The following is a 112,125-nucleotide window of genomic DNA, read 5'->3' as shown; positions in this document are numbered from 1 at the left end:
TTACTTATAAAAATTGAATTTTATTTATAAAAACAATAAGATGATGGACTGCACGTAAGAAAAAATTAATCTTAAGAGAAAATGCCAAATTTACTATAATAATAAAAGCTCGTGATTGCGATTGCTTGGGTGGCCTACAATGAATAAATATGTTCAGTATAATTTATTCATCTCAGCAAAAGTGCAAGAAAAAGGCTACTTCCAAAGAAAAAAAAGTGTAGAATTTACCCACTAATAAAATTATTTCCAAGGGTTGAGCAAAAAAACTTTTCCTTGAGTTATATTTGTGATCGAAAACAAAAAGTGTATATAAAAAAAAAAAATTTAATATAAAAACTCTAGGCTGGATGATGTTATATCGGCACTCCAAATTGCACCTCCCACACTTTTAAATGGTTTGAGAATGAAGAAGACATGGAGGACTCAACAGACGGCGACAACTAATTGTGGTGACTTCTCGTACACGGCAACTATGAGAGAATGGTCCGTCAGTAAAAGAGAAAACCACCACATACTTTCCTCTCAATTAATTTGTTCATTTTCCTTTTTCTCTTGACAGACCGACCGATAACGAGTCATTGTGTATGTGGTTTCGGATTTTTTTAATTTTCCCCAAGAAACAAAGTATACTTCACTTTTATTTATAAAAGAGTGAACATTGGGAGTTTTGTATATAAGTAATTGGGGATTTAATTCGACAATTGCAAATTGCGCAAGTTCTGCATAGAGGGAAATTGGAATGTGGCTACGCAGTGTAACAGAAGAGCTGAATTGTGAGGTGAAATTCCGCATTAACGGAGTCAAGGAAGCACATTAATACCGCCATATATTGGCAAAAATAAAGTATATAAGTTGTCATTAGACATGGATAATAAGAAACAGTGCCAAAATCCCTCTATGAGAGTCACGTGCTTTTAGTCCCTCAAACTGTTCTTCAGTGGCTAATACTATTAGCTAGTCAATGTCTTTCAGTGCCCAATAACATTACATTTACATGCCCCTTCTCTTCATCATTACTTGCTCATTCTCACGGACCCATCGACTTCTGAGTGTCTGAAGAGAGAGGATTGTCTTTTGTTAATGTGCCTTAATTTGGTTCAAGAGAAGATGGTCTCTTAGAGATCGAGGTTGGGCAATTCTTACAAACTATACTAGCATAATCAACCAAGTCGTCCTCGAGAACTTGCAAGACAAAAGAGCTAATGGTGGTTTACACCGGTGTGTTGCCGGTCAAGGACCCTCCGATGCTTAAGCCAGTCGAGTGTTTGAGAGCAAATCGCACAATAGATTTTGGTACTTATAATGACATACCTTTGAGGAAGGGTCTCTTGATAAACCTTTTATATCATCCTAGATGACCTAGTCTTTCTCAGAATAGAACTCTAGAACAACCTAGCCCTCCTCAAACTAGGACTCCAGAACAACCTAGTCATCCTCGAACTATAGGACTCCATTTATGTAGGCGTCTTGGTGAGCTTGAAACATCTTATCTTCTCTAGGATTAGGATTAGAAGTCCTCTTGGTGAACACCACGTAAATTAAGCTAATGCCAGCCTTATCCACATCAGATCGAAGCTCATGGACCAATGGGCTTACAAGCCTACCTGAGCTAAGGTGGAGAAAATGCATAGCGATTAGGCTCAAGCCCAGCTCGTCCATTGATATTGAACTCAACTCGACCACCTGGACTAGAGCTTAGCTCAGTCATTTGTAGTTTAGCCCAGCTCGACCAAGATGTATTTTACCTCACAAACAGAAATCCCCCAAGTCCCTAGACGAGAGTTTTGTGTGGAGAGTTGCATCTTTTGGACAACTCCTTTTTGGGACCTTGGTTCCCTTTATCCCCCACCTACGTTTTGTGAATTTGGTATGCTGCATGCCAAAACTTGTATATGTTGATTGTGTTTGTTGTACCAAACACCAGTTGGATCATGTTTGTGAAAAAATGGGCACACCAATATGCAACTAAACTGAGGCAAAAATCCAATATAATTGTATGCAATTCCATGTGTTTGCCAATCTGAAACTTGACCCATGCATATGCAATGCCTTTGGGTTTCAAAAATAGAAATCCATGAGATGTGCCTATGGCATTTACCGGGTGAGCTTGTCATTGTTCCTTTGTCAGTAGCGAGAAATTCCCCCGAATGGTAGCAAGGCAATTGTCGAAATAAGGAGCTGTCCATAGGCAATGGCTTGGGAAAAACGCTGCAACACCGCTAGGAAGCCATGTGCTTGCTGTTTTTTATCCTTCGCTGAACTCGCCTTAAACAGTAGGCTACAGTCTAAAAAAGGAAATCCGAATCGGCATGATTATATATATATATACATTTTTTAAATTTTATTACACGTGGCGCTCTAGGATTGGTGCTTCAACCGGTTATTTTGCATAAAATCGGCCGCGGCCGCGCCCATTAAGTGACATCTGCGTCACTCCTCCGCCACTGTTCTTCTTCACTCGACGACACGCAGCAGCAGCAGCAGCTCAATCTCAGGCCAGCCTCCGCCACGTCTCTCTCATCTCAATCACAGGCCAGCCTCCTCTCTCTCTCTCTCTCTCTCTCTCTCTCTCTCTCTCTCTCTCTCATCTAGCGGCTTATCTCTCATATCAGCCTCTTCTCTAACTCTCTATTTCTCATCTCGATGGGGCAGCTTTTCAATCTCCAACTAATATGTGCTCGCTAATTTAAATAAATTAGGGTTTTTGATGAAATAATTTTGGCTTTCGGTTTCAATGGGGCTGTCGGAGTTTTCTGAGCTAATTTCAAAGGCTTTATAGCCTAATTTTATTGGTAGCCTGTACATAAAACTGAATTAGGGTTTTGTGTGAAATTGAATTGGGGCTTGGGTTTAATTTGTGCTTGCTGTTGTTCGATTATGTTATGTTGGTATGTTCTTGGGATATTTCTGCGGTTTCTAACGATGATTTAATGGATTAATTATGGTTTAGTACCCATTTTCTAACGGTTTCTAACTATATTTTCTTAATTTTTACAATTTGATAATCCATTTTTTAAATTTGTTTCGACAGTCCCGATCTCTTGGATTATAGGGTCCAAGAGATTTGTGGTCACTCACCGTTGGATGTAAATTCAACTGTTCACTCGCTCTTGCACTTCTTTTAAGAAATTTTTTTGAACCGTTAGATGTTACATCCAACGGTAGGTGACTACAGTCTCTTGGACCCTAGTGGTCCAAGAGATTTGTAGTCACTCACCTTTAGATGTAAATTCAACTGTTCACTCACTCTTGCACTTCTTTTAAGAAATTTTTTTGAACCGTTGGATGTTACATCCAACGGTAGTGACCACAGTCTCTTGGACCCATGTGATCCAAGAGATTTGTGGTCACTTACCATTGGATGTAAATTTAACTGTTTACTCACTCTTGCATTTCTTTTAAGAAATTTTTTTATTCAACGGTAGGTGACTATAGTCTTTTGGACTCATGTGGTTCAATATGATTCTACGTTAGGATTTTCGTCAAATATTTCCATTAGTTGCCTACGTGGCAGTATGAATTAGGGTTTTAATTTTAAATTGATTAAAATATGTTTTTTGGGAAAAAGTTCAGAAAATGAGAAGTAAAAAAATCCCCCTTACCTGCGATTTTCTTCTCCCCCTCATTCCCCCATGACCACCACCCGTAGCCATCCTCCAACCCCGCCAACCCCAAACGAACCCAGAACCCCAGCCCGCAACCACTCAGACTCCCTCCCCTTCCCCCCCTATTTCTTCTCCCCCTGCCCTGAACCCAAACTCCAGTCCCCACCTACCAACCACAGCTTGCCGACCACTCTCTCTCCATCCTCCAGAGCTGGTTCCCGCCGTCGCCCGACGCGTTCCGGCGAGATCTGACGGTCTGTATCTCTCTCTCTCTCTCCCCTCTCCGCTCTCTACCCCCTCTCTCTGTGCAAATTAAAAAACCAACAAATTGGTAAAAATAAAAATAAAAAATTTCGTTGGTTTTTGAATTTTGGCTGTTTTGATTATTTTTTATTTTTATTTCCTCAATACATAACTGTATAATTAGCGTTATAATTTGCTGTCTCGTAGTTGTGGTGAATGTGGTTATGAGAATTTTGGGTTGGCTTGTGTCTTCTCCCTTGTTTGGTATATCATGAACTGATGGAAAGAAAACAAAAGGCAAATAGTTTTCTTTTCTCAAAGTCTGCGACTTTTGCGGTTTTGGTAAAAATCCCAGTTTTGCAAAAAAAGTCGTTGGTTTTTGGTGGGTGGGGACTGGAGTTTGGGGTTGGGGCAGGGGGAGATGAAATCAGGGGGGAGGGGGAGGGGGTTTGGGTGGTTGCAGGCTGGGGTTTTGGGTTCGTTTGGGTGTGGGGGGTTTGGGGTTTGGAGGGTGGCTGTGGGTGGTGGTCATGGGTGAATGGGGGAGAAGAAAATTGGGGTGGGGGCGGCTCTGGTTTGGGAGGATTTTTTTTCTGCAATTTTTTTCCAAAAAATAATATTTTAATCAATTCTAAATTAATAAAAAGTGAAAAATGTGGGACCCATACGGAGAGATCTTACAGAAACTCTAACAGCGGAACCACATTGTAACAAATTTAAAATACCGAGGTATCTAATTGTAAAAATTGAGAAGATAGGGACTAACATGTCTTAAGGGTGTAACCAAAGGGTACCAAAGTGTAATTAACCCTAGTTTAATTTCTGCTTGCCAATTTATCGAAATTTGTGTCTGTCAATTGAAATTCAAATTAGGGTTTGTGAATGGCAATGGGTTTTGCAATTGAAACTATCATTTGGGCTTCTTAATTGAAAGTTCTTGCTAGCTAGTTTAAATCAATTTTGGTTAACTGCAAGTTATGGGCCTGTTTTGCTTTTGTATTTCCAAATTAAATGCCTGCTGTTAGTTTGTATTAATGTGTTGAAACTACATTATATACATATGCTGACCTGGTTTTCGGTTCTATATATAGCTCTATAGTTGATGAGATGAGGTGTTAAAAACTCCATAAATATTGATAAAGCACCACATAATTAATTAGAAAATCTACCATCCACGAAGTTTTCTTGTCCTAAATTGTACCCAGGGTTATGAAAACAGTTTAGTTATTCACCAATGTTTGTATTGTTCATGCTACATGTTAGAAAAACCTTTTCACCTATAATGTATATTTTCATTTACTTCTATTAATATAGGATTCTAAATATTTGATAATGAAAAACAGCAATGAGGCTGTACACAGACACTACGCTGTTATAGGGTTATGGTAAATTTAGGATTGAATAAATTTGTTCTTAGAGATTATATTTTAGCTATATTTGTTAAGTGCCTCTTTTGTCATAATCATAAATTGCATCTATAAACACATAAATTTATTTTTTTTATAAAAAAAACTAATTGTACCACCTCAACTCATCATGTTGTGCACCTCTATTACAGAGATGGCAAAGAAGATGGTTAGTTGACATGGGAAAGAAATAGAAGGATTTTTTACGATGTTAGAGGGGAGGAGGTGCATAATTTGTGGGAGAGGTCTGATCTTGGGCTACTTTATGGCCTTCAGACCATTCTTTTTCTGTTATACTGTCAGATTGAAATGCTGTAGTGTCTCGAGTATTTTTGGTAGTCTGCTTTCTGTTGAAAGTTTTTTATTTATCAAAAAGATAAAAGATAATACAAAGAGCGGTACAAATTTAATTTAACTCGTAGTATCTGCACCGGATATGGCACCCTGGTTTATTGCCTGACTACTCGAGTGTGGTGGAGTTCATTGGATTGCTCTTATGTGAACTTTCTACTCGTGCAGGTGGGTATAGAGCTACTAAGAGCAATGGCGCCACCCAAGAGACCGGTAGCCAATGCCCAAGTGAACTTTCTAGTCGTGCAGGTGGGTTCTTGAAAATACGCAGAAGGGCTTCTCTACCATTTATACCTGCCTCAATCACACACACAAATTCATTATAGCTGTACCCTATGAACCATACATGGCTTTGAAACTAATGCAAATCGCTCCCCATGAAGCCGAAGACCCAACAGAGCTCTCTCTGAGGCAAGCCTTTGAGCTTCTTGAACCAAAACTAAGACCCCCGTTTTCATTAACGATTCCAAAGCCACAAGAATACTCGCTGCTCAACAAAGCGATACTTTATGGAGTTTTATATGAATGCCATTTGGGAAAAACACATATTAAGCACTTGCATGCCATTGTCACTGATGGGTATGGCTTGTTTGTTAGTTTCCTCACCAAGGTTGTGAATGAATTGTATGTGAAACTTCTTGAACCACTGAAGTGCCAACTGATTTGGGTTACTAAGGAGTTGATTGATGTTCTAGCAGTAGGCGTTGATGGTTTGTTGGTTTGTTTGTTGAGACAAATTGTTGGTGGGGATTTTAGTGATGGAAATTTGTGGCTGTGTTTTGAGATGGTGAACATACTTTTGACCAAATGGGATTGTCTTTTAGAAGTAGAATCGATGATCTTGACTAGTGGGTTGTATACATATCTTCGGTTATTAGCTGATCACTGTAGGCAGTTAAGTAATCCAAAATTAGAGGCGTTAAAGCAATTGGAGATTGACTTTTGTATTAAAGTTTTAAAGGAGCAGTTTCCTTTGTGTTTGAAGATTGGCAGGGATCTTGTTCGACTCCTACAAGATTTGGTCCATTTACCCAAATTTAGAGCTATATGGAAGGATTTAGTACTGAACCAGGGCGAGTTTAAGAGTCTGGGATTTTCTGGTATTGCACAGCTCTATATCACAAGGACTCCAAGTCAGTATATGTTACTTCGGATTACTCCAGAAATGGAGGCGCAGTTGAGATTTTTACTCACGCATGTGAAGTTGGGGAGTCATAAGCGTCACCAGGCATGGTTTGCCAAGAAGTTTCTATGTGAGCCAAACAGAGAGACTGTCATAGTCGACATTGTTCGTTTTATATGTTGTGCACACCACCCCCCAAATGAAATTATTCAGTCAGATGTCATTCCAAGATGGGCTGTTATAGGTTGGCTATTGAAATCTTGTACGAAGAATTATGTTGAGGCTAATGCGAAACTGGCTCTACTTTATGATTGGCTATTCTTTGAAGAAAGAGTAGACAATATTATGAATATTGAACCTGCGATGTTGTTAATGGTATGTTCTATACCCAGATACATTGATATAACACACACTCTTCTCGAATTTCTGTTCCTTTTGATGGACAACTATGATGCGGAACATTATGATATCTTAGTTAAAGGTGTGTCATCATCATTTAGTGTATGTGTAAAGAAAGGAGTGATCCGTTCACTTGATGTCTTGACCTCTTGTGATGCACTGTCTCCTATATTGAAAGAGAGGCTTGGTAGGTTTTTGTTAGGTACAAAATTTGAAATCTCTGGAAAGTTGATACAAGCTCGTCTTCCCGGTCACTTTGAGAGAGTGAAAAATTCTACCTGTATGGAAACTCCAACACCATCACCAGAAAGCATGAGATGAATTTTATTTCTTTTTTATGCTTGTTACCAATGAAGGCATGTTTGCTTGACTATAATACCTATTGCTATGTAAATTATTGCCCATCATGAAATTTAGAGGGGATATACTCTTATTCATTCTTCTCATGTTATGACGTTTGAAACAGGAGTTATACTAGTGATAGGATGTATTTTCAATATGCAATAAGAACTATGACTGAATTTGAGAGGAATGGGCAAACCATATGTATTTGCCTTTTGTTCTTTTACTGTTGCTATGGTTATTTTCATCAATTGCTTTTTGGCATAGCCACCATTTGTCATAACTTGTATTTTGCTTAGTGTAAGATTCTTTTTCAATCTGGGATATCAAAGTATACATGAGAATTGACTTTGATCCATCTTCACCTAATTTGTTAACAGAAGGTTTTATAAGTTTAAAGGCAGTGGAAGGTGTGACGACCACAGCTCTGCTCCTCCATGTGCAGAGTAAGCAACTTCCTATGCAGTAACCTCTATGTTTATATTTCTGATCAAAGTTTCCTTTCGAGGGTTAGCTGTTAGTTTGCTCTACATTACGTTTTTTCTCAGTTGGAGTGTTAATTTTGGCATTTCTCTTCACTCATTTCAAGTGAAATTAGAATTGTCTTTTGGGTGGTTGCTGTAATGCAATACAGGGAAAATGATGTGGAATCTTAGAAAAATTGGTGGTTGGGTTTGAGTGGAGAGACTGTTTTCTTGAGTTGGTGTGATTTGTATGAAGCATTTTCACTCTTAGGATTCTCTTCTTAAAATTATGGGATGATTTAAATTAGAAAATGAGGCACAATAATAATCAGTGCCAAGGAGAGAATATGAGTTCTATATTTCAATTGTAGGCTATTGTATTGTATGGATGGTTGCTTTTAAAAATAAATAAATTATTGTATGAGTTATTTCTGATATGGGCTTTGATGTTTAGGTTTGATGATTCACAGTCATGGCTTTGCCTCTGATTAGGTTGCTTCCCCACCGGTTCAACACCATCAGGGCCTTTGTAAATGCCAAGGTAAAATGGGTCAGAGATCCATACTTGGACTACGCAGTTGAAAGAGAGAAAGACCTTAAACAAGTCATTTCCTTCAAGAACCAAATCATCTCCAACCCTTCCAAGTCCCTCCCTCTCTCTGCAGCCTCTTTGCTCAAACCCCACCTCAACCTCCCTACCACATCCTCCAAATTCTTCCAGAAATACCCCTCGTTCTTCTCCGTATTCCAGCCCTCCCCTGGTCTCCCGCCCCATGTCAAGCTCACTCCACAGACCCTCTTGTTCCACAAAAAGGAGTCAACCATTCATACCTCCATGTCTAACAAATACAACGCCACTGAGCGACTTGCTAAGCTTTTGATGCTCGCCGGAGTGACCAAATTGCCCATGCACCTGATTAACAGGTTGAAATGGGATCTGGGTCTTCCACATGATATTGTGGGTACCCTTCTTGCTGATTTTCCTGACTACTTCGAGGCTTGTGAAGTTGGGGATGCGGTAACTGGAAAAGTAGAGATTGCTTTGGGTCTTGTTTGTTGGAGAAAGGAGCTTGCTTTCTCTCAATTGGAAAGAAGGCCAATAATGGTCTGTGCCTCGAATGCAAAATTATGGAAGCACATTGGGTTTCCAATGAATTTTCCCAAGGGGTTTGATTTGGAAAATAGGGTGAAGGATTGGGTTGAGGAATGGCAGGCATTGCCATACATTTCGCCATATGAAAATGCAACCCATCTTTCACCAAATAGCGATCAGGCGGAGAAGTGGATGGTGGCAATGCTTCATGAGGTTCTTTGGCTTATGATTTCCAAGAAGACAGAGAGGGAAAATTTGTTTGTTTTGGGAGAGTATTTGGGGTTCGAAAGGTCGAGGTTAAAAAAGGCTGTGGTGCATCACCCAGGAATCTTCTATGTTTCCAATAAAATTAGGACACAAACTGTGGTCCTAAGGGAGGCATATAGGAAGGACTTCTTGATTGAGAAGCACCCATTAATGGGTATGCGGTATCGATACATTCACCTAATGAATAAGATGCAAAGAAGGGATGAAGCGACTCTTGTTTTGCCTTCTGGTGGTTGAAGACAGATTTCCATCTGCTGATGGTGGCAGTATAGAAGAAGAACTAGGAGAGCAGACAGTGGGAATGGCTCTTCAGATGCTGCGTTTTAAGATTGTTGTAATGCTGTGATGATATGGAAATATGAGGGAGGTTGTAGGGAGATTGATGTGATCAATATAATTCTTAGGAGGCTTGATGTTGGTGCTACAGAAGTAAGAAATGCTGATCGGGATCTCATGCAAGCCAAGCTAGTATTACCTCCGGTGAGAGGATGTGAGTTGTTGGAAATTCAGCAGTTAGTTTCGAGTAATAGTGGAAGGTGATTGTCTTGACCAAAAAAAGGGGCAGGTGGCATTATAATAAGCATCGACATTGCATCAATTTGAATGTTTCTTTCTTTCTTTCCTTCTTTCTTGTTTCCTTTTTCTGCATACCAATTGCATTCTTTCCCCATGGTTATCACATTATTCCATTAAGGGTTTTAAGTCTCTGTCTAGTTGGAGTTTAATCTCTGCCTAATCTGAATTAACGTGTTCTCTGGTTTGGAATTCGATGATTGTATTACATAGTGTTTTCTGCTCCTTGACATGGTTTTGTTCAGATGCTTTATCACCTTAATAATTTCAACTTTGCCAACAAATGAAATTGCGTTTAAATATCTTTAAAAATATTGCCTTGTGTATGCTAAGGTTTGGATTTCATTATAATGATTAATTTTTCAGTTACCTCTTTTCATATCTGCTGTGGGTACTGGGTACAAGTATTAGAAGTCAGATTTTGAAGTCCTTTTTTTAAGTATCCTACCGTGTTTACTTTTGGGAATGAAATTTGAAGTTCATATGCAACAGTTTATAAATTATAATAAGTTTCCAGACTTGAAAAGTTTTTAAATTGCCAACATTTGGGTGTAGAAGCTCATGGGGTTTTCACTCAATTCTGATTGCAAATCCTTTTCTTTCGTGCATAGAATTGATTCACGTCTGCACATTATTGTGTCTTGAAACTTGCAAGCAAGTTTTGACAATTTACGAACCATACTCGGGTATTCATTGACTTTTTTTAGTAGAGCATTTCCAGCACTTTCTATCCTCTCATCCATAGCAACTTTGGCTTAAAAAAAAAAGAAAGTCCTTCCAGCAGACTCCTTATTTTGGAGAACCAACTTTTGGATCTCTACATCGAGCAAGGAGGAGAGGGAAAGGGGCAGAGAGATATTTGGGAGGTTGGTGGGGTTGGGTTTCTACTTTTTTTTTTTATAAATATATTAGATTTACAAGAGAAAGAAGGAGAAAGAGAGATAAAATAATAATAAAATATTTCAGATTAGTCAAAATAAAGAACATTGTTGGAGGAAACACCAAGTGGTTTGCTATAATAGTTTTCATGCTCCCCTTCTTTTGTTCATAAGGTCCACTAAGCTATTATAATGAGTCACAAGTGAAACACGAGATTGTTTTGTTGTGTGTTTTAGTTGAAACGTGAAGCTGGACGGTGCCCGAGTGGTGATAGAACCAGGTATAAACAAGGTCAGATTCTACCATGCAGCAGTAGGCTATAGGCACGCTAGAATCCACCGGGAAAAGACTTTAGATGTGAATGAAGATTTTTCAAGAAGATAAAGCAACATTTGTGGATAAATGTTGCGGGATGTGAGTAGAAGATAATCCTGCAACAATTATCCCGCACATGAGAATTTCTGCCAGAATGTACAAGTAGGTTTGAAACCTACTATTAGTTGTCAACAAAACCAGCTGTGGCTGAGAGTATAAACCTTCCAAATCGATTAAAACGTGTGTACTAGCATAGCAATAATGGGAATGCTATTCTCTCTCTCTCTCTCTCTCTCTCTCTCTCTCTCTCTCTCTCAACAAAGAAAAGGTCTCCCTTGTTGTCTCTCTCTACTTAAAAGAGTTACCAGGTGTTACATCAAACATTTGCTGATTTATTTTTCTGGGACTGTTTCACGTGCTACAACCCCCACCAAGTTGCACATGCTACCCTACCCTGTCTCTTTTGTTGGTTTTTTCCTCCCGAATCCAGACATGCTGGTTTTTGTTTCAAACTATCATCCGTCTTTTCACATTTTATAGGAAAATAACAAGGGTTTTTATGACAAATGATACCTGAATTCTTTTACAAGTCTTTCATTTTAGTTTTTAACTCTCAAATCAATCGATATAGTTTTCCATTTTTTGATCTAGACATCAATTGAGTTCTCTAAATTTTTGTTAAACTTGATCATGTGACTTAATCTTTTGGTCTAAACATCAATTGAGTTCCTTTTCTTTTTCTTTTATTTTTTTAAAACTTGGTTATGTGTCATCACTAGACCAATTTTAAACAAGCATTTTCATCAAAATATAACTCATTTAGTCTTTAAACTTATGTTCTTTTTTATTCTATTCACCATTTAAGGTCAACAAAACTAAATAGCCACGATAAGCCAAAAACTCAAGTTTTACTTTTTGTCATGGGTAAATATATTGTATTTTAATAAAAACACCCTTTTAAAGTTAACCACTGTTATCGTGTGACTAATTGATGTGTTGATGAAAAATTAGAATCACATTGATTGATTCGAAACTTTGAGTACCCAAACGAGCACTTTAGAAAAAGAAATTCTGGAACAATTCTTGATTGAAAACCAAAACCACCCCCTCCCCCCACCACCACCAAAAGAGAGAGAGAGTACAATTTTTTTAATAAAAAAATATCTCTATGAGTTTCTACTTAATGGGTCCTCCCAAAACTCTATCATGATGAACTGATCAAATTGACTCCGGACCCACCTCTCTTGTTAAAAATGAATTTGCCTAAATTTATGGGCCTATTCAACCACCACGTGGTCTCTTTTGGATTGGTTTTAGTTGACACAAATTGACACGAGGAATGATCACATGCTAATATTTTGCTAGATTTTTTTTTTATGACATCCCACATATAATTCGTTAAGTCAATCAACTTTGAAAATAGTTGTGAGATTACATCTCCAACAATTAATCGTCATGGCATTAATGTTGGTGACGTTCATGCTACACAGTATATATGTATTTTCCAGTTTTGAAACTCCTTTAATTTATACACTCTGAACTTATACCGAATTTTATTTTAATCCTCCAACTTGTTTTTTAATCATTTTGATTCATCAACTTTAGCACATGTTTTAATCTAGTTACTTAGTAATCAAGGGCAGAGTTGTATGATTCTCAATATGGAGGGATCAAAAATTGTAACTCACTTGCGTGTAGCTTTCTCATCTTCAATTGGGGGGCTAACACTAAGTTAATTGGAGAAATTGCATTATAATAGCATATGTTTTGTAATAGATTATATAGGTTTGGAAAATAAATGGAGGGGCCAAAGGCAGGTGTTGCTGTAGCTCCGTCCCTATATGTGATATTTTTCTTTGGGTTTAAGAAGATAATTGTATTCAAATTGATGGTTTTACTCTTTAAATAGGTAGAAAAATTAATATAATAACTACACTGAAGCACGTGCGAGAGTTGAAGGACCAAAATGAAACTCGTGTATAAATATAGGAATAATGCTACTCTTACCACATTCTCATACTACTTTATGTAACAGATGAAGTGGACAGCCACGTAAAGTCTAAATATAGAGACCATTGCGATTAAAGATTCCATACATACATTATATACACAGATTAAATACATAGTGATCAGAGATGTCCGATTCTTCAATTTACAAAGGAGAACCTGAATTATTTCAAGCAAGAAAATTCACTCTACCGAAATAATCTCCAAACCTTTAAAATAAAAGTAAAAATTCAATCAATCTGGCCATTGTCAGAGTCCTCGTATTTTCATCCAAAATGCCGTTAAATAAAGTTGTGTCACGTTTTAGGGCGTCTTGGTCATTTCATGCTATATTCTCATGTTAACTACACTGTACCGTACGTATTCCCTCTCATGTATAAAAATGCTTGCTCACCAATCAGAAAAAAGAATACAAATTTAGTTATATACCCAATCTTAGACATAGTCTTATAAAGAAAGCCTATACCATTTCACGTTTTAGGGCGTCTTCGTCATTTCATGCTATATTCTCATGTTAACTACACTGTACCGTACGTATTCCCTCTCATGTATAAAAATGCTTGCTCACCAATCAGAAAAAAAAATACAAATTTAGTTATATACCCAATCTTAGACATAGTCTTATAAAGAAAGCCTATACCATTTAAAAACTATAAACACACTCCAAAATCAACAGCTATCAATTTTTTCAATTTAATAGCTATTTTTTAGTTTATTTGTGTGTGTAAAATACCTATATAGCCCTTGTACTAAGGATTTGAGAGAGAAAAATCAGATCTACCTAGATCTGCCCAAAACGTAGATTTGCCAAAAAATCAAATCTGCCAAAAAAACCAAGTCAAATTTATTTTCTCCTTTCTCGCTGGTGCTTTCTGGATGTTGGAGCAAGAGGAGCTTCCATTGAAGCTCAATCTTAGGTCCAACTATATTCTTCTTCTATGATCTACAATTTTCAATATTTCACCTTCGATTTCTTGTTCTAAAATCGTGCTTCTATTGATATTTTTTTTCAAATTTTTCGGAACCTCGAACGAACCTCGATAAGATGCTCTTAGCTCTACTCCTCATCTTCGAGTTGTACTTCTCCTTCGCCACGTCGTTGTCATCGTCGTCCTCGTCCAGTTTGGACTTGAGATTTTTGATCTTTTGCTTCAATTATGTGTTTCTCTTTGGATTTTAGTTTATTTTCGAAATGTATTTTAAGCTTTGATGATCGATTTATCTTTTGTTACTATTTCAGTTATGGATCTCATTTTTGTTTAGTAATGTACTTCAATGACAGAGTATTAACAATGCACTTTTATAACATAATAGTATCAACAATCTGGGCTCGGTTTATTTTGAGTTGGTCTGGTTTGTTCTTTCTTCATCTTTTCTTTGGTGAACATGTATTAGAAATAGCAACATGACAAACATTAATCAACATGACACTAAACTAGCAGTGTTATTACCCTAAACTGGAACATTACAGGGGTAGACATGCATTAGAAATAGGATGTCATAGGAAACTAGTAGTGTTATTATCCTAGACTGGAACATTACAGGGGTAGATACGTATTAAAAATAGGATGTCATAGGAAACTAGCAGTGTTATTACCATAGACTAGAACATTACAGCCATTAATCAACATGACAGTAAACTAACAGTGTTATTACCCTATACTGGATCATTACAGCCATTTTGACAATAAATGTGTGAAACATTATAGTCATTAATCAACATGACACATTAATGAGGCTACGGTTTTTAAGACGTTTTGTTTGTAATAAATTGTTTGAGTTTTTGTATAAAATTGGGATGGGTTTGTTTAGGGTGCTATTTAAGTTTTTTTGTGTTGGGCTTCTTTTAAGTTGATCAATGACAGTCACGTAATTTATAAGAACTTCAACACTAATTTTTTATGTAGTAAATGAGTTTTGAGTGTGTTTCTAAAGTGCATTCCATATGGGGTTTTATTTATTTATATTTTCAGCCATGTTTTGGTATATTAGTAAAGCTTTCAAAAAAGAAAGGTACAATTTTATTTTTAAATTTTTATTTAAATTTCTGGAATCTTCTTTCCAATTATATTTGGACCCCATCTCCCTCTGTGCTTATCAGCCTTTATATAAGCCCAGTATACTCTCTCATATCACCACCACAATAAACTAGAGAGAGAGAGAGAGAGAGAGAGAGAGAGAGGATGAGGAATGCAAGAGAGTTTGAGGATACAGAAAGGTGGATTTCATCTTCAAAGCTGCCTCAGCTGTGTTTAAATCACGTGTCATTTGTTTGCAAGTCTGTGAGCAAGTCTGTGAGGTTTTATGAGCAAGTCTTAGGTTTTGTGCTTATTAAACGCCCTTCTTCCTTCAAATTTGAGGGAGCTTGGTACGCCGCCCTTACCCGTATCCCACTTATTAACCTCTCTTCTATTTCAAAAACACACACACACACTTTCATTATTTCAAAAACACACACACACACTTTCATTATAACCTTCTTTTTTCTTTTTTCTTTTTTCTTTTTTCTTTTTTCTTTTTTCTTTTTTCCATGTGTGGAACTTTTGCTCAGCTTATTCTTTTCCTAATTACTATTTCATAATTAATAATCTAAGATTATTGCTAACTGAATCATCATCATATCTCAGGTTGTTCAACTATGGAATTGGTATTCATCTGCTAGAGTCAGACAAAAATATCCCAGAAAAGAAAGGCAAAATCAACCCAAAGGACAACCACATTTCATTCCAGTGCTCAGATATGGGGATGGTTATGCAGAAGCTGGAGGAGATGAAGATAGAGTATGTGACAGCCAAGGTGGAAGAAGGTGGTGTTATTGTGGACCAGCTCTTCTTTCATGATCCAGACGGCTACATGGTTGAAATTTGCAATTGTCAAAATCTCCCAGTTCTTCCAATCTCCTCATGCCCTATCAAGCTTATTACCAACACCAACGCAAACCATACATCATCATCATCATCATCATCTTTTTATGGTAGGTCTGCCTCTTTAATATATGTTCTTGATCTAGTGCTAGGATGTTATACGATTTTTGGTCTTCGTAATTTGGGTGAAGTTCTACTTTGGTGCCTGGATTTTAAGTTTCTTTGATTTATTAATCATCCTATAGTTTACTAATTGTTATAATTCAAACACAATGACCTAATTAGAAGGAGTTTGTAGCTCCAGTAGTTTAATCATCCCCCGAAATCCTAGATTTAATTCCCCTTCCCCGCATGTATTTTAAATTCAAAACCCTTGTACATAATCTCATGATTGTAATAAGAGTCTTTAAATCAACGGTTGAGGTCATTTTCATTTCATCATAAAAAGTGTTAAAATTAAGAAAAAAATGCAGGGGAACAGAGACAAGAGATGAGCTGCTCTGGAGAAGCTGCGACGCTGATGATGGAAGGCTTGGTGATGGACGTCATGAACATTTCCATGTGAGAGCATTGTTGCATTGTTAGGATTTTGTTTTCGTTGATTTGGGGTGTATTAGTGGTGCTCTGTTAGGAGATTCTTCTCCTTTCTGCAAACGCCATCGATTGCTTCTCCTTATTCGGTGATGTCAACGTTGGCTGTGAAATTATTATTTTTTTAATCTTTTACTGCTGGGGTTTGCTTTGTATATTAATGCTTTGTTTTGTTGACGGCAATTGTTCAGGCCTTGGCTTTGTTGGGCTTTGCCTCTTTTGGGCCTTGTACCGGAACTTTCTGTTTTAATAAATATTCAATTACAACCTAAATGCTAAAATTAGACAAGTCCTAGCAGTAGTCCTAGCTGGACAAGCTACTAGGAAGAGCAGATAGAAAAGAATTACATGAATTCGTGATACGCAAGTTTCTACGGCATCTCCAATGGAAAAACAAAAAGAGTACGTGACAGTATGTCATCTCTTTTATCAAAGACTAACCTAGCTAGCAATCAGTACTTCAGTTATGATTGATTTGGTCCTATTACAGCCTGTATTTTATTTCCAAAGCCAAAACAAAAAACTCTACTTTTTGTGTGGCTAAAACCTAAATTTACTATTCATTTATAATTTGTGGTTGGTTGAGTAGGTTCCCAGCAAGACGATAGAAACATGTCGTACAATGAAACATGTTTTTCAGTAGTTTTGACTTGTCATGACTCATCAGATAAATTATAATCAAAAGAAGAAGTCGCACTTGTTGAGTAGTACTTTCCCTACTTAAACCAATTTGCATGCCCGTGCTATTTATTTATATCCATGGCATTGCCCTCCTCTCTCTATTATCTCTTCTTACGTCGCCTATCAAGGGAGGAGAGACTTAGAGAACTTTATCATCGCGTTATTGTCCTCTTCTTCATCTCTCTCTCTTTATGTCGCCTATTAAAGGAGGAGAAAGATAGAGAGAATAGTGAGTGACAGGAGACCTATTCTCTGCTTTTGTTTTTCGTATTTTTCTTTCTTTTTGATTCGGATGTTGATATGCTACATATTAATAATACCCTCTGCTTATCACTTGAATTCATCCTTCCAAAGAAAAAAAACAAGTTCCTTTGTTCTTTTTATTAAGCCTAAGATCTAGCTACGCGTTAAAGAGGCCCACCATCTCCTTTTGGAGAATTACCTCTTTCTTTATTAATACTAGCCTCTTGGCACATGCTCACACATGTGCCAATTGGTTTTTTTTTTTTTTCTTTTATTTATTTATTTTTAGAATTAAGAAAAGATAACATGAGTAGTTATATTCTATAAAAATAGGACCTATTATCTAATTTTATTTTTAATTTGAAGAAAATGTAAATTTATCATATTATCTTTATTTAATTAATAATTTCAATTCTTAATATTTGAATTAACCAATGTCATTTTTTAGTATTTTAAATGTTTCACCATTCTCTGTCTTTTACTTTTTATATATATAGATAATTGGAAGAAGTGAGAATTGAACAGATTCGTGAATCATCTTACCATACAAGGGCAGAGCTAATGCGGCTTTTGAACTGGCATGAATCTCAGATATCCTCATGATTAAACCACACATAATGGATTATCAAAACTTAAAAAATTGTATCGTCCAAATAAATACAAAGGATTTGAACTGACATGAAATATCTCTTGATGTATTTAAAAGGGGGTAGGAAGGTTATCCAAGAACATAAACATCATTTTTACATAAATTTTGTAATGAATCGAATTCTCATTTTCGGCGTCAAACTTACACGAATTTGCGAAATCATAATAAGTTGTCACATGTCAGAAGGATCTTACAAAGTAATTCAACCTCGGGGTTCACAGGAATTTCTCCATAAAACATATTTTCCATCACAATAAGAATATACTCATTTTTTAACACGAAATATTTAGAATTGTACAACATGAATGCCAATCATAGAGCCAACTAACTTCATATTCTGATTTAAGTCACCATGCGCCCATTGATACAACTACCTTTTCAGGTGGAAAGGGATGTCATCCTCTTCAGCAAGAACCGGCACTTTCCAGGAATCATGATCAAATCCGCTTCCCCAATGAATACAAAATATTTCTCAGTATGTATTGGTAATATTAGCGAGGTTGGGGAGGGGAAAGAAGGGCAACTCCTGATTACTGCAGATGTCAAGCGTATACCAGATTAGCACTCCTTTGTTAAATTAGGTTCATTCACTTATGGAGATGACCACGAAAACATCATCATGGGACCATTTTCTTCGTTCTGACTTCGGTGATGGGTTGATTATGGCCCGCTCTGTGTTTGCAAGCCGGTATCCAATCACGATTTCCTGCCTTTGACGACCCCTAAGCATTATATCATAAAAGCAGAGTTCTTCCTGGTCATATAAATAGAGTTCTGCTGGTTTTATGCACATCTCATTCCCCTGTCCAAGCACAAAGAACCCGAAGCTTTAGTCTTTTAGTTTTTAATTTCAATCACTAATTAAAATAGAAACATATCCGAAAATAATAATAACTACTAGAATTTCAGAGTAAATACTCTGGAAAAAACACCTCTTCTACAGAAGTTAGCACAAATAATTTATATCCTATTAGAAGCTCAGCGTTCCATATGACCAATACACACTACTTATGATATAGCACTGCAGAGTTGAGAATAAAATCCAGACTTTAGTGTCAATAAAATATGTGTGTGTGTGTGGGGGGGAAGAAGGAGAGGGGGTGTGATAAAACTTCGAAAGAGGGATCCTTCTTTTAAGAAAAGAAAGGACCAATATCGTGGTCTATCCTGCAATGTGATTCATCCAAACTGTATACTTCTAAGGTCCCGTTCAAGGAGTCAAATCCAGCCAAATTATATTTTATAACTTCTTTCTATTCAAATCCTATTTGCTTCATCTATCCCACATAGAATATCTACATTCTTTCCTACATAAATTATAATTATATTTTTTGGAACTGTTATTGGCACTCAAAAATAGTCATCCTACAGTCCTTCAAGTGCAATTTCTCCCTTGTGTTTTTAGAATGGAGGAATGCGTGATGACTCTTTTGGATTGCCAATAACAGCTCCCTACTTTGTAATGTAATTATAAAACATTCATCACACATTTATAATAACATAAAACAGAGTATGAAGAATACCTGTTCAAAAAATAGCTCCTCAAGGACACGATTGATTTGCTTGTCTTCAGCCACCATTGCCAGCGCCATACTAACCAGTTCGTTTGATAGCACATAATCACTGATTCTAGACACTGAGACCAAGTTTCTAGTCCTAGAATCCAGAATTTCACTAATTATTATTGATTTGTCTGAAGCTTGCTGCATTTCACGGATCCAAGAGCTGTGTGAAAATGCAGACAACCGTAAAGAAGTTGTCTTTGTATCTTTGTTAGGGAGACGCTTTGACTGCAATCCAAAAGTGAAGTCGCTTATATTAGTAGTCATTATTGAGTCGCAACATCTTCAATGCCAAATTTACATAATCCAACTTCCACGTAATCATACTTAAAATCTAAAGCAAATCCAATCCCTAAACAGAAAAAGCCATGATCTGAAATTCTATGCACCAAAACCTTAACCAAAACATGAAATTTTATAATGTTAACCATAATGGCAAATCAGATGCACCAGATTCATAACCCAAGTACAGCGAATACTTTGATTTTTCCTATGAACAAAAGAAAGGAGATGCATATAATATCTCAAATCTCAAATCAAAGCTTGGCAACCACAATTAATTGAGTGAGTCTGAGGAAGTCAGGAAATGTTAAAATAAAAGAATCAGCACTCAGATGGATCAGATCAAAATATAGAACTCAGATTATTCTTTTAGAAATCCAGCATTTCTGGTTTTGTTTTGATGATGAAGGCTCCGGAATGAAGGTTAAGATTTTTGTTGGGTACACGTTTGGGAAGGAGCATCTAGAGCTGAGGTACTGCGAGTTTGTGGGGCTTCATTCTTTTTCATTTGTTCAGGTGCTCAATGAGTGGTTCAGTTACAATTAAAGATCTGCCATTACAGAGAGCTCCAAAGCTATACCTCCAGGTTTAGAGAGGGAGACACAGAGAGAAGAAAAAAAGGGAAGATAGGAAAATGGTTTGTGTGAGACACAGGTCCCAGCCCACCAAAATATTAGCCACATTGGGGCCACATTGGCAATACAAGGGGCAAAGTGACAGCGGTTGACGAATGGGGCATTTTAAAATACCGGACAAGTTAAGGCATAAAATGAGGCATAAAGAGAGGTGTAATAGTTCAGAAGGAATAGGTGTAATTAAGCCTAAGAAAACCCGACCATCCTAAAATCAATAAGCTTCATGAGGATTAATCTGATATGTTACCGCCCTGAGGGATAAACAAAGAAACAAGAAAGTGGATAAGGAATCCACAACAGCAAAACAAAAGTAAACAGCCACCTCAAGACCAAAACAAACGAAGGAAAAGAGAACAAAAGAAAACAGCATTTATCTCAAATAGCAAGAATGTCCAAAAGCATTAGATTACTAGGAATGACAGGTTTACAAAATGGATTAAAACCTTGACAAAATAACTCAGATCAATAGGGAGGAATTTCTGAAGAAAGAAGATGCAAGAGTTAATTTAACTGGTGGTGATGGATAATCAATTTTTGAAGAGTCATCAGGACTAGAGCTCATTCAGTCTATGCCTGATTGTCTGAACTTTCCCTTACATATGCATACATGCATGTATGTACATCAGTGATGACAGATTTTTTTTTTTTTATCAGTGCTCTTACAGGCCTATGGCAGGATGCAGCAATTGAAGTTACCTGTATATCTCGTATAAGGAGAAGAGTGGCAAGGGATCTTGAATCAGAATGAACAACAGAGTCCTCTAGTGATTCATCTGCAAGAATTAATATCTGTCCACTTAGAGTTAGTAACAAGTTGAAGAAGAAAGTCTACACAAGAAAGTGTCAAAGCGACTCATTTTGTCCAAGCAAAATAGAATTCTATTGAATTTCTAAAGTAGCTCCTTGGGCTACTATTGCAGCATAATTTGATGACCTTTCTTTTTCTAATATTGAATTAGCTTGGAGGGAAGTGTGTCTTCATTATGGTCAAGAATCAGATACTCTGTATTGTTTCTTTCAGGTGGATTTCTGGTCCAGCCCCACCCTTTGTACAGATTTATTATTCTTAATAAAATTTATGTTTCTTCTGAAAAATTATGTTAACTCAAATAAGGTGGCATTGTAGCTTAGGGGAAAGAAGTTTTCTAGTGAAGTCCTTCCTATTAGATCACTTGGTTTCAAGGGATAAGAAGTACGTTCCCCAATAAATTTAGATTTAGCAGTTATGCACCAGCTTAAAACATTCTGAAGGTCAGGGCCAAATTCTGAAATATGAGTTGTGGTGATATCTCATTTTCTTTCTTCTTTTTTTTTCATCAGAAATATAAACTTTGATTACAGAAAGGAAAAAGAAGTAGAAGAAAATACAGACAAGATGAGAGAGAGAGAGAGAGAGAGAGAGAGAGAGAGAGAGAGAGAATCAAACTTACAGAATCAAAAGTCTCCAGAGGAAGACTCTCTAAATGCCGTTTGATCACAGCATTTCCTTCTTTGTGGACAAGCTTTATGTTCTCCAATCTAGAAACATCCAGTCCACCATCTGTAAGTTTCCTATCTCTTTCTATTACAGGAACTTCATTGAACAACCAAAGTTCTGAACCTGGAGGCAAGAATGCCTCTAGAACCTGAGAAGAAGAATTCAGCAACAAATCAAGTTGGAGCTCAAACCTGAATAATGCAGAGATTCCAAATTACTAGTTTATTAGTGACCATTTCAAAATTAGCAGTTAGGAAAGAAAAAACAACGCCCCCGCCCCACCTCCCCTCCCCCAAAAAAAAAAAACCAAAGGAAGGAAAAGAAATAGCCAACAAAAGATTAAGTGAGACGAAACCATTCCTATAGTCCAAAAGTCCCAGACAGCCCAACCCAAAGTGAGAAAAGGTTACTAATAAGAGGCAGGAAAGAGAAAAATATGAGAGAGAGAGAGAGAGAGAGAGAGAGAGAGAGATGTGTGATTGTTTTAGTAAGCATTGTCCGATTCAGCTAAGATTTCAACTCTGCCAATAATCGTTCCCCGGATAAAGTAGAACCATACACTGAATCCACAGAAACACCACAATTTTGGTGCTCCAGGGACCTTTTCAACTGAAACTTTGAGGTATCAAGATTCGACATAGGTTTTGTGTCAGTCTTCTTGTAAATGAAAATTTTTGAATGTTTCAAGTAAAATTAAAAAATTTAAATGAAAAAAAAATTGTTCCCTTTGTATGCTGAACGCCAATTAATGTAGTTAATTTCTATTCCCCATGGATATTGCTGATTACTATGCTATTTCTGTTGACTATACAGTTGCTTTACACTTTTTTTTTTTTCCAGAAAAGATAATGTTTATGAGACAATATTAACTGAGTTACCATAATCATATCGTCTATGTCACGACGCCAGCCACAAAACAATATCTTCTCAGGGTATTTGGGAGGTTCAACTGTCTTTGGACAAGAGCCTGCACATACCTGCACAAAGGACACAACATGAGCTCAGGCATGTCAAATGTCATCATTCCTAATTTTCTTATACATATTCAGGAAAATATAATAATGGCATCCAAGGCATCCAGTAAACTTAGCTGATAATTTTACATTAATTTTTGGAAAGCTATGCAGGTCTGACGACAAAAGAAAAGAAAAAAGGATAACGAGAAAACAGTGAACGTGTGTGGACCTAGTTAACCATTTGCTTTCCTGTTAAACAACAATACATTGGTTGTGCTTCTAAACCAGAAAATTTATACCTAGTAACTATGCCAGGTGCATGTCATATAGGTGAACCCAAAAACCATACAAATTGGGGGGAGGGGGGATAGTGACAGAGAGACAGAGCAAAGAAAGATAACCTGGTTTGATTGTTAATCCTAAAAAATTTCTTGTTCAGTTGTTAATCCTGTATAATGGGGATCCATCAACTAATAATCAAAAATATTTTCTACAAACAAGTGAGTTGCTTAATGTAACTGCTGGGGTCTTCATACTTCACTATTAAATCTGAGAATGATATCATTATCAGCATAATAGTAGCAGTGTAGCACAAAATATAGTTTTGAAACTTTCCAATTTTTACAGTATATTGTTGGTACATAAAGAAAATATTGATAACCTCTGGAAAGGAGCATGGAGAATAAGTATCATCATCTTCTGCTATAACAAGAACCTCATCCCCTTCTTTCAGAACATAATTATCATCTGGATTTAAAATTATCTTCCCACCATCTGCAGCAACCTTAATTCCACAGGGAATAGCATCAGGAAATGAAATAAGCACATTTTCAAAACGAAGACCATCCAATTGAGGCCACCTTTTGATGTAAAACTCAGCATTCTCAAACCCCAATATGTCCTCCCATATCTGACCAAAGAAAATTAATAAATGAGTGAAAAAAGGAATTTATTGAAAAATATAAAGCATATATGGTCTTTCAGATATGCAAAAGAGATAATATAGAATCCCAAGGTTTAAATAATGTAAGAGAGATATTGTCTATGTTCTCATGAATCCTACTTTAGACATTTGATGGATAACCCTTCTCTTTCTCCTGTCATCCCCTCAAATGCATTTTGGAGGACGGAAGTACCTCCTAAGGTTCGGGTGTTAGCACAGATGATCGCTCATGTTAGGGTTACAGCTTGTTATAAGGTTCAAGGAATAAAAATTCCTCATTGTCTTCTTCCTTAATGGTATGTGATGTGCAAAGATGGAGCAGAAAGCGTGAACCATTTGTTTCTGCACTCCAATTGCCTTATCCTTTGGATTGGTCTGCCATTTTAGACTGTGTGGGTTGTTTGCTTTGGTTTGGTATGGGTCTTGCTGTTTTTGGTTGCATCTTTACGTGATTCTGATGAATCCCCCTCCATCATGTTTTGTACTTCTCTCAACTCTTCAAAATATTTCTTCTTGTTCTCAACAAAGACTGATTTTCAGCCATACAATTGGAATGCTCAGTAACCGTAAACTTAACAATTGAGTATGTTTCCTAAAATGCTCATTAAATGGCATTACTTTTTCCTTGGGTTTTCCCCTTTCCACATAGGTTTCACTCTTCAATATGTGGCAAGAATTGACTGGTTCTGCACAAATAATGTTTCCTATTTGGAGGTAGAACCGTTGTGGTAAACTATATCAATTCCTTGTAGAAAGCTACTCCTACCCCTAATGTAACTAGGCTCTTACCAAATATATACATAACTCATTAAAATAATAAAGCAATATTTAACAACTCTAACAATATTAAATAAAACAAAATAAAAACTATTTAAGTATTTAGTGTGAGCCTCAGGCTAGGTATTGGGCCAGGTCATGCTGATTCATGGCCCAAAACATGGGCCAAATTGGCTGGCGCACTGTTCCCTGGGCCATTTTCCAGCCCTACTCAGCCCAGTGAACCTCGTCTCACCAGACAAATATATATTTAAATGGAATTAAAACATTATCAGAACTCAGGAAAACAAACTTAATCACAGAAGGAAAGAACTAGTCTTATATGACTTGCACAAGTTTTAAGAAGTGGAATTATAGCTCAGCTCCCTAGAGTTACCTGTGCAAGACCAGGCTGCAGAGCACACTGTATCATCAACCTTCCAATCACATCATGTGCTACAACTGTTTCTATAAGTTCTCCTCCAACAAGCTTCACCAGAGGCTCATTGTCAAGGTCACTCATCTCTACAACAATATGACCCCTCAAACCCTCTTTCACCCCAGTTAGGCTGAGCACAACCCTCAAAGCACGTGCATCACTCTGGAAACATAATACAACCAATGTAACTAAAGTTTGATGCGCAATAATGTAAACCTTTGAGAAACGTAAGAGGACATCTGAAATAAGAAATAACCTGATCTGCATTTTCATCAGATGCCAATACAATGATAGCACGTGCCTTTGAAACTGAGACCTGCAAATGACAAAACAAAACCCAATCTGAATCAGCAACCAAGAGAGAGAGAGAGAGAGAGAGAGAGAGACGGAAGCAGAAACAATAACATTATGAAAAGAGGATGAAGCACCTATAACTACCTTGAAAGATATATGTTCCAATCAAAATAATACTACCAGCAGTTGAGAAAATGAAATACATAGTATTGAACCCTTCAACGAACAAAACTACAATCATTAGTACTAGTAGTATATAAGAGGAATATCAAAGACACCCAACGTACCTTCTTCAGGTCAGCCAGTATAAGAGGGCTGCCACTTCTGCATATAACAGAGGTCCCCATGAAGTCAAATTCAAGCTTTGCTATATCCAGCTCCATTTCCTCCTTGTCTCTTTCAGCAAGTATAACAACAACACCACCACCAACACTCTTGTTTGCTATTGCTAGCTGCTTTAGAAGTGAACCCTGAAGCAGCAAAAAACGAAAATTTTGATTCCCCTTCTTTCTTTCCTGTTTGACTCCTTAACTATAAAGCTCACAGAGAGAACTTCTTTTATAAGATATAATGGTGCTTAGTTTCTTAGACGATAAGGAAAGAGAGGTTTAGGGGCCTTTAAGGATCGTTTTTCAATTGCAAGAGAAACATGAGCTTACAAGAATCTATCTGTGAAACCAGTTAAAATGAATACAGAAGAAGTGAAACAACAAAGGACTTAAAATGCGTCCCTAGAGACAATTATAATTACCCATACAGTACTAACTGCCAAAAGTACAAATCTAAAAGCATATTCAAGAAGCAAGATGGAGATATCACTTGAAGACTAATAGTCATGCAAACACCTAAGTTCCCTATTATTTTTGGTATGTGTTAACAACCAAGTTCATGTTTCACATCATGCAGTAAATGCCCAACAATACAACTTTGAAGAAATTCAAGTCGTATGGCATCCTAGAATTTGTGAATCACATCCCAAATCTAAAACAAAATTAGAGATCTAAAGAAGAAAAATTTTTAAAGGGAAAGCAAGATTGAGATATCACTTGAATATAAACCATGAAGTTTAGATAGAGGGTGTATCCAATTTAAAAATGGTCGAGAGTTTACCAGTTTGTCACTCCATCCAAGAATTAGGATGTGGTTCATTTCAATGACTTCACTCTTCCCTTTCCGCAGTGAATCAACCTTTTCTGATATAGCATCAGAAACAAGCCCAAGCATCATTGCAAATATTAGCATGCCTCCTGAACTTATAGAGACAGAAACTATCCTTGGCCCAAGGCCTTCTGTGTCAGCATGGTTTCCAGAATCAGCAACAAAAGTCCATGAGAGCCAAAGAGCTTCAGCAAAGCTATTTTTATTGACTGCATACAATGCCAATCCACCAAACCCTATAAGAAATATTGTTGCAAACAGAAGCGCAAGCAGTTTCGCATATGGATAGACAGAGAAACACACATCCACCATATATGCAATCCTCTTCTTTATGGGAACCTCCTCTTTGTTACTCTTCATCCTTTTTGAGAGATTCCTTATTTGGGAAAGATAATCAAGATGTTTGTACAATACAAATGGCATAGTAAGTATAATGACCACAGCATACAAAGCAACAGTTCTTCTTTCAGCATTAGCAAAATGGAAAAAAAAGGGATTCTTCTCAGCCAGAAAAAGAGTAAAGCTGCTATTTGAATCGATATCTTTTTCGGTACACCATTCCTGAAAGCAGCGTAATTGATTATTAGGGAGACTACTATAGAGAATGTCAAACCAAGAACCAAAATAGGGTTGAAGCCATGAAACATACCTCAAGTTGTGCAACTCTCTGCCGCAGATAAAATACATAAGTTACAGATAATATACAAGTGAAAGTAAGCTGCAATAGAAGAAGTTTATACAAAATTATTAAACTCGTAATTTCAACAATACAAAAGTACAACATCAGAAGCAATTTCTGGTTGATATTGATTTTGCACAAAGAAAGGCAAAGGAGGTGCTGATAAATTAACATCATTTACTATTTAATATTTACTTCTTAAAAATCCAGAAAATTCCCGTAATCAGTGAGCAGCTAAACAACTTAAGAATAAGACAATGGTAGTACATCTTATTATAAGACGTAGACATAGGCACATCACTTCTCCTCATAGTATTTTAGCATTTTTGGTAACTTTAATACAGAAACAGCATCTTTCCGTAAACAGCAGACGAAACCAACATACAACTGCAGCATAAATGGGAACAGTGTGATTGCAAGGACTAAAGTTTTTTTTTTTTTTTTTCTCTCTCTCTTTTTTGTTGGAAGGACTTGGGTCATAAATAAATTAGCATTATGTTATTTTAAGTAGCTCATTCAACCGATTGAAAACCTTACACATACGTAAAATTCAACATAAATTAGTATAGAATTGTGGATTTGCATTGTTTTCCCTTAAAAAAAAGAGCTTTGACCTAAAAATAGTAGTATATGAGAACATAAAAAACGTTGTTTCCTAGAATCTAGAGGAAGTTGAAAAACGGTATCGTAGAATTTACAAAAGCCTACATTCGTTTCAACAGAAATCAGAAAATCTAGTAGTTGAGCTCAGCTGAGTGAAGTTAGAGAGTACGAAAATTGATGCAAATTCTGAAAATGAATCAAATGGCTTACCACAACTAGTAACAAATGACGTTTAAGTTCCCCAGGCCACCTCGAACTCAGCCGAGTCAACTCACTCGAAGAAGAGGCCGGAGCTCCACTTGGCACCACCTTCAATTTCTTCCTCTCAGCCTCCGGCTTCGGCACCGACGCAGCAGGCGGAGACTGGGACGCAATCCGGTGCGACGCGTCGACAAGCTTACCATGCGCCGCAGCCGTACGTGAATCAGAGGAGGCGAGCTTCTTGCCGCGTTTGGAAGTGTTCTGTGGGACGACGAAGGAAGGGAAGACCCAGTCGCGGTCGGAGAAGTCTCGGTGGTCCGCGGGCGCATTGGAGGCGCGGCGATCGGGCGGCGGCCACTGGCGGGAGGCAACGGCGGTGGAGATGCGTCGGACGGCGGGAAAGAGTGGGCCCGGGAAAATTGGGGTTGTTGGTCCCGCGTCGTCAGAGGCGGTGGTGATGACGGTCCGGGATTTCTTGAGCTGTGGTGGGCTCTCGGCCTTGTTGGGCTTCGAGGGCTTTTCGTTGCCATCAAGCATTTTTTTTGGGTTTTATTTCTCAGAGAGAGAGAGAGACATGTTGAGCTTCGAAGTTGCAGTGACGGAATTGATATGGTTTCTATATTTTACTGGTGTTTAAGGTGGGCCCACAAAAAAGAAAGATAAAAAGCGGGTACGGTTTTTTAAGATTCTTTCTAGTTTGATTGGTCTCGTGACGGTGGTAACTATTTCTCTTCTCTCTAGGGGAGTTCAAAATGAGCGATGCTTGCTCGAGTCACTTGGCACACATGTTCTTTCCTCCTCCTTCCCCGACTCTTCTCTCTCCTTCTCTTCCCCGACTCTTCCCTTCCATTCGGATTTCCAGAATCCGCATTTCATTTTTTCTTCATCATCAGCTGTATTGCAGTTTACATTTTTCTTTTTCTTTTCTTGTAATGATATTTAATTTTTCAATTTAATAATTAATTACTACTAGTATCGTGGAAGGAAATTGGAGACTCCATTATTATAGCGAAGCTTCTGTATTTTGTTTCCAGTTTGAAATCCATATGCAACTTCTTTGTGGTATTCGATTAGCAATTACATATTTACTTGATTTACGTTGGTTCCGCATAAGAACAAGAAAATGGGAAGTTTTTTTTTATGAACTAATCTGCATTTAAATTTCATTGATCAATCTAATCATACTAAGATCACAAAAAACTTAACCTCAATAAGATCAACCATGCAGGACCCTGTAATCAAAATTTAAACTGAGGGAGAGAGAAGAGAGAAGGGTCCGGGGAGGAGGAGGAAATAAATTTTTTATTTAAAAAAAAAAAAAAAAAGGGAATGGAGGAAAAAGAGGGAGAGAATCAGGCTGTTGGCTCTTTTTCAATTTTTTTTTAAAAATTTTATTTAAAAGTTAACTAAAGTGGTAAGCAAAAATGCTAATGATTCACATCATGATATTTATGGGGTATAGCCGGCCAGAGTATAGCCGTTCGGCTATACTTCTGAAATATTCTATCTACGAGGTATAGCCAACCTGCTATACTACAGAGTACAGCCGAGCGACTATACGTTTAAAAATTTTAACTACAGGGTATAGCCGCGCGGCTAAACTTTTGAAAAATTCTATTTACAGCATATAGACGGTCGGCTATACTTTTAATAAATTCTATTAATAGCATATAGCCGTGCGGCGATACGTTTCAAATATTCTACCTTCACAATATAGCCGATCGGCTAGATGTTTGAAAATTTTATTTACAGTGTATAGCCGTGCGGCTGTACTTTTGAAATATTCTATTTCTTCAAGATATTTCCTTATTTAATTACTTTAATTAATAATTATGTTTTAATTATTATTTCAACAGTACAGTCGCACGGGCAACACTATTAATATCATAATGTGTTTTCTTTTTTATTTACTTTAATTACTAGTGATGTTTTAATTATTATTTACCTAGTGAATAATTAGTATTTAAATATTTTATTAAAGAAAAAAATTAAAAAATTAAAAAATATTTATTAAGTAATATAATTTGTGAAGTTAATGAAAATATTTAATACTAATTATTCACTAAAAAATAATAATTAAAACATAATTACTAAAATAAGTAATTAAATAAGGCTAAGATATGATTCAATTAATAAAAAGAAAGTTTTTTTGTAATAAAAAATATATTGACCTAGAGATACTAAAAAGAAACTTCTTCCGACGAAATTTCGTTGGAAGAAATCTAATCCAGCAAATATAAATCCATATTTTTATTGTTCATGCAATGTGGAAATATTTTAAAGTATACTGCGCGGCTATACCCTATAAATAGAATTTTTTTTCAAAACTATAGCACTCACTAGACTCTCTGAATATAATATTTCAACAGTAGAGCCGCGTGGCTATACCCTTTAAATATCAAAATATGAGAGAACGAAAGGAGCATACTTAGGTCCACCTTTAAATTACCAATATTTGACGCTCATTTGAACTCCTAGAGCACTCTCCTTTGTAGAATTGCAGTTTGATTGATTTCAATTTTTTGAGTTTATTTGTTCTTCCCTCGTAGCAGGAAATTTGACACAAAATTATCTCAAATTTTTGCCTGTCGGTCTCTGTTTGCCACCTTCAGCATTGGAGTGCAGAAGTGAACATTTTCAGTAAAGAAAGGACCTTTGTAAGAGTTTCTGCAGCAATGAACTTGGGTACACTGTTAACGCACAAAGATGAGTGGCTCCGAAAAATGTCAACAAAGAAATGCTGGGAGTTTTGCGGCATTGAGTTTTGGTACATTCAAAACCTATTGATGTGATAACGTTAGAGGCAAACTAATTCAGACAATTAACAGTACAAGGCTGCAAGGGTGCGGAACCAAAACTTATGGCAGGCAAGACTCAGCTAGATATCACAAGGATATTAAATAGAAGATGAAGAGGAAGAGGAACCAATGACAAGTAAAATTCAAGAATCAGCTAGCCCGGGTCATTTTTATTTTCGGCATTGCTTTCTTCATCTGACGAGCACGCTCTTTTGCTTCTTTCTTGCGAATACTCTCTGCACTGAGCTTAGCCTCGGCCTCCTCCATCATCTTTTTCCTCTCTGCCTTCTTTCTTTGCAAGGCCTCTTGCCTAGCATTTTGGAGTTCCTTGTAAGCCTCTTGAGCAGCTTTTGATCTGATTGCTTCTGTTTTTGATCGAGCCTGCATTAGAACATTTCGAAATTAGAAAATTAGACCAAATGGCAATTTTTGTTCTAAACTTTGATTCCACAATATAACCGGAAGCCAACCAACCTGACTACTTAGTTTGTAGCGCCCAATCAAATCAATATAATAAGGTACCAGAGCCACCAAACGAGTCATATCCGCCATGTTACTGGCATCTGGTAGGGCAAACTTGAACAAAAGCATCTTCTTGTGTGTCCCCGGATGTTGATCTGAAAAATGCATGTAGATGAACCCCTTTCCAAATTTCTGAAAAGCTTTCTCACCAAAAACCTGCAAATACCAGATGTATCAAATATTTCTGCCGACTCTGTGATTGATCCAACAAATATTGTATAAGTCTAGAATCAACACCACAATGTCTAAACAAATGAATGAATGGAAAGAAATGTAACAGCTAATCAAGAAACCACACATCAAAAGGTAAATGTTAGGGAATCAAGAAAAAGAATGGACAACTCAGATGGAATTGGGACTCAAGAGGCACAAGTTATAGGACTAAGAAGCATAATAATGAACTTGGAATGTTCTGGTTAAATGGTTGAATAAGATTTTAAATTCCCCAGCAACCCGATCATGGAATACATTATATAGAAGTCAATCAGTGCACAAGAAAAACCTAATGATAAAAGGACCAAAAAAATATGCAACACTTCTTTCTTCCCAATTGCATCTAGGTATGGGATTGAACTGGCTAAGTAGGGCACCTACAGCGCCCTGCCCTGCCCTGTAATCTTGCCGGATCAAGACTCAAATATAGATTCAAAGTGGATCCAGGTTCAATCTCCTAGAAATCAGGAAGATCAAATTGGATCTTAGGCTAAAACAATGATAAGAGGGGGGATTGACTCATTAAAGGGGAAAATGACTGGGGCCTTATTTTGTTCCTAGAGTATTATCTTCTTCTTTGATTTGAAACCAGAGAGAGAGAGAGAGAGAGAGAACTAAAACTAAAACAAATTTTATTATGAGAGAAGAATAAATAAAGAACAGCACTTTTCCATGGCAATTATGATATAGGAAAGGTGTTTTATCATTCTCACAGCCTCTCCTACAAAGGCCCATAAGGAATGCACCCCACATTACAAACAAAAGTTGCAGGTACTAACAAAGCATAATGTGACTAACAACCAAACAGAATTTCTCTAAGGCATATGAGAGTTTGTACATTACTTGCGCATCTCTCATCTGCCGCTAGATTAAAAAGATTGATCCGATTTTGGAAACGCCAGCAGGTCACGCTTATACAAGCACCCAGTCTGTGCCCCCATTATATTGAAAGGTTGGCTGAGATACCATCTTTTAATCCAACACTGTGAGAGTAATGCAAAAGTAATACAACTTTCTCATCCACATTTCATAATTCTCAGCCGCCATAATTGACTCAACAAAACAAATTCCACCTTCATCGGTACTAATTACGATATCAAACCTTAAAGGAGAAATAATACCTATCCAGAGATTCTGAAATACTTATGCATTCCCACACATAATGCATAAATTCAGTTCAGACCACACTTCTATTAAAAGTAGGCATCAACATGAGAGCAATTCTAAAACAAAGTTCATTCACTCATGGCCAGACAACACATTAAAGCCCGACAAAAAGAGCAAAATGGTCGAAAATACTAAAACAATTTACAAAATCACTGACAAAGAAACCTGTAAATGTAATCAGATAGAGAGTATTCAATCATTGGCCTAATGAACTGGGCCAAAGGAATAAAATATTTGATTGGAATACTAATTCCAGTTATGGCTAGAATGCACCAATGATATAATGGAAATCAAACTCTTCTTATTTCATTTCACTATAATGCACCATTAACATATATATACCCACACAAATATAACACTAACTACCACTAGTTAGAGACATTAACACTTAACCACTAACAACTGAGTACATGAACTGAACAGTAGATAAGAATTAAGGACTCAACTAACCCACTACCACCCCATACATGCGAAATACTCAGGACAGTGGCCTATCATGGGCCTTCAATCCTATGGTTGGCCATTCACATGGAACCCAAAAACAACTGTTATAATAAGCATAAGTTGTTTATGATTCTTCAGTTTTTCAGTTTTGCAGTTTATATGGTCTTCAGCATTATCATTGCAGTAAAACAGAATCTTATTATTACCTGTATATATGTGCATATACAGCCTACCCAATATATTCAAACACATAATCACTTGATCGAATGCAGTTCATACTATCAAGAAAACGAAACACTTGAAAGCACACTCATTGCAAGCAAGAGGTGCAAAGCCCGAATTAAACAATAACCACTCAAACCAAATACCATCTAAACGCAACAATAAACCAGATTAATAAAATAAAAAACCATAACAAATTTGCCATGAAGAAGAAAATAAACCAACCTGATCAAGCACAGTCTCGGTGATCAAATCCCCAGCTACCTCCTTCGACTCTGAGATAACAGCCAAGTCCTCAGCAACCCACTTCCTTCCAGTGGGCGGCGACAGGATCCCGGCAAACTTCTGCAAGTCGGGAACCTCCTTCTGCATTGCTTTGGCCGCCTTCTTCCTTGCCACGGCGAAAACCACGTGGTCCATCGCATCATCATTCATATAAACCTCGAGATTGATCTCGTCCCTACTCGGCACCACCAAGTTGAAAATGGAGGAGATCAAATCGTGGCGGCTCTTGAGCTCCATGGTTGCCAAAAGCCCCTGGCAGCACCTCCGCCCACTCGCGTAGAACTTGAACACGTTCTGCCCTTCCTTCAACAGCAACGGCGAGTCGTCGCCGTCACCGACCCCCAAAAGGCTGAAGTTCTTCTCGAAGATCGAGTCTTTCGTCGCGAATTTTGCAGCCCAAGCTAGGGCGATGTTCTCGTTCACCCGCTTTCCGGTGAAGTAGTTGATAGCGAAGACGATGAGGAACCCTCCGCACGCAATCTCCACGACGAACGATCTAGTTGCGGCAGGGGGTCTGGGGTCGGCGGAGGGTTTGGGATCGGAATCGGAGGAGGGAGTGGCATTTTCGGTAATTTTCTGGTCGTCGAGGGGCGGTTGTTGAAGTGGTTGCTCAGGTTGGATGGGCAGGCCTTCGAACTCGTCCTCGTCCCAATACTCGAAGCTGGTGGAGGAGGGTTTGGGAAGATCGGTGGGCGGAGGGTCCAAATTGGGGGTCGGGTTGGGATCCGGGTCCGGTTGGGAGGGATCCGGGGAGGGAGGTGAGTCGGGCTGGGAGGGGGTGGTGGTGAGGGGTGTTTGGGAAGGGCGGGTGAGGGTGGAGAGAGGGAGGGAGGAGTCTTCGTCGTCGGCGTCGTCGATGCCGTCGGCGTCTTCGAAGCCTTCAAAGTGGGAGTCGGCGACGACGACGGTGGGAGAGAAGGAGAGATGGGAGAGGAGGAAGAGGGAGAGGAAGAGAGAGAGGAGAGGAAGGAGAGAGAGTGAGGCCATGCTGCTGCTTGCTGCGTGCTGGTAGCTGTTGTTGCTGCAGAGCCTACATGAAGGAAGGGAAGGGAGGAAGTGTGCGCGAGTTAGAAATGAAAGGGGAATCAAATAACTACAATTTTTTTTATTATTGTTATTATTATCTAATGCGGGAGATGAATACGAGGGAGTGCAATCCGGTCCAACTGATCAAACCGGCCAATTCGAATTGTAGTAGACTCTTGGGTTTGGTTGACCATAAATAAGGATTTGAAAACCGGCCTATACCGAATCGGATTGATCATGACCTCACCACCTCCACTACTTGAATAATTGTATTTGAGTTTCACTTTTTTTTTTTTTAAATGTATATAAGTATGTGACAGTTTTTTCCCTAATAAGGCAATCTCAAAATTTAAATCCCCAGTTTTATTAATTATTTAAATAATTGTTATAACTTCAAATTTTTGACTTTTTTTTTTTAAAAAAAAAAAAGAAAAGAGAGGACATGTGGAGAATGAAAGTCAAGCATATTGAGAAATCACAGCAGAGGATTCGAATCCTTGAAAATCCGCCTATACTGAATGGGATTGATGATCACCTCACCACCTCTAATTCTAAAAGTGCCAAACTCAAAAATAATTATTCATGTATATACAAATATGTGATAGTTTTGTCAATGGAGTCTAATCTAGTGAAAAATGAACTTGATTTATAGACTAGTGATCTCAGACTCGAACACTATGGCATTAGTAGCTTGATGAAAAACCCCATTCCCGTGTAGTTTAAATTACCAATTGTATCAAAAATATATATCCCAAATTTATTAATTATTTAAATAATTATTATAACTTCAGAGTTTCACCATTATTTTCCTATTGAGTTAATTTATGTTTGTAATCTCAATTTATTGAGTTTGTTTGTATTTATTTATTTATTTATTTATTTTTATTTTTATTTTTATTTTTTTGCCAAAGTTAGGAAGGAATAGGGCACTCATACGTATTACTAAGATGTCATGGAGGTACGAATCTTAGACCCAGGTGTGCATAACAGAAGCTCGTTACCTTTTATTTCCATATAATTGGAACCGTAATTAGGGCTCTACCCATTTATTCACTTGACCACATTTATTTACACGCTAAGAATTCAAACATTTAAAATAACATTTTGGACGTATTCGGTAAAAATGAAACATTCCCAGAATTATCCATTGATGCGACATGCTCATTTTTCCATCCAAAAACACTACAATGGAAGCAGTAAATGTCCCAAGTGCAGCGAAGGAACATTTGGAGAAGAAATGGCAAGTTAAAGAGGCAAATTATCATTAAATTCGACAATAACTAGTTAAGGCCAAAAGTGACTTTTACATATAAAATTGAATTTTCCTGTGTTGGCCTTATTCAAGGCCAAAAGGTGAAAAGGCGGCCAAATCAGCTACCGTTGACTACAACCATATTATCACATTACATATAGTATATATAGGAGGGAACAAAAATGAAATCAACCTGTTCATATAAGAAGAGTAAAGCCTAACACTATGCCAAAGTGGACGACAACATTCCTTGTCTGAATGACTATTGAGAGCACAATATTCAGCCAGACATTTAAGGTCAATTAACAGATTTTTTGTCCTTAAAGAACCAACCTTGCAATGATGTATAAACCCAGAGATGCAGTGAATACCCGCCGAATAGGATGGGAACACCAAACATCGACAAAGTGCTAAAGGACACACATTTGACTAATTGAGTGACGAGCAGTCAAGCACACTCCTTGTTCAAATCAGAACAGAATTAGCCACAAAATCATGAAGAGAACAGCATGTATCCCAACAGTGTATCTATGATCGATCAACTGTTTGAAGAAAGGACATAAGACATACCTTGCTGTCAATATATTACTGTGGGGGCTTATCTTCTTCTAACAACAAATGGATAATAGACCTTAAAACCTCGTTATAAGCAACGGTGGAGTTCTGAGAAACAGTTTAAAATGCAAAAACAAATCATTATTGGTTGACATCTGTCTCACGCAAAATAACAAAGAATGAGATGCCAAAAATATACTAGTTAACAGAAGCAGCACTTCAAGGGCAGCAGCTCTAAGATCAACTGTTTTACAATAATAAATATACAATAGCATAAATCAAACTAAATTGATGCTATGACTTGAGTTTAGAGAAATGCGTTTTTGGTATCATGGGACATTGTAATCCAGCTGCAGACATACAACTCATTCTTGATGCATCAGAGAAGCATGTTAGAGACAAGTTAAAAGTAACGACACGACAAGCTATAAATAAGCTAAGGATACATTTGTAGCAACTGACAAGTCAAAACTTATTGCAACTTAGAAGCAACATGAAAGTTACCTCTGGCTTTCTTATCAATTCCTTCAGAACGGAATGAAGAGTTAATCGGAGTTCCTTGAACAGGACAGCAGTTTGTGCTGGTGCCGTCAGTTTTAACCATCCATCAACAATAACAAGTCCAGTCTGCAAGAAGAAACATCAATATATAATAAAACACAATAACTGGGTCTGCTTATGCTTCATTTTGTAGCAAATGTATTAATTCTTCTCCAACCTAATAATGATACCCTAGAAATAGGAGTAAGAATTGGAATACGAAGACAGATCCGCATAAACACATCAAAATCATCAAGCAGAGACTGTAAATGTCGTGTTAAACAACCTGATACAATAGTTAACAAATTGTACACATCACTTCCTCAGGGGATGTAGGCATACACTTCCCGTCAAGTAGATAAAAGGCTAAAAGAAAAGCCAGCCGTACAAATGCCCAACGGTACTGCTTTGTTTTTTGCACCCTTCCTTTTCTTTTTCTGTTTCTTTTACTCTCTTTTGATAGGTGGTTATTAAAAGTTAAAACAAAGGGAATGTTTGACAGGACTTTTTCTGAATGATTATTTATTGGATTATAGAAGCCAGGACTTCTTTGAACAAGGATCACTTGGCCATTTATATTTTGGTTCAATTAGACAAATGCATAAAATAGACAACAAGACTATGTTATTAGACAAGGTCAGAGAGAACACTTGCCTATCAACTGACAACAGTTGGCAGCATTTACATTTCAGATGTACATGTTTCAAATGCATGGCTTTGAATTGCACAAATTTTATACTCGGAGAACATGAAAAATTAAAAAGATACCTGATGCTGGATGTTAATGGAGCCACCAAACAACAAAATAGAGTTGGGAGAAATGACTGTTGTATCTCGGAGAAATACTTTGTTTGTTTCGACCTGTGAATAAGATATATTAAACTGACATCCTAAGAATAATGAATTAGTAGGCTGAACAATAAAAGTTCCGAAATTATGTAATAACTTTGCATCAATCCCTAACTTTCTATATCTATCTCTATCCGTAAGCCACTACATTTAATAGAGAAATTAGAAAGGTATGCGGCAAAAAGTATTTTAATAGAGAAATTAGAAAGGTATGCGGCAAAAAGTATTATTTTCCTTTCTGCAACCACAGCACACAGTAAATAGTTGTTTCTTTATTCTACTCCATCTTTTGCAGTTGGTAATTCTTAGTGAGAGACAGGGGGATGAAATATTAATTATTAGTTTATTCCTTTTGTTGTTGTTGTCATCACCATCATCGTATTGTTGTGAGAAAAGGTAAACAAGTAACAGTGCACAAACCTTTTCAAGGAAGACAATGAAGGGGTACTGAAATTCTTTCAAAGTACTGTTGATAGAAGAAGGGTGTATGTTAACTTCTCTTCTTCCATCATACCAGATTGGACGTTCCTTAGTTGCCAGACTGGCAGATTGTTTAAGGTTAGTGAGAGTTGCTTCAGCAATGCCTTTCCCAGTGGCTGCAATATTGGGATATAAACCTGCACATAATATTGCCTGCAAAAATACTTTTAGATTCATTGTCTCAAACAGGGAAAAGTGGTAGCAATCAATTTAAAATCGGATGTTTGATATGAACTCCTCAGTTATCTATGCAACAAGCAATAATTAACTGCAGATTGTCACTTGAATAACAATAATAGCATTATATGTATCAGGACTGCATATATAACAGAGATTAAAATCTCACTAATAAGATCTTAAAACTGCATATAAGTATTGAAGGAAAAGCATAGGATGGAACAAATCTGCAGGATGTTGAGACAATTTTTGTTAGTTTAACCTACAGATTTAGCCAATTGCGTACCAGCTTATGTTTTTGGTCTGTAATGGTAGTCTAATATTGTTTCAGAGCTTTCGTTCGAAGAGGACCTGGGGTTGAATCTACTCAGCCCCATTTCCCAATTATTTGTTAATTATATGCAGTATCAGATAGGCTGCACAGTGTTTTCTTCTAGCATGTATGATGTATAATTCTCCACGTGATGAGACTGCTTGTGAGGGAGCCTGTTAGCTTGATATATATTGTTGGCCTATCCCATAGCAGGTTAAGGTTTTGGGCACAGTGGTAGTCTACCAAGTTCAATTTAATTTCACCACAAGTCTTAGCTTAAATGATAATGGAGTTACGTAGGGTGAGTAGGGTCAGACTTTAAATTCTAACTCCAACAAAAATAGTTTAAAGATAACTTGAATTTTATATTCCAAGTGTCCTGCTTGTTTACAAATGTTATGAGGCTTCATTTCCAATGATGTACTGCTCTGTAAACCTGAATTATGATTAAGTGTTGAAATAAAGCAGTGAATAGTCCCTAAGAATCATTTGAAATCACACTCAAGACAGAAACGACATAATAACAATAATTACAATAATAAGGCGAACATGATATGTGACATGAAGTGAGGAGTGTCGAACAATCTACTACTGGTTTTACGATAAAAGTTTTGATGCAATGACCAAACTTTACTATAGACAGTGCAGATCAATGTGCAAGCAGACAGAAATCAATGTATCACTTTCTCACAATCAAGCCAGAAAGAACTTCATTGAAATCACATACGTTTAAAGCCACTGAGTTTTACCTTTACAATTGATGAATGGGTTGAATACATATTGAATGGTTGTGATTCATCTGAAAACCAAGTGTCAAGATTCTCTTTCTTTCTTCCATCAAGCTGAAATAAGAACACATTTCCACGATTGAACTCAGAAGTTCGAAAGAACTCTAGTTTCTGACAGGAAACAAGTATACACCACCCTTGGCTGGCAGATATCTACAACTATAACTATCTATTTAACCTTTGTACATAGAAACCTAGCGACTTTGCATAGCAGCAATCAGTGAATGGGAGCACAATTCAGCCTACAGGCTGAAGAACATATCTACATCTTGACATCAGTAGAACTTTGGAGTTTTATAGAGACAGACTGTTCCATAGATTTGAGATAGTGGGACAAACTAATTAGTGACTCAAGGTTGAATTGGATCACTTCCAACTTCATGCATTTCTTCATTTTTCAAGAAACCTTGTGCTTTTTTGGTGGAGGGAAACTGATGTAGAAGTAGAACAAACAAGTAACAAGAATTTAGAAATTGGCGAGGGATTTAGAATAGAAGAGGAATGAGGGCTCAAGAGAAGAACAGAAGGGGAAGAAGGAGAAATAGACAGAATAATGGTAATAGAATAAGAAGACGGACTATTATAAGCAGAGTTCTAGAGAGGAAGATAGAGAGAAAATCATTCAAGTCTGTGACTGCTGAATTACAAAGGATGTGAATACTAAGTGAAGCAATAATTGACATTAAATGAATGACACAAGCTACCTGATATTGTTTTGGAAGCGCAATGAGCCCAATATCTGCTAGCAAAGTTCCAAACTGTATCCTCATGTCTCTGAAAAATCAAGGATAAGCAGAAAAGAGTTGATGAATTATGACAAATTAAAGACAAAATAATTAACACCAAACAAAGAAGAAAAAAAAGGAGAGCAAACGATGATAAAAGGTCCTTAAATAGATGTCATGGTGCACATGAACCTGCAACGATGTCATGATAAGGGTCATCTAATATTGTTCAAAAGAAATCAACTAGATTACTGAATTTTAACTGAACTGAAGTTTGATTATCAAAATGAATATACCAGTCATGTCTTTTTGTTTTTTATTTTCTGATTTAATATCAATCGATTAAATTGAGTGTATATCTGATCAAAAGCTTACTGGAGCACAGTAAGCAATGGGGCCAAAAACATTATACATCTCAATTCTCCGTACAGTATAAATGATTCTTAAAACTTATGATGCTAGGAAGTGACAACGTTTTCTGGTTTACCACTCCTCATAAAAGCTTAAGCTGAAACACTGCCCCGCACATGTGGGTCTCTCCAAGTATTAGAGTCCAACACGCGAAATTTTACTTTGTATCAGGGGAATGCAATTTCGAACACAAGATCTCTTGCTCTAATGCCATGATAAAGTTTTTAGGTTTACCACAATTCCTAAAAGCTTAAGTTGTTAGGATGTGGGCAACAACTGTTCTATATTCTAGCAGGAAGCATAAGTTCTTCTTTTGCGTAGTGCAACATAAGTAATTGATTTCAAATGTGCCACAAGCCAAGAAAGAATCTGTAAGTACACCAGTCTTCCACATCTTCTACAGATGGAACACAGGAAGACTTGGGTTCTCAACCATAAATACAAAAAAGGTTATACAAGAAAAGATCCTTGATACATGAATAGTGGTGGGGTTTCATTTATTGAACTGAACAGGATTCAATGAGATATTATTATCTTAGACAATAAATCTGAGAACTCTGAATTCTTAACCATTCAGTTACCTTCTAAAGATTAAATTCCAAGAAATAACTCAACAGTGTAGACAAAACTAGGGGAGACTACCATATGGTCATTCAAAGAAGACTAATAGAGACATGAAAAAGATCGAAAGGACGAGTCATCTATCAAATGCTTTCCAAAAAAAACAAAGTCTCATTTCCAACCAACAATTTCTTAAAAACCAAGGACTCATAAACCACCCCTCTAGGCTGTTAGCTAGGGAGTCCAAAATCTTATCTTCAAAACGTCCACCAACACACTTTCAGATATAGTTGTTTTCAAAGTGAAATTTAAAAATGCATATGAAAAATTCACTGATCCCATTAAGATTTAGAGCTTTAAATCTCCCTCCCAGCCTCCCATTAATCATAATTGAAAAATTCACTGATCTCAAGAATCCAATGGATCCATGATCACCATTTAGTCAAATGACCATAGGAAATAAAAATTACTATTTCCACTATGATGGGATATTCCTCGAGGGGGAGTGCTATAAGAAAATCAAATATTATAATTTAATCACATTCCATTCCAGATTAAGTCATAATCAACATTGACTTACACATTCATTGGTACATAAGATCTAGAGAAAAGAAACTGCACCTTATCATGTACATAACTGAACTGCTTAAGAAATACGAATTGCAAAAATGTTGCGCAGCTTTAACCCCTTTCTGCAACAATCAAACTTTCTACATCAGTAAACACTGTGTTCTTCCAATAACAATTGTGACAATACATTCAACAACTTAACTGTTCCACTGGTAATGGTATAAGAATGCACAATGCGGTGCAATCTGATGGAAAGCATGAATTCGCATACATATTTGCTTTAGGCAGACTGTAACAAGTATATGGGTATGATAGTGGCATAAAACAACCAAATAGTATCTTAACATATGATCGGAATTAATCTTTGCCTCAGGAACCAAGTTACTCGCGCGCGCGCGTGTGTGTGTGTGCACATGCATACTTGAGTGCTTGCCTGCAAAGAAATAGATGACTAACCTCACGGAGAATCTTTTCCCATTTCTGGTAAGCAGTCATCATTATGAGATGGTCGGATTGCCTGTCAGAATCATGTGATTCACTTGGACCATCTAGCTTCCCAGTCAACAGTGCCAGTTTAGCTCTTTCAACATTTTGCCTCTGTAATTTAAATGTAGTGATAGAGAATAAGTATGTAACTGAAGTTCTTCTCTTCTTTAGAAATATTAAATAAACAGTAACTTATTTTCAGCACTGAAAGAGCGACCTCATCTTTGGGATAGACAAATGGAGATTTGTAGCTCAAGAATGCTGAAATGGACAGAATGGGCGACAAGCAACCAAATATTCCCCCATATAGCATCATCTGCAGTTTCAAAGGAAGCAGCAGGATAAATTGGTCTCGCAAGATCTTGGTCTCAGCAGTCTAATGTTAAGAAAGTTAACCTAATGAAGGGTTTGCACATGTACGTGTTCCAACACCCCATTAGCTAAATGTTAAATGAAGGGAGACAAATACAAAATGTAAATGCCAATCTAATTGCTTTTTCTATCTGTTTAAGGAATTAAGGCAACACAAGTAGTATTGAAATCCTGGGAAAGAGTCGAAACACTGGCAAGCCCAATACTACACAAGTAGTACTGATAATTTTTGTATTTAATTTCTTGAGGCTGCAAAAATCATATCTTTTCCACACACACAAAATTTCTTGAGGCTGCAGCGATTTTGCATGCAATTGAGAAGGAAAAGAAAATTATCAAATGCACACCTTCCCAATCAATACATCAACAGGGAGTTTTGCCAAATGATGCCCAAGAGGAGTCAACTCTTCATCCGCTTCAAGAGCACCAACCTATAAAATGAGCCCGGTTGTACAGAATCAGCTTACTGTGGAAAGTTGGCATTCCTTCTTGCTGTTTCTACGTATATGAGCATTTAATTACAAGCTTACACAAAGATAAACTGTAAGAATTTTTACCATATGCACAAAAGCCGATTATCCTGTTACAGTGATTAACGCAAACAAAGAGAAACTCGTAGTGTTCAGTTCAGTACAACAATCAAACAAAAAAGACTGAACAGATAAAAAATAAAAAATTGAAAACGTGGTTACACAGTAAGAAATATACAAGAGTCTCATTGCAGATATACAGAATAATGAAAACATTGTAGTTCCCTGCAGAAAGAAGAAAAAAAAGAGTACGAAGAATAATGACAAATACAAGAGTCTCATTGCGAATATCAATATACAGAACACAGAGAAAGACATATCAATGGCAACAAAAGAGAGAAAGAAAATGACAGATTGACCTATTTCCAGAATAAAATAGAAACGAGAAAAGGAAACAATGAACTCAATATCAATCCATGAGCCACCAATGAGGGGTTAGTGGAGTTGGTCAGGCCCATGGTTTGCTCATGTGTGGTTTGAGTGTTGTGATAGACCAACTAAGGGGCGAACTTTAGAGATTGAGTTGTGAGTGTCAGGGTGTATTGGGGACTCACTATTGAGAGGGGTTAAGAGAAGTGAAATTACTGAAGTGTGTGATTGAAGAGACTATTACCTCTTCATTGAAGAGTTGCTACCTTCTTAGTGGGGCGTCGTCGTCATCATTGACCAGGGATGTAGCCCAGTTTGAGGTGAACCTCGTTAACAAATTTGTGTGTTTTTTATTATTGTTCTTCTTCATCTTTATTCTATTAGTAATGTATGGTCTTGGACAAAGAATTTTTCCAAAATTCCTAACACTTTGTGCTGATATTATAGATCACGTGTTCATGCATTGCCCCTTCACCTATTTTTGGGGTTGCTAATATTATGGCCTAGAGATTGTTATTCCTCTCTATCTCTAATTCAACAGTACGAAATAATACATCATTGTAGAACCAAGATAAAGTTGATAGTGTTTGTATGTTAGAAAGCAAGAAATGAGTACAAAAAGAAGAGTTTTAGGCAATTATTCATACATTCAATCATCAGTATGCATTGTGGTTCTGATTATAAGAGAAAAAACTATACCTCATACAATAACTTAATTGCTGTGGTCATAGCCTCTTCCCTTGGAGGTTCTAAAGCCTGATAAACAGAAAATTAACAAACCAAACCGATCAGATGATATCATAAGTAAAAAAACCTGTTATACAAATATAACATTACTTACCTTGGATAATAATGGCTTTATGTAACCCAGAGAAAGCAATTTAATTTGTAAACACAGCTCTACTAATGGCATCCGAAGCATCTCTGGAACCTTGGCATTCATAACAATTAGAAATTATATGAAGTGATAGTTTACTGTTCTTATATATAAAACATTAAACAATGATCAAGTGAATAACAGTCGAAAACACAAGAAAATTGCCCGTTTTAAAATTCAATTTTGGGCAGAAGTACCTGAAAAGGGCGCATGAGCTTTTCAAATCGATAACGTGTGTACAAACAAAAACAAATTCCAGGTTTCACACGTCCAGCTCTTCCTCGTCGTTGCCTAGCATTTGCTTTAGAAATCCAATCTTCAACCATGCTTGACAATTTCTGCAGTTGTTACCAATCCAAGTATTAGACCCAGCACCACCAAAAGTATTCTAACATCTACAATGTGGTAACTGCTGATAAATCAGGTGGACATACAAACATACAATGAATGGGTGCAATGAAGTTGTGGGTCATTCAAGTGTGTGTTAGTTTTTTTTTTTTTTTTTTTTTTAAATAGAAAAAAATTATTTCTAAAAATAACAGAGAACAATCACAGTGGGCAAGATGGCCACTTCAACAGTACATCAATAAAAATAGAACAAAACTCTGTCCCTCAAACAGAAAAAAGTAAGTACAAACGTTCCTAGCAAGCAGCAGCTTTCCAATCTGCCAAAATGAAAGAATGGTATAACCTGAAATTAGAAGAAACTAATGCCCATAATCCAAGATCTGACTTTGTCACATAAAATGTGCACCGCAAATGTGCAGCCCCTCCCCACAATAGTTTAAAAATCCTTTTATTTCTCTCCAACCAAATCAAACAAAACAGCATTAAAACATGCATTCCATAAAACTTTAGCCTTCATCCCCCACCCAAAAGCCTTGTGCTTTTCAAAAAGTAGAGCCGTGCATTCGCTGGAACTACCCAGGTTAATTTAGCATCCTTAAACAGCCTCCGACACAATTTTAAAGCTATTGGGAAATGAAGGAACAAATGATCAATGCCCCCAAATAATACACCAAGAGGGGCACAGACAAACATTAGTCTTCTCCTATGAATCAAGTCCCAGGTGTTAGCCTTTCCATGAGCAATTATCCAAGCATGTATTTGTACCTTAGGAGGTATAGAGGTACAGTAGCCTTTCAAATCATGGATGACGGTTGGAACAGAGAAAAATAAGGATTTTCACAAGAATGCTGGAAAGAAAAAGTTTGAGGTCACCATCCAACTTATTAATATTCTTCTTTTTAACTATTAAAGATTAGATAACTGCAATAACAGTTTGAACACGAACAAGTAAAGATGTCTTCTATTCAGTCTCAAAATTCAAGGTTAGCAACGATGTCTATGAGAACAGAGATCTTATTCCAATAATCTTAGAATGTATAAATCGTTCTCCATGGAAATGGAAATGTTCAGCGTGAAAAAAATAATAATATTTGTTCCTTCCATTCAGTACTAAGTTTCTAGAAACAAGCATACAATAAAGTATGGATCTAACAGAGTGCCGAAATTACTAAATGGAGAAAGCCCTAATGTTTATCTGATTATAAATGCTACAGCAGTCACAGCCTATATGAAAAGGATGAAAAGTACCACGTTATCATTCATTAGAGAGACTAAAAGCACAAACCTTCTGCGGATTATAACGATTCTCCTTATGCTTTCCACAATCAATAACATATACCACATCATCTATTGTTATACTGGTCTCTGCAATGTTTGTGGCTACAATGACCTGGGACATAAGATATTGAAACAAAATACCAATGAAATTTACTGCAAGAAGTCAAACAAAAGCAAAAACATTAGGCACTGGGAATTATGTACATATCTATCTATCCATGAGTAAAAAAATTTTGGTCTGAATCAAAAAATTTTGGTCTGAATCCATGAGTAAATTGATGTAAACCTTTTACAGACTTTTATTGTTGTTCATCTTGCCTGAGCCGGCGCTCTGTGTTAATTGTTGTTTAGCTTGTTATGTGTTTATAGCAGGCTTTGCCTAGGTTGACTGCCTTTTGTATTTCTGTAACTCTTCTTTTTTCAATAATATAAGTTCCAATTTCCTATATGAAAAAAGAAAAAAGAGAAAGTTAATCTAAGTGAAACAATCCATCTACATCTGCCTTCCTCATTAGGAATAATCAGCAAAACTATATGAATGAACACAAACTTTTCACCCACAATCATTTTTCCAACTCCATTCTCTCCACTAATTTAATTATTTGGGTTACACTCCTGAAACATTAAGGATTTATGCATTACAATGCAAAAAGCTATTGCAGGGTATAAGCGCTGAACTCTAATGTTATTCGTTTTCAAGTTTCCTTTTGAATTCTCATTTCCAAGAAAAGGGGTTCGCCTTAAGTTTTTATTATCCTTTCGGTTGGATTCAGGGGGTGGCAGAATTATCCGCAGTAGGAGAGGAACTTTTTATAACCTCCAATTTTTAATGAAAAGATCCAGTTAACTTAGTCTATCTGAAAAGTTTTATGCAAACTAACAAAAATGGAAAATTCATTCCATATCACATCCCCATTGGAATTTACAATCCCATAGCACAAGAGATATAATACCAAGTTCCCAAAACCAGAGAACCCTAATATCCAAGAGCTATCCACTGTTATGAGAGTAAGGTATCAGTCAATCCAGGAGAAAACAGAAATTTCGCTTGAGTATATGTGAAAAATCTTTTAACATACAGTTCAACCATCATTACCTTATTTTAAAATGCTTTTCAGCTTTTATGCAGAATTTGAATAGTGGTTTCTGAAAAAACTGCATGCAATTTTCTGTAACAACTACATGCATGTAAAATAGAAGTGTTGAATGCACGATAATCGAATGAAGAACCACTACAAAAATGTATAACTACAAAAGGACAAAAGAATAAATTGGAAAGTTAGAGCAAGAGACTCAACAACTTATGTTGAAAAACTTGCCTTTCGTATGTTCTCCGGAGCCCGTAAAAACACCTTCTTTTGATCGGTTGATGAAACGGATGAATGTAGTGGAAGAATCCAATCAGAAGCTTGTCCACCAAATCGGTAAGAAGCAGCTAGTTTATCAACTAATGTGTAAATTTCAGATACTCCCTGTTATGCATTATTTAAGTACAAGAAGAACAATATTATTATTATTGGTGAGGCAAACATGCCTAAAAAAAGCGAAGAGACTATCGGATGGGCTTACAGGCAAGAAGACAAGTATAGCGCCCTCATCGCAAGTTTCATCAACATGGCACACCAAGTCTTCAAGAAGATCATAATCAATGACATCTTCATTCAATCTTTTCTGTACGATAATTTTGATTACCATATTATAGGGTCCCCTTAGGAAAATGAAGAAAAACCACGCTACTTTCAGAAACAAAATCTCAAAGGCACTTACCAAATTTTGTCGAGTTTGCTCTTTGTACGATTGATAACTATCTGGAACATAGTAAGGATTAATATTTTCTTCAGAGAGTAGAGAATCATCACCCCAAGCAGATAAAACAAGATTCTTCTTTCCCCTGCGGTTGTTTACAGCACCAGCCTGGTGTTTTCAAAATGCACCAAAATCAGGTAATGAATATCAAAATCTCAAGGACATTCAAAAAACAATTGTGGAATCATATGGCTGCATTTATTACACTTGACCAAGTGTATATATTAATATTAGAAATATTTGGACTACTGACCAAAATACTCCTAATCAAATAATAGTAAATTACAATAATAATAATAATAATTTTGTGGTTATGTCTAAAACAACATTGTTCTACATAATTATTTTCCAATCTAAATCCTAAATCCTAAACCCTGATTCCAAAATTCTTAACCCTTAAACCCCAAATCAATGTTGTTTTGATCGTAAGCACAAGATTAGCACCAAAAGGATCAGTAGAGGATCCTACTTACCCAAATAGCTATGTAATATGTGATATTTCAAATACTCTAAGAATTTACTGCATGCAAATTCATAGGGGGACAATTAAAGACAAAAGATAAATTTGGTAAAAACAGAAGCTTCTCATATAGCTAATACAACACAGAACAGCGAGAAAGAGAACTGTGCTACTTTGAGTCACCTTCTCCTTGGTCAAAGGTCCATATCCCAAGGAAGCTGGAGAATCCGAAGCAATCCGATAATCAATGCTTTCATATATATCCTCAAGATAGTAAGTTGTGACAGGATGTGTTCTGCCTTCTGCAGTAATCACAGGGCAATTACCAAAGTATCTTGAAAACAAATCTGAATCAACAGTTGCAGACCTGAACAAATAGGAGGTCAAGTAATTAATACGATTTTTAAAAGTATTTATACATATAATAAAAAATATGTGTATACAAACTCGAGGAATTGAAGAACAGACATACATCAGAATAACCTTCAGTTTTGGTGTGCTAAGAGCTGATTGCTTCTCAATCAGATTCTTCAAAACTATGAGCAGGAAATCACCCTGTTTTTAGGAAGTAGAAAATATATGCAATGCTATCTGTTAGTCCTTATTTCTTAATTAACCCCTTTACCAGGAGATGAAATTCTTGCAACACTTAAGGGAAAAAGATTTGTAAAAACCAGTAAAACTAAAAAATGAAAATATTCTCTTCTATAACACCTATCCATCATCCATCTCCCCTTTCCCCACCCCAAAAACAGAAAGGAGTAAACTTCTTTCACCTATTGTACATTTTAATAAGAAACAAAGATCTTCATTGAAAAGAAAAAGAAATTATAGCACAGGAGCCAAGAGACGAGCCTCTGTTGTACTTTCTTTCTCTTTTGTATTAAAAAAAATTTTTTTTAATAAATAAAATAAAATCATTATAACACATCTTTTCCTTTTCTTTTCTTTTTTGGCCACAGAATATTCCTGCATTCCATCATGCCAACAAATATTTTTCAAAATGCCCAGACATGACTGTAAAATACTAAATCTACAACTCACCAAAAGAGACCGCTCATGTACTTCATCAACTATGACATGAGTAATACCTGTCAAGTTTTTATCTCCCTGCAAATGAAAAAAACATAAGGATTAGATTTGCTTAGATTCCTTGGATGAGAGTTCCAACAGATATAGCATTGACTGAAAACAAGTTTCACAAGTCATGCCACACAATAAGTGTAATGCTTAAGATACATAAATAATCATCATGTTGCACTCACCAATGAGCATGAAATGCTCACTGACCGATTGGTTCAAAATCCAACAGTTGACATTCATTCCAGAAATACAAGTACTTTATCAGGATTTTTAAAATAAGCCATTGGATTTTAAACCTATTATTGGTGACCATTGATTTAGTAGTCAAGAGTAAGAGACAAAAGTAGGATTCAAACATACATAAACAAAAAATCTCTTAGGCGGGTGTTGACTGTTTGCAAATTTGAGGGCCAAACCAAAATCCACTTTTCACACATATGCGAACCAAACCAAAGCCCTTCAAATCTGTGGCTTGAAAGGTTTCAGTTGTGAAACCAAACCCATGATTTTGCGGGATCCTTTTTGGATCCAAGACTGAAATCCCATTTGAAACAAACTGAACGGGTTTCTGTTATATCCTTTCCTTTTTTTTGGAAAGCAAACATACACACATACAAGCACAGTGCACACGCACAGTCATGAAATTACACACATAAACAAATGCAAGTGCAACTATCTTTCATGGAGTACCAAAAAACTTTACGTTAACTCTCAAATACTAAATATTAGAAACCAGAACCAAATATAATAATAATGCATTTGGATTGAACACCAGGAAAAGTAACAAGAATTTAGAACCAGTACATAATTATTTATCTCAGATAATGTCAAAGAAACTGAGAACTATATTCTGCAATGAAAGTCACCGTCCTCTAGTTTGCTACATGAGCAGCAACATACTAAATAAGAAAACTAAAAAAAACAGTCTTACCATCAATTTTCTCAGAAGAATGCCCGTCGTGCAAAACAGAAGCTTTGTCTTGTCATTGCTGAGATAACATAAAACATGAATGCAAATGTTGGTGATAAGACAGAGACTCACCAATATACAAATAATAATAAGGAAATTAAAGTAAATGGAAAATTTGGCATACAAGCAGAGGATTTGAAAGCAACAAGTCACAAAAATGAACACCTTGCACTATCAAGACGAACTTGATAACCAACCAAAGAACCTCTTGAACCAGGTGAAGGTTCACAGCGCTCATCAGAAACTCTTTCAGCCACGGAAATAGCCTACAATACAAAGAACCAAAGCATACTCACATTAGCAAGTAGTTAGAACCATTATATCTTCTAAATTTTGCCACAGCAGCTCCACAACATGGTATCAGCAGGATCCACTGAAAATACAGACTAATTGTATTAAGGAAATTCATGTTTTTACTGACCTTGATTTTCAAGCTCTATCAATTTTTTCCTTTATAAAAACATAACTTGTATTTGTTAATTTCATGAAACATTGACATTCATCCTAAATGGATAAATTAAAATCTTATAAATAAGGAAAATTATCCAACACAAAAGTCCATCAAATCCTCGGTGAAATCCTTCCACCTATAATCAATATCTGTGGCTTCAAAAAACGGAAATTTCAATGGAAACTTAGGAATCTCGATGGACATTATCAGCGAAAATGTCCACATTTGTGGTCATTTTATTCTAAAGATCTATCTGCCTGTTTACAAATGTTTATTCTGGACAAACTACTAGAATAATACCTCATTTGTTTTAGAAACATCCTAGGATAACAAGACAGATATATTTGCAGCGCAGCCTAGTGTGAAAAAAAAAAAAAAAAAAACAGGAGAACCCAGGAACCTAATGATAATTACTTAGATCTGCAATGAAATAATTCTTCTGGTGCAGTGCAAGTGATATTCATCCCGCTTATGTCACATGAATCTTGGTTTAAAGTTTAAACACAAGCAACCTAATGCAGTGCCATACTTTTCAGCAGAGAAGATTATGTACCCACTATGAAAAAAAAAGGAAGATTATGTACCCACCGCTATTCTCCTTGGTTGCGTGCATATAATGTTACAGTGTCCACCATGTCCTGATTTGATCATGTCATCCAATATAAATTGCGGAACCTAAAAGAATATCAAAAAAGGAGGAAATACACAACCTTAGAAATTCAAAAGTAAATAGAATGCATGTAAACAATATGCTCAAACGTAACTAAAAAGTTTTCAGAAAACCAATGAAAGGTAAATTTCCACCTGAGTTGTTTTTCCAGAACCTGTTTCACCACAAACAACTAGAACATTATTTTCATGGAGCAATCGCAAGATATCACCCTTCAGACCAGCAATGGGAAGTGCAGCTCTAGTTTTCAACATGTCCTAGAACAGGTAAACCAGCAGTTAAGTACTTAAACAACAGTTCTTCCAGAACCAAAAAAGAAACAATAGGGTCACCAAATTTGTTCATCCATTGATGGGTCCGTGATATACTAAAAACAGCAGTTAAGTACTTAAAGAACAGTTCTATTTATTCAAATGAGGGCCCACTCTGAACCTCAGTTATTTCTAACGAGTGATATACTTACACCAGTGACCACCCATTCCCAGGCGACAAACATAAATTAATAAATGAATGCCAGTCTCTTTTAAAAGAAACAAAATGCAACAAAAATATGCTAACCTTGAATTTCGGATTTTTCAGTTTATTCTCAAGTTCTTGTCTCAAATAAGAGCTCTCCACTTCTTTGAAATGATGTACTCCTGCAATATAGAAATGAAAAAAGTTCGGGGGAAAATCAAACAGTAGATAGAATTACTCTTTTTTAGAGGTTTGTTCAACAATGCAACAAATAAAGGAGGAGTGAAAGTACATACTTTGAGCTACTGGATCAGTGCGAACAACACCTGAACTTATAGGCTCTTCAACATGGAGTTCTTGAACCTCTTCTGGGAGAATATCATACATAAAATTAGCAGCAGAAGTTGAAGAAGAACCATCAGCACTCAATAGAGAGTCCACAAAAGTAGCCCTTCGATCTTCCTGACTATCTTCTACAGTCATTGATGATTCTCCTGAGTTTAGACATTATGGAAAATGTTAACTACAATAGAATCATCAGATAAATGAGTTAGGATTTAGAGAACAAGGAAAAACACCCATAATTATGTCACCTTCCTTCCATTGAATGACCAGAGAAGCATAAGGCTCAATAATTAGTAGGTGAACTGGGAGATCAGGAAACAGTTGACAAAGAGCAAATGCAGCCACTCTATTTTGAGCATCCTATGATACAAAAATCATGTAATTAATTGAAAGTGGCGTAAGTAATTTTTTGTTAAATCTTGTCTCATTGTGACAACATAAATAAATATATAAAATATATTTGAATGACTGAGACCAACATTCCCTTAAATGTCAAAGAATAATAAAGGGTAATAAAGTACATGAATAAAAGAAAATAATTAAATAACACATGGTAGACATGTTTTCCAACATGATTTAAGGGAACTAAAGGATATTAAAGGTCAAAATTCATGATTCATACAACAAACTTTATTATGTCAAAGGCACAAGAGGGAGTGGTCCTGGGGACATGTCCTTAATCACTGTTTTCACGGTTATTTTAGAGGGAACGGAATAGAAGGGTGTTTGATGGTTCTACAGGGAGGAGAATGAATACTTGTCGGAGAGGGCTCGAATTTGGGCTTCGGTATCTTCAGAGTTTAGGGGCAGTTTTTTCTTTGCTATCCTTATTTATTCAAGAGCTGCTGCTTCCTAGTGATTTTTCTGTTATACTGGATTTGTTTTCTGCTTTTTCGTTTTCTAGCTTTTGTTAGGATTTCTGTAGTGCAGTAGATTTCTTGTCCTCTGTTTCTGTACATATTTTTTTCATAACAATCGACCTCAACATCTACTAATTCTATTCAAGAAAGAGAATAATTATAAAATATAAAGGAGCATGTGATTACCTCAGCCGAATCGAAAGTTCCATTCTGATCAGGAAGCTGAAGGGTCACTAAGCCCCCAGCCTTTCTGCTTTTACCCCTCCCACTAGCTTTACGCAAAACACTGACAGTATAAGAGAAATTATTTTCCTTTCCACGCACTTTATTAAATTTTGGGGCTTCCCACCCTGATCTTTGACATAATTGATGAAGAACAGCCTTTGGAATCTTTCGAGAGTCCCCCTGTAATTATAAGACCATATCGTGAAATGGCATAGCATGGGGTACCAAATTACCAATTCAACCATCTATTAATAGCAGCAACATATGATTCCTACTTGAAAAAACAACATAAAAAGCAACACAAGGATACTAATAATAAGCATACATTATGAAAGCCACATAAAAAGTACAACAGAAAACATTAAATATTTGAATGCAGATGCTTAGGAATTATGAATTCAGTATTGCACAGTTCAGAATTATTTAACAAAAAGATAAGCATACAACTTATTGTAATCTAGATGTTCCTGAGATTTTTTTCTATAAAAAGTCAAATAAAAAAACAAGAAATATAAGAAAAGGAAGGCATCAGATATTGCAAATTTTAACCAGCAATGTAGGTGCACTATTATAAGTCTAACAAGATTATTGTAAGCACTACCTTTTTCCAAATACCATCTAATTTCTCCAAATTTTTCTCACTAGAGATTTCTCTCATCCTTTCTCTCTTCTGTAGTTCCAAAACTTCGGGAGGCAGAACTTCTCCAGATGGCCCATCTTCTAAGAAGAAATTACCAATTTCTACATCTATTGACTCTTCTTCTGCAATAATCTTTCCCTGCGCAGGTTCAGTTGAAAGAGTAGAATTGACTGGAAAATGAATGGAGCTGCAGTAGTCCTCATCAATTCTGTCAACTGTTATTTCATCAGCATGGACTTTTTCAGAGTGCTTGTAAGGATTAGTGTATGTGTCCTCAAAAGCAGTATCCTTCCCAAATTCTGATGCCAAGATGTCGTCTGATAAGCCTGATCCATAAGTTGAAGAAGTATATAAGAGAAGTTATAACATACCAGAAAGGTTAACTTGAATCAGAAGAAAAGTGAAAGTTTAACCTAGAGCAGAAAACTCTTGCTTGAGATTGCGGATTATGCTGCCTGCTCGCTCCTGGCTTTTCTTGTCCCCTTTCTGTTTGGCATTTGCCGCTTCCCACCGTGCAGCACGATACTCTTTGGCAATAACATCATAAGACCTTGGTTTATGGACCTATTAAAATAGTTGACGTTTGGCCAGAACTGTTAGCATCATGATGACAAGAGCATGCTTGCAATTACTCCACCAGTAAACCAAAAACTGTAGAAACTTCACAACTGTTTCTAAATTTTAACAAAACAAAACAAAACAAAAAAAACTGCTTATGTGTCGAAAGAACACTAATTCTTACACGAAAAACAGTTAGAACACATATGCATACAACCAAGCAAAAAGACACAAGCCGAATAACAAACAACCGGTTAAAAAATAACATATTGAAATTTTGAACAGAACTTCTAAACCCAGATCATTTACAGTCAAGAAAACTGATTTGCCAATGCTACTCAGGCTATACTTCTTTATTTCTTAATGTAGGCCTGCCATCATAAGAATTTGATTTTTAAGTTTGTCGTCTTAAAGAAAAAGCAACCAAAACAAAAAACAAAAAAAAAGAGCTGCTGGACGCTGTTTTAACCAAGCTGAAAATGACTACGCTCACAGAGTGTTGTTTGTCTCTTTCAATCCAAAATTTGGTTGTTAGTGTTGGTGGAATCTTCAGTCCTGCCTCTTATTGCACACTCTGGCAAAAATCTCGCGGCCACAAAATTCCTTCAATCCCCAATTATTATCACTCACCATTCAATTATTACACTGTCTTTGATGACTACTTAATAAGCGCATGAGAGAGAGAGAGAGAGAGAGAGAGAGAGAGAGCATAAAGAACTATTAACAAAGCAGACCAATCATTTACTAATGCTGACAAAAATTACGCAAACTTCCATTCCTTCATAAACTTAAAATTACCACAAGTAAACGAAATACCTTCTCTGCCCTTTCATCAGCTGCATCATCTTCCCACGTGGTTGACTCATCCTGAAAATCATTACTTATTAGACCTTTTGCATCATCTAGTGAAGGGTGCAATATATCCCCTGTTGAACTTTCTCTTTTGAATGAAAATTTTGCCATGATGAAGATGCTTCAGATTTTCAAGCAGCAAGAGTGATTTAGAAATTTAGGGCCCCACCAAAGGTAATGATACTAGGCTGGTTGGTAGCCCATGCTAAGTTCAATTTGTTTGAGATGCTTTAGAAAAGAAGACCATGGGTGTGCTTCTCTCCACAATGGTGCATCATGTGCAAACATGATTGGGGGTCAACTGTAAACCTTTTTATTCATTGCCCAATAGCATTGAAGTTGTGGATAAATCGGGTTAGAGAGTTTGGGGTGAGCTGGGTAATTCCAAAAGACTGTCATTCTTTGATACATGAAAGACATATTTCATAGGTGGAAATAAAAAATAAACAAAGTTGTGTGGCGACGTACTGTGTTAGCCATCCTTTGGGTTGTATGGATGGAAAGAAAATAACTTTTTAATATTTCAGCGGACTAGAGGATCTTTAAGAAGAGACCAGATTTTGGCAAGCCTTTATTGGCTTCAGTTTCTACAGAATTTAAAGATAGCTCTCTCTATGCTATTCTACTAGATTGGAATGCTGCAGTGCGTTAGAGCAGAACAGTTAGGAAGTCTAGGATGGTTTTGGATAAAAAAATATTCTACATTTTATTTGATAAGCTGTCTGTTCGCATTCTTGTTTCATGCTTGTTCTCTAGGCGGACTCCTTGTCCACCGAGTGTAATTTTTTTTTTTTAGTATTGACAAAGTTTGTTTCTTCTCAAAAATAAAAATAAAAAGGAGGTGAATCTGTTAGTGGCTCTATCCTATGTTACCTCTTCTTGTTGCTCGACATATTGTTTGATCCAATCTGCCTGAGACGGTTGAAACGAATCAAGAGTCTTATCATCCCGCTGTCCCTTGGTTCTGATAGAAATTCCAGGTGCATCCTCATCAATCTTGGTAGATGTATCCACCGAGGGAGTCCAGTCATCCCGAGAAGTCAATATGATGCCAACAGAACCACCTGACATATCACATTTTCGCAGGGCCATAACATCAAACCCAAAAAAATAAAATTTATATACCCACCATAGCACATTTGCAACAGTAACCCGTCAAATCAAGAATGAGTTTAAACGTACCTTCATTTCCATGCAGAGAAGTCCCACTAGAAAACTTCAGTGGTAGCTCATTACTAGTCAAATTTAAACACAACCAGTCTACAGCAGCCTCAAATGTAGCACCTTCCTACATTCAATACAATGCCCACAAGCTACTGAGTTCAAAAATATGCATAAGCAAACTAGTAGAAGCAATAACTCTAAAATGCTAGTATTATGCAAAACCCTAAAATTCACCTAAAATCAATAGCATTCAACTAAAATTGCAAGGACCGATTATTACCATACAAACTATTATTATTCACTGGCGTCCAAACAGGTGTGAAATTGAATAAATATAGAATCATGTTTACCTTGAGAGCAGAGAGAGCGAGTTCAATTTGATCATTGGTGAAGCCTTCGCAGGAAAGCTTTTCGTACACGGCTTTTAGCTTCTTCGTCTTCTGAGCTTTCGAAAGGGACTCGTCGACCGGAGCCGCTGGCGTCGCGGACCGGCCTGAGTTGAGCAGGAGTCGGCGGACCCGGTTCTCGTTCTCGGCCGAAATCTGGAGCCTCGGGCCCGACGACGTCGTTTTAGGCTTGCTGTTCTGCTTCGACGTCTGCTTTTTCTTCGGAGCCATTTTTGTGGTTTTCCTTGTAATTTTTCTCCGATGTCGTAGAAACTGAACGATGGTGAGAGACCTGAGAAAATGGTTAACTGACTCAATGGTCAGTGGTGTAATAATTTCAATTTTAAAGGTTATTTTTGTCAAATCAGAAAATGTATGAATCAAACTAAAGTTTGTTGACCAGCAATTTGAAAAGGTTTATTGGATACTGAGAATAATTTTTGCTCCAACAATTCAATTAATGCAATATTATAAAAAATTATGAAAATTATGAAAGCATGTAAAAAATATTTATGTATTTATTATATGAAAAGAAAAAATGCATTTTTTTAATATTTTTAAGGTAGATTTTATTTTTTCAAAGTAAAATTCAATGTTTGAAGAGCTAAAGTCAACTTATCAATCATGAAAAAAGAGAAAGAGGTAGCAACTTTATGACTGAGGTTGAAGAAGCAGTTGGGGAAAGTTTTTCTGAAATGACTCACCTATTTTAGAATACTAAAACGATTAAAAATGTTATTTACATTTACATGTATATGACTTTAAAAATCAATAAACATCAAAATTGTTCGTGTATACTTTATGGAGTTTGAATACATTGTCATGTATATGCACCTTGCTTGTTCGTTTCTTCCTATTGAATTCATACATTTGTATTAATTATAAATAAATTGGTCATTTGCATGTCATTCCACCTGTCTCACACAATCCCTTGGATCTTGAGTCCAGTATGTGAGAACTTGTAAATGCTTGACTAATTGACTTTATATGCAACACTTCATATAAGAGACTTCTTGATAACCATGTTTTTCTGTCATTGGTTGAACAATCTAACCCTTACGTACCAAATAGAAATCTTTTGATCTTGTTGATTTCATAATGCATTGCATTTTATATGGCATGTTGTTCGTGTCGTTGAATATTATAAATAAAATTACCAACTTTTTTACCATTCTATCCTCTATTTTTTAACAACATTTTCAATTAGAAATTATTATTTTTAACTCATGACATTTGATGGATTTTTAAAGATTTACATAAAAGGAGCTTCGCCACTTCTCTTTTGATCCTTTCATATGTTTTATTATTTTCTTTCTTTCAATTATTTGGTGATGGTTTGAATTTTTAAGCTTTTAGAATTGATATTGACATAAACCAAATACAAAAACAAATTCTTCCAACTCCATATTCTTAATAAGATTTGGATTAAATTTTTTTTTTCAGTTGACACAAAATCCACTAAAACAAAATGGTCATCAACAAATGCACAACTCATGCATTTTCTAAAGTGAGTAGTGCTTCAAGTACTGGTAGTGCTCAAAATTCTAATACGCATATAAAAAATAAATAAAAAACTAACTACCAAACCATGCAACAAAATATAGATATCAATAATTTTTATTCGGATACATATTATTTAGATGAGTATTAAATTATATATAAATATTTAAAATCCAGGTACATATCATCCAAAATACAACATGGTTAAAATTAAAGTTGACTCGTGAAGTTTTGTTATTGTAGTAAATTAAGGTAATGGCAAGTTTAAAGGGCTTCCATGCTAAGCATAACTCAAGCATCTTCCGAAGTGAGTAATGCTTCAACTGTCGGGGAAGTGGAACAGCCAGATGATATAGTTGAGAAGCATCCATTCCAAGTGCCAGAGAGCTACACACGCCAGAGCCAACCAAACGATTATAGACTCCGGGCCAAACTCCGGCCGGCTCATAGTGGCGAGCTTCGCGGATCTCAGTATAGACCTGCACAAAGAGATTCTTTCAACTTTGTAAACGCTTCTTTTGTTAAGGGCATGAGATTTGAACCCATGACCTAAGTTGAGACGTATTGACTTACCTTGTTAGTACTAGTGGTGGAAAGTGGTCCATTCCACGGGTTCCTCCACCCCAGCAGCCAGTCACAGTTATTACCATTGTTGTTCTTACCGCGATACGCAACAGCCGCAACAGATCCACCAGTAGCCATACCACTGGTTTTGATGACATACAAAAAGGCACCCCACTGCCCATTTGCAATCTGTGTTGGGTATGGGGCGCGCCCAATGTTGCCATACCAACAAGTCTTATTGTGTCCCCAGTGGCATTGTAAACAAGGCAAAGTGTGGAAACTCCATAACCAGATTGCTTCTTCAAATTCTCCACATAATTTCGGGCATTGATGTCCTTCCCCTCGGCGTTTTCCATATTAAGGGCCACATGAGCCCTTTCTTTTCTTCCTATTTTCTTACCTATATACTCTGGCAGCGCCTGTACAGTTTGGTCTGTGACGGGGGTGCCAAACACGTTAGAAGGCATCCCTGGCTCTATATATGTTCTCCACCCCTCCACCTATATATACAATCTTATTCTATTTTCTCTCTATATATACACACAACACACACACACGGATAGGAGAGAACTGACCCTCCCAGATTCCAGCAAATACCCTTAGTTGTGTAATTAAAATTTGGAATTTTCAAATGTAAGAGCTCGGTTGGTGAAGAGCATTCTCTTGCACCCGAGGTCCTAAGTTTGATTCCCCCTCTCCCAATATTGTTTAACACGAAGAAAAAAAATCTCTCTGTTGCCTCACCAGTTGAACGTGATGAAAATAAGAGAAGAGATATACGTATGTCAAAAACAATTTGCATAATGGAAAGAGCATCTTATCTGCCGAGGCTAGTTTCAAATATTCCTATGTCCACATAACATTGGCATACTTGTCAAATTTAAGGGAAATATATATTCTAGCTGAGGTTCGAAAATGTAATGAAAGTGAAACTGAAGTTGAGCGATGAAGCTCAGTTCACACTACAAACAATTAATTAGTCTCCCTTAGAAAGGAGAAAGATTAGGTGTGAATAAAAAGAAGAATAAACAAAAGAAGCAACTGCCAATCTATATTGGTGATCGGTCACATCCAATATAAAGGAGAAAAATTCCGATCCTGATGCATCGAATTCACGAGCAAAGAATTGTCCTTTTGAACAAATATCTACAAAAAATTCGACTATACTTTCTTGGAGCATATGTTCATTAATTTTGTAAGACACAATTGGATGTCGAAACGATTTCTGATTTGTTTAATTTTTTGCAGTGGTAATCCATGAATGTAGACTTAAAAAATAGATTGTTTGGATCATTGAAAAAAAATTTGTAGGGGACCCTAGAAGGTGTCCCTCAAATAAAATTATCTTAGGAGATCCCCCAATAAAAAGAAACTACATATATGGGTCATGCTAGGAAGACCAACTTTAGATACCAACATATATATATATATATATTATCCAATGGTGTCCATGAGTTTTAAACTAATGACATTCTACAATTTGAAAAATTATAGAATACAAACTATTGACTAATGAATCTAGTTGTGGGAATTTAATCTCAAAATACATCCATCGTTACATTTTTTATGTGAACATTTGTATTTGATCCACAAGTCCTAACAATCTCCACTGGGATCAAATCACAATTCACCTTCCTCTCTAAATCTGAATCATTTGAAGCATCCATTGGTCTCTACACGATTATGTACCATGTTCACAAATCTCATGTCCAATGCCATTTTCCTTCATTTTCCTCTCTAAATCTGAATCATTTGAAGCATCCATTGGGCCGCCTAGGGCTCTCTCTCTCCGCCCATTGGGCAACTGAGCCGCCTCCACCTCATATGTCCCAACCATCGGCTTTGATGCCCCTTGGGTTCGTCGTGTCTTCTCAGCAGTGGCGGACTCATAATTTTGTCCATGTGGGGAATAAAAAAATTTCAACCATCTACATATAACTTTAAGATTTGTGAATGCATATAATAAGAACAGAATGGAACAAACCTGTAAAAATAATTGAAGTAACGACTTTTTACTTTCTTTGGGCTGCAGAATTTGGTAGAATATAGGGCTTTAGTCTAAAAGCTTGAAAGCTTTATGTATTGGGTGGGCCTTGTGGGCACTAGACACTTGACGCCACTAAAACATCATTCATGGCTAAACGAAGAGCCTTATGCATTATAATTTATATGGGAAGGTCTGTCAGTGCTTCTTAGCTCATCCCCAGGGGAAGCAGATGGCATTGATGTTGTGCCCAATATACCGAAAAATATAGGAGCTTGAAATGTTTGAAAATTTTGCTTGATGAATGCTACTTCGCTAGCGAATACTTTACATAAAATAAACATTCTACCCGTATTACTATTATTTAACGTCTTTTTAATTAGAGGTAATACGCAATATTGCACATAATGTGTTCATCCTAACTTTAATTTTTTAATAAAAATGCAATTAATAAAGAGAATATGATATTTTTTTGGTCATAGACAGAGAATATGATAAAAGAATAAAAAGCAGGAATTATATTCTTTACAAACTTAATATTCAAGCATTGAATTGAAACAAAATGAAAACAACTGAAGAAAATAAAAGTAGGCTGCATGCAATTTGTGTCAAAAAAGAGAGAGAAGTGGGGTTCTGTTGTTCCCCTTCGCTTAAACTAAACGCTCATCCATCCTAACAATTTCCTGCATACATCAATCGGCCTCACTCCAATTACGGCTGCACACTTTACCCTTCTCAACCGTGAGCAGTTGCGCCAGCTCGCTCGTATACTACAAAGAAGCGGAGGCCATCCACCACATCAAATTCAGATCTGAACCGGAACGCGCAAAATACCTAAAGGACTCCAGAGCTAGTAACCAGTCGTCGATAGGCCTTTTGGATGCCGGAAATGCGTTAGAAGGCAGGTTTCGAAACGACGATGCTCGGGCTTCTGTTGCTCGGGAAATCTTTGGTTACATAGTAAACGGCACCAACCATGCACTCCAGAGCGTCCCGAATTATAGCCTGCGAAAGGATTACGTGGAGAAAATCACAGAGCATGTGGAAATGCTTGGCAATGCACTGGAAGTGGCGGATGGTGTTGTCTATGTGGCCAAGGAAGCGACCGAATACAGGAGAGCTATGTACGAGTACACCAGGAGGCATCAAACTAGTGGTGGTTCAGTATCACGCCAGTTCTCAAGATGGCTCGAGGAGAGCGGCATTAAGTTTGAGGGCCTTGTGCAAAGGTATATATATATATATATATATATATGTTTATTTAATTCTTTAGTCATTTGACTAAATGATGATTGATTTCTTTTGTGTTTACTAAATATATCATGCTCTCGTCTAATTATATGATCAAGATTAGATACTGCGAGCGAATGATTTTATATATATATATATATATATATATATATATATATATATTGCAATCATGATAAATGGATGCTTGGTGTGGATAATATTTACTCCACACTCCATGTTCAAAGTTCGATTGATGATTTTTGCAAGCATACGTAGTAGACAACTCACTATGCCAAATTTTACTTTAGACAATATACAACGATCGATAAAAATGAAAATAAGTGTTGTTAGTATATTATGCATCGTTTTTATAAATAATAAGACTGAATAGTAGAAAAACATCAACATAAATCTTCGTGATTGTTAAATGCATGATTTTGTTATTTTAAGGTAGCTAGTTGCTCTTTGCACTCCAGGAAGGATCGATATATTTGGGAAAGGAAGTTGTGAGTCATGCAAATGCATATTGCTTTTGCGACATTGTGTGTGGTCCTCACATACACAGTCATTTGCCAACCTTAATCTAATGAGGTTTCTTCAATGTCACTCATGCAGGTATCAGGCCCAACTTAAATTCCAAGGACGTTTCAAGGACCTGAAAGATGTACAAAAGATACAGGTAATTAATGATTCCTAAGACAAACTAGACGCGCAAATTTACGATTAGACTTTAACACATGCATGTGCAGGCGTATGAGGAAATCATAGTGGCATCTGGCGGGAGGGGAAGTGTTAGAATTAACCGGTTATTAAAGGGCTTTAGGGCTGCCGGCATAGCGGTGAACCTTTTCGTTGCAGGCCTGACTGTATGGGAAATATTTACAGCGGATATCCCACTTGAAAAGGCAACACATGAAGCTGTAGTGATTGCAGCATCAGCCGGTGGTTTGTTGCTGGGAGAAGTAGTTGGGGTTGCCCTGGCAACTTGTGTCTGCCCAAATCCTGTCTCCGTTGTGATGGTAGGAATAATATTTGGCATTGCAGGAGCTTTTCTCCTAGGGGAATTCGCCGGCTGGTTGGTTAATTTAATTTTTGAGGCTGGAGGTAGTTTCAACACCCTGAGCACTGACGGGCATCAATGCTACATCGCACCGATGCCTAATGGCGTGATTTTGGCGCTCCAAATTGTGCATCAGAGTCAACTTAAAAATTAACGATATATATATATATATGATCAGTCCCGATCTCTTGGACCCCTGTAGTCCAAGAGATTTATGGTCACTCACCGTTGGATGTAAATTCAACGGTTCACTCATTTATGACTTGAATCGGGTAATAATCATTTATGTCATATTGCATTTATATATATCATTTTGAACAATTGGATTAATATCCAACGGTGGGTGACCACAATCTCTTGGACTCCTGTGGTCCAAGAGATCGGGACTGTATATATGATGTGGGTATATATTTCTTTGGATATAGTTGCTCCTCCTCACTCCTCTTAATGAGGGACTCTCTTCTCTACATTCCTACCTCTAACATGGATATGAAATAAATAATATTAATGCCCATACAAAATCATAGTTGTCTTTGTAGCTAAGGTGGAAGAGATTATAGAATATTACAGTAGTACAGTCACGTAATACGTCTTGTATATGTGTTATAATATAAGGATATTTGTAGATACTATCTCTAAAATGGGGAAAAATAAACCTTGTCGTTCACCCATATTATAACACGTATACAAAATATGTACCATATAGTCATATTACTGTAGTATTAGTACGGGATTATAATGGTATAAAAATACAAAGTAATACTCTTTTGACATCTGAAACAATATATATGTCATTAATAAATATTTTTACTAACTTTATGAATAAATCATCAACCGCTCCCATTTACTCTCTCTCCTCCCCATTAATTGGCAAACCCTTTACCCCTCTTCTTCTTCCTCCCTTCTTCGACCCTCTCTCCTCCCAATTAATTAACTTTATGAATAAATCTTCAACTGCTCCCATTTATAATAACTACAATAATTTGAGCAAAATCTAGAAGATGATTCCCAAGCTGGTTCAGTTCGGATGATATATTGGATTAATATACAGTACATGACATACTCCATGAAACGCTTTTCTTCCACTCTAGATGGAGAAAATAATTAAAACAAAACAAATAGAAAGAATACAAAGGAAAGGAAATATATCGAAGAAAACCGCATATATTCTCACCATCAATAGTAGAGCTGTGGAGAAGAATTAAAAAGAGCGTTACGAAGAGGAGTTGAAGATCCTTTTTTCCAGAAAAACAAATCTTGCACAAGAGGGACAATAGGCTTCTTCTTCATTATTTTATTTTCTCTTTTTCCTCCGCCATTTTTCTGAGTGCCAATGCTCAATATCTGAGCCAAAGAGGTAGAATCCTCCATCCTTATCATCCACTCCCTCTTGTTCTTCTCTTCCTCCATCATCAAACCATGATTGGTACCGGTAAATGGCGATGATCTTGCAGCCACATGCAGTACATTGCTAGCCATTGCTGCATTATTTGCCTCAGCCTGAGCCAACTTGGACATGTTCTTATGAAGCTCTGCGTTCAAGGAGGCCAACGCCACCTCGGTTTCAGACTCTCTCTCCTTCAGCAACTTCAGCTCCACCTTTGTCTCCTCAAGCTCAGCCTCCAGCTTCTTAAGAGTATCCATAACTACTTTATCACCTGCATTCTCCTCCTCATCACCATAACTGCTAACATCTTCGCTTTCTTTATAATTAGCCGGCATCGGCGACAACTTCCATGACGATGAAGGAGTTCTTTGGACAATATTGTTGCCATGAGGCTTGGGGGATGAGTACATTTCTCCAAGAAGGAGGCGGTCGCCAAAGATGGCCACGGCTTCTCTGACGGAGCGGAAGGGTCTGGAGGTGTCAACATTGGCTTGGTAATTGTTGTTAGGGTCTTCTTCAGGAAGCTGAGAATGTTGGGTTTCCAATTCCATGGATACGTGCTGTGTGTACGAAGGTGGAGATTAGGGTTTGAGGAGTGAATATATTTTATTGGGTAGGTTTGGCATGGGCTTTCTTTGCTTGCACTTCAAAATTACAAGAGAGAGAGTTTGTTTCAACTTCAAGGAGTGTGAATTAAGGTGGATGAAGACCTGATAACCACTACATGGGCCGCCTCATGTTTTAAATTTTTTTTAATGGTGAATTAAATACAATTTTTTTTTAAATTGGCAACCAAAAAAAAAAAGAATTAAAAAAACCTGACTACTGAAAGCAGCTTACAACATTTTGATTTTGCCACTAGTTATATTTACTTTTCACCTTGATTATGGCTCAATGAAAAATAACATTAACTTGCAGATCAATGGTCTTATATTCAAATTTTTATGACACTTTGGTAGTGTGTGTGAGAACATCCTCCTCTTGTAGTTTAGACTATGATTTGTATTTTTTTTTTAATTCGATTTTATTAGAGTCAGTCATGAGATTTCATAGACCTAGGCGAAATTGACAAAGAAGTTCTCAATATCTATATATTATACAATCACACACCATAAAAATTATGCTTCGTAATATCATAATCTAAATTTTCAATTTTCAATTAATTCTTGGATACAAATCTCCTCAAACATGGTTTTCTTAGTCTTCACTTTATAAGTTTGGTTCTCCCCAAGCCTCTGAACCAAAATGCACCCCAAGAGAGAAAATTTCAGCAATCCTCCCTAAATTTTATAGACCATGTTTTACTTTGTCCTCTTAACTTTCAGTTTGGTTTTGAACTTTTTATTCTTTCAAAATGTGTCAATGTGACCCAATCTGTCAAGTATGTTAATTGCTTCATCAAATTATCTGTACCGAAGATAAATATATATTCTATTGACGAAAACCCTCAAAAAAAAAAAACCATCTCTAATCACACATACCTTGAAAAAAGAGAAAAAGGGAGGGAGGGGAGGGAGAGAAGGGGTCATTGTTCCTCCTACTCCCGTCTCCTCTCTTCCTTCCCTCCTTACTTTTCCTTCTCTTATCCTCTCATCTTCTTCCTACCCCACCTCCCCTTAGAACATCCCCTCACCTTCCCACTCCTATCTTCTTCTTCATATATTTTTTTTTCCCATATAGGGTTCGAGCTTTGATTTGCTTGGGGACGACGTGGCTGCCTTTTTTAGTTTTTTTTTGGGTCTTTTTGGAGATCTCAGGTTCCACCTCGTGATTTACTTGGTGTCTTTTAGTTTTTGTTTGTTATAAGTGCATCAACTCTTTTTTAGTTTTTTTGCATGTTCATAGTTTCTATTTGTAATTTTTTTACTTGTTAGAGTTTAAAAATTATAGTTTGCAGTTGTAGTTATGCAAAACGACCCATTAATTAATGAATAGAGCGGGTTATTTTCGAGTTGGCAGATTGATTCAAAACCCACCTTTTTTTTGTTGCCAAAGTTAGAAAAGGGGAGGGGGGAACTCACACACATAGGTACTATAGGGGTTTGAACCCAAGACCACTGTATTTTTTTTTTTTTAAGTCAACAACCCAAGACCACTTGAGAGCACACCAAAGTCTAGGTCAATTCAACTAACACCCTATTTATAAATAAATAAAATCAATATAGGTGGCTTCCTCTTTCATTAATTTGTGGGAAAAAAAAATCAAATAAGTAGTGAAAAATCTTATAATATGTTTTTTTGGTAAAAAGAAAGTCATAATTTGGTCCAACTCAAAAAATTAAAAGAATAATTAAGAAAATGTATGTACAAAAATTGTATATTAGCCTAATTTAGGCAATGCGAGCTGTAATCTTACCCGGCCTGGACCCGTCTAGCCCACCCGGCCCGTACTCTTCATACCCGAAAAAAAAGAAAGAAAAGGAAAGTCCTTTGTGTTCTAAATTTCTGCTCCAGGCGCCGCTCCAGCCTCCTCTCCTTTGCTCTCTAACTGTAAGTCCGTCTTCGAATTTCAGTACTCCTCCGTACCACTGACCTTAACCACGTGCTTCTCCGATTCTCTTCTTCTTCTTGTCATTCAGTTTCATTTTATTTTGTTTTTTTCCAAATTCTACTTTAGGGATTTTAGGAATTAGGGATTCAGTTGGGCATTTAGGACTTAGGGATTAAATTTCGAAATTCTAATTTAGGGATTCAGTCAATGCCTAATTTATGAGCTGTGGCTTTATGAATTATCAAGTGGACTACTTGTTTCTAATTGATCATTGATAATTGTATCATTATAGTTTTTAATTGCTCTTTGATAATTTCAGATTTTATCCTTACAATTTTAGTGGCCGGGCAGCTTGCAATCTTGTGTAGACAGGTTAGCAAGTTGTTTTAGTATTAAGGGAAGTTGTGTTACTAAAGTACCAGTACCTAAGTTCTTGGTTGACATGGTTGTTGTGAATTGTAAGATCATCTTACTATTGATTAACCCACTTGCTGCTGATATTAGGAAATGGAGTTATTATGAAACTGAAATGAATTTGAATGTGCTTGTTTCTTATGCTATTAGATTTTATGTAAGTGTGATGCTAATCAGCAATTGAAATACACATCTTTTGGTGTTAATATTTGTTATTGGCTTCTGCAGATATCTGTCTTTGTTTGAAATGGGTTGGAAAGCAGCTGAGAAACTCATTAGGCACTGGAAGGTTCTCAGAGGAGATAATGTGAGGGCGATGAAGATCTTGACCTCTTTGCGTATTTATCTATCTATATCTATAACTGAACTATTCTCATCTCATTTACAGGTGATGATAATAAGGGGCAAAGACAAGGGCGAGACGGGTATCATCAAGCGAGTGATCCGTTCCCAGAATCGTGTCATTGTGGAAGGCAAAAATCTGGTATCAGTCTATCCGTATTATTGGAATAATGTTCCTATCTGATTTTGCCTTACATTCTTTGTACGATTTTCTATTCTTTTTCATTCTTTAGTTTTAGCTTTTAGAAAACTTGTTAAGAATCAGGTCTTTATTTTTTTTCCTTTTTTGCATAAGCTGAATTGGGTCAGTATGTATGGTTGATTGTCTATAAACTGTTTGGTTATTTGTGACAAACATCTTTATTGGTCGGAAGCTCTTCTAATGTTCATAGTATTTGACCCTTATAGTTTATTATAATTCATTTAAATGTTCAGTGGCTATTCTAATGTTGAACAAGTACTCTGTCTTTGCAGGTAAAGAAACATATCAAGCAAGGCCAAGGTCATGAAGGTGGAATTTTTACTGTTGAAGCCCCTCTTCATGCCTCAAATGTGCAAGTTGTTGATCCAGTTACAGGGTATTCGTGCATTGTTAACATTATGTTTCAACGACTGTTGGTGTTTTGCTCTTTGTCTTACTATTCCAATGCGGTGTTTTTTTTGTGTGTGCAGGAAGCCTGTTAAGGTCGGGGTTAAATATCTTGAGGATGGAACAAAAGTTCGAGTATCTAGGGGACTAGGGGCATCTGGATCTATAATCCCTCGCCCTGAGATCTTGAAGATAAGGACTACTCCAAGACCTACTGTTGGTACTTATCTGAAGTCCCGAGATCTATAATGTTCCTTGTAAAAGATATCTTCGTTTCCCATATTTTATGCTGATACTCCGTAATAAACTTTGGTTGCAGCGGGTCCCAAGGATACGCCTATGGATGTCGTGTTGGAGAAGACCTACGATGCTAAAACAGGGAAGGGCATGCCTGCACTTTGAGAGAACACGCGTTTCAGGCCAGATGGAATATGTTACAGAAAAGTTGGAAGCATATTAGTTGTGATTTTTTGGCGAAGGCTTTCTATTTGTTATTTCGTTGGTCGATTGTACAAGCAGATGGCTTGATTTCTATAGAGTTGTTCTCTATACATCATGTCTCATCTTTCTAGGGCTCATATTTCTACGTTCTAAGTGCGAAGCGAAGAATATCAAGTTGAGGAATTTATTTGCATGTCAACCTACGCATCTAGGGGTTATCAAGTTCAGTTTGAGGAGAATTCGAGATTGAATTCTTTATAAGTGAAGGAGACTGATGTGGTACAAGGAAAGTAAAACATTCACAGTCAAGAAAAAGGATGCAAATTCAGAAAATGATTCTCAAGATATTGGTATGATGCAAGCAAGGTGTACCGTTGGGATTTTAGATGCCTATAAACTAATTGCTCAACTTTATTTGGTTGGATTCAACTCGTCAACACAACCTGCGGGCCTATACCATGTTTTACAGTCGCTATTTTCATCCGAAAGAGATAATTTGTTGATTCATTCCAAAACTAAACGAGTTACTAAAATGCTAACTCATTATTTTGTTGATTCACAGAAACTTTAAAATCAGTTTCACAACATTAAGTTAACATGCACTTAAAACTTAAAGCAAATTACGAGAATTGTTTCAATTTATCGACCAAGTAAAGTACAAAAAACACTACCGAGGTTGAACTAAAGACCTCAACCAACTGAATTATACCTCTGCTGGCAAAAATAAAACTAAAATTGAGTTTCAAAATTAGGTTTGGATTGAGGTTGGATTTGGGAGGGCCTCAACTCATCCCTAACCCAAAAATGTTTTCAGTTTTAACCCGCCCAATCGGGTTAAATCTCAAACTGCGTTCAGGCTAAACCGACTTTAAAAATAAGGAGGAAACCGCAGATATAAACATATAAAAATTGAAGGGAAAGAAAATCAACGGCGGCAAACGAAGGAAGATACGCCCAGATACGAGAGAGCTCCGAGTCTTTTTCGTTGATATTTACCCTTGAGAGTCTTCGTTTGTACTTGTTTGGTTTGTGAGAAAATTTTAAATAGTAAGTTCAAGAAGAAGAGAAAAACAAAAAAGAACGGAGCAAATTTTAATATCAGCTTCTTGTATTCGAACCAGCGATGAGAGCCATGCTTCTAACTTCACCGTCATACTGCAGACCCCAACAAGCCCTTCAGCAACAACCTTCCACGGTTTTCTTCGACTTCCCTTCATTTTATGGAAATAATATAAATTAATTTTCTTTATTATTATTATTATTTTTTGTTCATTTCTAATTTTTACAAATTTGTTTGCAGAGTTGGATTTTATTTTTAGGAGGCTCCCATGTGTCGTTCAGTAGAGGGCATAATCTGGCGCGGCCTCGCTCACGGGTTCGATTGCGTTCAGCTTCACGCAGCCTAGGTCAGTTTCTTTGAATTTGGAAATCGATTTCTGTGTTTTTCTTATGTATTTATTATATTTGGGATATTTACATTCCGAGACTGAATCAATTGGTCTGAGGTTGATTTGGAAGCATGAGTTGTATTTTTCAATCATTTAATATTGAATTTCAGAGATTTCAGAGTCCTCCAAAATTGATTTCTTTCGTGTGCAATTTTGAGATAGTAATATTAATTATTTCAAATTGCAACCTATCATCAAGTTCAACATGTGTATAATCTTGATTTGAACTGAATTATGTCCTGACTGAACTTTAGGCTGTGTTTAAGTATTGGAGACGCTGTTTAAAACGGATTGGCATACTATGTACTTGTTTTTGTTGAAAATATTTATCTTATATCTCTGTGTATCTTGTCCTAATACGAATGGTTACCATGCTTTTCAAGCACTGTGCCGCTTGTGTTGCTTCAATGCAACAATATCAAAATATTTCCTAAATTGAATTAGGTTTAAAGTGATGATTAGTTAGTTCAACGGCAAACATGTAGGTGTTTATTGGAAGGTTTAGGGATAGAAGTCCTGTGAATTCTTATATTAATTTATGTTGAAGCCTTGAGAATAAGAAGAGATGTGTGGATTAACCATCAGGTGCCTAGAGAAGCTAAAGCCCCTCCTGAGGTAAGATTATTAGTTTGGTTAATTGCTCATGGTAGAATTAATACCTGTGATTTGGTTCTAAGGAAAAGGCCTGGCTGGTATTTTTCTCCTAACTGGTGTGTTATGTGCAAAAGGGACAGCGGGACTGTGGATCATCTGTTTTTGCTTTGTCCTGTTGCCTCTTCCTTGTGGGCTAACTTGTTTCAGGTGGCAGGACTAACGTGGGGTAGCTTCGCATCGTGTAGTGCGGTGCTTGAAGCTAGATTGAACTTCTTTGGTGGTAAGAGGAAGGGTTCAGTGTTGGAAAATTGTGCCATGATGGCTGTTTTTTGGGTAATTTGGGGGGAAAGGAATAGGAGATTTTTTGAGGATGTGTTAGGGGATGAGGTAGAGCAGCTTTGGGATCGTATCTGATTCTAGGCATCGCTATAGGCGTCTATTTCAGCAGAATTTAGGGAGATTAGCTTTCAGCTCATCCATCTAGACTGGAAAGCCGTAGTTTTGTAATGTAGAGTTTTTTTTTAGCCTTTCTGTTTTGTGTGGTGGCCTTCTTGGCCACCTCTTGTTCCGTTGGTGTCTTGTTCTTTTTTGAAATAAAATTTCCTCTTTTCAAAAAAAAAAAAAAAGAAAAGAAAAGAAAAAAAGAAGATATGAATGGGATGTCCAAACTTGCTCTTTGATTTGCAATATTGACAGCTGTATTATTCCAGATATGAAAAATAATCAAAGATCATACGTAGGTTCAATAGGGACATGAACTCCAGGTATGCCATACTGTTTTGAATTTCACAGACCGTTCCAAGCCCAAACAAAAGTTGATTAACAGCCATTTTAAAACTTTGTTACATCCCAAAAGCATGCATCCAGTGGAGTAGAGAAAGAAATCATACAATGTATGGGTGTAATGCTCTTTTTGTTGTAGAGGTGTTAAGATTGTCCATGTAACAGGTGTGCTGTGACCCTGAGTCTCTTTTTACTTATCCCTAGTTGGATGTTTGATGGTCATCTATTTCATTACTGTACAGTGGTTAAGGCAGTTGCTACTCCAAATTCAGCAGTCGAGTTGTCACTGACTGCAGAGAACGTTGAAAGTGTATTGGATGAAATCCGACCATATCTGATTTCCGATGGGGGAAATGTTGCATTACATGAAATTGAAGGAAATGTAGTGCGCTTGAAGCTACAGGGAGCATGTGGCTCCTGTCCAAGCTCTGTTATGACAATGAAAATGGGTATTGAGCGTCGTTTAATGGAAAAAATCCCTGAAATAGTTGCAGTGGAACCAATAGCAGATGGAGAAACGGGGCTTGAACTGAATGAAGAAAATATAGAGAAGGTAATATTTCATTTGAAATATTCACTCCCCTTCAATAATTATACTGGATATACTTTCCATGCTTACTTCTTCACACATACAGAATGGGTTTTCATTAGATAGTCCAAGTAGCTATTTTTACTACTGCTATTTAAAAGATTATGGTTTAAGAAAAAAGTATTCTGAGTTTATTATATGTATTTGATATAGGAAATTGAACCACTACAAAATTTAAGAAAATTGTTCTGTGTTGTTTGTTTCCTTTCTAAGGCTTTGGAAACCCTTTTCCGGTTGTCAACATCCAATAAAACCTTGCATATTGCTTAATTGCATTACTTTGCTTCTTCTTTAGCTTACCTACTGTTTAACAGTATGGGAGAAATTTTGTGCCTTGATTTGAAGGATGCCATCTTATGTATACATGCACAAACTGATCCAGGTACTTGAAGAAATTAGACCCTACTTAGTAGGGGCAGCAGGTGGATCTCTTGAACTTGTAACAATCGAGGAGCCTATAGTGAAAGTCCGTATCACAGGTCCAGCAGCCGGGGTAATGACTGTTAGGGTTGCTGTCACACAGAAATTGAGAGAGAAAATCCCATCAATTGCAGCAGTTCAACTACTGTAACATTTTTTAGCTGAAACAAAGAGGAACACGAGATGATATCGTTACATTCTTCTGCAGATAGGAGTTGGTGTACTCTGCAAATTTTTACAAATAGTCTGATCATGTACAGTTAATAAGTGAGATGCAATAGTGGAGCACTACTTAAAGGAAATATAAGCGTGAATTTCGTTGAGAGCAGCTCGTATTATTTGTTCATTGAAATCTTTGCCGGGGGGCCATTGTCAAACTTCCAGTATGTTGTTATCGATTGATTGTACAGTGTAAGCTACTTGGTAATGAATTCAATCAGCTGTAGTCACCAACTGGTGTTCCTACTCTAAATTGAAAATATTATATTGCAAATTGTCTGTCGAATTTGGAATGTAGCCTCCAAATGTGCTTCAAATCTTTGTTTGTTGATTTGCTTTCATCCTTTCAGTCAATTCCAATGAGTCATATATTTAAAATTGGTCCCTTTTTAAAGATCTCTTAGAGAATATTTCAATGGTACAATTTTTTTAGTGTTATTGAGGACATTTTGGAAAAGGTCAAAGGAGAGAGATATTTTTAAAAGAAGCCAAAATGGATAAAAATGCCCTTATTATTTTTGAATTTTCTAAAGAATTTTTTACGTTTGCATGTCTTTGATTTGAAAATTGAAGGGTTTTTCTATCTTTTTCAGAAAAGTTTTGGCTTTTTCCAAAAGTGAGTTTTTGTGTGGCTAAAACCCAAATTTACTTATTTGATTTGAGTACGTAAAAAGAACATATAAGTAATATAACTATTGATATAAAGCTATTAAATTGTACCATTGCAAATAAAATTGTATTTCAATTCAATAAATGCTAAAATTGAACTAATCAACAATCATTGTGGATGCTCTTAAAATAAACAAAAAACTTGACATAATTTAATAACAATGATGAAAGCGAGGGACAAGTAGAAGCACGAGGACAAGAGAAGTCAATAACCGAATTCAGGGAGCAAAGTACAAATCAAGTACAAGTTGAGGGACCAATGCCCTAATAACCCTTTTAAAAAATAGTCTGATCATGTACAATTAACAAGTGAGATGCAATGTCAACAAGGTTTAGCCCGAAGAAAAAGGATCTTGACTTGCAAACCCTTCCCTTGTAGTTTAGATTATCGCTTGTATCTTTTTTTAAATAAATTGTAAGATGCAATACCAATGCAATAATCACCCTATTTGCAAATTAAACTACAATATTCAAAATTTAAAAAATAATAACAACTATATTATAAATATCAAAGCGTCCCTTTTAAGACTGCATTTTCAAAGACTTCATTTGCTTTTCCAAGGAGGCTAGCTTGTGCGCATTGGATTCTTGAATCTTCTCAGAGGTCTTTTCTTGGTACCCGGGAGCACTTATCATCAACAGCAGATTTTCCCGTTGCCTGTTAGTTATAATAAAATCAATTAGTACCTTCCAAGTGTTATTCAAGTCCTAAACAGAAAGAAACCAACGCAAAATTCAAAGCCATTTACCCAAAAACACCAGATTGACAACCATCCTAGGTAATAATCCAAATCCAGAACACCTTTTGACTCATCTTTGAATAACATTATACACATTACAATTATAATGTATTGAAATCCAAGATTTGCACAGTTTTCTGAAAAAATATGTTTGCCTTGTGATTAAGAGAACATCCCTAAGAACCATTACTACAAAGCAACCAACCCCGTGACAACTTGATAGTGTGTGTATGAAAAACCCCCTCCCCCTTCCTAACTTTGGCAAAATAAGCAACCAACCAATCAAAGGCCAATTTACAAATATCACAAACGATAAATAGAACAGTGCAATGCATCACAAGTAAAATCTTTGAATAATGTGCTTACAGTATGAGTTTTTCCATCTTCTCTCTGATCTTTTCAGGGTCTGCCTTTACTCTTGGAACCTTCAGAAAAACCGAAAGGTTTTCATTTACATCAGACATCACATATCCATCGGATTCGGTTGGCAGTGGAAAGCAGTCATTCGGGCTGACTACCTGTAGGGATAAGAATAAGGCATCCTTTTGTTCAGCACCAAGAGGCAAAAGAATTATTGTCGAAAGAAAATATGCTAAAGCAGATATTTTGAAAGCAAAGCATATCATTTACTGTCAAAGATGACAAATAGGCAAGAGTTTCAATCTCCAGTTGATGGCTGCATATTATCTGCCGATCCAAAATCGTTTGACAAATCACAAAAGCTGATCGCCTAAAAGAACACATAGAAAGAGAATGAGAAACTGGTTATATCCAACTTATAACATGACATATCAAAAGTTCAGAGATCTTAAGAAACAGGAAAGATGTCACACTGCACTAACAAGATGTACCTTTCACGACTTTCTTTTGCAAGTGAACGGAGAGATTTCACAAGAGACTCTATAAGGTTCATCTCAGACTCCACCCTTCCATTTGTCCAGTACTGGAAGAATAACATGACGGAGGTAGTTACTACACAAACTCAGTTCAGATCAATAGTCAAACATTGTATGTGCAGTCCTTTATGGCCTAAGAAGAGTAATGAAGCATGTGAACTTTTTGCAGGACCATTTGCCTCTAGTTTAGGCTGGTCAGCAACATAGTTAAAAGTTAAAAAAGAGGACGAGAGGAAAAAAAAGCAATTTCCTCATTTATTACACAACAATATAAGAAAAATAAATATCAAGTGAATAGTGAAAGAACTTAAAACAAACCACGATCCATATGAACTTGGGACATGGCCTGCATGAGCTTGTGGCCGCTGTGTAAATTCAGCCGAAGGTTTTACACAATTATACTATGGTTTATCGGATATCATATCACATTACTACGTGCATGTTCAAAGAAAGCAACTATGCATTTATTCTGTTGTGCCTCTCTTTTAGTAAAACTAAACTAACCTCTATAGTGGATGGGTAATCACATATCATAATTGATGTTGCCCTCTTGTGACTCCCTGAAGATGGAAGACGCTGCCACAGTTCTTCTGTGATAAATGGCATAAACGGATGGAGCAACCGCAGCCCATTGTCAAGACATAACCATAGTGTGTCTCGTGCAAAACCCCTTTCAGACACAAACTTTGGATCGTTACCAGAAAAGTAAGGCTTGATAGCTTCAATAAAAACATCACACAACTGGTACTGCCACCAAGCATGCACTGCAGTGGCTGCATCTGATAACTCGTACGATTCCAGTGACAAAGCAGTTTTGGATATGGCCTTATTCAGTACCGAGAGTATCCACTGGCAACTAAATGGAAACACATTTGGATTTACACTTGAAGGTGGAACATATTCATCCCCAAGTATGCTCAGAGCAAATCGTACTGCATTCCACAATTTATTACACCAGATACTATAGCCCTCAACCCTTTGGACGTCCAGATTTATCTTATCATGCTGTCAAGATAATGAAATAGATTATTAGATCCATTTGAGAAAACAATTACTTGAATAAAATAGTAAGACAGAAGTCTAAACCTGAGCAGTATAAGACACAAGAGCAAAACGCAGTGCATCTGCACCACATTCCTCAATCCCATTAGGAAAGTCTTTCTTTAGACCTTCTTCCGAGGAAGCTACTTCCTTGGCATCCAAATTTCCCTCTAAAAGCTTCTTCTGTAGACCTTCAAGGGTGACACCATTTATTACATCAACTGGATCAATGACATTTCCCAACGATTTCGACATTTTACGCCCATGTGCATCACGAATCATCGGGTGCAAATATACCTGCAGACCGACAAAAGTTCACTGTCACTTCAGTAAGCAAAACATAAAATAAAAATCATCACACGCTTTCTGTGCATAAAATCAGAGCATAAAGTGCACAATCTTGCAGCTTACTTCCACTTGCTTGTTTTAAAACCCACCCTTAATGAAATGAAAAAATATATACATAATAATAAACAAAAAGCCTCCTGATTTGAATGAGGGAAAGCTTGTTTTCAGCTTCTTGCTATGAGAAGAAGCTAGCTAAACAAAAGATGCTTTTTTTAAAAAAATCCTGATGCCTTGCTATGAGATGTGCCTCACTCCACTTTTTTTTTAAAAGCTGTTTATAGCATGGATCCCCATCTATAATATAAAAAATGAAAAAATTATGCACACCTTGGTAAAAGGTACATTGCCACCCAATGTCATTCCGAGCATGACCATACGGGCAACCCAGAAAAAAAGAATATCATGCCCAGTTTCAAGAACTGAAGTCGGATAAAACGCCTTTAGATCTTCAGTGTCATCTGGCCAGCCCAACACAGACATTGGGAAGAGACCAGAAGAAAACCATGTGTCAAGGACATCAGGATCCTGAATTAATTGAAACTTCCCCTCATATGTATCACTAGCCTGTGCATGAGCCTCTTCCTCATTTCTTGCAACCACCCATCGCGCATCAACTACTCCAAAATATTCCGGCTTATCACTCTGATATACAATATACCAAGCAGGAACACGGTGACCCCACCAAAGTTGCCTCGAAACGCACCAATCACGAATGTTTTCAAGCCATCTGTGATAGTTAGACCAGAACTAAGTAATTTTTTTTCTTTTATAGGAAACTGATGAAGTATAGAAAGAAAATAAAAGTGACAAAAAATAAATAAATAAATAACGCATGCATGTTTCAAAGGATAAGACCTCTTCCATTCAGAAGTATACTGTCTGGGGATGATCTCAAGCTTTCTATCTTCATCTTCTATGGCAGCATCAAGGGCTTGCTTTCCCATACCATGGCATTTAAGGTACCATTGGGGCTTTATCATGGGTTCCACAACATCTTGGCTTCTAGAGCAAATTCCAAGGCGCATCTCATTGTTCTTTGCTTCTTTGAAGAGGCCCTAAATGCCATGAGAAAACTGTCATCAAAACATTCATAACACCATAGAGAAACTGACGCAAATAGACAGTACCCTCCATCAACTAGCAAGATTGTGCAACGACAGACTGATGATGCTGATAAGTGATGCAATTACAAATTACGTTAAATTTCTGTGTATGGGATGAAGGGAATGCAAACAATTTCAGCTTCAAAATTCATTGTTTGACAGAGTATCCAGGTGGACAAGAGTATTGAAGAGAGGAAGGAGAGTGTCGGTCAAAGTGTCAGAGATATTACTTCTAGCAGCGACAGTCTAGCTCAGGAGGTCACCACCAATAACAAATACACCGATCTCTTCGTCAAGCATTTATCAGTCACATAGGTACCTTGATGATCAGTATATAGGTTTCAAAGCACTGTAGTAATGTAAAATAGATACCTTCTTCTTTAGTGCTTCAGTCACTGCCTCTCGGGCTTTGAAACGTGGCATTCCTGCAAATTCTCCACCCTCCTGGCTTATTTTTCCGTCATCAGTAAAGATGTTAATGAACTCAAGATTATGGCGCTTTCCAACATTAAAGTCATTAGGATCATGGGCTGGGGTAATCTGCGGGAGGCAAAGAAAAAGAGCAAAAAACCTTTACATCCCTGAAACATAAACTAGGAAAAGAAATTTAATGCAATCACTTGCAACTTATATGTTAAACTATACCTTCACAGCACCAGTCCCAAATTCTGGATCAACAAGAATTTCATCACATACTATACGAATCCTTCTTCCATTGAAAGGATGGATGGCATGTTTTCCATGAAGATGCCGATACCTCTCGTCATTAGGGTGCACAGCAATAGCAGTATCACCAAGCATAGTTTCCACTCTTGTGGTGGCCACCACAATCTCACCTAAATCTTCCTCCAGAGGGTATGCAAAAGAAGTTAGAATGCCAAACTCCACAGGGTTCTCATATCCAGGAACCATCAGTAGTGTCCTTTCTTCTATATCAATGTAATCCACCTTTATACACCAAGAAAATTCCATAAATGCTAAAAAAAATTAGGGAAAATATGATGGTAAAAGGAGAAGACTGACCTCAATGTCAGATATTGCTGTGCGCAACACACAATCCCAATTCACTATGCGATTATCCCTGCAAAACAAAACATACCGACAAATCCAGTAAGCTTACCAACCAAACTGAAGAAAAAGACAAAGACGAGAGGATGAGGTATAGGTGTGGATGATTGAATAAGTCAATTGTAGTACACTATTATCATGATCCAATCCTTATCCCAACTGAACTATATAACTAAACAAAATATACACATGAAGTCAATCAAGAACCCGAAGGATAGAGCTAGCATCCACCACCAAATTAATATTAAACCTAGAACAACACAACAGTAATATCTTCTCCTCTGAAATTATTAACAGATATCCTATATATTGTTTTTATCAAGGAAGGTTAGATTCAGATTAGCATAGATCTCTGAGCTGGGAAACACACAATAAGCAAAGAAGTGTCCCCCTAATATTCTCCTATGCTGAGCATACCTGTAGAGAAGCCCTTGCTTATGAAGCCTTACAAAAGCCTCTGTCACAGCATTTGATCTTTTCTGATCCATAGTGAAGCACTAAAAACAAAGGAAAAACAAAGGCTTTATCAAGAACACACACACAGAGATAGAGAGAGAAAGAGAGAGACAGAGAGAGATATACAGAGATCTTCATGACTTGGTCTAGTAAACAACTTAAGCAATTCAACAAGACCACTAATACTTTGTTCCGAACCAAGTCAAATCAAGCTCCATGTAACTCAAATCCGTACCTCACGGGACCAATCTAGTGAAGCACCCAAACGGCGCAACTGCTGTAAAATGGTGCTCCCATGCTTTTTTTTCCATTCCCAAACCTTTCACAACAGTAAACCAACCAACAGTATGAATGGGTAAGAACGTTTTCAGAAACTCTGAGAACATCAAAATTATTTAAGGGATCTATTTCCAGCTAATTGCAGTTCAAGCTTACCTCAGCCACAAATTCCTCACGACCAATGTCGTGTCTGGTTAAATGTTTTTCACTCATAAGCTTCTTTTCAACAACAACCTATAATAAGCAAATGGACATCATCGCCAGCAAACGAATACATATGTAATGAAGATAAATCCAGATCCATGAAAAGCAAAAGTAATGCATATATGTATGGTCAACATACGATTAGATTAATAATTCGTTGTCATGGGCTATAAGAAACTGCTCTAACAAGAAAGGGTGTATCCCCTACACCGAAAGTAAGGCCAGATATACAACAGAATAATATACTTGTGGCACAAGGGTTAAGTTAAATTTCTGTGAAAAGCTGGAATGAAGGCATTGCAGTAACTACTTTTGGTCATAATGGTAATGTAATATTTATAAAACTTAACCATTTGCTTCCATTCCACCAAAAATGAAAAAACGAACCTCAACCATTTAGTAAAGAAAAGGAACACAACCTGTGTTGCTATCCCGGCATGATCCATTCCAGGCACCCACAAGGTATTGTAACCAGACATTCTACGCCATCGAATGATAGTGTCCTGCATATAGCAAAAGGACATACAACTTTCTTTAAACACCCTAACAGATGGTGAGCACAAACTCAGCAATTTATGTAAAGATGTGACCTCAATAGCAGCAGTAAGAGCATGGCCTATGTGAAGGGTACCAGTCACATTGGGGGGAGGCAAAACCTGCAATATATGTCAAACCTCGTTAATCTTCTCACACTTTTTTTCAGTTTAACCATATCAATGAAAACCCAAGAAGTTAGTTTGGAGCAGTATGACACTCACAATCACAAATGGAGGTTTGGAGCTGTTAGCATCTGCCAAGAAGAACCCCATTTTCTCCCACCACTCATACCACCTAAATCAGCAAGTATAGAAATATGAAGAAACTACAAGTACAATTTAGGGGAGAATTAATCGTGAAAAGAACAACACACTCACGATTTCTCTACAGCTCTTGGATGGTAGATTTTTGTCATTTGACCAGCCATCCGTTTCTTTTCTCCAAATGGAGTCTCTGGGTCCTTTGCATTTTCATCTTCCTCATCATAAAGCCTCACAATCCTCTTTTTACTCGTCTTAGAAGTACAAGGACTTGCTTGTTGCTCCTTGATGATTTTTTTTTTTTTTTTTAAGTGAATAAATAAATACACGTTAGCATTTCATCATTGTATTGATATTCTATGATAATGTGACAAAAAACTGCATCTAAGACCAGATTGCATCTACAGGCGCCCTGGGGCCAAAACAAGTTTGCAAGAACAGCCAATTGGAAAGCAATAGTCAAGTTTCTAATCCTCCGATCAACCAACAAAAGAATTATACCATTTGATTCCTTTATCAGCCCAAAAATTGCAAATAGTATAAAATAAAAAATAATCATGGAAGGATTTTACCATGAATCCATCATTGATTCTGTAATGACTTATTACCACCCTTTGCCAGGCATGGAATCGAGAGGGTATACAAGTTTTTTTTTTACTCACTTTTCCATTGAAGAATTGCTAAGTTCTTCAAAATAAAATTGACATGCAAAGGTAAGACAGGTTCTTTGTTATCTTGGAAGAATTGTTCAGAAAACTACAAAGAAATTGAAAAGAAAACCAAACTACATGAACCGCCATTACCTGAAGCTTGAGAGCTTTGTTTAAAGCTTTTTGCTTTTTCAACTCTTTCTCTTTTGCCTGCCCAAAAACAAAAAAGAAACATAACAACTTCTTCAGTAAACAACACTTCACCAAGCCTAAAAGGCCTCAGCCAAAAACTAAAACAAGCAACAGAGAACCTTTGTTTCCTTCTTCTTCTTCTTTATGACATCTGCCTCTTCAATTCCGGGAGACATCAGTGGCACGACGACGAGGGCGGAGGCGATACTGAAGGAGGCGGCGGCGATGGCGATGGCGACGGCGTTTTCTTTTTTGTTTTTTGTTTTTTTAGGAAGACGACCGGTTTTTTTTCTTTCAATTTAGTGTTGTTAAACAAACCTTAAAATTAATTGAGGAGTAACTTATATTTAGGGTTTGCGGAGATTTCACTCTAATGGGTCGGGTATGAAGGACATAAAAAAGGTATGGGGAATTTTTTAGGTATGGTGTTCGGGAAGGGGCAGGGATGATATTTTAATCCCCAACCCAATCCCTCCGCATTTATGATATATATATATATATATAGTCCCGATCTCTTGGACCACATGAGTCCAAGAGATTATGGTCACCTACCGTTGGATATTAATCTAATTGTTTAAAGAGTTAGTGAACCGTTGAATTTATATCCAATGGTGAATGACCACAAATCTTTTAGACCCCTGTAGTCCAAGAGATCAGGACTGTATATATATATATTGATGAGATATATATATTATAGTATGTATAAATATGCTATTAAAGTGATTGTATCGAATTAGTTTTATATTTTATATTATTATATTATATACTTATATAATTTATACAAACCTTAAGCCACACTGCTTATTTATTTAGTTAACTTCCAGTACATATATAAACATTCTTATATTGTCTTATAAGTACTGCCTTAGTACATTTTTTTCTTTCGACAAAGTCGTTATATATTGGTTTTTACTTCCGTAATGGGGCGGCTCGGGGAACCCATTCCCCAACGAATGTGAGGATGGGGAATCCCTAATATGAATATTGCGAGTATGAAGGTGGGGATGGGGGAAAAAAGCTTAATAGGGATGGGGATGAGAATGGCATACCCACCCTTGATTCGACCCATTGTCATCCCTACCTATGTTCTAATATTTATGGTGGTCCTTTCAAATCTTATAAATTTTTATGATATAAATCTTTTAAAATCTAAATGTAAAAAATCCTGATTACAAAAATCTTTTAAAAAAATCTTTTAAGTCATTAAATTCCTAAATAGTCTTTTTAAATCCATTGAACTTATTTATCCATAAATAGTATTTTAAAATCTCAATTGAATACACCCCTTTTAATCAGGAATTGAAGGTGGAGGATTCCTGATTTTACTTCCTAGTTTTTGAGGAATTTTGGGCATGTTTATGGGTATATATATATATATAAAGCAAAAGGTAGAGAATGGTGAAACATTCAAATACTATAAAATAGCATTGGTTAATTCAAAAATTAAGAATTACAATTATTAATTAAATGAGGATAATATGGTAAATTTACACTTTTTATATTACAAAATTTTAAATTAAAAGAAAAATCAGATAATGAATCATATTTTTATGGAACATAACTACCCATTATCATTTTTAATTCTAAAATATATATATATATATTTTTTTTAAAGTCCCTTGCACATGCTGAAGCGCGTGCGGAGCTGAAGCGCGTGCGGAGAGGATAGCAGAAAGAAAGGGAATGATTTCCACTCTTGACTTCTCCAGTGTTCTCAAAACCAGGAGTCAAATCAACTAAGGGAGTAATTAATCCAATTCTCATTCCTTTTTTCCCTTACTACCTTCCAAAAATACCCTTATCATTATACGATAATTCCTAAGCACCCTAAAGCTTTTAAAAAAATTCAGTGACTATTTATTAAGGGTTAACTATTGATTTGCCTCCTAAACTTGTACCTAACTTTTGATTTACCTCTTATCCTTTCTTTAAGAAAATTAAGGATACAAACTTCTTTTTTCATCAATTTCCCCTCACCCTCTAATCCTCAACATCTCTCTCTCTCTCTCTCTCTCTCTCTCTCTCTCTCTCTCTCTCTCTCTCAACCCAACTGTATTTTCATTCAATATTCCCCCTCCTCCTCATCCAAAGGATACAACCCTTTCCTCTCCCACTCATACCCACCTCCCCATCCCCTAGCTCAACCACTCGAACCCCCCTATCTTTCTCTTTCTCTAAATGGTCAATGAGAGTAAAGGAAAGCTCATATAGAACCCATAAACATGATCAGAATGTTTTTCACTATGTCTCTTAGCCTATCAATGGCCAAGTCAAATGGGTATTTAAAATAATAAATGTGTATTGCTTCAATTGGTGAAAACAAAACAATCATATTGAGTTTTTGAAATTAAAGGTGGGTGTTGATGGCTAGGTGAGTTGGAATTAGAGTAGTGGCTAGTGGAATTGGATGAATTTTGAGAAGGAGGAAAGGAGGAGAGAGATAGAGAGATAAGACTATGGGAGTGGTGGGTTGATTTTTATTAAAATTATTTTATTTTTTGTATTTTTATATTTAATGTTATTTTATTTTTTAGTATTTAGTTATTTGTAATGTATAAATTGACCAATTTACCCTTATATTTAATAGCAAATTGGATAAAATGTTGACGATTTAGATAACAGGGGGAAAATTGGCAAAAAATAAAAGTTAATATTCTTAATTTTCTAAAAAATAAGGATAGAGGTAAATCGAAATTTAGGTACAAGTTCAAGGGACAAATCAACAATTAACCCATTTATCACCTTTGGAAAAAGCAAAATTTTCCCCTTTTCACCTTGGTTGCTAGACTTTACTTGTCTTGTTATTCTTCTTATCATTATGTCATATTTGCTTTTTTATTATTTATATATATATATATATATTATATTCCTTATATTATTATATACTATTTTTTTCATCACTTATCATATAGTATCTTATATTATACATTAGTTATAAAATAAAGTTTTTTCAATTTTCGTTTTGAAAAGTTGCTTAGGTTAAAAATATATATTTATATGTGCAGGGCATTTAGTAATCAAATTAATTTATGTTCTGATTCATGAGAATTAGTAAACAATATCAAAGGGAATCAACTCCATTCTTATGCTGATTTCATATGGATAATAAACAGCTTAATTGGAATGACTCTTCTCATATTGATTCATTACTTCCCCAATTTCTTACTTTCTCCATTCATGGTAAGTAAACAGCCCCTCAATTCTAAGCCTAACAAATAAATAAAGAGATCAAATAATCGAAACCCAATTTTAAATTGTATTGGAAATCAAAATTTTAAAACAAATTTACAATTATAAGAATTTTAATATAATCAGGTTTTTAATATTCGAAAGCAAATTTTATCGTATTTGATAAAATTTACAAATACAATGTTTCTAACGGGTGTTATTCTCTCATTCTAATCTTCGTGATGAAATGCACAACCATCGTGATTCTGCTCATTCTCGTTGTCACAGGTGTTTCAACTTTCAATATCTCTCTCACTATAAGAAAATTGAATTTCATACTATGTACTGATATTTTCAATTCCTAGTAAGACTATAAACTTAAATCTATCTATTGACCCCCCAAAAAAAAATAAATAAATAAATTTCTATCCCAAATAGCAATAAGGATTATGCAACATGTTGGAGATGTTGTTGATCATTAGATACTGTTTTTATTTATTTATGTATATGTTGGTATTGATTTAAAATATGTTATTTTCATTTTATTTAAAGAAAAAAAAGAATTCACACTTTTATTGGACCTATTGTTAAGGTATTGTAGGGATCAAAGAGACAGTTTTGGCTTCATCTCACATACTTTTTTTCTTTAAGGTAGGAATGAGGAAAGGGAAAAACTCACACCCACGGGTATCGTACGTGGGGGTTTGAACTCATTATTATTTGGGAGCACACTAAAAACCACGATCAATCCAACTAACAACACATTGGTTCATCTCACATGTTCGGAAGCATCAATTTTGACATTATGTTATCGAAATCTTAAACATATACTTTCTTCAAATATATATATTTTTTTAAAGGACTACTATTCAAAAAATAAAATTATTTTTTAGGGGTCATTTTTTTTTTATATCTTATAAGTAAAAATATATTTTTTAATACAAGCAATAGTTTTAACTATATGGGGAAGGAGAGCTTCTCACATACACTATTATGGTGACATGAGAGTTCGAACATGAGACCACTGTTATGCAAATCAAAATAAATATTAAGACAAATATTTCAAGTAAAAAGCCATAAAATATAACTCTTCTCGTCTTATCACTTTTACATTAACACTTACCACAAACTATGACATTATTTTTTATACTACGAACACTTTTAAAATTATAGTTTACTAAACACTCAACTACATTAGTTCTGGTTTTTCTTATAGCACTGCAAAAATTATGGCAATACTTAACTGGTCATTAACTAGTTGTTATCATAATAAATTTAAGTTTTAGCCACAAAAAACTTTTACTTGTGAAAAAAAAACCATATGTAATTCTTAGAGAATTTTAAATTGTAACAACTGTTATACCAAGTTATGAGAAACTTTTTGTAGCCTTGAAATGACAAATCATTTTCAACTCGACAATTGATAAGGACTCAAGCCATTTTGTAAATATCTTCGTTTAAATATTGATTCACGATTTGTTTGTGCCTACGCATGTGGAGTCCATGTAAAATAAAAATAAGGTCCGCAATTACCCCATGGACATTTAACACCGAAAGCTAATCGGAGCTTACGTACTGTAGAATTCTCATGACGTCGGGTACTAATTTAAAATGATTTGAAAGGTTGATACCAATTTGAAATGACTGGAAAAAGTTGGGATTAATATGTAATTTACCCTTAAAGGATCGAAAAGATGGAGTATAGCACTCATCAACCTTTGGTCGGAGTGAAGTCGTTATTATGGTGAAACCGAGTTAAAAAAAATATAAATCCAATCTTCGATTCGCATTACAACACGCGACACGCCCTCTCTTCTTCTTTCTTCTTCTTGTTCTCCTTTGCCTTCCGATCTACAACAACAGACTACAGCTGTACATTTCTGTACCCACCGCCAACTCCCAGCGCCGACATTATCTTCAATATATTCTCCATCTAAATCTCTCTCTGTGTTGTTTCTTTGTAAACTCGATCGAACGTGCTCTCTCTCTCTCAACTCACTCCGAGTCGCTCGCCTATTTGGGTATTTGCAGTTTTGTAACAGTAATGATACACTCAAAGCCTGTGAGCGGAGAAGCTTTTTAGGGTTTTTGCTTCTGGGTTTTCTCAGCCATGGCGACTGAGGGTCAGAGCCCCCCGATGAGCTGGAGAGATTCCTACAGGGGCATGTCCTCTGACAACATCAAGGGTTTGATTCTTGCTTTGTCTTCGAGCTTGTTTATTGGTGCTAGTTTCATTGTCAAAAAGAAGGGTTTGAAAAAGGCCGGGGCTTCTGGCATCAGAGCAGGTTCGTAATTCACATGCTTTTCTGGGTACACTTTTCAAAGTTCAATTTCTCCTCTTTTTGTTATTCTGATGTGGGTTGTTGTCAATGGAGAGCGATTGGGTGTTTGAGTTTATGTTTAAATTGTTGTAATTTTCAAAGTTCACCCGGAATTGAGTGAAAATGGAAAATGGGTTACACTGTAGAGCGCAGTTCAGATTGGTGCCCACAGGTGTTCTATTTAGTGGATTGAAGTTGAAGGAAGTTTAGACCCTAATTTATGTTAACTATTAGTTGCGATTGTTAAATTCTTGCTGATATCTGCTATTTTGTTTTTTTTAACCCAATTTTACTCAGTTCATCAATTGGGAAGCTATATAAACTTAAAAGACCCTCTGGGTGTTTTAAAGTCACTTTGTGAACATATGATGCCAATTGTGTGTCTGGATGTGTGTTTTCTTTTCTAATGTTATGCAAGATTGTTTAATGTTGAGCAGTTGTGTTTCATTTTAGAATTTGTTGTTTAATTCTCAAACTTTTTTTTGTTACATGGAAATGGATATAGGATGAATAACTTATATGCTGAAGATTGATTCATAAAGTTGTTGAGTTTAAAGATTTTCCGTCAGTTGGCAATTTGGTTTGTCTAGTAGATTAGTAGTTCAAAGTTAAAGTGATATTACTCTTGTTGAAAAAAATGTTCACTTAATTCTTACTGAGTCTTAAATATCAGTTGACATTAATCACATGCCATTTCAAATTTTATTTGTCAATGTATGATTACCATATCTTAAGCAGTTGCATGCATGGTGTATGTATGATGCCTTTGGCGGAAGAAGCTCAGTATCAAAAGTTTATACGTGTAAGGGATAAATTTGTGAAGTTTTCATATATTTGTTATTTTAATCATTGAATTTTTAGAATTCTTTATTTTTCGTATCACAGTGATGTGTGTGAAATGAGTTTCTCGTTTGTCGCGTTATTGGTTCGCTAGACTTCCTTTGCAGTTAGTTCCAGTTATTAGTGTTACGTCTTGTAACCCTTGAATAGATACATTATGTCTTTGCAACTACTTTATTTAATTAGTACAAGTTAATTAAAAACACCAAAGGTGCTGCTCGATTCATATGATTATTGACAATACTAACAATGGGAATCCGGTAATGTGGGTTGATTTGTGAAATTTACATTTCTGCATTGATTTTGGTTGGCCAGATCAAGTAAAATATAGGAGTTAATTGAAGTATCGGTTAAAACTACGATCATTGTGGGTTTACCTTTAACGGTGTTGCACATTTATGATTTGATTGATTTGAATGAAAAGTTTAGGATTAACCTTTATCTTGAAACCATTGACCAAATCAACTATTGTTGTATGTCTACAAGTGATTGTTAGTTGCTGATCTTATGTCAAAGAATGTAATGATAGAATATTTTCAGAATATTGACTCTTTTAATTCAAGTCAAGTGATTGTTAGTCTCTGGGGTTTTTTCTTTCTTTTTATTTGTTGTTCTCAATATGAGTATTCTAGATGACTTGCATGTATTCATTGCATCTTACTTATCAGTACATATTTGGTTTGTTTACTTCCGTGGGGTTTTAGTGCATCATCTTACCTTTGTGATAAATTTAACAACTTAGTATCTGAACAACAAATAGACAGTAGTTGGTTTCAGTATGCTCTAAATAATGTTAAGGTGAATTTTGTCAAATTATTTGTTAGAGTTTTTAGAGAAGCTAGTCTGTATCATGTGTTATTTTTTTATTTCAGGTTTTTTTTTTCCCATGCCTTTGTTGCATGTCTATTCTTTTTTTCTTTTTTTTTTTTTGAATAGAAACATTGTATTGATAATCAAGAGGAAAAATCCTCGATCAAGAAGACCAAAAAGAAAGAGTCTGACCTACTAAGATTGCATGTCTATTTCTTTTATGCTTTATATGTTCCTGTGTTTCTTTCATTTGTCACATTGAATAATTGGAATTGAGTCACTTTATATGTTCGACAGGAGTTGGAGGATATTCTTACCTCTATGAGCCACTTTGGTGGGTGGGCATGATAACAAGTGAGTTATAGTTCTCTTTTCTCATTTATGTGATCAATGAAGATCAATATTGTTTGTTTTTTCTCTGAGGATTGTAGTTTCTATTTATATATTTGAAATGTACTGAAGGTGATTATTTTGAATACTATAGAAAAAAAATGACTTCTGATTAATTACATTTTCTAAAGTGCGCGTGCACAGAAATATGTGGATCCTAGTTGACAGATATTTGAAACAATAAAACTGATGAACCTTCAGAAGAGCGTCAAACTTATGTTTATTCTACAAGATACTAATTTACAGGGAAAGCCTTTTTGCACCGTAAGACATGAATAAATTGGCATACTTGTCCTTCCTGAATAGTAATTTTGAAAATGTCTTTATGTTCTATGAATTTAAGGGTATAATTCTAGTTTTGGCTAACCTTGATGAGGGCAATTCTAGCATTTGAGCATAGTCTAATTGATGGGACTTAACTACAGTTTACGCATTAACCTCACAATATGTAAGTGTATAAGAAGAAATTTGTTCTTTGGTATTTGGATCCTCTACTGATGCTATGAGTGCAGATCCCATGCTGATAAGTGGTACGGCGTCGTTCTGACTATCTCCAACTTAACATGTCATCTTTGTAGTTTTGGCTCACAAACCCACCTTTCATTCTTTAGCCAGAACGACGCATCCATCATTCATGTATAGTACAGCCAAATCCCATCCCCACCATGAGACAATCCGATGGGAAAACATTTTTATCACAATGATGATGGGTGTCCTATTCAGAATTGAGAAATTTTTGGACCCCAATTTTCATTTTCCTGCCCCTGTTCGGAGCATCCCTACAGATCCAAAATGTGGGTCAGTAAATATCATCCTTGGTGAATGGTACATGTAAAATTGGGTTTCTGGGGGATTTTTTGGTTTGAAGGAGTTAGTTGGATGCTATGGTCCAATGGCGATGGATACAAGTCATCGCCATTGGACCTGTTGACTGGTAACTGGTACAGTTAAATAATCCAAATATGATGTTGCGTTTGCTCTTCTTGACCAGGCAGAAGCCATGAAACATCCTTCATGAGACCCTCCAATCTTTCTTGTAAAGTGCCAGCTTTTGTGGAGAGATTTGTTGAGTTTCAGTAATGGGACGGTGTATGTGGAAGGGTTTTTACCATCACCGGTAGGACTGAGTGGAGCAGCGACGTTGCGATTGTGGTGGGATGGGAGTTTGTTGAGATAAGCCAGTTCGGCTCTGGTATTTTTTTATTATATTTTATCACAAGGTTCCTGGGAACCAAAAATAAATAAATAAAGCTAAACGTGTATTTGTGAAACATCAAAACGCAACCGTTTCAATTGATGAACAGAGGATCTGACCCTTTTCCTTTTGTTTGTTTTTTTTTTTTTGGGGAGGTCGGGGGGTGAGTGCTTAAAATTTCACATTTCCATCAAAACTTCGGGCTGGCTTAGTATGATTTTCCATTTTTCGTTTTGGTATCTACCTGCTAATTTATAGCTGATCACATTTTTAGTCTAAGGAAGTAAATGGATATTGTGCGTCTTATAGTCATGACCATATTTAAAAAGGAAAGTGCTGACAGACAATTGCCATTTATGACAGTGATCGTTGGGGAAATTGCTAATTTTGCGGCTTACGCATTTGCGCCAGCTATACTAGTAACTCCTCTTGGTGCTCTCAGCATAATTATCAGGCATGATGAAAACTCGCACATGAATATGGTTGCTTCATAGTATTGAGTGCTGATCATAATATTGTCTTGCAGTGCTGTGCTTGCACATATTATTTTACGTGAGCGACTTCATATTTTTGGGATTCTTGGTTGTGCTCTATGTGTTGTGGGTTCTACAACAATTGTGTTACATGCTCCTCAAGAACGTGGTATTGAATCTGTAACAGAAGTTTGGGATCTTGCCATGGAACCAGGTAATTGGTTTATTCTCTACAACCATTTGTCTTTTTATTGACCATTTGATTCTTAATTTGCATGGTTTACTCTCAATTGACTACACTGAAGGGAAAACAATTTTTTTTTTAATAATCATACTTGTTTGTTGGTAGGTTTTCTCTTGTATGCAGCTTTGGTCATAACTGCTGTGTTTATTCTTATATTCCACTTTATCCCGCAATATGGCCAGACACACATAATGGTCTACATTGGAGTTTGTTCCCTTGTAGGTTCCTTATCGGTATGTATTGCAATATACTTATGTTAATTTGAAATTAACTTTCTTTCTCTATGTCATCTTCTTTTCAAGTGTTTTTTACTCTTAACGGTGTCCTTTGACAGGTCATGAGTGTCAAAGCACTTGGAATTGCTTTGAAGTTGACATTATCGGGCATGAATCAACTAGTTTATCCCCAAACTTGGGTCTTCACTTTAGTTGTCATTACATGTGTGCTTACCCAAATGAATTATTTGAACAAGGTAAGTATTAGTCCTTTCCTGTCCTTGCATAATTGTTTTATTTTTTTAAAGTTTTCTAAATAATCATCTTCTATTTCCTCTTTGGATAAAACCAAAAGTATTAGTCCTATAAAAAGGTGGAATGTTCCATTTTAAATTTCTCCTTCATTACATCCATAAAACAACAGGTGGATGTCATCATATTCTAATTCAATAATTTCGAAGCTGTCAACAACCCAGGTGGTGGGTAAATTTAATCCATACCATTAACAATTTTCTTGAGTGACAGTGACCTCAGCTAACATGGGAGAGTACGTGTTCCCATAACGTGTACTTTCTGGTCTTTTTTATTGGTGGAATCCCGCCCCCTTTTTGTATATTTAAACTTTAACTCAATCGAACTTGCTTTTGATTGACCTTTTTTCATTTCACCCAAGCAAATTTTAAGACAGTTATAAAAAAAAAACTTAATGATAATACCAATCATCAGAAAAGGAACAAAGGATGTATTGAGGAAGCCTGAACTTGAGAAAAAGTCCAATCATGAAGTTTGCCCCCTTCTTGGTGCTTCAGCATTTGCTTTCACTGATGTCCAAAACCAGCCTAATGATGCATTATGTGACAGATCCTCAGCAACAGTATGCAGATTTTGTCAATTGTGACAAAACTATAATAGTTCACATTATTTGATTGTGGGTCTTGTTTTTACCTGTTACAATAGCCTCCTTTTGAATTTGTAGTCACTTTCTATTTCCTTATTGTTTTTCTCGTACGTTTATGGAGAATGGAACCATGTTTTACCCTTTTTCTTCATTGTTAATTTGTTATTGTTTTCTAATGGCTCCTTGAATTATTATGATAGTTTTTTCCCTTCCATTGCAGGCACTTGATACTTTCAACACAGCTGTGGTATCTCCGATATACTATGTTATGTTCACATCACTAACTATTCTGGCTAGTGTTATCATGTTTAAGGTATATTCTTCCTGCGATTATATTGATACTCTTTTTATTTTTGTTGTTACTTCGGAAATATTTTTCTGGTTAGTTAGATTTAAATTTTCTGTCATGAAACGCTTCAGTCTCAATCGAGGTGTCCATTGCTGCCACCCTCTCTGTAACTTTTAATTAGAAGCTAGTCCTCCAAATCTTTTCTGTTTTTCTTATTATGATGGGGTGATATTGAGTCTACATTTTTCCTATGTCACTGTATTTTCAGGATTGGGACAGACAGAGTCCAACCCAGGTTGTCACGGAAATGTGTGGGTTTGTGACTATCCTTGGAGGAACTTTTCTGCTTCACAGAACGAAGGATATGGTTGATGGTATGTTTCCTTTTATTATTTTTATCATTGATAGATTATTGTCAATCTTAACAAGGAACCTATGGTTGGGTGTTTGGTACTTGCCTGCATGGTTTTTGGACTCTGTGAACAAATAAATTCATGTTTCCCATACTTAACCTTGGATTGGTAATGTCATTGAATCGTACAGGTTTGCCAACATCAATGTCCTCCATGCGACTATCGAAGCATGCAGACGAGGATGGAATTGATGGTGAAGGCATCCCTCTTAGACGGCAGGATAGCTCGAGATCACCATGATGCATTCTTTAGCTCACATCTGCCATTCCCACAAGCTTGCATGCTTATTTTTGGGGGACGTTGCTAAGTGTACCTGTACTTTATGGAGCATCGTATCTACCCCATCTTACCCAATCTTATATATTTTTTTGGATAGCTTCAGAGATTGGTAAGAGTTTTCCCCCCTTTTTGTTTATTTTCGCTGATTGGCTTTACAGTTACTGCTTTTAGCAATAACGTTGTATACTCTCTCCCCCACTCCTTGACAAAGAGATTGGCCAATTGTAATTTACGCAAATTGGTTCTGCGGTGTATCTTTTGGCTAACATTTGCCATTCAATGGATTTTTAAAGAAAATCTGAGATGGATTTTTAAAGAAAATCTGAGATGGGCTTCTCTCTCTCTCTCTCTCTCTCTCTCTCTCTCTCTCTCTCTCTCACACACACACACACACACAAAGCGAATCTGGCTGATTGAATTTTTGTACAACACCGGCATCAAACTAGAGAGTTAATACTTGTTATTGTGCCCCGATATTTGTCTGATATCTTGGTGCACAAGTCACCACATGAACTGTCCTTGCTCGGATAGCACGTGTTGCTTTTGTTGTAATTTTCATTTTTAGAATAAATAATTCTAAATACATCGGAGAATTTGATCAGTGACCCCCCAAAAAAGAAAAAAGAAAAAAAAAGCCATGGTTGCCCCCGAGATTCCTTGCCACCATCTCAAGGGGTCAACCATGGCGCTTTTTTTTGTTTTTTTTTGTTTTTGGGTTGGGGGGAATGCATGTTTAGGCTCGCATTAAGAGCAAAGAAGAGAAGCAAAACACCCCTTCCTTACAAGCAAAGCAGGGTCTGAAACTTGAGCCAAAAGGAACCAGTTGGTTTACATTGGACGTAATGATTTGTAGTCGTAATGGAAAAGGAAATCTTTAGAAAAACGTTTTGAGGCAATAACAATTCTAATTGTAGCATTTCAACTTGGGTTTAATTAATTAATCATACTCTGATTTCTTATCCAAAAATAATTAAATGGCTTATGGATTTCCTACGATTTCCCCTCACCATCTTGCCTTGTGATAAAATAATTAGGATTATTCTACCTCCTCGTGCCCCCTAAATCAAGCAAGAAATCATTGTCATTTCGATTTGCAGCATGTGTGGTGAACCAGACCAGAGTCGCACAAGTTTATACTGAGGGGTAATCTAGGGCAGCGAACCTCAACCTTGTGACAAATTGGAATAAAATTCATTACATTAGAGTATGAAGAATGGTTGGATTTAAAGATTGATGAAATAATTGGTATTTTTAAAAAATTATTTATTTATTTTTTTAATATATATATATTATTCATTTATATTTAGTACCCATGATGAGAACTTATAATTTAAAGCGTGCCTGTCCACAGAAATCAAGTACCCAAATACACATTCTGAGTGCAAATAAAATTGCTCTCAAAATACCGTAAACAGTATGCTACTGTTGCGTTGGAATAACCAAGTGTCTTGAGGAGGAGAAAAACTTCCCTAACCCCCGTTGCATTGCATTGCCCCTTTTTCACATCAATGGAACGGGATAGGGAAATATTTCTCCTTGAAGAGGGTCCAACTGCTTGCCAATCTTTGTTATCATAGGCTAGCCGTTTTTAGAACCATAAAACCGATCTTTGTTTAATGCTGGTTACCAGATTTCGGGATGCAAAATAGTTCAAGTAAAACCGTAAGCTTGTAATGTAATGGCATATTGCATTTCAAACCAAAATAAGAAATACATAAAAATAAAAAAGACATATTGCCTTCTTTTATTTACGTGAAAAAGAATCCAGCTCTAGATCGATTCACATGTATGAAAATAAAACCTTATGCACACAAGTGTATCAATCAAGACATCAACAGAAAACTTTTCTAGCATCCTTTACACTATTTTTGTTTTCCCTCCCCCACCTTTTATTGCATTTAATGTGCCATAAGCATCTCGTAACAAGAGAAGCTTATAGAAAGTCGTAATCACATCAAGCATTTGGCTGCTGTGGTATTTTGCCTGGAGTATGATAGAGGTAGAGCTACATTTAGTCATTAAGTGCAAAATTGACAACACTTTCTACTTCGGCTTTTGCTTCAAAAGACCAGAGAGTGAAGCACAGTGAGTCGAATTGTAATTGTGTTTCTCGCAGCAAGACTGCAGCAATTCAATGACTGTAATGCACCTGCCAAGTATAAACACTAATCACAAAAGTAATAACAGAAAACAGGAAGAGTATAATGCCTGAGAAGAGAGGAATCACAAATGCATATGTTTGATATTGACTATTACTCTGACATATATAGCCAGTAACACATAATAACTGATATGAAAAGGACACATACTTCAAAGTGGGAACCATCAATTAGCTTTGAATGCAAACAAGTTTATGTCACAACTTCTGAATGTCAGCAGGAAGCAGGAATCAACTCCCAAAGTTCCATAAAATTGGTTACCAGTTCAATATATACACAAATGAGCGTTATATAAAAGAACAAATCCAACATACTCAAAATCCAGCATATTCAAAAGCACAAATGAGTATTACTTAAATGCTTGCTAGATCAGATCATGATGCTTCTAGTTTGACAACCAGGAGAAGGACTTAAATCCGCAATAACTACAAATGTCGGGACAACCAGACCGTGTATTTTATATGAGTTTGACATCGAAATATTGACAGATGTTGGCTCAAACAGCAACCAAAGGTAAGAAAAGACATTGGAAGAGAATGGTCTGAGTAGGATAAGTACTAATGAATGTAACCCCATATTATTCTCCATGACTCGTTCCAGACACTCAATTTCTACGATCATGATCAAAGAAGACTTTAAGGCGGATTTAGCATAGCAGTTAATTTATTCACCCTAGCTACCAGGGTGACTCCACATCATTATGGCTTAAATATTTAAAGTAAAGTAAGCTGGCAAAACTATGATAAAAAACCAGATATAATTTTTATTTTCAATTGAAAGGTTGAACAGGAAGGCCTTCTAGTTTATGTCAAACAGGCACCTAAGCACCAGAGAAGTTTGTTGAAAAGCCACATTCTAAAACTTAATATTCAATCTCCATGATGAACCGCACTTACACTCTAAAAGAAGTAGATACAAATGGTGAGTCTTTGACACTGTTCTATCCAACTTGCAATGGATGTGTCATTTGTGCCAATTGGAAACACAAGATGGTGTCAACCCACACAAAACTCAATTTTCATAAAAAAAGAAAAAAGAGAGAAGGAAAAGATAGAGACAAAAAGTATGCCTCATAAACCACTGTTTCTAAAGACCTGCTAAGATAGCCGAAAATGTTAGAATGCTCCTTCATTATTTTGTTAAAAGAAAAGGGTGGAATCATTTGCTGGTCGTATATGCATAAGCTAAGCGACCAACCAAGATTTGAAACAAACATTGAGCCACAACTGCTAGTCAGTAAAGCTGGATATCTACCAGTATGAGTATAACTCCATCTGTTGTTGGAGATAGCAGATGCACACTTTCATGGTCCTAAAAGAAAACATTGCCAAAGAAACAACTAAACTAAACCATTTTGCCTTGAATTGTTCCCACTTTGTGTCAAAACACCACTCTTTTGGGATCTTTCTTTTAAAAAAATTTGAGTGGAAGTTTCTATATTGAGCGATAACATTATCATCCTACTTGGTACGAACTTATACAACATTTGATTTATTTATTTATTAACAGTAAACAACAAGCTCTCTGATACATATATCAATGTTGTGGGAATTTTGGGTTTTCATTAGATGAAACCAAATTAAGTGTATAAATTTGAAAAAACCAAACCAGAATATATATATATATATATATATATATATACACGAAGGAAAAATCCAAAGCAAACATTGGAAATGAAAAAAAAACCCCTAACCAGCTAAATATCACAATCCATGTATGTACAAATAAACCAGACCAAAACGAAAGATAAAGAAATAAACAGAAGTTAGAGAGAGATATTCGACAATGAAATTAAATTTTCATTTCGTGGAAAAATTGGAAAGATAATTCAGAAATGTTATTTGATGTTTCCTCTGTTTTCTCGGCAACCAAACAAGAGATATATAGATTAATTAGGCGGAAAAAGAAGACGTACTTTTGAGGGAGGAAGTTGTTCTTGGAGAGACATGCTTGAATGTAGCATGCTTCTTTCTTGCACGGCTCTATGCTTTCTTGCTTCGCCATCTCTATTTTCTAATTTCTAATCAATTTGCGTTCGAAAATGGCAGCTTTTGCGGTGTCTCGTACTTTCAAGGGCGACCGACCACCGACCTTTCCTATAGTGCCACCTGCTGTCATGCCCCCCGGTTAAGCAATTGCTTTATGCGATTTCTTCTTTTTTCGAGTTTTGGTGGCTCTACAAGCGCTTTTTCACAATTAAATGTATTGGCTCAATAATAAAAGTGTTTATATGATCATAAAAACATTTCGTAGATAAGTACATAACAGATGGTTCTTATGGAATCAATTCGAGAAGCACTTGAATTTTTAACAACAAAAAAAGTATTTATTCTGCATCCGAGTTTTTTGGATTCGATTCTACTTCTTAAATATCACTAGTATTAAAAAAGAATTAATTAAATTTAATGTTTTAATTCTTTAGTAAATTTATATGTTTCATATCATGATTTCATCTGCTAATTTTATTGTCACCCCCAAAATAATGAGGCACTGACTTACACAAGTCTCAAATTGGAATTCATGACAACTTATTGGTATGTGTTTGGGAGAAAACTTATACCCTTTCTAACCTTTCTAACTTGGGCAAACCAGAAAAAATAAGTTTACTCAATTTTATTTGTTGGCACCAACCAATTATGATAGCTGACGCCGTTAAAGAACACAAGACGAAGATACCCTCCTCCTTAAAAAGGCCGTCTCGAAGTTTCTGTCACAGAAGAAGACTCAGTTTTAGTTGTGGATGTGTTGTGTTGTGTTGTGTCTCTCGTTTTCAAGTAATTTATTCAACTCAATTCTGAAAAGAATGGAAGCTGCAAAGCCATTGATAAACGCTTTCAGAACAAAATCAAAGCAGGCCACGCTGCTTTGGCTTGAGGGCTTCAGAGAGGCCTGTTGCCTTCACCGTGTCTTCATCCTCTGCTACAGGTCTCTCTCTTCAGATAATTACTTCAATTGCACGCTTTAATTAGTTTCAATTTATTTTAGTTAAATTGCCTCTACTTCTTGTTTGGTTGGCTAGAAAACGAAACAAACAAGAGAAAAATAAAGGGTTTTTCTTTTTCTTTTTCTTTATCCTTTTTGGTTGCCTTTTCTTCGCCTCCAGGCGTTGGATAAATTTTACTTCACTTTCTAAGGACCCAACTTGGAAAAAATTCATAAATTTTGTTTTATTTGGTTTAGTTTTTATTAACTTAAGTTCTGATGGCAGGTCGAGAAAGCTTTTGATACGTACAGGACAGTGTTTTCTATTGAATGGCTTCATTTTCTTAGGAAGGTAATCTCTTTCTGTTGCTCTGTGTGTAAGGTTGGCCTTATTAATTATAAAAGAATGTATCTGGGATACGTTTCATTACTTGTGAAAATTTGAGCTGCTAATAGCTGATATATTGGGTACTAGAGATTTTTCTCACACTTCCATGGAAGAAAAATAGAGAAGTCTATCACTTTATAAATAAAAAGTAATGAAGAAGAATAGGTGATATAGGCTGAATAAAATGGCATGAGAAGGAGTAGAAATAAATAAATTAATGTAGTGGCTGAAATTGAAAACAGTGCACGGCTGCTGGGGTGGCTGTGAATTGTAAGTAATAAATCTGTGCAATTTGTTCTGCTTGCCTTACATTGTTCCACAGTTCAAAATTTTCCATTGATTATAACGTGTTAGACTACTCATTTGGTAAATCTGATTATTCTTTTTCACGAGTGCAAGTGGTTTTGGCAATAGAGTTGGTTTGATTAAACTAAGTATGGTTTCATGCCCCCCTCATAGTAGTTTTTAGACCAACTTCTTCGAAGATGTATATTCTTGTTTAGAGCATTTTTTAGATCTTAGTTTATGTTTAGGATTTTTGCATATGATTAGGAGTATCTTTTTCAACCCCAACTGAATATGTTTCATTGTTTTCCAAGTGTTTTTTTGTTTCCTGTTTAGGGTATTTTTAGGATCTCTGCATATCTTCAAAGGTAATTCCTACAACATTTGGGAGATGCAAGCAGTTGATTATTTTGGCGAAGTTATAGGGTGCTGCAAATTAGGTTTTCTTGATCTTTTCATGAGGAGTGAAAAATCTCAAGAATTACTTGAAATAAACACTTTTTGATGATTATACTAGTCTTTAGACAGTTTGTACAGAGTCTACTATCCTCAAAAGTACTCTATAAAGGTGAGCAACTGGTGTTCAAATTTGGATCTTGCATTCTTTCCATTTCATCTCATGAAGAGCCCTTATCTTTGGCTGTGTAACAGTAGGCGACGGAAGGATGTCAACCAAGATGTGCTTAGGTCTTTGACTAGGTCAAGATGTAATTCTGTTGTTGTAGAAGCTATGAATAATGTTGATCAAAGTAGAGGGATTAGAATGATAAAAGAACCCCAAAAGGTACTAACCAGGAACCTCAGTCCACATGAAATGTTTCTCCAAGGCTCACGGGATTTTACTAGAACCCCTCAACATGACTTGGAATCCCCCCCTTGTTCTTTTTTCAGAATATCCTGTCTGTTGTAGGGCTAATCTGAATTACTTTCTTCTGTTTCTGCATTCAAGAAATCAATATCTTAACTTTCTTACAGGGTGGGTTGTTTCCAAAGACCACATTGGTTAAGAAGAGTGTTGTTGTCATCAAAGTGAAATGGACTGAATGAAGGAATTTGATTAACATGATGCTGCATGTGATTCTTATGTCTAATAACATTGAGGTCTAAAAGAAGCATTTAAATCAATGATTTCCATGTCACAGTTTGCTTCCATTCTTCTATCAATCTAAATCGTCTATTATTTTCTGCTGAAGTTGTGCTCTTGTTACTATTAATGTGGATGCTCTCAAGCTTGAAGATGCTTATATCTGGTTGCCTGAGTTGATTTATTTCCCAGTATGACCTCTGCTAACAAATTTGTAAAGTAGAACCTACTCATAAGAGTGCTTTAAGTGGTTTGGTGGACAAGTGCATTTTAAATCCTGCATGTCTGAGACTTGAAATTTGAATTCCTAATTTGTCTTTGTGCAGTATAATTATCCTTAACTCAGTCATCGTCCCAGCTCTACACTGGATATTACCTGATAGGTGCCCAGAATTTAGTTCTCAAGAACTCTGCTCATTTGGTGGTATTTTGAAATTTTATTCCTTCTTACGTCTTGGGCTCATACAACTCTTTTATGTAAGTTGCAGTCTATGCCAAGTTCGTTTTTGTAATTTCAATTGTGTGGCTTTCTTGAAAACCATTGAAGTGTTCCTCACTCACTGCTTGGATGGGATTCTGTTGAATATTTATATAGTAGGAAATGGATGCTCTTTGTAAAGATCTTACCTGAAATTATGTTTGCTAATCTGTCTATAAAAAAAAAATTGTTTTGGGCATGCATCGTGGAATTTTTTGATGTTTAATTCTGTTTTGTTAAATTATAATTATGTATTATGTACTCGTACACACTACTAAGCTTGTTATCTTATAAAGTATATCATTACGGACACATGAATTGCCTATTGGTTTGTTCTTATTAAAAAAAAAAACTATCTATCTGTTTGCTGATTGGGTTAGGTTAACTGGTGAACTGAAGTATGAAAAAAATTGTGCATACGGATTACAATAATAATCAACATGCTACTTTAGTTGTCAAATAGTGCCCACCAAAACAAACTCAATGTTTATTATACTTCATTTTCGCCAGGCAATAAACACACAAAAATATGATTACCACTAGGCTAATAGAGATCCCCAAACTTAGAGGCTGGCTCGGATTTCTGTGCATTCCAACTGTACTTCGCTTGCTTTTCTTCAAGTTTTTGAGATTGTGGTGTGAAAAGATATGTGACTTTTACATCCTAAAGGAGACAAAGTAGTTTTTCAAGAGCGGCTTGAATAAGACACAAATTGATTAATGTTCGTATAGGAGCTAATGATAAATTATAACAAAGAACGTACAAATAAAAAATGAAATTTTAGATGAATTAAATCAGTAAAAACCAAGTGAAATGTACCTAATTCCTATACCTGAAATAAGCAAAGTTTTTTTTTTCTGCATAGATGGTTAGTACAATTTCAAACTTCTATTGGAGAATGAATAAAGCCCAATTTTGTTGAAATTTGAAGCAAACTAAGGTTGCATCCTTTTTCATCTTTAATTTGGAATATCCTTTAGGACCTCCATCAAATTGCACGCATAGTAGCTTTTCCTGGTTACCAAAATATCTGCAATTCTTGAAAAGGAAACCTTTATTAAGGTAACTTGATAAAACTTTACCTTTGGAAATTTATTGTTTATTTAAATCTTTCTTGCACCTAACCTGGATCACGTCCTTAAGGTCTTAAGACTAAGTGTATGCTGTAGTTAACTTTGAAAAATGGAATTTGTTGAGCATTTATATGATTTCTTTTTTTCCTTTTGCAGGTAACTTGGTTCTACCCGTTGTATGTATTCAGCATTATCCTGAGCAACATCTGGTACCTACCAAACTAACCCCTGTAATTTCATTCTTAGCACCCTCATACAGAGTTTTTATAGTTCTGGAGGTCCCTTTGATCCCATTAGTTGTTACATCATGATTGGAGTGACATTAGTTATTAATTTATGATAATTTGTTTCCCAAGATTTTATGCATTAGTTTCTTATTTTGTGTAACGCAAGCCAGCATGTCTTTTGATGTGTTCACTGTTCATTGCATTTTTCTCTTTCCAACTCAAATCTACAATTTTATTTCAACCAAAGGTACAATGACATTGCTAAATATGGATTTGCTGCAATGGGGAGATCTGGGCCAACCACATTGGATCCTGTTAGACAAAATGAGGCATCGGCCTTACAAATTGGAGCTGGTACGGAAAGACCTACTGGCCTGGGAGGGTAATTAACTTAGTTGATGGTTGATGGTTCTTAAATAGAGACTTCAATTTTGTTATGTATCATAGGAGTTGTGTATGCATCTGTTGAATTTGCAGGGTCATGATTGGAATAGGAGAGCAGGTGTACTCATTACTTCTTTTGAGCTGTTTCTTCCTAGAGGTAATGTATATGTTTTATTATGTATTTACTTGGGTGTATGGAATCATAGAGGGGGGGAAAGGCATTAGATTTTGTAATTATTAGAGAGAGAGAGAGAGAGAGAGAGAGAGAGAGAGAGAGAGAGAGCTTATTTGCAATATTCTCCATGGCTTGTGTGTCAACTTTTGGATGACAGACATGATGGCTTCTGCAGGTATATGTGACAGGCTTTATACCGTATGCAGGGAAGGCACTAAATTTTCTACTTCTTTCCTGGATGTATGCCTATTACTGTTTTGAGTATGTGGTGCATATACCTTTTTGTTGTAATATTTGAACTTACTGTAATTGCCTAGATAAGTGTGTGCTAATGCACCTTTTGAACTTTCTTAGGTACAAATGGAATTTTTCTGAAGTTCGTCTGGACAAACGGCTGGACTTCTTTGAATCTAACTGGGCTTTTTTTGCTGGTTTTGGTAAATATGCTTCCTTTCTGGAGTCATTGTTTCAGTTGATTTGCAATTTTTTTTAAGTAAACGATTTTTTGTTATTATTTATTCTGTGCACTTTCCACATGGAAAATTACATTGATCTAAATGGCTTCTCTTAGAATTTTGCTTCTGCAGCCTCCTCATGCATGAAACATGATTTTTTTTTATAAGCAGATAAAGCTGAGTATAAAGACAGTTATCTAAAGGTGTCTCAAATTCGTTAACCCACATCTCAAAGTCCAATATTTTGAATTTAGACTTCGAGGACACACATGGGAATATGTTTTAGAGATTTTATGTAATCACACTTTTTATATTGCTTATATTTAAAACTCTTTTACTTGTTTTGAGGTATTAATATCTTCAATGGCTCTGCAGGAAGCCCTTGTGTTCTTCCTGTTCTCTTTTTCTCGCCTCTTGTGAGCTACGGGTTTATGGCAATACTCTTTCCATTGGTATACTTTTCTATTTTTATTTGGTAGTGATTGGACTTGTACCTAAAAGTTCACTTTGCTCCTATTATTCACATATATGGTAATAGTAGATTTTTCCAGTTTGTTTTGACAGCAACAGGTTCAGAGGCTGAGCAAGTTATTTCTTCTCAAAGAACAAAATGGGAAGTTGCTGGGTTTGGAAGGCTTCCAATATTTAATGCTGCAGATACTTTATCGTAAGCTATCCTCATTACATATGATCTCTGTGCTCAAAGCATGTATTGGTTTTATGTGTTTTTTTTTAATTTATAATCTTTTTGTGGAGATAGCTCCGTAGTAAAATATATCCTAATTTCATTGCCGTGGATATGGAACATTCTCTGTTGAGCATGTGCATTGAAAATGGATGTCATGCATAGAACTCCAAAAACCACGAAATTTCCTCTGGTGTCTTGCAACATTATTTGACACTTGCAGGGGACTCGAACTCAGGTATGATGTCTGTTGGACACGTACTGGACATGTGCAGTATGCAAAGGAAAAAAAAAGAAGTAATATTTCTTTTCCAACCAAGGAAGGACATGGCCGATGGAACTAATTCTTTGCTGGATAGTTTTATAATACTGAGTTATGTTATAAAAGTTGAAATATATGCCCTTACCTCTTTTAGTTTTGTTCTTGAAATTTAGAGCTCTAGTATTTATATTTTATAACCTTGTGCTTCAATGTGAAAGGCTGTGAACCCTGATATCTAAACCTGCTATTTTTAATGAAATAATTTGTATCTTTTCAATATCATATGGTTGGTCCAGAAATTGAAGAACTGGCATTATTTGAGTTCTAATGGGGTCATGGAACAATGACAGTTCTACTTTTGTTGACTCTTGATTGATTTTCTACAGGATGAGGGTTTTGTCTCTGTTTCCCCAGGAATCCCAGGAGCTGCTTCAGAAAAAGAAAGACAGCTAAGAAGCTTGGCGTGATGCTTACACAAGTTTTAAATAGTAAGTCAAAGTTTTACTATTTGGATACAAAGTATACGTTGTGCTCTTATGCAATGATGCTATTTCTTGAATTTTCCATTCAAACCACAAAACTGTGGATTGGGTTTGCCTTGCAATGTGTATTTTATTGATATGATAATAATTTCTTAGTCTTGTGTTTGTTGCCACAGGATCATCAATTCCACCCAATTTGTACATAATTTAAGTGCAATGGCTCAAGATAAAGCATCAGAAAGGGTTGATGTTTCCATTCTGTATTTTGTGAGAAAAACATGGTTGCAATAGGGATACCACTATTTTACTATCCCCGGCCAATAATGCTATGCCACATGGAAGTGTTCACGTGTGTCATACCTTTACTGGCAGAGGATAACAAAATAATGTTATCCTCGTTTCATGGAAGTCTCTCTATTTTGTACATAGAAAGTAGGTTTTGACCAAAGGGTTATCTTATGTACGGAATAGTGTGGTGAAGGACCAATTTCAATGGTCAAATTTGACCAAATGGTTATAAGTGGTGCTCAGCTTGCTTTATTATACGTGTTGCTGTCCAAATTTGTTTCTCTTGTTTTCAACCATTGTCAGGTAACACATTGTTATGCAATGTCAATGTTTTGTTAGAATCAAATGCGGAATTCAGTGGATTTGGTCGGTCCATGTCTTGAGTCTGACCAGGAACAAAAAATCAAGTGAATGTTGTTGGCCCTTTGTTCAGCCATTTAAGCAAAATTCCATTAAAAACTCAATTTGGATAATGAAAAAAAGTACAGGATTTGTCGTCGTAATGTTAGACAAATACATCATTTTATAGCAGCATTAGTCGCCGATGTGAAATGAAACGGCAACACGGTCAGTCTTTCTTTGACTCTTTTTTTTTTTTCTATCTTGTTTTTTCTTTCTTTTGTGATTATCTTCCTCTAAAATTGGAACTTTATAATTTTATATACACAAACTATAGGAGTTTGGTGTGCGTAAAGTAACTCATGTGAAATGAATTCAAATATCCTTCTCAGGAGAAGATTTCTATCTCAAGTTTGGTAACACTGAGAAAGAACTATAAATATCGTTATATTTATTTTCTCGTGTCTGGTTTGTTCAGGAAATGAAAACATAATGTGTTCAGATTTTCAATTATACCCCTAAATTACAAATATGCAAACGGTAACTTATGTTAACCTTTACACGTAACTAATAGGGGCAGATGGGTCATAAAATACAATCAATGTTTGCCTTGATTTTTCAAGGGAAAATGAAACTCGAGATGGAGGGCATCTTTTATTTTTCCTATGAAGCAAAGTTTTATTTTCCAAGCCTGAACTAAACAAACATGATAAATGAAATAATTACTTGTTAGGAAGCCCCTTTTCCAGCCTAGTTTGTATACCAAGTATTCTTGATTTAGTTGTATTTCTTTTTTCAATACTAAAAATTATTCCAAATGAGAATTGGAAATAAATAAAGAAAAACAATTTTTTTTAAAAGACAAATTTTCATGATACAGATTAAGCTGAGGGAGTGATTATTGTTGGCGCTTTGTGCATATTATTACTTAGTCTTTTGACCCACGCGCTTCATCACTGTCCAATCTCGCCAAAACCGCACTAACAACACATATGATTGGCGCACGTGAAGCGCCACGCGCGCATAATTAAATAAATGATCTGATTTATTCCCATGACAAATGAGATAAAGCACAGCAATCAATCATGACCGTCCATCGACCCGATAAGCTTTAAATTATAGAAGCTCCCCCTTCTCCTCCTCATGATGAGTCATCATCGCTCATCCCATCCCATGTCCTTTCCCACCTCATAAGAATTTGAGATTAAAAGTTTAAATTATAAAATAAAAAAAACTGCAACTTTTTGTGAACAAACAAGTCAAACTATATAGCATAATATATCTAATTAATCATTTTTTTATGCTTATGGTTACAGCTTTGGGTTAATTTAATTAATTAATCCCAGTTTTTAGCTTTATCTTGCGTAAATTGCGGGATTAGTGGATCGCTCACCGATGCCTAATTGCCAATTGCCAATTGCCCAAACACAATAAATTATGATTAAGTGAATGTGCTTAGATTAGAATTGTATTTTTAACATTTTGTTATGAATTGGGTGAAAGTTGAGTTTTGTCTCCTATGCCCATCACCAATCCTAGGGCTTCAAATGCACTGGGTTCACTTGAGGTTACCACTTGCCCCGCCGCTCATTATTTTTCTTCAAATTTTAGATCACAAAAACTATCTTAAGCTCTCTTGACAATATTTGATGAAATTACCCAAAATAAGTCAATTATGTTTAATGTTTTGAAGAAAATTAGTCTCGTACAGTATGTGCCAATTAAGTTCTTTTTCCTTCTTCATTTGTTGATTTTTACAATTCTTTTACTAAAAAATTTGTTTACCAAATGATGCCTCAATATCTTATTTTTAGAAAAAAGTGAGACTAACGGGGTCTAGTCCAATTGAAGAGGGCATTGATTGGCAGACTAGTGGTCTCACTCATGTTCGAACCTTCATAACATCATAGTAGCATCTCCTTGAAATTTAAACTATCGCTTATATTAAAAAAGTAATTCCTCATGCATTTGTATTTGCCCTTACAGTTGAATACTGAATGCAAAATTTTTTTTCATTTGAAAACAAAAACAAAAATCAGAATTTGGTGGGGACATATATAAATAGAAACAAAAATCTAGGGGACCCTATACAAAATCCACATCGTGTAGACATATATTAATTATGGGAGAAAATGATTAAGCAATGAAAACGAAAAAGTCATCTGAATTGACTGTACAAGTCAAAACAAAAGTCACCCTCACCGTCTGTGTTATTTCCCCTTCATTTCGCAGCTAGCTTTATATTAATTTTGCCCCTTTTTCTTTCATTTTCGCAATGCTTTTTTCTTTTCTTTTCCAGATACCCAAAAAGAAAATTACAGTACTTTGTTTTCTTTTTTCTTTCTTTCATTTTTTTAAATTTTTAATACAAGTGTTATTAAAAAATTATGGTAATCAAACACACAAACTCAAGTATAAAAATAAATATTCTTAACTACTTAAATTATATCTTTCCTCTTTCATTAGAGATAGGATAATTCGGTTCAATACGATACGATTCACTCTTCAAATTGAAAGAAGATTGAAACCGAAAACTAGGAACGCTTTGGTTGGGTGCGTATTCTTCATAGTTTTCTTATCCTTTCTTAATAATTTAATTTAATTTTTAATATAACTAAAAGACATAATCAAACATGCCTGGGGAAGGCTTCATGGACACGGTATATATTTTAATCCATAATTATCACATACATTTATAAATTAGGAGGACAAACACAATAGTTTTAGGATAAAACTGTGTATTAGAAAAAAGGGGAAAAGTGGTGGAAGGTAAAAGCGAACATGCATGCCTTCTCAGGTTTGTTTTAATCTCTCTCTACTCTGTCTTGGATTGATTAAAGTTTATATAATATTTGCAGTCTCTCTCTCTCTCTCTCTTTCTCTCCACATGCACATCAAACTTAGTTGGTTGCTGGGTTTCTTCTCCTTGTCCTATATGTTCTGTAAGAAAGGGTTGATTCAGGCATTGAGCTGGTCTCTGCATCTGGCAACTTCTTTCCATCTCATAAAGAGAAGCTCAAGATTTTTTGGGTTGGCTTTAGCCTTTTGCCAATTGAGAGGGAAAAAAGAGATGCCTTATACAACGTGTGAATACTGAAAAGAGAAGAGATGAATAAAATTTTATTGAATTTTTCTCTCTTCTAAATTCTTTTTGCTTGTTTTCCATTTTCTCTTCTCAATACAAACAAAACAAATATTTTATAAATAAAAAAAACACTCAACACAAATATCCTCCTATACAATTTCACTCTGCCTGTTCCCTTTGGGTCCCTTTGGACCAAATTCACTAACAAATTACATACTAATCTTGGGGTTTTTCTCCACACCAATCTAGAAAATAAATTGAAGAAATTCAAACTGAACAATGCTACAAATGAGAACTAGGAAACCTATCTTTTTCATCGGATGACATGACCATATCCCATGGAAATTTTCAAGCACTCACAACCCATCATCTCAAATTCAACTTCCAAATCTGCAAAAACACAAACCCAACAATCTCTAGTTCCTGCTGCTCCTATAATTAATGAAAAATCGGGAAGGACTAAACCAAGCTGCATTTTATGATGTACATATAAATTAAGAAGAAATAAAACTAACCAATATTTATATGTCATTGAGAACTATTTGGGGCCTCATCTCCACTATCAGTAGTTTGAGGCTGGTGGTGTTGTTGTTGATGATGATGATGATCCAATGGATGATTCTGCTGGTGATGCTCAGAATTCATATTCAAACCACCTCTAGAGTAAGAAGCATTCAGAGCAGCCAACATGCCTAAATTCGAGTCGGCGACTCCAAGCCCAAGATGCTGTGATGGCTGTTGCTGCATTAGCATGGAACCCAATTGGAGAGGGCTCCCTCGGCTGCCGGCTTGCTGGAATTCAAGACTGCTTGGAAGGTTAAACCTCGGCATGAAATGCAATGGCGCTTGCAATGTACTCCCGTGAGTGGCAGGTGCGGACGGAAACGTCCACATCTGTGCAGCCTCGGAAGGACCAGCCCCGGACGTCCCGGTGGGCATTGAGGGTCCACCAGCACCAGCGGTTACTGGCAGCATCCAGAATGTACTGCCAGCAGTACCGCTGTTCGGGGCGGGTGCCACTGCCCACATGGCAGTGGGTGGCAGGATATTCGAAGGCGGCCTCAGCAGCCCTGAAGGTCCTGCCTCCCCCTCCGACCCCTGTTGTTGTTTTTGCAATTGTAAGCCTCCGCTACTCTTAAAAGCCTTATTCCCAGACGGCGACCCTCCTCCTCCGCTGCTGCCTTCGCCTCGCCCTTGATTATCATCCTTGAACAGATCTTCTCTGAAGCGCTTTCTCATATAACTGTCGGTGGAGTCTCCACCGCCGCTGTCTCCGCCGCCGCTTGGAAGCGCTTCTGCAATTTGATCCGCGGTCATAAGAGGAGACTGATGCTGCTGATGATGATGGTGATGATGCTGCTGTTGATGTTGTTGATGATGTTGATGAAACCCCAACAAACCCGAATGGGGAAAACCCTCGTCGTAGTGAGGGTGATGGGCAAGAGCCAAGGCGCCGGGAAAGGAATGAGAGGCGGACTTGGAAGGCGGAGCGGAGAGCGTTGATCCGCTGCTACGCAGGGAGATGTTCAAACTGGAGAAATTGGCCGGGATGGTCCCCGTTCCGGTGGCGGCGATGATCGCAGGCTCGGCTTGCTGGAGGAGCCACTCGATTGTCTCGCCGTCGGACTTGTGGCTCAATTCTCTCGTCAACTGGAAGACTCTGGCGGCGCAGGTGGCCGGCATTCGTATGCGGCGACCTCGGCCTTCGACTTTCGTGTGCCGATCCTTGGTGGATCGTTTCACTACTTGGGTTGCTGCTGCTGCGGCTGGTGGTGCTGGTGGTGTAGCAGTAGTAGTACTGGTGGGTGAAATTGTCAATTGCTGCTGATGAATTTGGTTTTTCTTGACGGAGTCCAGCGGGGCTGGTCGGGTTGAGGGGTGGGAGTCGGATCTGGTGGCGATGGCGAGGGAGGCGTCGACCAAGTGGGGCGGAGGAGCGGTGGAGGTGGAGGTGGAGGAGGGAGAGGAGGAGGAGGAAGAAGACAAAGAAGAGGAGGAAGGAGCTGGTGGTTGTGCAGAAACAGTAGCAGAAGTTGTTGTTGGTGTATGAGTAGAGGTGAGGCCAGCTTGAATTGAGATGGAGCCCATGAAAGGGGGCCCTCCCCCTCCTCCTCCTCCTGCTGCTGCTCCAGAAGAAGATCTGCTGCCATCAAAGGGGACCACAAACTGGGAAGAAGGTGAGGACTGTTGCTGTTTTGGTTGCTGTTGATGATGATGATGAGGATGAGGATGAAGAAGGTGCTGGTGGAGCTGGTGATGACTTGTGTTGTTGTTACTAGTGTTGCTCTGTTGCTGCTGCTGCTGCTTCTTGCTGTTGTTGGTGCTTTGGAAATTTGATAAGTCCATTTGGTGGGGAAGGGTGGGGGGTTTGGAGGGATATCTTTTTTATTTTTATGTTTCTTTGGGTTTTCTTGGGTTTTAAGCAGCTGCTGTCTGATTGATCAACCCCATCTCTCTCTCTCTCTCTCTTGCTAGCTAGGCTCTTGCTCTCTCTCTAACTTACCAGTCATTCCCAATAAAACTCTTCTTCTTTTTTTGTTTATCTTTTTCTCAAAGTCTTTCTCTTTCTTGGGGTTGGACTTTGGAGAGAGAAATGTGGAGTGAGTGAGAATCTCTTTAAAACGTTTGCAGGGGTTGGACCTAGCTAAGACTAAGAGTTTGTGGGGTTCTTTCTTGGTCTATAATTAACTGTTGTCCTTCCCTTCCCTCAGCAGCTGCAGCAGCAGCAGCAGAGAGAAACTAAGAGAGAGAAAGAGAGGGTTTTGATTGAGTAGGTCAAGATGACTTAGATATTGAGAAGAAGCAGCAGGTGGGGGACCTAATAAGACCTTTGTGGTGGAGGAAAGAAAAAAAAGAAATACAAGAGGAGAAGCCTTAGCCCACTCGTGGGGTCTCTCGTAAAAGGAACGTTAAAAATCAGCCTTTGTTACACTCGGATTTTTATGCCCCTCCACCCCAGTAATTATGAGAACATTTGTTATGCTTTCTCTCTCTCTATAAAGACATTCTTTCCTTTTTTTCTTTTCTTTTTGGGCTTTGAAAACCCAACATTGTCCTGCATCATCACCTACTCTTCTGTGGGCAAATTGGTCCTTTCATGACTCAAGTAGCCCATTTGACAATTGCGGAGGTGCCCACAAAATCTGAGATTTTACCTCTCTCAATGGTTGTCCTTCGGATTTTTTACCACCCACTCTCCCTCTCTCTGCATCTCTCTCTGAGATTTCAGACCAGAATAAGGAGAAACAAGATTTTGAAATCCATTTTCTTGTGAAATCCTAATCCAGAAGAAGAAGCAAGTAAACTTTTCATAAACTGTCATGATTCTTGAGTATGAGTATTAATTTGTCTCAGAAAAAGTTGAGAATTAATTCAGAAGAGGGCAGCAGAGGAGATGGGTGATAAGTGTGATTAGGTGAGGAAAAAAAACTGGTGTCTGTCTGCACAGAGAGAGAGAGAGAGAGCAGTGGTTGAATGGTAAATATAAGAGGGTGAGTCCAGACTCCAGGGCAGCAAGCAGCAAGCAGCAAGATAGCGCAGGTAAGCATCAGATAAAGCATCTAATGCAGTAGGACAGCTCATCCCAATCCAAAACCCTACACTGTTTTTGTTTGTTTCTTTTTTTCCCTTTTTTTTGTTAGTATTTATTATTTATGTTATTTTTCTTTTCTCTATTGGGGCACCCTCCTGCCATATTTATTTATAATTCTATTGGTGAAGTGGAGAAGGAAAACTTAGTTGTAATTTGTGTCGCGTGAAAATGTTATCATATATGTCTAAATTTTATTGGTCAAAAATAGCAAAATAAAGTCTTTCCGGAGTGAGGTTTAGAGACTGCTGCTGCTCACTTGTGCTATGAAAAGACAGGAATTGTTTCTGCTGCTGTTAACTAACTTTAAACTTCAATAACAAGACCTCACAAATTACCAATTTATATAAGATCATCTTTGGTTAGTGGAAACAAAAGTCAGTTCCGATTATATGCTTTTTGTCAAATTTTTGTAGAGGTATCATTTTATATTCTAAATTTCCATTACAACTTATATTATGGGTGGAAGTCAAGCATAAGAATTCAAGTATATGGATAAATACTCATAATCACTTAAGTTACAAGTCAATTTACAATATTAGTTTCAACACTCAAAAAATATTGTTA

The 112,125-nt window shown here is 36.5% G+C and overlaps 14 protein-coding genes and 1 pseudogene across 29 annotated transcripts; 7 read left to right on the top strand and 8 right to left on the bottom strand.

Moving 5' to 3' along the window:
• The first annotated feature begins 2,548 nt into the window (after positions 1 to 2,548).
• On the top strand, positions 2,549 to 10,096 carry LOC117633805 (integrator complex subunit 3-like). 6 transcript variants are annotated; one of them, XR_004586707.1, is made up of 4 exons: positions 2,549 to 3,859; positions 5,774 to 7,103; positions 7,853 to 7,915; positions 8,388 to 8,447. XR_004586707.1 is itself a non-coding variant. In XM_034367609.1 (4 exons), exon 4 carries the CDS (start codon positions 8,406 to 8,408, stop codon positions 9,528 to 9,530), a length of 1,125 nt encoding a protein of 374 aa, XP_034223500.1. In that variant the 5' UTR covers positions 3,513 to 3,859; positions 5,774 to 5,854; positions 7,850 to 7,915; positions 8,388 to 8,405; the 3' UTR covers positions 9,531 to 10,096. The 6 variants fall into 6 exon arrangements, 4 of the variants coding, with proteins under 4 accessions (XP_034223483.1, XP_034223500.1, XP_034223517.1 ...); XR_004586706.1 differs by having other exon boundaries at positions 7,850 to 7,915; XM_034367609.1 differs by having other exon boundaries at positions 3,513 to 3,859; positions 5,774 to 5,854; positions 7,850 to 7,915; positions 8,388 to 10,096.
• A 5,095-nt stretch (positions 10,097 to 15,191) lies between these two features.
• LOC117636791 (metallothiol transferase FosB-like) lies at positions 15,192 to 16,795 on the top strand. Its single transcript, XM_034371466.1, has 3 exons — positions 15,192 to 15,435; positions 15,695 to 16,041; positions 16,405 to 16,795. The coding sequence occupies exons 1-3, from the start codon at positions 15,251 to 15,253 to the stop codon at positions 16,494 to 16,496; spliced, it is 624 nt and encodes a 207-aa protein (XP_034227357.1). The 5' UTR covers positions 15,192 to 15,250; the 3' UTR covers positions 16,497 to 16,795.
• Positions 16,796 to 18,164: 1,369 nt separating this feature from the next.
• On the bottom strand, positions 18,165 to 28,688 carry LOC117630972 (ion channel DMI1). 3 transcript variants are annotated; one of them, XM_034363862.1, is made up of 12 exons: positions 28,090 to 28,688; positions 27,247 to 27,315; positions 26,550 to 27,158; positions 25,727 to 25,909; positions 25,402 to 25,461; positions 25,104 to 25,307; positions 23,669 to 23,917; positions 22,930 to 23,028; positions 22,005 to 22,199; positions 21,271 to 21,363; positions 19,619 to 19,885; positions 18,165 to 18,897 (listed from the first exon to the last, which is right to left on the bottom strand). In XM_034363862.1, exons 1-12 carry the CDS (start codon positions 28,615 to 28,617, stop codon positions 18,679 to 18,681), a joined length of 2,775 nt encoding a protein of 924 aa, XP_034219753.1. In that variant the 5' UTR covers positions 28,618 to 28,688; the 3' UTR covers positions 18,165 to 18,678. The 3 variants fall into 3 exon arrangements, with proteins under 3 accessions (XP_034219753.1, XP_034219770.1, XP_034219761.1); XM_034363879.1 differs by lacking the exon at positions 25,104 to 25,307; XM_034363870.1 differs by lacking the exon at positions 27,247 to 27,315.
• Positions 28,689 to 30,773: 2,085 nt separating this feature from the next.
• LOC117614540 (uncharacterized protein At5g49945-like) lies at positions 30,774 to 34,874 on the bottom strand. Its single transcript, XM_034343385.1, has 3 exons — positions 33,672 to 34,874; positions 31,353 to 31,556; positions 30,774 to 31,259 (listed from the first exon to the last, which is right to left on the bottom strand). The coding sequence occupies exons 1-3, from the start codon at positions 34,716 to 34,718 to the stop codon at positions 31,029 to 31,031; spliced, it is 1,482 nt and encodes a 493-aa protein (XP_034199276.1). The 5' UTR covers positions 34,719 to 34,874; the 3' UTR covers positions 30,774 to 31,028.
• Positions 34,875 to 35,995: 1,121 nt separating this feature from the next.
• On the bottom strand, positions 35,996 to 57,449 carry LOC117636668 (DExH-box ATP-dependent RNA helicase DExH7, chloroplastic). Of its 5 annotated transcripts, none has more exons than XM_034371289.1 (35): positions 57,129 to 57,449; positions 56,797 to 56,902; positions 56,488 to 56,678; positions 55,579 to 55,629; positions 54,618 to 54,768; positions 54,166 to 54,530; positions 53,526 to 53,744; positions 52,728 to 52,839; positions 52,431 to 52,628; positions 52,237 to 52,316; positions 51,813 to 51,935; positions 51,597 to 51,683; positions 50,723 to 50,823; positions 50,519 to 50,576; positions 49,549 to 49,614; positions 48,977 to 49,059; positions 48,688 to 48,871; positions 48,006 to 48,152; positions 47,808 to 47,909; positions 47,558 to 47,710; positions 46,246 to 46,350; positions 44,810 to 44,950; positions 44,577 to 44,666; positions 44,435 to 44,491; positions 43,184 to 43,267; positions 42,682 to 42,780; positions 42,435 to 42,575; positions 42,030 to 42,100; positions 40,416 to 40,485; positions 39,673 to 39,765; positions 38,374 to 38,586; positions 37,873 to 37,965; positions 37,069 to 37,191; positions 36,580 to 36,672; positions 35,996 to 36,469 (listed from the first exon to the last, which is right to left on the bottom strand). In XM_034371289.1, exons 1-34 carry the CDS (start codon positions 57,393 to 57,395, stop codon positions 36,595 to 36,597), a joined length of 4,302 nt encoding a protein of 1,433 aa, XP_034227180.1. In that variant the 5' UTR covers positions 57,396 to 57,449; the 3' UTR covers positions 35,996 to 36,469; positions 36,580 to 36,594. The 5 variants fall into 5 exon arrangements, 4 of the variants coding, with proteins under 4 accessions (XP_034227180.1, XP_034227189.1, XP_034227198.1 ...); XM_034371298.1 differs by having other exon boundaries at positions 35,996 to 36,466; XR_004587102.1 differs by lacking the exons at positions 35,996 to 36,469; positions 36,580 to 36,672; positions 37,069 to 37,191; positions 37,873 to 37,965; positions 42,030 to 42,100 and having other exon boundaries at positions 38,565 to 38,586.
• A 1,506-nt stretch (positions 57,450 to 58,955) lies between these two features.
• LOC117616216 lies at positions 58,956 to 59,695 on the bottom strand (annotated as a pseudogene).
• Positions 59,696 to 61,397: 1,702 nt separating this feature from the next.
• LOC117620381 lies at positions 61,398 to 63,656 on the top strand. The gene is made up of 4 exons (XM_034350567.1): positions 61,398 to 61,405; positions 61,962 to 62,441; positions 63,058 to 63,121; positions 63,192 to 63,656. Exons 1-4 carry the CDS (start codon positions 61,398 to 61,400, stop codon positions 63,654 to 63,656), a joined length of 1,017 nt encoding a protein of 338 aa, XP_034206458.1.
• An 806-nt stretch (positions 63,657 to 64,462) lies between these two features.
• On the bottom strand, positions 64,463 to 65,443 carry LOC117615662. The gene has a single exon (XM_034344789.1). The coding sequence runs from the start codon at positions 65,438 to 65,440 to the stop codon at positions 64,679 to 64,681; it is 762 nt and encodes a 253-aa protein (XP_034200680.1). The 5' UTR covers positions 65,441 to 65,443; the 3' UTR covers positions 64,463 to 64,678.
• A 1,812-nt stretch (positions 65,444 to 67,255) lies between these two features.
• On the top strand, positions 67,256 to 69,595 carry LOC117634273 (50S ribosomal protein L24-like). Of its 3 annotated transcripts, none has more exons than XM_034368317.1 (7): positions 67,256 to 67,379; positions 67,700 to 67,752; positions 68,023 to 68,101; positions 68,183 to 68,278; positions 68,611 to 68,714; positions 68,809 to 68,945; positions 69,045 to 69,595. In XM_034368317.1, exons 3-7 carry the CDS (start codon positions 68,042 to 68,044, stop codon positions 69,125 to 69,127), a joined length of 480 nt encoding a protein of 159 aa, XP_034224208.1. In that variant the 5' UTR covers positions 67,256 to 67,379; positions 67,700 to 67,752; positions 68,023 to 68,041; the 3' UTR covers positions 69,128 to 69,595. The 3 variants fall into 3 exon arrangements, with proteins under 3 accessions (XP_034224208.1, XP_034224200.1, XP_034224217.1); XM_034368326.1 differs by having other exon boundaries at positions 67,360 to 67,431; XM_034368309.1 differs by lacking the exon at positions 67,700 to 67,752 and having other exon boundaries at positions 67,306 to 67,379.
• A 353-nt stretch (positions 69,596 to 69,948) lies between these two features.
• On the top strand, positions 69,949 to 73,536 carry LOC117634271 (nifU-like protein 2, chloroplastic). The gene is made up of 4 exons (XM_034368296.1): positions 69,949 to 70,361; positions 70,467 to 70,572; positions 72,234 to 72,544; positions 72,963 to 73,536. Exons 1-4 carry the CDS (start codon positions 70,290 to 70,292, stop codon positions 73,149 to 73,151), a joined length of 678 nt encoding a protein of 225 aa, XP_034224187.1. The 5' UTR covers positions 69,949 to 70,289; the 3' UTR covers positions 73,152 to 73,536.
• A 594-nt stretch (positions 73,537 to 74,130) lies between these two features.
• LOC117616564 (valine--tRNA ligase, mitochondrial 1-like) lies at positions 74,131 to 82,052 on the bottom strand. 2 transcript variants are annotated; one of them, XM_034345918.1, is made up of 20 exons: positions 81,782 to 82,051; positions 81,624 to 81,680; positions 80,938 to 81,104; positions 80,782 to 80,854; positions 80,614 to 80,679; positions 80,443 to 80,526; positions 79,976 to 80,053; positions 79,776 to 79,859; positions 79,502 to 79,581; positions 79,040 to 79,097; positions 78,662 to 78,964; positions 78,389 to 78,556; positions 77,769 to 77,968; positions 77,241 to 77,640; positions 76,611 to 76,862; positions 76,029 to 76,529; positions 75,480 to 75,571; positions 75,259 to 75,358; positions 74,995 to 75,146; positions 74,131 to 74,546 (listed from the first exon to the last, which is right to left on the bottom strand). In XM_034345918.1, the coding sequence occupies exons 1-20, from the start codon at positions 81,836 to 81,838 to the stop codon at positions 74,411 to 74,413; spliced, it is 3,108 nt and encodes a 1,035-aa protein (XP_034201809.1). In that variant the 5' UTR covers positions 81,839 to 82,051; the 3' UTR covers positions 74,131 to 74,410. The 2 variants fall into 2 exon arrangements, with proteins under 2 accessions (XP_034201809.1, XP_034201808.1); XM_034345917.1 differs by having other exon boundaries at positions 80,443 to 80,679; positions 81,782 to 82,052.
• A 4,458-nt stretch (positions 82,053 to 86,510) lies between these two features.
• Positions 86,511 to 93,520, top strand: LOC117616566 (probable magnesium transporter NIPA4). The gene is made up of 9 exons (XM_034345919.1): positions 86,511 to 87,115; positions 89,099 to 89,155; positions 90,750 to 90,840; positions 90,913 to 91,073; positions 91,209 to 91,336; positions 91,438 to 91,575; positions 92,437 to 92,529; positions 92,774 to 92,879; positions 93,049 to 93,520. Exons 1-9 carry the CDS (start codon positions 86,941 to 86,943, stop codon positions 93,156 to 93,158), a joined length of 1,059 nt encoding a protein of 352 aa, XP_034201810.1. The 5' UTR covers positions 86,511 to 86,940; the 3' UTR covers positions 93,159 to 93,520.
• A 1,392-nt stretch (positions 93,521 to 94,912) lies between these two features.
• Positions 94,913 to 97,568, bottom strand: LOC117616431 (cx9C motif-containing protein 4). Its single transcript, XM_034345757.1, has 2 exons — positions 97,272 to 97,568; positions 94,913 to 95,346 (listed from the first exon to the last, which is right to left on the bottom strand). Exons 1-2 carry the CDS (start codon positions 97,358 to 97,360, stop codon positions 95,241 to 95,243), a joined length of 195 nt encoding a protein of 64 aa, XP_034201648.1. The 5' UTR covers positions 97,361 to 97,568; the 3' UTR covers positions 94,913 to 95,240.
• A 474-nt stretch (positions 97,569 to 98,042) lies between these two features.
• Positions 98,043 to 104,802, top strand: LOC117615304 (protein EI24 homolog). Of its 2 annotated transcripts, none has more exons than XM_034344370.1 (12): positions 98,043 to 98,281; positions 98,565 to 98,630; positions 100,362 to 100,512; positions 101,744 to 101,796; positions 102,062 to 102,196; positions 102,292 to 102,355; positions 102,549 to 102,613; positions 102,728 to 102,810; positions 103,204 to 103,280; positions 103,380 to 103,495; positions 104,162 to 104,263; positions 104,434 to 104,802. In XM_034344370.1, exons 1-11 carry the CDS (start codon positions 98,097 to 98,099, stop codon positions 104,226 to 104,228), a joined length of 1,062 nt encoding a protein of 353 aa, XP_034200261.1. In that variant the 5' UTR covers positions 98,043 to 98,096; the 3' UTR covers positions 104,229 to 104,263; positions 104,434 to 104,802. The 2 variants fall into 2 exon arrangements, with proteins under 2 accessions (XP_034200261.1, XP_034200260.1); XM_034344369.1 differs by having other exon boundaries at positions 98,047 to 98,281; positions 102,549 to 102,634.
• Positions 104,803 to 108,063: 3,261 nt separating this feature from the next.
• Positions 108,064 to 110,916, bottom strand: LOC117616002 (transcription factor TCP8). Its single transcript, XM_034345200.1, has 2 exons — positions 108,485 to 110,916; positions 108,064 to 108,359 (listed from the first exon to the last, which is right to left on the bottom strand). Exon 1 carries the CDS (start codon positions 110,313 to 110,315, stop codon positions 108,498 to 108,500), a length of 1,818 nt encoding a protein of 605 aa, XP_034201091.1. The 5' UTR covers positions 110,316 to 110,916; the 3' UTR covers positions 108,064 to 108,359; positions 108,485 to 108,497.
• Between the last annotated feature and the right edge of the window lie 1,209 nt (positions 110,917 to 112,125).

This window comes from Prunus dulcis, chromosome 1 (assembly GCF_902201215.1).
Source record: "Prunus dulcis chromosome 1, ALMONDv2, whole genome shotgun sequence".
NCBI classification, from domain to species: Eukaryota; Viridiplantae; Streptophyta; class Magnoliopsida; order Rosales; family Rosaceae; genus Prunus; species Prunus dulcis.
This window is presented reverse-complemented; position numbering and strand designations above follow the sequence as displayed.

Coding starts and splice junctions, on each gene's coding strand:
- LOC117616564 (XM_034345917.1), bottom strand. CDS start 81,838: ATGTCTCCCGGAATTGAAGAGGCAGATGTCATAAAGAAGAAGAAGAAG. Junction 81,105..81,623: donor ACAAAGCTCTCAAGCTTCAG/GTAATGGCGGTT, acceptor AAAATCATCAAG/GAGCAACAAGCAAGTCCTTG. Junction 77,641..77,768: donor TATACTTCTGAATGGAAGAG/GTCTTATCCTTT, acceptor TAACTATCACAG/ATGGCTTGAAAACATTCGTG.
- LOC117620381 (XM_034350567.1), top strand. Junction 62,442..63,057: donor TTTGAGGGCCTTGTGCAAAG/GTATATATATAT, acceptor TCACTCATGCAG/GTATCAGGCCCAACTTAAAT. Junction 63,122..63,191: donor AAGATGTACAAAAGATACAG/GTAATTAATGAT, acceptor ATGCATGTGCAG/GCGTATGAGGAAATCATAGT.
- LOC117614540 (XM_034343385.1), bottom strand. CDS start 34,718: ATGGCCTCACTCTCTCTCCTTCCTCTCCTCTCTCTCTTCCTCTCCCTC. Junction 31,557..33,671: donor CCGAGACTGTGCTTGATCAG/GTTGGTTTATTT, acceptor TGGTATTTGCAG/GTTTTTGGTGAGAAAGCTTT. Junction 31,260..31,352: donor GCTACAAACTAAGTAGTCAG/GTTGGTTGGCTT, acceptor GTTCTAATGCAG/GCTCGATCAAAAACAGAAGC.
- LOC117630972 (XM_034363862.1), bottom strand. CDS start 28,617: ATGCTTGATGGCAACGAAAAGCCCTCGAAGCCCAACAAGGCCGAGAGC. Junction 27,159..27,246: donor AGAGAGTTGCACAACTTGAG/GTATGTTTCATG, acceptor CGCTGCTTTCAG/GAATGGTGTACCGAAAAAGA. Junction 21,364..22,004: donor CTCTGGAGACTTTTGATTCT/GTAAGTTTGATT, acceptor CTAAGTGGACAG/ATATTAATTCTTGCAGATGA.
- LOC117615662 (XM_034344789.1), bottom strand. CDS start 65,440: ATGGAATTGGAAACCCAACATTCTCAGCTTCCTGAAGAAGACCCTAAC.
- LOC117616431 (XM_034345757.1), bottom strand. CDS start 97,360: ATGGCGAAGCAAGAAAGCATAGAGCCGTGCAAGAAAGAAGCATGCTAC. Junction 95,347..97,271: donor AACAACTTCCTCCCTCAAAA/GTACGTCTTCTT, acceptor TATACTTGGCAG/GTGCATTACAGTCATTGAAT.
- LOC117615304 (XM_034344369.1), top strand. CDS start 98,097: ATGTGTTGTGTTGTGTTGTGTCTCTCGTTTTCAAGTAATTTATTCAAC. Junction 98,631..100,361: donor GGCTTCATTTTCTTAGGAAG/GTAATCTCTTTC, acceptor GTCTTTGTGCAG/TATAATTATCCTTAACTCAG. Junction 102,811..103,203: donor GGCTTTTTTTGCTGGTTTTG/GTAAATATGCTT, acceptor ATGGCTCTGCAG/GAAGCCCTTGTGTTCTTCCT.
- LOC117636668 (XM_034371289.1), bottom strand. CDS start 57,395: ATGGCTCCGAAGAAAAAGCAGACGTCGAAGCAGAACAGCAAGCCTAAA. Junction 52,840..53,525: donor GAACTTTCGATTCGGCTGAG/GTAATCACATGC, acceptor TTTGTATCATAG/GATGCTCAAAATAGAGTGGC. Junction 44,951..46,245: donor ATCGTTATAATCCGCAGAAG/GTTTGTGCTTTT, acceptor TAACAACTGCAG/AAATTGTCAAGCATGGTTGA.
- LOC117633805 (XM_034367592.1), top strand. CDS start 5,952: ATGGCTTTGAAACTAATGCAAATCGCTCCCCATGAAGCCGAAGACCCA.
- LOC117616002 (XM_034345200.1), bottom strand. CDS start 110,315: ATGGACTTATCAAATTTCCAAAGCACCAACAACAGCAAGAAGCAGCAG.
- LOC117636791 (XM_034371466.1), top strand. CDS start 15,251: ATGAGGAATGCAAGAGAGTTTGAGGATACAGAAAGGTGGATTTCATCT. Junction 15,436..15,694: donor TTCAAATTTGAGGGAGCTTG/GTACGCCGCCCT, acceptor ATCATATCTCAG/GTTGTTCAACTATGGAATTG. Junction 16,042..16,404: donor ATCATCATCATCTTTTTATG/GTAGGTCTGCCT, acceptor AAAAAAATGCAG/GGGAACAGAGACAAGAGATG.
- LOC117634273 (XM_034368317.1), top strand. CDS start 68,042: ATGGGTTGGAAAGCAGCTGAGAAACTCATTAGGCACTGGAAGGTTCTC. Junction 68,102..68,182: donor AGGTTCTCAGAGGAGATAAT/GTGAGGGCGATG, acceptor TCTCATTTACAG/GTGATGATAATAAGGGGCAA. Junction 68,946..69,044: donor TACTCCAAGACCTACTGTTG/GTACTTATCTGA, acceptor CTTTGGTTGCAG/CGGGTCCCAAGGATACGCCT.
- LOC117634271 (XM_034368296.1), top strand. CDS start 70,290: ATGAGAGCCATGCTTCTAACTTCACCGTCATACTGCAGACCCCAACAA. Junction 70,573..72,233: donor TTCAGCTTCACGCAGCCTAG/GTCAGTTTCTTT, acceptor ATTACTGTACAG/TGGTTAAGGCAGTTGCTACT. Junction 72,545..72,962: donor ATGAAGAAAATATAGAGAAG/GTAATATTTCAT, acceptor AAACTGATCCAG/GTACTTGAAGAAATTAGACC.
- LOC117616566 (XM_034345919.1), top strand. CDS start 86,941: ATGGCGACTGAGGGTCAGAGCCCCCCGATGAGCTGGAGAGATTCCTAC. Junction 91,576..92,436: donor AAATGAATTATTTGAACAAG/GTAAGTATTAGT, acceptor CTTCCATTGCAG/GCACTTGATACTTTCAACAC. Junction 92,530..92,773: donor CTAGTGTTATCATGTTTAAG/GTATATTCTTCC, acceptor CTGTATTTTCAG/GATTGGGACAGACAGAGTCC.